The following is a 144,179-nucleotide window of genomic DNA, read 5'->3' on the forward strand; positions in this document are numbered from 1 at the left end:
AAGGTGAAGATTGTGTTGACCAGTCTCGCTGAACAATGTGTAGAGATGGTTTGCCTTTATGAATGGGCATATTCTTGAGATTATTGACCCATCTCTCAGCAAGCTGGTTAGGGTTTAAAGATTTAAGGAAAGTTGATCAGATAAATGAGTTGACTGTATCAGGTGATTTAAAGGCAGTTAAAGCAAGGGCAGTTGGCGGAGGTCGCCTCACAAATCAATTTTATCAAAAGTTAATTTGGACAAGCGTTTTATGCTACTGGGAAGTTTTGTTCCAGTGAAACGGTTGAATCTGGCACTTCCTTTCAAATAGAGCACAGGCCTGGGAGTCAGCAGGCCATGGATTGTAATCCCCACTCCACATCATGTCTGCTGTGTGACCTTGGGCAAGTCACTTCACTTCTCTGTGCCTTGGTTACCTCATCTGTGAAATGGGGATTGAGACTGTGAGCCCCACCTGGGCCAGGGGCTGTGTTCCTTCCGATTTGCTTGTATCCACCCCAGCGTTTAGTACAGTGCCTGGTACATAGTAAGCACTTTACAAATGCCATCATTACTATTATTATCATAAATGACAAATGGGCTCTAGTCTAGTCACAGAGTTTTCAGGACAGAGAACCATGATATGATCGGTTACAGGACTAGACGGACAGAGAAGCAGCGTGGTTCAGTGAAAAGAGCACGGGCTTTGGAGTCAGTGGTCATGGGTTCATATCCCGGCTCCGCCAATTGTCAGCTGTGTGACTTCGGGCAAGTTACTTAACTTCTCTGTGTCTCAGTTACCTCATTTGTAAAATGGGGATTGTCTCTGAGCTCCCCGTGGGACAACCTGATCACCTTGTAACCTCCCCAGTGCTTAGAACAGTGCTTTGCACATAGTAAGTGCTTAACAAGTGCCATTATTATTATGACCCCATTTATAGATTCCCTTCCTTGCCTGCTGTATTCCTGCTGGGGTGCTCGTTGCAATGAGAAAGTAAGAAGGGCAGCAGTGCAAAGCCCCATAAAATGCACCTAAGAATTTTAAATATAAAACCCATTTATGGCCAAAGTCACCTCAACATACTGCCAATGCTGTGCCTCGGGCCTTAGATCAGCAGAGGGTTCCCAAGGGTAGCCATGTCAATTGCTGCCATGGTCTCCACCAGACTCATTAGCCAGCTATTTTTCAGGATTCCCAGTGGGACTTTGCAACCAGTGAGAGTCTCTAGCTGGTCTCTTTTGGTCAGAATCTTCACCACTGATGACAAAGTCTCAGCAGGCATTTCCTCCATTTCCAACTTGTCTCGCGCCACAATGCAATGAGGTGTATGTGTGTGTCAGACTTTTGTGGCTGGTATACAGAATTGCTGTAGAGAAAATGATATGCTCTTTAAAAGAGTGTTTTATTTATCTTTATTTAAGGAGTGTGCTGGGGGAGGATTCACAAGAGTAGTGTTCCAAGGATTGAATCAGTCAATCAATCAGTGGTATTTATTGAGTGCTTACTGTATGCAGAGCATTGTACTAAACACTAGCGAAATACAATATAATAAAGTTGGTAGCTGTGATCCCTGCCTAAAGCATCCTACATCAAAAGCTGATAGCCGCCTGACACGGATTACAGGAGTGGGAAGTAGTAAAGAGGTGGTACCTCACTCATTACACTAGCTCACCCTCCCATTTACATCGTCCAGATCTGAGTAGACAGAGTGTTTGGGGAAGAGAAAGTTTCATAAATGTTTTAAGTCAGTGACCATGTGCAGACTCAATGAGGGGCTTTAGCACATCCTCTAGACTGTAATAATAATAATAATGTTGATATTTGTCAAGCACTTACTATGTGCCAAGCATTGTTCTAAGTACTGGGGTAGATACAAGATAATCAGGTTGTCCCACGTGAGGCTCACAGTCTTCATCCTCATTTTACAGATGAGGTAACTGAGGCCCAGAGAAGTTAAGTGACTTGCCCAAGGTCACAGAGCTGACAAGCAGCAGAGCCAGGATTAGAACCCAGGACCTCTGACTCCCAAGCCCGTGCTCTTGCCACTAATGGGCAGGGAACATGCCTGTTAATTCTCTTATATTGTAATAATAATACTTAATATGATAACTATGGTACTTGTTAAGCACTTACCATGTGCCAAGTACTGTTCTAAGTGCTGGGGTAGGTACAATTTAAGCAGGTTGGACACAGTCCCTGTTCCACAGGGGGTTCACACTCTTAATCCCCATTTTGCAGATGAGCTAACTGAGGCCCGGAGAAGTGAAGTGACTTGCCCAAGGTCACACAACAGACATGTGGCAAAGCGCAGATTAGAACCCAGGTCCTTCTGGCTCCTAGGCCTATGCTCTAACCACTAAGCCATGCTGCTTTCCTTGTACTCTCCCCAAGGGCTTGGAACAGTGCTCTGAACATAGTAAGTGCACAATAAATACCAGAGATTGATTGATCTTCTTACTCAAAAAAGGTTGTTTCCAGGGCAATAGGAGTGAAATTAAATAATCCAGATATCTGGAGGAAGGAAGAGATTAGAAAGCAGAAGAAAATTCAGCCCAGCATGGTGATTAAACCAAAGGAAAATGAGAAAGCTCAGTTTGCTATTTGTGGGGAGGTTGGAGACTGTTGAAATAAACCTGCCTAGTGTCTTTAGGGCATAGGGTGTTTCCCCGAAAGTCTCCTTTCCTGAGATCCAGCCTTAATGTTTCCCAATATTTCCCAGGGGTGAACCTTCATTGCTAAACGCTTGTCGAGTGGATCGCCAAAATGGGTACCCTCATGGAGCCTGACTTGAGTGTTTTGTTGGAAAGACTGAAGCTTTTGCAAGACAGTCCTGACACCTTCTTAACTTCAGGAAAATTTGCTCTCAGAATGGAAACAAATCTTTTCCCAACCTGAGAAACCCTTTAGAATCAGCTTTTCCTGGAGCGAGACACAGCCAGGACTCTACTACATCATCATCATCATCATCATCATCATCAGAATTTATTGTATGTCTTACTAGGGGCAGAGCACTGTGGGACTTTAGAGGTGAATCATATTATTCCCGCCCTCAAGGAGCTTGCAATCAAATGAGGGAAATCAAGGAGATGTAATTAATAACAATATAATAGTTAAAAGAGCATTAGAGTAGACATAAATAAATGTTGTTTCTCTTTTCCCAGTATCTCCCTCTGGGCCCAGCCCATTATTCCAGGATTTGAAACAGAGTGGAAAAAGCAAATCCATACTTCTGAGGTTTAATTGTACTTGATTTCGCTTCTCATTCTCCAGGCTTTTTTTTCCCCCAGCGCATTTTCCTTATATTATTAGAACTGTCTATAAAATATGAATCCCAATTCCATGATAGTCATAAAAACCATAAAATTCTATGCCTGCCATGAAAATATTACATGATTTATTTTTGTGTGAAGTACATATTAAATCTCAGTACTGAAATTGTAGTTTGGCTCTTCAACACCAAGAACTTTTAATAACACAGATTTTTGTCTTAAATAGGTATTATTTTAAGTTTCTTCAATTTAAAATAGTGAACATTTCCAACCAGGATTGGAAAATACTTCTGTTTTCTTTTAGATTATGTTAATTTTCCACACTCCTGCAAATTTTTCACCATATTTATGTTTCTATCAGACATGTTTTGCACACTTGAAAGTGTTTGTTTTATGTCCAGTGGCTTTAGGGAAGTATCAGATCAACCAAACTCTATCAAATAACAATTATTTACTGCCAGGGAACATGGGGACTGTTTCACCCCCGTCCTTTAAAGCACAGGCCATTAATTTCCTGTAAAATCTGAAATACCAGAGTCCCATTGGGTTTGACCTGGGATTATGTCCTGCTGGAAAAATGGGGTGTGGGTTCTTGAAACCAAAGAAAGGATGATTTTCCTCTCCCCAGACCTTCTGATATCTGCTCAAGACATCTAGCTCTGTCTGCCAGGAAAAGTAAAATCAATGCCCACTTTAAAAATAAAACATCTCCTCTCAAGGATCTTACAAAATAATGGGGGAGTCGGACTAAAATGAATTACAGATAAGTAGTAATAGGGTATAAATATACATACAGAAGTGCTATTGTAAACTCCTCCACTAGATTGTTGGCTCCTTGAGGGCAAGGATCAATGTCTATCATTTCTGTTGTACCCTCCCAAGTCCTTACTAGTGTTCTGTGCACAGTAATTACTCAATAAATACCACTGATCGATTGATTGGTGATTAAGTGCTTATGTAGAGAAGTGTTGAAGTGGCAGCTGGTGGGGGAATATAAGGTACAAAGATGAGAGATCGGGGAAAGATTTCTGGAGGCTAAGTAATTTCAGAAAGGCTCTGAAGATGTCAAGAGTAGTGATCTGACGTGTGAAGCGGGGAGAGGAAGTTACATGAAGGAGGAAAGGTGTGAGAAAGGGGTCAGTAGCAGTAGAGATGAGAACAAGGAAAAGTGAATAGTGGGTTTAAGAGAAACGGTGTGTGTGAGCTGAATGTAGTAGGAGAGGAGCGTATTAGTAGTGGAAAGACAGCTGATTGGAGGCCCTAAACCTGAGCACTTCCTGGGTGCAGAGCCCTGTACTAAATGCTTGGAAGAGTACAGATATGCTAGACATGTTCTCTATCCACAAAGGGCTTTCAGTTTAGAGGAATCAGGAGTTTCTACTTGATGTTCAGAGGAATGAGTGACAATTTGAGGTTGGTGAGGAGTCAAGAGATGTGCACATATGATGCCTTAGAAAAATGAGCAAAGAAGCAGAGTGAAGTAAAGACTAGAGAGGAGAGAGACTGAAGATAAGGAATCAGAGGCAATAGTTGAGTCAGATTATAAGTGACTAAACCAGTGTCTAAAACAGAACTTATCTTCCCTCCCAAACCCTGTCCCCCCATGACTTTCCCTTCACTGTAGATGGCACCTACAGGCACCTAGATGGCTTCCTGTCCCACAAGCCCATAACTTTGATGTTATCCTTGACTCCTCTCTCTCAATCTACATATTCAATCCATCACTTAATCCTGTCAATTCCACCTCCACAACGTCAATAAACTCCATCCTTTCTTCTCCATCCAAACTGCTACCACATTAATTAAATCACCAATTCTATCCTGCCTTGATTACTGTATCAGCCTCACTGCTGACCTCCCAGTTGCCTGCCTCTCCCCTCGCCAGTCCATACTTCACCCTGCTGCCTGGATCAACTTTCTACAGAAACATTCGGCCAAATTTCCCCACTCCTCAAGAAACTCCAGAGGTTGCCACATCAAACAAAAACTCCTCACCACTGGCATTAAAGCACCCAATCACCTTGCTCTCTGCTACATCACCCTGCTAGTCTCCTTCAACAACCCAGCCCACACACTTTGCTCCTCTAATGCTAAACTTCTCACTGTGCCTCAATCTCATCTATCTCGCTGCTGACCCCTCACCCATTTCCTACCTCTGGTCTGGAACGCCTTCCCTCCTCATAGCCAACGGACTATGACTCTCCCTGCCTTCAAAGCCTTATTAAAGGCATATCTCCACCAAGAGGCCTTCTCTGACTAAGGTCTCCTTTCCTCTTCTCCCACTTCCTTCTGCATCCCCCTGATTTTCTCCCTTTAGTCATCCCCCTTCCCAGCCCCACAACACTTATGTACATATCTGTAATTTATATATTTATATCAATGTCTGTGTCTCCTCTTCTAGATTGTAAGCTCACTGGGGCAGGGAGTGTGTCTGTTTATTGTTGCTTTGTACTCTCCCAAGTGCTTAGTACAGCTCTGCACACAGTAAGCGCTCAGTAAATATGATTGACTTGGCAGACCAGTCTGTTGGCAGTTTGGATGTGGAGGAAGCAATGGATTGTGAAAAAGTTGAAGAGGAAGGATATAGTGACATACTGACTCATGGGGGTTGAAAGAGAGGGAGGAATCATCGTTAATAGCAAGGTCAAAAGGCTTGAAAGAAAAGGAGGTTGATGATATTGTCAAATGTGATGAGAAAGTTAGGTGGAGAAGAGGATTTTGGAGGAAAGATATGGCATTCAGTTTTGGACATGTTGAGTTTAAGGGACAGCAGAACAGTCCTACAATAACATTCTTGAGGCTGAAAAAATTCCAGGATTGTGCAGAAGAAGGCAGGGCTAGTGAGATAGCTTTGGGTCTATTTTATTTTAATGGCATTTTCCCTTCATATGTTACACTGGGGACTTCCCCTTCTACTCCTAAGGGCATGTCTTCACTGGAAAATGATCATTTGATATTTGCTATAGGTGCTCATAATGTGGCACTCTTAACATGAGCTCTATTGTTGTTTTCACTATTAAAACAAAGATGGTGGATCTTTGTCCAAGTTTTTAAAAATCAGTATCCTTTATTTGCCTGTGACTACATTTTCATGCAAAGATTTCCTCAGCTCTAGTGGAAATGATAGCAAACTAGAATTGTATTTCAAATCCATGCTTCTTTCTCTATTCCAGGTGGCGTGGATTACCCTTGAAATATTAGTCCACCCCCATTCTTGTTGGTTTTTTTATAACAGTTTAAACTAGAAAAATATACAGACCCATGCATCTGAAAATTACTCCTTGAGTTGGCTTTTCCCAAAAGGCAATTGAGTATTGGTAGTACTACAATAATAATGATAATAATAACAGCAATAATAATAGTAATAATCATAACTATGGCAAATGTAAAATGCTTACTCTGTGCCAGACACTGTGTTAAACACTGAAAAGGATACAATAGAATCAGATCAGACACAGTCTCTGTCTCACACAGGGCTCAGTCTAAGAGGGAGGGAGAATAGGTATTTAATCTTCATTTTACAGATGAGGAAACTGAGGCACAGAGAAGTCAAGTGACTTGCCCTAGGTCAAAGAAAAGGCAAGTGGTGGAGGTGGTCTTCTGAGTTGCAGCCCTAAGCTTTTCCCACTGGGCCCCACTGCTTTTCTAAAATAATTACATCATGGCCTCTAAAGTAGGAAGACATATCAGCAGTCCAGGAGTCCTGGGTTGGTTTGGTTTGACCCTCTCCCATTTGAGAAGCCTTTTGAGGCAACCGAACAGGCACAAGAGTCTCAGAGTTCTAAATCTGCTACTTCCTTCTACACTTCAGAAACCCCTCCTCTTACAGAAATGAGTTCCTCCTGATTCCTGTGGCTACTACCCAGAAAACATTTTAGAAGTCAAACACATGGATCTGTTTGATGTTGGCGTCCATTTCAGATGAAAGCTTGATGTGCCAGGCATCTTGTCTATACTAACTTTTCAGCTTCGTTGTGAAAGGCATGATGGGAATGACCTAAGGTACTCTGGACCCTGTATTGTGCTGTAGGTTGGAAACAGGGAGAGAATGTGAGTAAGAGGCTGGTGTGTGATGTTTGGAATGAGTTTGTTCTGATCCAGGATATTTTCATTTTAGATGGCATTTAAAATGATGTGTCGATGGAGTGTTACACACACCTCATTGGAGTTCAAAGTCTGGAAACGGGTACATTTCTGGGCCTGAGCCATCCAAGGTGGGTAACAGATGTACAGCAAGTAAGTGGCAAAGAGCTTGGCCTCACCTAGCTTACAGCACCCTCTGCTTGCCAGGCCACAAAGACACATCAGTGAATCACCATAGGCATCTGGTGATTCTGGGGTTTCTGGCAAAGCAGTGTAGGAATACATACAGTGTTGCAACAACAAATAGGCATGCAGTGGTCTAGTCATCAAGGGGAATTCCCGACACTTTGAGTAAAAAAATCCATAAACCTTCTTTTTCTCATGAGTGAAAAAGCTGGGTAGAAGCAGGAAAGGAAAAAGAGAAAGAGTGAGTGATTGAGATGAGGTAAAGATCCACACAACTGGCAGATGATCACTGGTCAAACAAAGGTGTGGTCTGTCATTCTGTAAGCCAAACAGTTGAAAGAAGCAGGGCACGGGAGGTCTATAGCATGCAACCCTTAGATACATTTTCCCCAAATATTCCCTTGGTCTGCACTGGGGCAGGTGCCAGAGGTATTTAAGGTAAAGGTGGATTGGTCGCCACAGATTTGGGGTAAACCAGTATTTCCTCTAGAAATATCCTCTTAAAACATGCACACACACACACACACACACACACACACACACACACACACACACACACACACACACACACACAGAGTTTGCAGACTCAGCCAGTGACTGAGTCTCCCAAGCTCAAATAAAATGGAGAATTGAGCAAATTACCCAGTGGATTTGCTCCATGAATACAGGCCAACTCCAAAATTCAGGCTCCAAAGTGCATTTTCGATCTGAATGATCAAGTTCCTTAAATGTTGCCAACTTGTACTTCCCAAGTGCTTAGTACAGTGCTCTGCACACAGTAAGTGCTCAATAAATATGATTGATTGATTGATTGATTAAAGAATGTATCCTGTGCAAAAGAATAGCCTCCCAAGGGCTATGACAGTGTTTGCAGGTAGTGTAATTTTTGAAAGGATTTTTTTTGGCCCAAAACATTCATAGTTTTCTACCTGAACTCATGTTGTGCAAATCTAAACCTCATTACCAAACAAATATTTACAGAGGGAGCACATTGCTCAAAGTAAGTTAAAGAACTGGGGAGGCAGCCTGGTCTAATGTAAAAAATATAAGGCAGGGAATCAAGAGACCTGTTTTCATGACCCACCACTAGCCTAGTGTGATCTTGGGAAAGTTACCCTCTCAGAGAAGCAGCATGGCCTAATGGATAGAACATGGGGTAGATAGGACATGAGTTCTAATCCCACTTGTCTGCTGTTTGACCTGGGCCAAGTCACTTAATATCACTGTGCCTCAGTTACCTCATCTGTAAAATGGGGATTAAGACTGTAAGCCCCATGTGGGACAGGGACTGTATGAAACCCAATTAATTTGCATGTACCCTAGTGCTTAGAACAGTGCTGGATACATAGTAAGTGCTTAACAAATTCCATCATTTTTTTTCATCTGTAAAATGGGGATATGATAGCTGGTGAGTCATTGCAGGCCAAGTACTTTATTTGAACTTACAATCATTTGTCTACATAGCAAGCACTTAAAGAATGACGGACAGAATTATTACATTGGAACCACAAAATATACTGTCCCATGGCTGCCCTGAGAAATTATGCTGTTGGAACATTTGTGTGATTGACAGAATTTTTGGAGCAGAAGGGGGAGAATTCCCTTCCCAACACTGCCTGCCCATCCTCTTTTGATCTTGTAGTAATTTTCACTGTCCAAGCAAGAAAAGGGAATGTAAGCAGGACAGTCCCAAGATACTAACAGCCCTAGTCAGTAGCTGTCAATCATGTACTTATCTGTAATTTTATTTGTCTGGATGTCTATCTCCCCTATCTAGACTGTGAGCTCACCATGGGCAGGGAATGTCACTGTTTATTGTTGCATTGTACTCTCCCAAGTGCTCAGAACAGTTCTCTGCACACAGTAAGCAAGTAATAAATACAATTGAATGACTGAATGAATGAACGAATCTTGATTCCTAATCAATTAAGAAACCAAGAAGTGGTCACAAACAGCTAAAAATCCCTGTCTTTATGGCCTCAATCAAATCATTATCATATACATGCCAACAAAGCTATTGCTGCACATTTCCCATCATCTGATTGAAAACGAGGCTGCAAACATTTATTCCATAGACAAATTTTTGTTCAAATAAATGTTTGCTTTGCCCCAGAAAGACTTGACCAGATAATTCAAGCCAACAAAATTTACTTAGGCCTAAATTATCAGGAATATTTCAATGAATGACCCATGCTCATCATGGATTCACAAAACTTTATTGTCTTAAGGAATAAATTGTCTTAAAGGTAGGAGAGAAATGTGGCATCTTTTCCAACTTGAATCAGAAGAGAGAGAGAGAGAGAGAGAGAGAGAGAGAGAGAGAGAGAGAGAGAGAGAAAGCAAAACAGAGAGAGCTAAGGCTAAGAGAACTAAATTGTCATGAACAGTTCGTTAGAAAATTAGAGATTGTACCCTGCAAACAATCAGCATCTTTGGGTGATTTCAGTTTGCAAAGATATATCAAATTGATCTCCCACATAAAAAAAAATAAGGCTAAATATAAAAAAGTATAAATCTATCAAACAAACGTTTCTCTTCAGCACTTAGAACAGTGCTTTGCACATAGTAAGCACTTAATAATTGCTATTATTATTATTATTATTATTAATGAATAGCAAAAGCCAGATGAGCTTTCTGTTGTCAAATTTTTGGAATGATGCCACTACAGAAGAAAACAGTAAGCGCTCAATAAATACGATTGACTGAATGAATGAATGAACAACAAAAATCAAATGAAGATATACAAAAATCAGCACTAGGAGGTATTGTATTGGGATTCTACTAATTTGACTGTTTCCAAACCAGCTTCATTAGTTGAACAGCAGTTGGATGGTAGCATTTTGAACGCAAAGTGGGAACCATCAGGAAAAATATTGAGGGTTTCATGAAAGAAAATCAATCAAGAGAGATGCACAAACCTGATTAGGAAAAAAATGTATGTTGTAATATATAGAGAGGCATCTTAACGGGTGGCTGGTTCCTATAAGATTAAAGAAAATATCCTAAGGTGCGAGAGCTCCCTTTTAGCTCTGTTGCTAGCATCCACCACACTGGAAGCTTCTTTCCCCCTGGCTTCAAGCAAGATGCTGATAAAGAATATTTCTGCAGTTAAATGATCTCACTTACCCAGAGCCCCTTTGCAACAAACCATTTTACCAGGAAGCTGATTGAGTACCTGACTTTTCAGCACCCCTTTCCCAGCTGAGATGCTTATGTTATTCTGCATTTTGAAGATTATTACCCATGATTGTTCTGAAAAGAAGCAAGAGAAGAGGGAAATATATGTAGTCTTTGCCCTTGTGTATTTACTCTTCTACTGTCTCTGACAGATGCTTGAAACTGCCTCGGTGCCTAGGCCTCAAGTAAATTTCTCTATTTGAGGAAAAACTGGGAAAAAGTAGGAAACATTCAAGCTAATATGTAGAGTTACATACAACCGGCTCTCTCCCTCCTAACACCACACTCAGCCCCACAATTTTCTCCTCTAATATCAACCAACTTACTGCCTTGATCTTGCCTCTTGCTTTTTACCCCCTGCCCACACCCTCGCTCCTGCCTGGAAGTCCCTCATTTTTATATCTGACACACCACCACTCTCCCCATCCTCAATGCCTTGCTCAAATAACATCTAATCCAGGAAGCCCTCCCCAATGCATTCTCTCTCCCTTCTGCATCACCTACTCACTTGGGTACAGATGTCCTAAGCATTCTGATAATCACCCTACCCCCTCCACTCACAATACTTATATACCTATCCTTATAGTCTGTTGATTCCCTTATGTTATTCATTTTGATGAATAGATTTCAAGCCCCTTGCGGCAGGAATCATGCCTACCAACTCCATTGTACTGAAATCTTCCAAGTGTTTAGAACAATGATCTGCACACAGTACATATTAAATAAAGGGCACTGATTGATTGGGCTTAAAAATCAAAAGTGAAGTAGGCTGATTAAAAATTGTATCAGGATAACAAAGCCCAGCAACACTGTGATTTAGAGTGAAACACTGTCATGTTTATGGTTCTCTAACCAGTAATTGAAAGAAGGGACAGCAGAAAACAAGGCCTTGACACTGGTATTTTAATGTTTGTCTCCCACTCTAAACCGTAAACTCATTGTAGGCAGGGTTCATGTCTACTAACCCTGTTGTATTATACTCTCCCAAGTGCTTAGTACAGAGCTCTGCACACAGTATATGTTCAACAAATTGCATTAATGATGATCATGAACATGATGATGGTATTGACTTTAAGGTCAGTGGGACACAGAAACCTACTAGTTGCTGATAAAATGACCTTTCCCTCATCCTACTTCTTCTAGTTTTCATATGAAAACTTTTTGGAAATTTTGCAGCTTTGGAGTTCTTTTGTAGTTCTTAGTTCTCCAAGCACAGATGACAGAATAATTACTTGAAACTTTTCAATCAATAGGCCCTCTTTCTTTATGCTAGAAATTGCACTGTTCTGGTGTCACAACTCAAGGAGAAAGTTGACAAACATCAGCTCTATCATTAACTTTACACATTTTGATGGTGAGATGCTTCCCTGAAATCAGAAATGGAAATTCAGAACAGGCTGAGCTTATCTATTTGATTTTAACGATGGATTTATTTAGTAGTGGCGCCTGAAGTGAATGTAGCCTGAATTATAATAGGTGGTTTGGTTGTGTTTTAGGATATATCTAGATCTAGACAACTGTAAGGTAGTTCTACATATGACAGCAAATTACATGCTTTTTCAGATGATCCCTTAGGTTTGTCAAAACAAAAAAATACTACATTCATGTTTTTCTCCCTTTTAAACTGGGAATAAAGATCTCAGGTGTATTTTCTAATTTATAGCCTTGTGTTTATCACAGAAAGAGAGTTTGTCTAATCACAACTCTTCAAAATCACCTACCATTCATGGTATCCTTTGCAAATCATTTACACAATGGTAAGAAAGAATTAAAGGAAAGTTTAGGGAATACAGTTTAGTTTTAAGAAAATCTTTGCAGGCAATCAGCCAATTAAAATAGTTGGAAATGCTCAATTGTAAGACAACATACCTTGGCAAAGTGAAGGCAAATAGTACAAAAGACTTGCAAATGAAAAAGACCAGCCCAGATTAAAACAATAAAAAAACTTAATTGTAGTCCAACAGGAAAAACAGGACAAAGAAGAGATGCTTCTTGTTTTTATCCTGATAAAGTATTCCTCTTCACCCCACTGCCTAAGGTATCTTAGCTGTATGGAGTATTTTTTTTCCTCTCCCTTAAAGCAAAAAATTAAATGATGAGATCAGTCTTAGAGGTTCCAAATAGACAACACGTTAATGTGCTTATGATATACTAATATTGTTCTTTTTAAACGTCTCCAAAGAGATCTCTGATAAATAGTGTGCTAATGCTGCATGTTCCCAGTGTACCAGGTAAGAAGGTTTTGTGCTTCCGATGCGTGGCGTTGTCCACATGCTTAGCAGGGAAGCAGACATTTATTTGGACTGTATGTTTCTGTGTACTTTTTTAATGTAATAAAATTGACAGATGACTTCTTTTTGCAACAGGTTTGGTGGAAGAAAATGTTTTTTTTCCTTGATGGCTGTTTAGACAGCAGTCTTAAAAAATGACTAGTCACTAAAATTCCTCCTGCTCATTTCATATTGTGTTGATTCATATTAAATTCATGACAACAAAAAAGCAACTTGAGGCACTTTTGGAAATGACCACTCTTTAGTGCTTCTCTCCTCCAGGCTTGATAGGCCCAGAGTCCATAAAGCTGCCTGCTGTCTTGTGTCATGAAAAGAAACAGCTTTGCCTGGGAATGCCATTACTGTGTAATGAGGCATGCAGGAAAATATACCTTCAGCAGCCACTTGATGAAGGCTTGCTGACACACCAGACCAGACAGAAATGTTTTTTTGTATGTTCTTCCTTATTTTGTCCATCAATCACATCATTAGTCAAAGCAGACAACCCTGTCAGCTGGGCACAGATGCAGACTGGCAGGCGATCAGTGGACAGGTGTTAGAGCTTTCCCAAAACAAGATCTTGAAATGAGAAAATGAGCGGAGACCTTGTTTCAAGGGCTGGAATGTCAATAAAATAATAATAATGATAATAAAAAGATGGAGGGGAAAAGTTCAGAGGAGGGGGTAAGGGTGCCAAAAAGCTGAGACTTCCAAAAAGTTGAAAGAGCTGGCCTGTTTCTCTTAGGGGAGAATTTTCACCAAGGTTCATGGGGCTCTTGAGGCTTAACATGCTTAGTGCTAGTTAAGATTTGGGTTACCAGGTAGAAACTCTATCTGAATTAAGCTCCCAAGAACTTTTTCCATATGTCCATCACCTCTGTTGTACAGTCAAGGAATCATGATGAATAGAATGAGAGCCAGAAATGGGGCTTCATTTTACTTAAGTGAACCAAACATTTCAATTCAATAGCCTGACAGGCAAATGCCCTCTTTTGCCAAGCCAGTCCTCCAATAGTCTTGTAATATTTTCCCAGGATATAAACTATGCTGATTCCAGAATCTAATCTACTTGATTAAAGGTTCCTTTCTTTCTTTTCTTTTTAGGGAGAGTTTGTGTCCAGGAACCTGGATATTCTGAGGATTTGGTGAACTCAAGAATAAATTCCAAATTTTCTATGGAAGGAATTAATGCAAACTCATTCACTAAATGGTCAGTTACTTCCTAGACACTTTTACTGAGGATTTTGAATGGTTACTCCATTCAGGGTATGCAAAATAGCATGTTGCCTTGCAATAATCTGCTACCTTGGGTTTGTCACTTGGTGCCACCATTGTCTGAGACCATTTATAAAGAAAAAAAAGATCCATTCCACTTCAATAAATAATAGGCCTATGAAAAAAAAAGGAATCAGGCTCATTGAAAGGTCAGATGCCTTTATACAGCACCAGGGAAAAGGTTCCAGCTCTCAGATCTCTCCAAGTGCTGACCTTTCTAAAGATGTGCTGAGCATGAAGGGTGTGATACCTGATACCTGATTCAGGCCCACACTTATGCCTTTAAATAAGAATTAAGGCTGGAGATATTTCCTCTGGGATCTCCAAAAGGGATGCACACACGTCATTAATCTAACCAGCCGTTAGATGCCACCACTGTACTAAACAGGTATGGCTAGAATATATTTATCTGAGGAGAGAATATGGGCTCTTAAAGGAGTAGGGTTTAACCAGATGCTGTTGTACAGACTAATTCAGCAAAACTGTGAATTCCACCAAAAGACCAGTATTCTGAATAACTTCATTCATTAGTAGCTTTTATTACAGCTGGGCAAAACTTAAAAAAGTTTCCAGCCTGCATACATTTCTTACCAGTCTATCTTCCAACCAGAAGGAGGAAAGTAAATGGAGCCAGTATCTATTTTTTTATTTGTTCTACTCTCCTAGCATAAGTTATTACCCCCTGGAGTTTGTGGCTGAGTCCTAGAAAACTCTTATGAATATACAAAATATAAAAGATTCCTAATAGAGTAGGTTAAATGTAAGCATCTTACAAATGTGAAGGCTGCTTTTATTCCAACCAAGAAAGGGAGAACTGGAAACATTCAAGAAAATCAGACAAACCAGATAAATACTTCATCTACTTCATTAAGTCTGGAAAATTCAGCTGTCTCCTCACTTCCCCAAACACCACTTGTTTGTATACAGGATCCCAGCCGAAAGGCTCCAAGTCACTTGTTAAGTAATAATCTGGAGCATAAAACTGAAGGAAAAGCCAGGAGTGTGGGAAATGTGGAGAATAAGATTTTATTAACTCCATCAACTGAGTACATTGCACTGTCTAACTGCTAGAGTTTTAAAGTCAGAAAATAAAATGGAAATGGTTCACATTTTTTGTTACTAGTAGTAATATCCTACCATATAATCCTTCTTTTGGGCTATTGGAAAGGGCAGGGCTCTGGGTATTTGGAGATATGGGTCTTTTCCATGACTCTTTAAGGAAGGGAATGTCTTCTGTAGTTGTGCCATCAGTGGTGGAAGTTTCTGACCAAAGAACAACACAGGGTATTCTGTGAGGTGGACAGCATCAGCAGAAATCAATCAATCAATCAATCAATCATATTTATTGAGTGCTTACTGTGTGCAGAGCACTGTACTAAGTGCTTGGGAAGTACAAGTTGGCAACACATAGAGACAGTCCCTACCCAACAGCGGGCTCACAGTCTAGAAGGGGGAGACAGAGAACAAAACCAAACATACTAAATAGCTGGCTAATGTGGTAAATGAAAATTACAGTCACTAAGAAGACTCTTGCCTGCTGGGTTCTAGTGGTCTGAACACAGTCCAGCCCTATGTTGTTGTCGTTTCACCCATAAATGGGTTCTTTTTTTAATGTTATTGTTAAGCAATTACTATATGCCAAGCACTGTACTAAGTGCTGGGGTAGATAAAAGATAATTAGGTCAATCAATCCATTAGTGCTATTTATTGAGTGCTTACTATGTGCAGAGCATTGTACTAAAAGTCTGCAAGAGTACAATATGGCATATTAGCAGAGATGTTCCCTGGGCATCACGATTTTACAGGGGGAGACAGACATTGATATGAATAAATAATTGATTTATTTCTACGGGGTTGGGTGAATATCAAATGTCCAAAGGTCACAGATCCAAGTGTGTAGATGACATAGAAAGGAGAGCTAATGGGAAAAAAGGGCTTAATTGGGGAGGGTCACTTAGAGAATGACCTCAATAATGCTTTAAAGGTGGAGATAGTGGTGGTCTGGCATATATTTGGAGAGGTAGAGAGTCCCAGTGGGAGACCATGGGAAAGGGGTTGGTGGTGAGATAGATGAGATCAGGACACAGTGAATTAGTTGGTGCTAGAGGACTGGAGTCTTTGGGCTGGGCTCACGTAGGTTGAGTGTTTAAGTGCTAAGGAGTTTCTCTTTTCTACGCAGGTAGATGGACTGCCATTGGAGGTTCATGAAGAGTGGGGAGATGTGAAGTGAATGTTTCTGTTGAAAATTGATCCATGCATCAGAGTGAAGTATGGACTGGTGGTGGGGAGAGACAGTAGGCTAAAAGGTCTGTGAAGAGGCAGATTTAGTAATCCAGGATAAGTGCTCAGATCAACATGATTCAGTTTGGATGGAGAGGAAAGGGTAGATTTTAGCAATGTTGTGAAAGTAGAACTGACAGGATTTGGTGACAGATTGAATATGTGGGTGGACAATGCCAAGGTTATTGGCTTGTGAGCCAGGGAGGGTAATGATGTTATCAACAGTGATAAGCAAGATAGGGAGAGGATCGAGTTTGGGTGGGAAGACAAGGTGTTCAATTTCGGACATGTTTAGTGTGAGGTGTTGGCAGGACATTCAGGCAGAGATGTTCTGAAGGCAGAAGGAAATGCAACATTGCAGGGAAGGAGAGAAGTCAGGGCTGGAGATATAGATTTGGGAATCATCTGCATTGAGATGGTAATTGAAATCATGGGAGCAAATGACTTCTCTATAGGAGTGGGTGTAGATGGAGAATAGAAGGGGAAATTGAGCCTTGAGAGACCCCCACTGTCAGAGGGAGGGAAGCAGAGGAAGAGCCATCAAAAGAGACTGAAAAGTAGCAGTCACAGATAGAAGAGGAGAACCAAGGGAGAACAATGTCAGTGAATCCAAGGTTAGATAAAGGTTTAAGGACAAGGCGGTGGTCTACAGTACTGAAGGAAGTTGAGTGGTCTAAGAGGATTAGGATAGAGTAGAGGCTGTCAGATTTGATGAGAACAAGGTCATCAGTTATCTTAAAGGTGGCTGTTTCTGTGGAGTGAAGGGGGAAGAAGCCATATTACAGGGGGTCAAGGGGAGAATTGGAAGAGAAGAAGTGGAGACAGCAAATGTGAACAACTCTCTCAAGAAGTTTGGAGAAAGGGAGATAGGGCAATAACTGAAGGGAGCATGGGGTCAAGGGAGGTATTTTTAGGATAGAGGATACATTAAGCATGTTTCAAAGCAGTGGGAAATAAGCCATGGAAAGTGAACAGTTGAAGATGGCAGTCAAGGAGGCAAGAAGGGAGGGATGACTGTTTTAAAAAAAAGATACGAAGGGATGGGGTCAGAAGCACAGGTGGAGCGAGTAGATTTCATTCATTCAATCATATTTATTGAGTGCTTACCATGTGCAGAGCACTGTACTAAGTGCTTGGGAAGTAGAGATGGTCCCTATCCAACACCGGACTCACAGTCTAGAAGGGATTTAGATTTAGACAGATGAGAGATCTTGAATTACTGCAGGTAATGTAAGGAGAGTCAAAGAAGGTGGAGGAGGAGTAGGGGATTGGAGAGGAGTAGGGGAGATTTTAGGAAGCTCATGCTTGATGGTTTCAATTTTGTTGATGAATTACGTGGCCAGGTCATTAGGGGAAAGAGATGGTGGGGGGCAGGGGAAAGAGATGGTGGGGGCCTGGGGAAAGGAGGTTTGAAGAGGAAGTTAAATGTCTGGATGCAAACCCTGTCCCACATGGGTCTGCATGTAAAGTTCCTTTGTATGCACTTTGTAGTAATTGCAGCCTGATTCACTCACTCATTACTCCCTGTAGCAACCCTACTGGCAGGCACCAAAGAGAATGACGATGATAACGATGATGATGATGATGATAATAATAATATCATCATCATTATAATAGTATTTGCTAAGCACTATGTGTCAAGCACTAGGGAAGATGCAGGATAATCAGATTGGACAAAGTCCTTTTCCTACATGGAGCTCACAGTCTAAATGGGGAAAGAGAACAGGGATTGAATATCCAGTTTACAAATGAGGAAACTAAGTTAAGTGACTTTCCCAAGATCACCCAGCAGAAAGTGATAGGAGCTAGGATTAGAACCCATGTCTCTTAAATCCCAGTCCTGATTTCTATTCACTAGGCCATGCTGCCTCCCTGTGAATAGTGGGAATGCTGTTGCACAAACTGCTATCACTACAATCACTTTATTCACAGAGGTTCACACTTCTGAAGTCTCAAGAACAAGGCTCGTCTATCCTTCCCGGCTGACAACTCCATCACCATTGTCATCATCGTGTAACCGCAAAGCCCCATGGCATGGATTAAGGCACTTAATAGCAAGATAATGCTTTGAATTTTGTTTAATCTGAACAAAGGTGTACATTTTTGTAAATATTTCACTGTTTGGTGTTCTCTTAGACATGTTTTGGCTCCTATTTTAAGGCAGACTAGCAGCAGACTAGCAAAAAAAGCAAGCCATAGTACACCAGGTTAACCATACAGTTCTTTAATGCTGTAGCATGTTAACACCAAGAAGTGGTGTATTCCCTTCCAATTCAGGGGTCAATATCATGAACACAGCTCAGAAGGGCTAGCAGAAAGGAGATGGCAAATCATTTCTGCTATGTCATGCTCCAGGGGTCAATTCATGGCAATGTGCACAGTCAGATCCCTCCTAGTTGAAGGATGGGTCCCAATCTATGCACTGCCAGCATTGATCCCTCTGCCTCTAGAGGAAATGGCCATCAATAATTTCAAAGGTTATACAAACGGTCTATCCTGATTCCTGATAGAGCCTTTCCAAGGGGAATTTGGGCTGAAAGGCAGGTTATCTAAATCCCATTTCACACAAAACCCAGAACTTATTCACATTTGAATTCTTCACGATCTTTTCTGATCTCAAGGCATTTTCTCCTAGCAAGGAGAGGAATTTCATTTCAACTGGCAGAATCACGGCAATTCACCCCAGTAATCTGTTCCTGGGACAGATCATGCATTTCAAGTTCATGAAGCAGGTCATATCTACAGGCACATTCATAAATACTCTTGATTCCTTTCAGTGCCACCATACCACACTACACCGAGCTCACAGCATTGAGAACTCACTATTTTTCCACCACCTGCCTTCCCTCCTGAAATCTAACTTCAGTAAGCCCCTAATGTGTTCTTCAGTTTACATCCTGGGTTTGGCATTCTGCTCCAGAGACAGTTGCTCCCAGAAACAGGAGGCTAATGAAAGAAGGAGCAGCATAGTCTGGTGGAAGGATCAAGAAACACATTCCTGCTCTACCACTTGCTTGTTGGGTGATTTGGGGCAAGTCACTTAACATGGTTCTGCGTCAGTTTCATCATCTGTACTAATGAGGGCCAAGATACCTGTTCTCCCTCCAATAAGACTGGAAGCTCTGGTGGGACAGAAACCTTGTTTCATCTGATTATCCTGTATCTACCCCAGCACTTAGCACACTATTGATGTATTGTGGGTGCTTAACAATTGCTACAATCATTTTGATGAAAAACGGCAATTCAATCAATCAATCGTATTTATTGAGTGCTTACTGAATGCAGCACACTGTACTAAGTGCTAGGGAGAGTGCATATAACAATGGAGAGGGTCACAGGGATATATATTCATTCATTCATTCATTCAATCATATTTATTGAGCGCTTACTGTGTGCAGAGCACTGTACTAAGCGCTTGGGAAGTACAAGTTGGCAACATATAGAGACGGTCCCACCCAACAGTGGGCTCACAGTCTAGAAGGGGGAGACAGAGAACAAAACAAAACGTATTAACAAAATAAAATAATTAGAATAAATATGTACAAATAAAATAGAGTAATAAATATGTACAAACATATATACATATATGCAGCTGCTGTGGGGAGGGGAAGGAGGTAAGGCGGGGGGGATGGGAAGGGGGAGGAGGGGTAGAGGAAGCAGGGGGCTCAGTCTGGGAAGGCCTCCTGGAGGAGGTGAGTTCTCAGTAAGGCCTTGAAGGGAGGAAGAGAGCTAGTTTGGCGGATGTGCGGAGGGAGGACATTCCAGGCCAGGGGGATGACGTGGGCTGGGGGTCGATGGCGGAACAGGCAAGAACGAGGCACGGTTAGGAGATTAGTGGCAGAGGAGTGGAGGGTGTGGGCTGGGCTGTAGAAGGAGAGAAGGGAGGTGAGGAAGGAGGGGGCGAGGTGATGGACAGCCTTGAAGACGAGGGTGAGGAGTTTTTGCCTGATGCATAGGTTGATTGGTAGCCACTGGAGATTTTTGAGGAGGGGAGTAACATGCCCAGAGCGTTTCTGGACAAAGACAATCTGGGCAGCGGCGTGAAGTATGGTTAGAAATGGGGAGAGACAGGACGATGGGAGATCAAAGAGGAGGTTGATACAGTAATCCAGATGGGATAGGATGAGAGCTTGAATGAGCAGGGTAGCGGTTTGGATGGAGAGGAAAGGGCAGATTTTGGCAATGTTGCGGAGGTGAGACCGGCTGGTTTTGGTGACGGCTTGGATGTGAGGGGTGAACGAGAGAGCGGAGTCGAGGATGACACCAAGGTTGCGGGCTTGTGAGACTTGCGGGCTTGTGAGGGAAGGATGGTAGTGCCGTCAACAGTGATGGGAAAGTCAGGGAGAGGGCAGGGTTTGGGAGGGAAGACAAGGATGTCTTATATCTTATCTTATATCTTATCATATATCTTATATTATTTTATATATGTATATGTTAATGAAAGCCTGGTTTTTATCTGAATGCTTTGCTGGGAGGACTAAGTCATGCATAAACTTTTCAGTTTTGTTGAACTTTGTTGATGGTCTACAACTACTCTATAGATTCCAATCAATCAATCAATCAGTCATATTTATTGAGCACTTACTGAGTGCAGAGCACTGTACTAGTAATCGGGAGCATACAATATTACAGATTTGGTAGACATGTTCCCTTTCCACAAGGAACTTATAATAACAATAAAAATGATGGTATTTGTTAAGCGCTTACTATGTGCAAAGCACTGTTCTAAGCGCTGATTATATTCTACAGGAAGACACCAAGTTTGGTATACTTTTATGTAACAGAGATGCTATTTTGCCAAGATCCTGAGCACAGCTTCTAAACATGAGGTTTATGGGGATTGGTGATGCTGTGGAGCTGTTACTCCCTCTCTCTTTCCTTTGGGATCAATCAACCAATCTATCATATTTACAAAGACAAGAAATGACCCTTGCCTCACATGCCACTGGAAATTCCCTGAATGTTCTTGGGGGTAGCCTAACCTTCATTCTAAAGTGCCTAGAGACTATATTTCTGCCAAACCTCTGCCCCATTCCCATTAGTCTGACCATATTCATAACACTTCTAGATGCTTATTAGAGCTAGTTTGACCTTTACTTAAGATCTTCTTCATGTACTGCTCCATGTAAACCTTACAGAAAAGTCATCCTTCTGGAAAACCTGTCTAGAGAGAGAATTCATTAGATGACCAGAAGTGCTGGGATAGAGTGATTCTAGAAAACACCTAAAAGTTCTACTAAGACTTCTCACTGCCAATATAATCATTTTATCATCGAAGAAAGGCAAGTCACGTTTATTTCTCTTCTTCACTGCTTCTGTGCAGGTGCTATGGTTTCCTTGCCCCAATTCAAGAGGAAGATATAAAGCATTCCGGGACTGTGGATCACACAGCAGCAAAAGCTAAAAATTCCTGGAGGAGGACCTACAACAGAATGTTAAATAGGGAGTTTCCAGATTGATTCTGTGCCTTTTATTTGTTTTGAGTATTGGGAAGGTCAACTTTTAATTTATTTTGCTTCTTATTTTTGCTTAAAGGGATCTACAACTTCCTGCTATTTCATTATGTTTTGTTTTGGAGATTCCCACATGAAGAGTGAACTTTTATCCTACTTAAATGTGTCATTCCCATGAAGGGTCTTAGTATTTACATTCATTTGCTGTGGTGGCATAAGCCTTAGAACAATGCTCTGCACATAGTAAGCACTACATAAATACCATTGAATGATGGATTTTTGTTTTCTCCCTCAATTCATAAATTGGGGGCTTCAAGCCCACAAGCGTCTCAGTGAGTCTGGGTCAATAAAACCTTTGTACAAGTGCTCAAATTATGCCTTTAGAAATGGATGTGCTTTGCCTAGAGTTCTTGGCTTGGGGTCTTCTTTAAATTAACAGGACTGAATTATGAGGAATGCTGAGGTCCCCAGAGTGGGAAATCCCAAAGGGTTGAATCCAGTGAAAGTATCTAATGGAGGAGAGCTAGAAATCAGCATCAAGATTAGTATCATCACTTAATGATAGGAAGAAGCCACAACTAATATACACAGCTAAAAACTCCTCATAATGGGGTGGTTTGGGAGAGAGGACATAAGTGTAGCTTATTAGAGTTGTCTTGAACTTTAATCAGCAGAGATTGTGAAAGAATATTAAAGAAAAATAAGGGAGAATTCTAAGTTCTCATTTTAAAGAGGAAGGCCATGAAAGTCTAGATCTGGAAGGGGAGAAAGATGGTAATCCTAAAAATAATATTTTATGTTTTTTTAAAAAAATTGCTTTAAAAAACTGGGGGAAAGAAATGTCCTTGATGACAGAACAGTAAAAGCTCAAAAGGAGATCTTGTGGTCAGGGAATGTGTCTGCCAAGTCCGTTTTATTGTACTCTCTCAATCACTTAGTACAGTACTGGGCACACAAAATACCATTGATTGATTGATGCAGGAAGGGGTGAGGATCATTTTTCCTGTTAAACAATTGGGAAACTGAGAGCCACTGAAAATCATATAGTCTTGGGTGAGCCAGAACTAGAACCACAGCTGGATTTCAGGACCAAGTGGTATGAACAGGACAATAGAGAAACAGCTTGGCCTAATGGAAAGATCATGGACCCAGAAGTCAGAAGATATGGGTTCTAATTCTGCTCTGCCACTTGCCTGTTCTGTGACCTTGTCAAAGTCACTTAACTTCTATGTTCCTCAGTTTCCTCATCTGTAAAATGGGTAGTCAATACCTATTCTCCTTCCGACTTAAACTGTGAGCCCCATGTGGGACAAGGTCTGAATCTGACCAGATTATTTTATATCCACTCCAGAGCTCAGTACAATGCTTGGCTTAACAAATCCCACAGTTGGTCAGGCTGGGTCTATGATTATCCCTTCAATTGTTTGACAAAGGATATGGGGACATAGACTTGGAAGCCTCAAAACTTAAAGGGAACTGTCGTTTTTAGAATTTCCAAGGCCATTTTGTGTGTTTGTGGAGAGCACTGCACCATTAATTTCCTGCTCACCTCATATCTTTGAGGTTCAATGATAGTAGGGAGGCGGCCTGTGGGGGATTGGTGTGATTACAACCCAAACCAACCTATGAGAAGCCAACGTGGAGCAGAAATCTCTGAACAGCCACTTACACACATTGGCTAAGACTCCAAAGGGAAGCCAATTCTATTTTCTCAAACCGTTACAGGCTTAGGATTTGCTGACTATGCACAGGGCTCAGAAGAATGGCTGTGTGGATGTAATTAAAGGATTGCCTGTGATTGGTCTAGGCCCTTTGAGGAAATAATTTCATATCTGTGACTGTCTTGCAGAGGGTTCAGGAAAACATGTCATCACTGGGCAGGCTTGGGAAACTTTCAGTAACGTGATTCAGGGGCCTGGGACCATTCCCATCCTATAAGAAAAAGAAAATACAGAAACAGGAAAAGGAAATGGAGAGACTGAGGAGGTGGAGAGAGAGACAGAGAGAGAAAGAGATGGAAAGACATAGAAGAATTCACAAGAAATAAAGAACTCACAAGGTCCAAGGTCACACAACAGGCAAGTGGTGGAGCTGGGATTAGAACCTAGGTCGACTGATAATAATAATAATAATAATAATAATAATAATAATAATAATAATAATAATGGCATTCATTAAGTGCTTACTATGTGCAAAGCACTGTTCTAAGTGCTGGGGAGGTTACAAGGTGATCAGGTTGTCCCATGGGGGGCTCACAGTCTTAATCCCCATTGTACAGATGAGGTCACTGAGGCACAGAGAAGTTAAGTGACTTGCCCAAAGTCACACAGCTGACAGTTGGCAGAGCCAGGATTTTGAACCCATGAACTCTGACTGATGCCCAAGTCTATGCTCTTTCCGTTAGGCGATACTACTTCTTATGCCACTCTGAAAGGCGCAGTGAGCTCAGCAGCAACTCCTGATAGTGTTGCCATCACTTTTGGGCTAGATCTGGGGTTGATGATGGAAGTAGGGTTTAAGAAATAGAACTGCTAATGTAAAGATTGTTCAAGTAGGCGGGGGTGTGTGTGTGTGTGTGTGGAAAGTGGTATATAACTCTGTGCACACAAAAAAAGAACTCTTTTTTTAACCCACCATGTCAGCTTTTTGCTATGTCTGGAGCTGTTTTCACTTTTTCTTCCTGATCTCATGGTGACTTTTGAAGCATTTTCTCAAAAAGAGGTTCTCTTTTCTGGATTGCAGTGTGCTCCATGTTGGTCTGTCCCCTACAGGTTTCTCCAGGTTTTGAGCTGAGATACAGCATAATCTGAGATTTAATTCTATTATCTCCTTAATATGTTCCCTCAATCCTCTTGGCCTTTAGTTTTTCTATTTTAGTTCCCCAGCTCAAATGTAACTTTGTAAGCCTCCTTTAACCTCAAGTAGTAAATTCCCCCTACAAATTTACTAAATGGGTTCCCAATCAAAAGTATCATCATCAATGAGTATTTGTTGACCTGGGGTCATCTCTCCTTGGAAAAAGCCTATTGGGTTTTACCTAGACACATTAGCCGCTCAGATCAGCTCCTTGCCAGTTCAGATACACTCAAATGAGAGTTGTTCACTGTATAATAAGGAAGACAAATCCCTCAGGTTAAGGAGGATGTGTAATATAATGAACACCCTTCTTTTCTGTAAGCGAAGATTTGATGTTTTTCAGGTACAAGAGAGACAACGGAGATGACCCTAAAGCTCTGGCCATCAAAGATAGAGTAAGTAAAAGAGCAGTCTACTGTAGACTCTAGGTAAATACTATACAGGGGCAAACCAAATATGTTCTTTTTATTTCTCAGGGTTATCTAAGCAACTCTATTGAATTGTACTCTCCCAAATGTTTTGCACAGTGCTCTGTACACATTAAGCACTCACTGAACACCACTGATTGAATGATTTAAAAAAACCTAACAGTTTTTATGTAGGTATATGCTTTGTGCTCTGGCCTGTGGAATGAAGCGCCAAGCATAAACACCCTCAGCATCAACTAGTTTCTAACTCAGCATCAGCTAGTTTCCACATGTCACCTCAAATCCACTTTCCCATCACCCCCAAGAGCAACACAGTGTCAAGTTCAGCATCGAAGACCCGGGATCAGTGATCGTCATCATCATCATCATCATCATCATAATCATCTTATTGGTTACTGGCTCCCCCTTCCCAGCCCCTCACCCAATCCAGGCCACACTAACCTCTGAACAAGTACTGAAGCAAGCCTCAGCCCTCCCTTTCAGATGCAAGGGAGTTAACTGTTGCTTTTTGTTTGTTCTTGTTTTACATTATACAAAATCTCTTTTGGCAGGTTGTAAAATATATACCCTCTCCCCAAGAGATCCTCCTCCGCTGTGCTGCAGTCCATCTAAACAAATATGTATTTACAATGGGTACTTTTTAAAAACATGCATTATGCACCTAATAGACTGAAATGGCTCTTTGGGGGAAGCAAAGCAAGGATCGGGGCAGTTTTTTGTTGTCTGTAATGTTCACCTCTTTTATATGGCTATTTATTTTTCTTTGGTTTTGTGGGGGGTTGGGGTGAAGAGATGATGGGAAGAGAATGGTGGAATATACACGGAATAAATTTTTGCACAGCATAGGTATGTCTACACTCACATAGGCTGGAAAGATGGACCAAAATACATTTGGGAAGTACGGTTTTGATCCTGTCCAAGAGTGGAATTTCATCCCAGAGAGATAATGTGTGAAAAGTCAAGCAGACAGAACAGAGTACTTAAGACAGTGTGGCTTCATCTTTGGAAGTCTCATTCTGAAGAGAGTTCAAGGCCACTATCAGCAAGCAATATTTTTCTGTCATGTCCTCGAAAAGGAATGCTGACTTATCGGAATTGCTCAATTGAAAATTATTATGCCTACGAGAGCCACTCTTGTAGTAGTAATTGCAGTTATTGAGCCCCACTTCATTGTGATGCACTATACTAAGTGCATAGGGAAGTACAGTGGAATACCAAAACACAGTCCCTGCCCACGGTGAGTTTACACTCTAATGGGCTAGGTCAGGAAATTAAGACCTGCTTGCTTGCAATCACTTCTAGGCAATAGTGTTCAAGGAGGGAGCTGAATTGAAAGCAATTCTGAGTTTCACCAGAACCTACTTCTGATGACACTGTGTATGCACGGTTTCCCCAAGGAAACTGTGGAGTCCATCAGTCCATAAACACCCTGGGAAAAACAGGGGCCTGTTTGAGCACTGAGAAGCGGTGTGTGAAGCAGCATGGCCCAGCAGGTAGAGCAGCAGACTGGGAGAATAGGCAACCTGGGTTCTAATCCTGATGGACCACTTACCAGTTGTGTGACTTTGGGTGAGTGACAACTTCTCTGTATTTCAGTTTTTTCAATTATAAAATGGGGATTAAATACTAGTCTTCCATTCTACTTAGACTGGGAGCTCCATCTGGGGCAGGGACTGTTGTCCAACCTGGTTGCATTGTATCTACCATGGTGTTTAGGGCAGTGCTTAGCACATAGTAAGCCCTTAACAAATATCACAATTAGGAGGGGGAGAACTTGTATGATGGAATGCAGCTGATAAAGACCAAGAGTCTAGCAGGGGGGGCCATGGCAGTGGCATTAATGAGGACAAAGAAATGCCACTGCTGTAGACTTCTCTGCCATACTGCTCCCCCTCAAACAGCTTCCAGTGACTGACCCAGAGTGGCGACTCAAATTTAGTGCAACTACTGCTTCCGCACTGAAGAAGTACTGTGGCCTAGTGGAGAGAGTATGGGCCCAGGAGTTAGAAGGACCTGGGTTCTAATCCCAGTTCTGCTATTTGTCTGCTGTAAAACTTGGGCAAGTCACTTCACTTCTCTGGGCCGGGTACCTCATCTGTAAAGTGGGGATTAAGACTGTGAGCCCCAAATGGGACAGGGTCTGAGTCCAACCCAATTTGTTTTATCCACTCCAGTGCTTAGTGCCTGGAACATAGTAAGTGCTTGACAAATATCACAATTATTATTACTATTGTTAACATTATTATTTTGCTTATATAAAGCAGAAGCCTCTGAAGAGGCTGAGGCAATCAACTGATATAACCTCACTGGTTCCTACAGTATCTCTGAGAGGCCAATGGCAAGTTTCCATTTTACAGGGGAGAGAGCCAAGAGATCCAAAGAGATTCGCCATTTGTCAGTCATGTGATTTTCAAAGTTCTGCTTACATTATCATCCCTAGAAATGCTGCTACCTCCATGTGCTTCCCGAAAAAGACCACACTGGCAACAGCTTTGATAATGAAACACATCTGTAAATATCCTTCTTTCAAGTTTCAGAGTCACAGGCTGGGAAATTCAGGATTAGTCTAGGTTTTCTAAGCAGTAGGATCATCTTCTGGCCTGCAGTTGATCTAATTCTAATTCAGACTCTGGGATTCCTCCTTGAGGCTGGGTAACTTGGACTGTTAAACCCGACTGCAAATGATATGGAACTATGTGGGAAACTTACAAATGATACACACAGTCAAGTCATCAAACCTTTGAATTTTGAACTGAAAATTAATCAGAACATACATCTCATAATCAATTAATGATACTGAGACCCTACTCTGTGCAGAGCATTGTACTAAAAACTTGGGAGAATGCATCAGGAGCAAAAGTCACAGTCTTTTCCCTTGGGGGATTTAGGATTGAATAACATTGGAGTTAGGAAATTTAATAAAATGATTTCACAAGTGGGAATATTGAGATCCCATAATGGTGAAGGAACAGAATAGTGAAGTTGAATCCAAGAGTAAATCCTTTGGATAGGACCCCTTCCTGTACACCACAAGAATTCATATGCTGAGAAGCAGCATGGTCTAGTGGGTAGAGCATGGGTTTGGTTGTCAGAAGGACCTGGGTTCTAATCCCAGTTCCGTCACTTGTCTGCTGTGTGACCTTGGGCAAGTCACTTCAATTCTCTCAATAGATGAGGCCATCTATAAAAAAATGGGGATTAATACTGTGACCTCCAAATGGGACATGGACTGGGTATAACCTGAATAGCTTGTATCCATCTTAGGGCTTAGTAGAATGGCTGAGACATAGTGAACACTTTATAAATGCCATAAATAATGTGAATCACAGTATGCTAGAACACAGTAACTACCACCTCTATTGGAATTAACATATAGTTACCTACTACTTTGTTTTCACAGTTACCATACAGTTACCTTGTGTTCCCTCCCCAGTGTCTCAGTTCCAAAAGAAAATTCCTAATAGGATAAAGGCACCACTTATAAATCTCAACCCATCCTGCATTATTAGTAAAACTTTTTAAAATTCATGTCTGATTAAGTCATAAACTCATTTGATGAATAAGACCCCACATACCAAACAATGAAATACTATGGGACCTGTTAAAAGAATAAACCTGTTGAATAAATCTGCTATGCAAAAATTTATCTCAATGTTATATATAATGAAACCCTTCTTAAACAAAAACCTGATAAAACAATAAACCTGTTCGAAGATTAAATTTGCTGCACTCTAGGGCTATACTTCTCTGCTGTATTTGGAGACGCCAGACAACTCTCAACCTGTTTAATCTCAGTAGCCCTGTTTTACACCAATTTTTGCTATTCCGTTCGATCATATCTACACTTGTAAAAGGTAAGGAATGTCCTGCAGTCAGAGCACAGAACTATAAAAATGCTGTCATCAGAAACATGAATAGATAGAAAGCTGATTGTCTTTTTCCTGAAAAAAATGACTGCTTTCAATGAGTGGTTTCATGGTGCATCTTGCTAATTTAATGAGTTCTCAGAGTGGGCACTATCCTCTCCCTTTTGTGCCCCCACACCCTCCAACCTAGGGAAAAGACAGATGATGAACTTTCCTGCCCACTGGTCCACTGGATGCTTATCCATGAAGATCCAGGATTCCACAAAGCACATTGATGCTGCCACTGAATTGATGCCAGGGTAGACAGGAATGAAGCAGGGGGAATAAAATAACTGAAAGAAGAGCAGGTCTACACTTTGAGCATTACAAGGGATGCCAGAGAGAAATACCTTTAGGAGAAAGGGATCCAAACACTGGACATAGATTAACCTATTTACCTAGCTCTATATCACTCTGCATCAGGTCACAGACACAAATGTATGTTAAAGGCAGTCATCCTCTTTGCTTCCTCTTCAGAATACACTTATGTAATAGGAAAGGCCCCCAAAATGCAAACTGGGAGATATTCCAAAGGAAATGTCCCCAATCTGCTATCCTCTTCCTTCAAATGCAGCATCCTCTTTTAAATAACTTGGGTCCAGCTTGGTTTGAAACTGTCAGTCAGGAAATAAGCATATAGTAAGCCCCCATAAAGTTTTCCTCTGTGCACTGGGAAACACATTAAAGAGTAGAAAGGTATTCTGCTCCAAAGGAGCTTGCTCTACAACAGAGGGAATAAGCATACAATCATTTATTTTCAATAGATAGTTTGGATTACTGCAATTAATTTGCCCTAATTCTACTCTTATTCAATGGGACTGGTTTCCTTCACTTAGATTTTGAGTGATACTTTCAGTTTTTACTGTCAGGTGTTTAATACATTTAAGTAAAGATAACATAATGATTACAACATTGCAAAGAAGATTAAGGGTGGCCCAAGATTTGAGCTGGCAGAATTAGAGAATGGGAAGGGTCAACCAGGGAAAGCTTCCTGGAAATGGGAGGAGTGGGGTTTGTGTTTGTTTGTTTGTTTTTTTCTTTTTTTCCTGAAACTATTCCATCAAAGAGTTACCCACAATTATAAATTCCTTCGGTCAGCAGGACTAGCCACTCTTTCCTTGAACTTTGACCCAATCAGTCAAGAACTCCCACTGCCCACATTTAGAAAAGCTGACATCTCTGAAACTGATGAAAGTGGTGGTAAAAGGGCGAAGTTCAGCATTGCCATTACTCAAGAAACTTGCAGTCTCCTGCTCTAAAATTGGTTAGGGTTGACAAACAAAATTGGAGCCTAATTTCTGATTGGCCTTCCACTGAGGAACCAGGTAAATTAGATTTGTACTTTTCTATCCAGGATCAATCAATCAATCGTATTTATTGAGCACTTACTGTGTGCAGAGCACTGTGCTAAGCACTTGGGAAGTACAAGTTGGCAAGATATAGAGACGGTCCCTACCCAACAGTGGGCTCACAGTCTAGAAGGGGGAGACAGAGAACAGAACAAAATGTATTAGCAAAATAAAATAAATAGAATAGATATGTACAAGTACAATAAATAGAGTAATAAATATGTACAATCATATATACATATATACAGGAGCTGCGGGGAAGGGAAGGAGGCAAGACGGGGAGAATGGAGAGGGGAACAAGGGGGAGAGGAAGGAGGGGGCTCAGTCTGGGAAGGCCTCCTGGAGGAGGTGAGCTTTCAGTAGGACCTTGAAGGGAGGAAGAGAGCTAGCTTGGCGGATGTTGGGAGGGAGGGCATTGCAGACCAGGGGGATGACGTGGGCCGGGGGTCGACGGTGGGACAGGCGAGAATGAGGCACGGTGAGGAGATTAGTGGCAGAGGAGCAGAGGGTGTGGGCTGGGCTGTAGAAGGAGAGAAGGGAGGTGAGGTAGGAGGGGGCGAGATGATGGAGAGCCTTGAAGCTGAGGGTGAGGAGTTTCTGCCTGATGCATAGATTGATTGGTAGCCACTGGAGATTTTTGAGGAGGGGAGTAACATGCCCAGAGCGTTTCTGGACAAGGACAATCCAGGCAGCGGCATGAAGTATGGATTGAAGTGGGGAGAGACACGAGGATGGGAGATCGGAGGCAAGACCTACGCTTATTTTTCTTACACACACACACACACACACACACACACACACACACACACACACACACACACACAGTCCCCCCCCCCACCCCCATGAGCTTCCCAGCTGAGATCCAGTCAATTTCTGTAATTTCACTGAAATCTGCTTTCATGTATACCTTCCTGATTTGGGAACAACCAGATGTGGTATAGTTTGGCCATCATGGGTGTAGTGGTTCATGGGATTATGTCAATTGATTTCCTTTATCCACTCAAAAGAGGAACAAAATGAGGAAATAAGTGAGAACTGAAACACATTTATTGTAGTAGTTTTGAAATTGTCTTGCATGTCAACTGTAAACTGCCAAGTGATTGACGGTGGGGTATGCGTGTTGAATAGCGAGAGATGATAAAAGGAAACCTTGCAAATAAGATGAATAAAGACTTCGGGGTTGGCAAAGTGTTAATCAGCCTTCCTCTCCCATCTAGAAGGACCACAGATAATAAAATAAAGTGACATCCTTCCCCAGTAGAGGGTATTAAATGGCTACTTACATCTGGAGAATGAACGCATGGCTATTTCTAAGCTTTCTAACTGTTCATCAGGATCTCCAATTTTCTTTTACCTTACAGAGGGTTTCCTTTTTGTCCTACTCCAACCCCCTGCCCGCCTCAGCTGTTATGAGGCCTCATGTCTAGATGCCATCATTCAGCACATGCAATCAGATTGGGGGCAATGAGTTCTAGAATGTTCCTCAAGAGTAACCAGTGATTAACAATTCTCAGAGGAGTGTGGGAATGATGGCTGAAAAAAGCACATACAATTTGATTCAACCTCTCCTGTGTACTACAGTGTGGACTACCCTCTTCCCAGTGAATGGTGGAGTACAGTCCTAACAAGGAGACATCTCAGATTTTCAATGGCTTCAAAATATTTTCACTCCAGTTGAGTGAAGCCAAAGTCTGAGAAGGGATAATAATAATAATAGTAATGATGGCATTTGTTATGTGCTTACTATGTGCAAAGCACTGTTCTAAGCACTGGGGAGGATACAAGGTGATTAAGTTGTCCCACGTGGGGCTCACAGTCTTAATCCCCATTTTACAGACGAGGGAACTGAGGCACAGAGAAGTTAAGTGACTTGCCCAAACTCACACAGCTGACAAGTGGCAGAGCCGGGATTTGAACCCATGACCTTTGACTCCCAAGCCCGTGCTCTTTCCACTGAGCCATGCTGCAGAGCTGGGATTAGAACCCATAACCTCTGACTCCCAAACCCGGGCTTTTTCCACTGAGCCATGCTACTTATATGACTGAAGTTCACAAAATCAAGAAGGACGTGGCAAGAACAGAATTGTTCATAAGTCCTCATCTACTGATGCCTCAAGATGGTCAGCTCAAAAGGAAACACTTGTCATACAAGGGGTTAAGGGTATAGTATTCTATACTTCAGAAGTTGTACAGGCCAAAATTATTGACAGGTTTGACGAAGGTTCTGGTACTTTCAAGAAAGAAAGGTCCAAAATGAGGTAAGTGGAAATGATACTATTGCAAATAAAGACATGATTTAAATTGTTGCTTAGCAAATCGGTCCTGGGTGGGTCATTAAAGGAAAAGTTAGGGATGTAAGAAAGTACCAACCCAACCACAAGAATTGATGAAGGGAGAGTAAGTGTCCACTGATGAAACTGTTGGAGGCAGACTACTGAGCTGAATGGATAACAGTAACAGCAATGACATTTCTTATGCTATAAAGAAATATAAGAATAGCCATTTTCCTACTAGTCTAAAAATGACATCCAACTTAATTGTCCTTTAATTTGAAGAGCAGGTCATTCAGCACTGTGGGAATGTAAAGTAGGAAGGCAAGTATATACACCCACACACATGCACACCCACATACTACACGACATTCTTGTTCCTGACCTCTTTCTTCCACAACTGAACGCTATTGCCATATGCAACTGAACATCCACAACGAGGCAACTGATTACAATAATAATCTCATGGCTTCAGAATTCGGAATGGAAAGCACTTTTCCCCACCCAACCTTAACCAGCCAAAATGGGACTGGTATTATGTTCCCAGGTTTCCTTTGAGTGGAATGACTTGCCCTACTTTAGGAAGAAGTCACCCTTAACAGTTCATGAGTATGTCCACAATAAGGGCATCTCCAAAGCTCTCTAGATTTGTGGCAGGCAACTTGAGATGAAAACACAGTAAGATCTGGGACTTTAAAAAAATGAGGCAGTAAACGTGACATTTGACTACAAAATACAGCTCAAATGACATTACAAGGGAGAGAAAAAATATTTTTTAAAGATGTGGCACAATGTTACCCATGATGTGATGTCTAATAGGCATTTTGATCTCTAACACTAAGAAGGTTGTTAATGAGAAAGAATGTTAAAATGTAATGTTAAAATTATCAAGAGCAATTAACAATAATTGTATCTGTAAGTCTCCATAGCAATTACAGAATGAATCACATCCTTGTAGTATTATGGAGCCCTCTCCCCTCTTCTCATACCTCCTCTCTGCTCTTCACCGTTGGAAGGCCTGTTCGCCGTTCACCTAATGTTTGTTTTTATTTTCTTTCCCAACAGTGGACTCGGCTAGGATGCCGTGATCTGTAATCTAGCAGCCATTTTTCTGAACATAAGCAGCCTGCATTTAAAACTCTCCTTCTCATCTGTCTTCATTTGAAGACTGGGTTAAAAAATAAAATTAATGATTGCTATCAGGGAGAAGATGAGCAGCGTCACCAGTGAAAAGTAGATCTGCCACATTTGTCCAAGGCTAACATCTTTCACTCGCTGGAAATGGCTGGATATACTTGTAAACATTATTAAAAATAATAACTTAATGTTTCCTTCCTGTGACTCGCTAGCATTAGCAAGGTATTTTCAATTAGTATTTCCTCCCAGCCTTTTACTTCATTTTATTTAAAAAGGGATTTGTTTTCTAATTTTTACTTCTGCTGTTGTCAATAACAGAACCCGGTGGAGTGGCTGCTGCTTTTTTTCCATCACTTACAGTTTGCGAGAACACTGAAAAGGAATATATATCTTTAATTTTATTTGCTTGAGCTGAGTTGTTCAGTGAAAGAAAAGACACAATTATATTTCAGCATACGGTGCGGCATTAGGTGTAGTTTTAAAATACAAGTAAATCACACAAAGCATCTTAATCATGCCACACTATTTTGAGTGTGAAGACAAATGATTTGGTGACAAATTAACACAGATGAAGCAAAATTGGACTCTTTCAGTAAACCATTACCCCCTCTGACATTAGGAGGGGAAAGTGATATAGCTCAATACCTCCGGTGTTCACTTACCATTCTTGCATAGAACTGATTGCATTTGTTGGTGTCTTTTTGCAGTTCCAGCAAGTGTTTCCTTAATAGGCTAATCTTACTTTATTAAAGTCAAAAATACGTTTTTAAATGCTCAGGCACACATTATTGCAAATGTAAAGTTCCATCATGAGGTTGGCAGCCTCGAGGTAATAATTTCTTCCAATTTCAATGCAAAGTTGTTGAATATTTCAATTGATTATGTTGGGCAATCCACTAGTCATTTAATCATATTAACATATAACTTGCATATTCAACATAACTTGCTTACTTATATAACAGAAAGCATTACAGAGCAACAGTTGCTAAGAAAAGCATTTCCGTTGGAAGGCTTTTAACCAAAATTCTATTTAACATCTAAGCTGATGCAAGTGATTGCCAGTGAGAATTGACGTAATGGAACTTTTTAATAGCATAACCGAGCAAATCATCATGCAAAAGTTAGAAGGCATTATTGACAACATCAATTAAGTCCAGAAAAGAGAGCGATCAGAGAAATGCCTATCATTTTCTTTTAAGTGCCTTCGCTTGGGAGCTGCTTCTAGCTTTTTTTTAACTTCTTAAGCGACTCAAGGGTCAGCAAAGAACCCTGGATGCTTTACATATTTCATGTGGTTATTAATGTCTAAACCCCATCCAGGTGATGGTGTTTCCAAAGTTTTGAAGATGGCAATTTTAACATATTGCAAAAAGACCAAGTAGAATATTGAAATTCAACCTAACATGAATGCAGCCCTAAATTCTAGACTGTTCAGTTGAGCAGGAGAAAGGGCCAAAGAGAGTCATTTGCTGAAACTGTATTGTTGCTTGTAGCAGTATGGTGCAAAGAAGCAAAATACAGTACTTAACAAAAGGACCAATATACCGTATACTCTGTGTGTGTACATAAATGTATATATACATATATACACATATGTATATACACACACACACACATATGTATGTATATATATACACACACACATATAGATGAGAAGCACAGTGGTCTAGGGGTTAGAGCATAGACCTGGGAATCAGAGGCACCGGAGTTCTAATCCCAGCTCCACCATTTGTCTGCTGTGTGACATCGGTCAAGTCACTTCACTTCTCTGTGCCTCAATTACCTCTTCTGTAAAATGGGGATTGAGTCTGTGAGCCCCATGTGGGACAGGGACTGTATCCTAGCCTGATTTGCTTGTGTCCACTCCAATGCTTAGCACAGTGTCTGGCACAGAGTACGTGCTTAACAAATACCATAATTATAAATTATGATCATTATTACATATATGCTTTTTTAATTCCCATTTTCCTAAGAAAGCAAATCACTACATGGCAAATATCCAGTCTTTCCACATTATTTCCCTGGCAAATGCTAAAATATCTGTCAACATCATGTAAACAGGCTGGCAGAGATTTTCACAGAAAGAAAATGAAAGCTGCCATTTATTCCATGCCTGACACCATTTAAACATTTTTCAAACGTTAAATGTTGAATTGCCATTTAAAATTTTGAATCATTCATCACCATGACATAAGGTGGCATGCATGCCCTTATAAATTCAAACAGATCAATCCCTGAATGACCTACTAAAAAGCAATCAAGAACCTAGAAGGGATGGAAAGATATTCTCAACTATAGCCAGTTGCAAGGCAAAGAGATTGGGGCCAACATACCCAGTTTGGCCTTTCTAGAGAGTAAAAAGGTTGTAGTCAAAATTGTCTCTCCACCTCTTCTGGGCTACAGTTCCACTTTGAGCAGGCCTGTTTCTTTACAATTCACAGTTCTCTCTTTTGGGATAGGAAGTTAATGAAGTCACCTTTCGGGTATTGGGGTTTGCTGGTGATGATCAATTAGTTTCAGCAATTGCCGTTCTTTGACTTATCACACCATGGTCTGGAAACTATTGCCAAACAGGCCTCTCCCTTCACAGTAGGCCCAATCCCAAAGCAGTTTGAGAAAGAGTTATCAATAGAGAGACCCAGCTCAGTTTAGGACAGAATTCGAGTAATAATAAGTCTCAACTGGTCAGTTTGCCTTCTGTAGGATTTGTGGACCCAGCCTGCATTTACTTTCAATTTCATGGTCATATCCCAGACATGTCACCCTCAAATTCAAAAATGAAGAGGCCAAAAACCTCAAGCCTGATATAAAACTATGAAAAGAATAACCACAAATACATCCTGCAGCTCCTGATGATTTGTTGGGTACTTCAATGTTTGCTCTGTGACAAGTTGGACTTCGGTACAAGGTCAGCTCTTGAATCTTGATTATGTTTTTTTCCCCCTTGAGCCAGAAGACATTGATCTGTACATCTAGTTTACCTTGTTTTCTTAGCCATTTGTGACACAGTACAACAGTTCCCATCGAAAAAAGTGTCATGTAAATAAATTACAACTTAGGACGTATACATTAAATAATTTTATAAATGAACTTTAAAAATGAAGGAATAAAAAATGCCAGCCCCAGCTTCTATGGCAATAGTGATTATTCTGATCATGTTGTCATGTGTAATGAAGCACAGTTGCATCATTAATCAAAAGAACCAATCAGATAACTAATTTAGGCAATATTCTTTACCACAGGACATGTCGGTCAGTAAAAATGCATTAAAATAGCAAAAGATCAATAGCAGACACTAGGGACCAGGTTTACAAACCGGTCTTAAACTTTAGGGCATTAAATTCTCAGTCATATTGGGTATCTGTTTGGTCAAGATAAAGGAAAACTTCAGATAAATGAAAGTTTCCTTAGTTAATAATGCAGTTATAAGTGTACATTTTTATTAATGTATGAAATGTTGCCTTATTTCATAATTTTGACCTTGGTTTCCCTTGGAAGCACAATCAAATCTCACAAATGACAATGGAATAGTTTCAGATTGACGAATTGGTCAGGAGATGGCATAATGAGGTACAGGAGACCAAGATTTAAAAAGCTGATTTATGTTTTTAGATCTTTCAGCCTGCGTTCACAGCAGATGTCATATACCTGGCAAACAACTTGTGATGCTATTTATAAGGCGCCTTTGGCCATTTTGTGCTTTACATAGTCAATAACCATCCCAAAAGGCCGATTAAGCTTCCCTTCTTCTACTACCATTGGCAAAAACCTTAACATGGCTGTTCTCTATAATGAGAATTTCTTCCAATAATTCCAATCGAAGGAAGCACATCTTAAGAAAGTGCAAAATGTCCCCATTCATTTTAATCTCCCTGAGAAATAATCATGAAAAGACCATCTTCAGGCAGTTACTGCATAAAGAAAAGGTACTGTGAGGTAGCATCACATCTATCGAAGTTCATTTGATTCCTTTTGTGTTGGACAGAGAACTTTGGATGCCTATTACAAAGCAGAATGGCTATTGCAGCTGATGTAAAATTATTGACCTGGGAGGGTGGATGTTTCATTGTCCAAAGTTCAAGGTGAGTTTAGTTTGTAAATGTTTTTGAGGGGTGGCCTGATACAGGAATCAAGGCCACCCCTTGACTCCCATAGTGGACTTGGTACCCTTACTCTAGTGACAGGGAATCTTCACCTGAAAATAAGGGGCACAAAATAATTCATATTCTAAGCCTACCAGGTGACAGATCCTTATTAGATGCTGCATTCAACCGTAGCCACTACCCTTAAAAAGGGAGATAGAGAAACTGGGAAGGGTCAGGGAAACATGAGACTGGGTTCTACTGTGGTCCCCTAAGCATTTACCGGTTAGTACAGTGCTTCGTACATTATAGGAGCTCAGTAAATGCCATTGATAGAGTGAGAAAGTGTTGGAAAATAGATACTAGGAGGAATGGTTAATGGACTTTGGAGTTATTCAGCCTAAATAGAGAGCTAAAGAATTAATCAATAACTGACTTCAAATATTTGAAAGCTTTTACAGGAAGGATGCTGACATTTTGTTCTCCCCTTCCGCTCAAGTCCATACAAGAGGTATGAAACTGAAGTTAAAGAACTGATTTTGACTGGTCATAAAGACGGTGGTGATCAAGAAGGCTGAAGCCTCTATCCCTGGAGGTTGTAAAGAGAGTTAGAAATCCATCTTCTCAGAGTAGTTTAGTCCAACTACTTTCAGATATGGGGGCTTACTCTTTTGAAGTATTCAGGACCAAAACAATTTAATTTCAGTGGAAATATCCATTGACAAATATATTTATTTTAACGGTATTTGTTAAGCACTTATTATGTATTAAGTCCTGGGTTAGATGCATTTCTCTCGCCAGTTGTTTCAGATGTTTAACTCCCTTCTCAAACCCCCAGTTCCCCTGCTTCCCCTATCTCCTGCCCTTAATTACCTGACCTCATAGAGAAGCAGCATGGTGTATTGAGTAGAGCCTGGGCCTGGGAGTCAGAAGGTCATGGGTTCTAATCCTGACTCCTCCGCTTGTCTGCTGTGTGACCTTAGGCAAGTCACTTCACTTCTCTGTGCCTCAGTTACCTCATCTGTAAATGGGAATTAAGACTGTGAGCCCTATGTGGGGCAGGGACTGTGTCCAAGCTGATTTGCTTGTAACTAACCCAGCTGTTAGTATAGTGCCTGGTACATATTAAGCGCTTAACAAATACCATTATCATTATTATTATCATTATTATTACTTATTGAGAAAATTAAAACCTTCAGGCATGATCTCCCTAAAATCTCTCCTGCTCCTTTCGGTCAGTCCCACCCTCCTCCTGCCCCTTCTTCAAATCTCTTATCTTTTCCAGCAGTATTTCAAAGAGATCTCCTGCTTTCTCTCAAAATCCATCCCCTTCACCAGTGCCTCTGACCCCATCCCATCACATCTTTTTAAAGCACTTACCCCCTCCCTTCCTCCCTCCCTGACCACCATCTTCAACTATTCTCTTTTTATGGTCCTTTCCCCACTGCTTTCAAATAAAAAAAACCCTCTTGACCCCCAACCCCCTCCCTCCAGTTATCATCCCATCTTCCTCCTACCATTCCTTTCCAAACACCTGGAGCAATTTGTCTACAACCACTGTCTCCAGTTCCTCTCCTCCAATTTTATCCTTGACCCCCTCCAATCTGGCTTCTGCCCTCTTCACTACACAGAAATTGCCCTCTCAAAAGTCAAAAATTATCATTTTTTTTCAAAACCAATGGCTTCTACTCCCTAATAATAATAATAATAATAGTAATAAAGATTATGGTACCTGTTAAGTGCTTATTATGTGCCAAGCACTATTCTAAGTACTGGGGCTAGATACAAGTTAATCAGGTTGAACACAGTCCCTGTCTCAAATAAGGCTCACACTCTTAATCCCCATTATACAGTTGAGGGAACTGAGGTCCAGAGAAGTTAAGTGACTTGCCCAAGGTCACACAGCATAAAGTGGCAGAGCCAGAATTATAACCCAGGTCCTTCTGATTCCCAGGCCCATTCTTTGTATCTACCCCAGCACTTAGAACAGTGCTCAGCACATAGTTAGCGCTTAACAAATATCATCATCATCAACCTACTCACTGTACCTTGAGCTCATCTATCTTTCTGCCAACCTCTCACCCACATCCAGCCTCTGGCCTGGAATGCCTTCCCTCATCTCAACCAACCGATGATCACTCTTCCAGCCTTCAAAGGCTTATTGAAGGCACAGCTCCTCTAAGAGGCCTTTCATTCATTCATCCACATTTATTAAGCACTTACTGTCTGCAGAACACTGTACTAAGCATTTGGGAGAGTACAGTACAAATTAAACAGTCACAATTTCTGCCCAAAATGAGCTCACAGACTAGACCCTCATTTCTTCTTCTCCCACTCTCTTCTTCTGCATCTCCCTTGCATTTGGCTTTGCATCCTTTATTCACTCCTCCCTCACCCACACAGCATTTATGTGCATACCCTTAATTTATTTTTATTAATGCCTATCTCCCTCTCTAGACTGTAAACTCATCATAGGGCGTGAACATGCCTACCAACTCTACTATATTGAACTCTCCCAAGGGCTAGTCCAGTGTTCCACACACAGTAAGTGCTCAATAAATACAATTGATTGATTGATACAAGCTAATCAGGTGGGCCACTGTCCATGACCCGCATGGGGCTGACAGTATCAATCCCATTTTACTCTCTCTCACTCAATGATATTTATTGAGCGCTTACTGTGTTCAGAGCACTGTACTAAGCTCTTGGAAAGTACAATACAATAATAAAGACATTTCCTGACTGCAACGGGTTTACAGTCTTGGGGGTGGGGGGAGACAGACATCAGAACAAGGAAACAGGCATCAATATAAATAGAATTATAGGTGCTGTGGGGAGGGGAAGAGGGGAAAGAGCAAAACGAGTGAATCAAGGTGAAGCAGAAGGGAGCTGAGGGGAAGGGGGACCAAAGATCCAGGGGGTAGAAAAGAGAGCAGAGGCACGTGGGAGCCCATAAAGGGAGCTAGAGGCAGATGGAGGCAAACAAGTCAGGTTGGGCAGTGAGTGGAGGGAGGGGTGTAATCGGAACAGGATGACTGACAGCTGTAAAGGAAGAGGGGACTTGAGAAAATGAGGTTGGGAAGTCATTTGCCTCAGCTCGAGTTCTAAGAAAATCTCCATCAGCCTACCTGCCCCAAACGATGCAGGGAATTTGCTACTCTTTACAGGTTCCTTTGGTCTGCCCCTCTCCTGGATCAGTGGAAGTCAACCTTCTTGAGAAGTGTGGAATTGAATCCTCTTTTGGCTGTTCGTTTCCCCAGGTAACTTAGGGCCAGAGAAGTAAAGTGACTTGTCCAAGGTCACACAGCAGGTACATGACAGAGCTGGCTCTATTACCCCAGTCCTATGACTCCCAAGTCTGTGCTCATTCTAGCGGCCCTGCTTCTCTTGTAAGACATTTCAGATCAACCTTGTGCAGTGGGCAAGATGGACAAGTGATTTTTCCAAGGCAGCAAACTCAGCAATTTTCCAGAGTCCCTCATCAGTGATTAATATCATGACTTCTAGCTTCAGCAGGGTTGAGGTGGGATGCATCAGATTTACCTAAAGGCCTTAAAAGCAAACCCCTGCCCAGATGACACACTGGGAAGGAGGGAGAAGGAGGCTACAGGATAGCTATTTTTCAAAAGAAAAACAGTACATCAGAAACACAACAACTTTCATGTTCATAATGCAAGATATTTGGACATTCCTTCTCCACTGTACCCCACACTGTAGATGAGAATTTTGCATCACAGGAAATTATGCAAGGAAATTTTTTAAACAATAACAATGTTGGCATTTGTTAAGCACTTATTATATGCCAAGCACTGTTCTAAGCACTGGGATAGATACAAGGTAAATCAAGTTGTCCCACATGGGGCTCACAGTCTTCAACCCCATTTTACAAATGAGGTAACTGAGGCACAGAGAAGTTAAGTTACTTGCCCAAGGTCATACAGCTGACAAACCACAGTTGGGATTAGAACCCAAGACCCCTGACTCCCAAACCCATGCTCTTTCCACTAAGCCACGCTGCTTCTCTGACCATGCTAACCCAAAAATTAGCTTAAGGAGTGGTGAATACACAAGAGCTCACTTTCCTTTGTCTAAAAATGATTGTCATCACTTATTTTAGTGAGTGACATAAGTAAAAGGATGAGTGAAGCGCAATATAAAAAAAGCTAAAGAAAAAGGCGATCAAGACAATGATGTGTTGTGACAGAATTGTGACAAAGACATCATCAAGTGCAATCAATCAGTCAATCAAGGATATTTATTGTGCCCCTACTGTTGGCAGAATTCTGCACTAAGCACTTGAGAGCTCAATAAAGGTAGATGGCATGAACCCTGATCTCAAGAAGCTTCAATCTAATGAGAGACAGTGACATAAAATAATTTACAGATAAGAGAAGGGAAGGGAATGGAAAGATGGTCATGTGGGTAAGTGCTTAAATAGCAGCATGTATAATGATATGTACAAAAGTGCTATGAGGTCTTTAAATGCATAAATGCCGTGGTGGTAGTTGGGAGAATATAATCTGGGAAGTATAAAAATTGTATAAATCCTCCTGTAGAAGTTGGGATCTCAGAAGAGTTTTCAAGATGAGGAAAGGATATGGCCTGATGGATTCTAAGAAGGAAAGCCTGAGCTAGGGGTAGAAATTGGGAGAGTCAAGAAATGAATCATAGTGATATGAGCTTGAAAAGAACAGAGAGCATGAGCTAGGTTGTAATGGGAAAATAATGGGTAAGAAGTAGGGAGAGAGAACTGGTAGAGATCTTCAAACTCAGTGGTTTCTTCATGATGAAGAAAGGAATGGGTAACTCTTGAAGTTTCTGAATAGTGCAGAAGTTTGAACAATGATATTTCAGAGAGGCAGCATGGTCTGGGGGAAAGAGCATGGGCCTGGAAGAAAAAGGATCTGGGTCCTAATCCCGGTTCTGCCACTTTTCCACTATGTGACTTTGGGCAAGTCACTTATTCATTCATTCATTCAATTGTATTTATTGCACACTTACTATGAGCAGGGCACTGTACCAAGTGCTTAGTAAGTACAATTCAGCAACAAAGACAATCCCTGCCCACAATGGGCTCACAGTCTAGAAGATGATGGTGTTTGTTAAGTGCTTACTATGTACCAGGCACTGTTCCAAGCACTGGTGTAGATACAAGGTAGTCAGATTTTCCCGAGGGGCTCACAGTCTTAATTCCCATTTCACAGATGAGGTAACTGAGGCTCAGAGAAATGAAGTGGCTTGCCTACCCAAGGTCACACAGCAGAGAAGTGGCAGAGTCAGGATTAGAACTCATGACCTTCTGACTCCCAGGCCCTATCCACCACGCCATTCTGCTTCTTACCTTCTCGCTATTTCAGTTTCCTCATCCGTAAAAATTATATCCTATGCCCTCCTACCTAGATTGTGAACCCCAAGTGGGACAGGGACTGTGCTAAACAGATAACTTTGAATCTACTCCAGTGCTTAGAACAGTCCTTGGCACATATTAAGTGCATAACAAATCCCATAATTATTATTAATTATTCTTATGAACTGATGGGCAGCAAAATGATCGATTGGGCCAGGGAGGGATGGTACTGTGCCCATTTCAGGACAGACAGAGAAGGAATAGCTTTTGGCTGGGATATGCCTGGTTTCTAAGACTCCAGATCTTTTCTGGGGGCTGCAGAGATAGTTTCTTGAAGACATCTCCCTCTGAGGAAGGGTGATCTGGGCCCCTGTAATCATGAATGTTCTGGTTTGCTGAAAGTCAATTTTTAAAAAATAGACTAATAAGAATCATGGCTTACACGAAGTTGTCAAGCCAGTATTATCCGGTGTTAGGAACAAGTTCATTTCAATCAATCCTAAAATGAATTTATTAGCATGTTTTCAAGTCTTAAACTTGGAAACTAAGTCATGCCTGGGCATTATGGAGGCTCATTTTATTTTATCTTTAATTTGGGGAGCTACTGTTGTTCACCATCTAACTGTCTGACTTCAGCTTGAAATGAAAAATAATGACAAAGGAAAACAAAGAAAGCATTTAATGTCTTTGATGCACAATTTATATGTGAATCCAAATGTTGTATTTTTGGCTGTGATAACCAGATTTCAGGAATCCATCAACCAATAGCAATTGCATTATTTAAAAGTGATTTGAAGGTATTTGTGCAGAATACAGAATAAAAACTAAAAGCATTTTACAATCTAGCCTAAATATCCAAATTCCATTTATTAATAAAGCTATTGACATGTTTTAATATTTATGGCTATTTATCTTGCAAAGAAAGTAAATCCAAGAGAGTACAGAGATCAAGTCACTATAGAGAAGGAATGTTTACCTATGCTAAGAGCTTCCATTTAAGGAAAAAGCAAACAATATTGGAGGCAATGAGGGTCTAAAAATGTGCACTTTCTTTCACGTGATGGTGGAAATGCACAATCAAATTATCTATTCGAAAAATATATATGAGATGGGTGGGGGACTCAGCCCATTCATATTTCTGAAATATCAGGATCAATAGGCAAGCATGCACTACACATCATAGAGACAAAGTTTTTCACATCAAACCTCAAAAAATTAGCCCCAAGAAAAAGGGACCAAGTTCAATCAGTCAGTCATATTTTTGAACACCTACTGTGTGCAAAGCACTGTATTAAGTACTTGGGAGAGTGCAAAATTATGATTTAGTAGACATGTTCCCTGCCAACAAGGAGCTTACAGTCTAGAGGGGAAGTTGTGTTATTGTGACTTTTAAGTTTCAGGCTGGATGAAAGAATCAAATTAACGTTGCTAACAGCAGAATGACTGGCTTGGGAAACTGGCTGGTGAGGAGATACTGCTGGTGAATTAATACCATTACAGTAAGTATCCAGTGGAATAGTTTTCGTGTTGAGGGGTGGGGGAATCGCATGTTCAGGAGCAGCATCGTATAGTGGAGTCGGAAAGTCATGGGTTCTAATCCAGACTCTGCCAATTGTTTGCTGTATGACTTTGGGCAAGTCACTTTACTTCTCCGTGCCTCAGTTCCCTCATCTGTAAAATGGGGATTGAGACTGTTATCCAACCTGACTAGCTTGTATCCACCCCAGTGCTTAGTACAGTGCCAAGCACATAGTAAAAGCTAAACAAATACAACATTCTTATTATTGTCTCCTAAGGCTCCTTCCAGCCCAGAAGGACTATGATTCTAGATGTAGAACATTCTGATAGCCAGGCTGAGAACCACAGAAGAGAAACAAAGGCAACTAAAGGCATGCAAAAATGTTAAATCAAGCAGGAAAAAACTAAGATGTAGCTTATGAAACTGAATGCTTAACAGTACCATCTGGAGACGTGTAAATAGAAACACATAGACACAATGGGAGGTGTACCCTGGTTTCCAGAGACTAGACAACAGGACTTCCTTCACTCAGTTGGGCAGAATCTACAGTATTCAAGTAATGGAATAAGGGGATGATTATTCTCCAAGTTTATTCATGAAGAATGTTCACCCTCAGATAGCTTCATCATAATCATAATAATAATGGTATTTGTTAAGTGCTTACTATGTGCCAAGTACTGTTCTAAACTCTTGGGTAGCACATAGTAAGAGCTTAACAAATATCATCATCATCATACAAGGTAATCAGGTTGTCACACATGGGGCTCACAGTCTTAATCCTCATTTTACAGATGAGGTGACTGAAGTACAGAGAAGTTAAGTGACTGACCCAAAGTCACACAACTGACAAGTGGCAGAGCCAGAATTAGAACCCACAACCTCTGACTCCCAAGCCTGTGTTCTTTTCACTAAGCCAGGCTTCATCACCAAAAGATCCGGAAGGAGTCAAACTAAAAAGAAAAGGCTAGTGGTACTTAGAGCTAGGTTTCAATGGATAAGCATTTTAAAAAATATACATCGAGTTGGATTTCTTGAAAAATCAGTGGTATCAACACCAAGAAGTGTTGTAAAGGATGGGGGTTCCAGGATAAGAAATAGTGAGACAAGAACAAAAACAAAAGGGAACAGGTTTTTGGGCAAAGCAAAAACAAAAAACAAAAAAAGCCCCTAGAACCATCCTGCTATAAAAGACCTCTCTTCAAGCATCTCTATGAGTCTGGTGAAGAGAAGGAACCATATCCGACTTGATTATAATAATAATAATAATAATAATAATAATAATAATGATAGTATTTGTTAAGGGCTTACTATGTGCAAAGCACTGTTCTAAGCGCTGGGGGATATAAAGTGATCAGGTTGTCCCACATGGGACTGACAATCTTAATCCCCATTTTACAGATGAGTTAACTGAGGCACAGAGAAGTTAAGTGACTTGCCCAAAGTCACACAACTGACAAGTGGCAGAGCTGGGATTAGAACCCATAACCCCTGACTCCCAAGCCCAGGCACTTTCTACTGAGCCACGCTTCTTCTCGATTATCTCATATCTACCCTAGCGTTTAGTACAGTGCTTGACACATAGGTAGCACTTAACAAACATCAAGAGAAAAATCACATCAAGAGAGATGTCATACCCACCCAAGACAAATGATTAATCAATGATATTTATTGAGCATTTACTACATGCTGAACACTGTACTGTCTACTGAATGATCTCCCTTATCTAGAAGTATTTAAATGTAAATGGATGAAAGTGCTACACACTCTTTCAAGGGATTGCTCTTGAACTTGGTTGCAAAATAGCTCTCAAGCCAAAATGCTGGAAAGATTGAACTTACTTCAGAAATCCACCTGGAGTTCTACTCTCTGAGTGAACAGCAATTAAAAAAAATAGCAAGCAGAAAACTGGAAGGCTGGGGTGGAGCTTGATCTCTTAAAAATGTATTACATATGGCATGGCAACATCTCAAAGGAATAGCTACCGAAAGACACTTGAGCCCATTCAGAGATCAGGAATTTTCCTTGTTTCTCCTGCAACTCCACGGCTGAACATCTAGATGTCTGACTGGATACAATTTGTCTAGGTTTTCCTCAAAGAATGCAGGGGCTTATTTTATTGGCTGTAATTCAATTACTTTCTTCTATCCAATAAAAAAAAAGCTCATTCAAATAAAATCAGGATTCCTCTCCATTTTTGGCTTGTTTACAGCATCTTTTGTACCCAGCTAAGCAATCTTCACAGCATTTGGCAATGCTCCTGCTTAGGAGGGCAGGATTTAGAACAGATGCCGACTTCTCCATGTCGGGATGCTACCAAGTTCTCTTTTGATTAGTAGGATGCATAATTGGATATGGCAGAATATAGATTTCTGGCTGCAACCCATTTCTAATGGGGGAAACCACTTGCCTCATCACAGAGGACGTCCCTCTCCATGGATCCAATCCTGGAAGTTCTTCCGTTAACCCCGTAATTCCTTCAATATGCTTGGCCACCAGTTTCAGGCCTTGGACTTCGCCAGGACTGTATTTATTAGCATGAAGCTCAGAACAATGAGGACAAGTCGTTAATCAATATAACCTGGAAAGATGTTTTTGTAAGGGCCCATATTTTATTGCTCTGGGGTCAGTGAAGTGAAAACATGTGCACTGACTATAAAATATTAATATCCCTTCATTACAATAATACCAAAAAATAGAAGCTTTGATTAGAAAGCAGTTCACTAAATCTATAAAATCGAATGTCTAATTATATTCCTTGTTCATACTAAAAAGCAAGTGAACCTTTACCAAATCCCCGTTGATGACTACAAAACATTTACAGTGGAGTCGTGGAGTACATTTTTAACATAGTGCAAGGTTCATTATTGGGTATATGGTGCCTAGCTATATGAAATCTTCTTGCATGTTAATGATCACCCATCTGCTTCAGCCTCGAGTACACATGGAAAAGTCTCAGTTGAAGATTTCTCACACTTTCCTCAAGCCCCTGAAAATGTTTTTTCTTTGTGCTATTCTAGATAGAGTCCCTCTGATCTCTGTTAATACACCTCAGAAATAGAAGTAAGAGGAAGAAGGAAGCAGGTTTGAAGAGGTTGAAGTGTGCTGTTGAGCAGGCCATTGATGGCTTGTCTCCTGTCTCATAAATTATGTCACCCTGAAACATCTTATTTATTAGCAGTACGGACAACTTTAGCACAAAGTTGGGTCCCTAATGACTTAGGTGGTCTTAGTGAATGGCTTGAAAAAGGGATGTGTCATTAAAAAAATTCATTGGCCTAGTCTGATTGTTTGAATGATGAGAACTTCTGGATTTGGCTCCAGAGCACTCAAAATTAGAATAGTATCTTAGAATTTGAATTGTTTTTGCTCCAAGGCCTAGCTAGAATCCTGTCTGGATGAATCATCAGAAATGTCAGCTTTGTCTCAGGAACAAATCTTGCCAGAAAGCTTCTGCTGCCGTTTCGGCAACATGTTTGGAGAACTCAGAGGGTGGTTTGCCTCACAACTTGCATGCAGTCCAGAAAACACAGGAATGGGGTAGAGGAGTTAACGTGCGAAATACTAGAATCTGGAAGGATTTCCCAACACCTGATACCAAATTCAGGAGGGCTAGAATTTCTGTCGAAATTACAGTACAGGACAGAATTTTCTTAATTCATTCAATCATATTTATTGAGTGCTTACTGTGTGCAGAGCATGTGATTAGGCTTTGTTTGATTTACATCTTCATTTCAAGACTAAGCTTTTTGAAGTCAGGGAAAAAAACTCCCTCTCACTGGACCCTGGCCTACCAAGTATGTTTTAGGTTTCAGCAACTTTTGAATGAAACCCCATACAACAACAATATTGTGGCATTTTACCTTAGCCTGACATATTTTTAAAAAAATCAAATTGCAATAATAAGTAATGTCAGCAGCACAAATTTTATTCACCTATACATTATAATTAAAATTACGCCATTCTCAAAATGGAGACAAACACAACCTTTTCATTTCATATGCAAAGTTCTTGAAAGCCCATAGTGGCTATGAGGTGGGGTACAAAAGAAATACCAAGCTAACAAAAGTGCAGTGATCAGTGAGTTTTAAAAATATGTGTATTTGATTTCAAATTTAAAACCAATTGGAAATATCAAAGGGAATAAAGCATTCAGCTTCTACTGTGCTTAGTGGTGATATTGAAAAAATTTACATTAGCCGTTTAATCTAAAAGAAAAGAAACCATTTAAAATGTTGTTTCCCTTACCCTGTCATATTCAGTAGGTGAAAAACAGTTTTCAGTAAAATTCGAAATCATCATTTAGAGAAGTGATCACAAAATGGAAATATTTGGAAACTTCATGTCTGCCTTGAACTCTTCAAAGTTGTCTTCAAAATGTGTTCCATTTCAAAACTAAAGTTTACAAAACCTTATTAACTCTGTGCCGACGGAAAAAAAATTGATAGGGTCCAGCTGAAACAGATGTTTCTTGCCAGTTGCTGCCTCCATCCCACACATGTTTTAAACAATATTCAAATTCACTTTGGCACTTATACTGCCACTTTTTAATGCAGTTTTAAGAAAATTGCTCTCTTTTATCTCCCAGCTATGAATTTAGTGGTAATATTAGAGTAAGTCACTCACGTTAAATCTGAGAAAGTGATACCTTGATGATTGAACATGGTTTTATGTTATTGTCCTGATAATATTGCTACCCCATGAAACCTCACTTGCTTTTAGTAATATCCTGCTTAGCTGAGATTAGTTCAGTTAAAGCTACAGGTTTTGAAGAGCAAGGCTGGAGAGAGCAAAGCTTAAGATCACGCACCTGGTGGAAAGAACTTTTCCAATTTGATACTTGCAGTGAACTCTTCTGGATTAAATTAAGCATCATATGGTTTAGATAATGTAAAACAATATGCTAATTCTCCGTGTAAATAAACACAATGTTAAAGACCAGGAGAGGCCAGGCAAGGCAAGGCCATACCAGAACCCAGCAATAGAGCTCCAGGTTTGAAAAGACAACATTCAAACTTGAATGTGCATTCAAATCAGTTTAGCTGAAGGAAACCCAGGGAGAAGAGCATAGGACCCAGTTAGAGAAACTCCTGAGGTCCTCAATTCCCAATGAAATCTGGCCTGTGAGTGAATATAGTGAAATAATTCCCTCAGAACTTTGGTGACTAGAAAAATCAACATAACATCTTAAAGAATGTATTATTTAGCAGCATGGCATAGTGGACAGAGCACAGGCCTGGGGGTCAGAAGGTTATAGGTTCTAATCCCGGCTACAACACTCGTCGGTTCTGTGGCCTTGGGCAAACCATTTCACTTCTCTGTACCTCAGTTACCTCATTTATAAAACGAGGATAAAGACTGTGAGCTCCACATGGGACAGGGACTGTGTCCAAACATATTTGCTTGTATCTACCCCAGCGCTTAATGCAGTACCTGGAACATAGTAAGTACTTAAATACCATAATTATTAATTATTATTATTAAAACAGGTATCAAATGCATATAAACACACATCTGCATTTGTAGCACACACAAAACTTAATAACCATGCTCTAGCTACAAATTAATTCAAATCTTGTACTCATATTAAACATGAACTCTATTTTATGTTGATCGTTAACTAAGTATATTTCACACTAGAGATTTGTCATATTAAGGAGAATTGAAACCACTTATATCAATTAAATATACAGCATTATACTTAATCTCAACAGAGATTACCTAAATACTGTAAGCATGATCTTATAGAAATGTAAAATACAAATTAGGCAAAGTAATACAGCTCTTCCCTCCCTCAGCCCTGGCCTCCTTCAGCCCCTGTGTAAATATGACTTGCTCTTCAGACTTGATGGATACAGGGATTGATGAGTAATATTTCAATATGAAATCCCCACCTTCCAAAACATCATAAAAAGCGAAGGAAAATTTGAGTACTGAGAAAGAATTTTAAAAAAGAGGAAAATGCCATTAGAAAAAGGTCCCAGAAGGCCTAGGGTAAATCAGGGCAACAAGCAGTACAAGACAGATCAGTGAAGAGAAAAACCTTACCGAAACCTTATAAAGGACAGTTCTTTTTTCTTTTTTCCCCCTAACAACCAAGGCTGCCTCCATCCCACTCGGCCCCTCGGGAGCCCTCCTGAGCCAGGGCATGTAGATGCTGGACCCCTTTTTCCATTTTAGAGATTCCTAGTTCCATTCTAGAAGCATGAAAGCAACCAGAATTAAGATGACAGGACAGGTTCCAGAAGCCTGACTCCAGTTGTGCTTCTGTTGACTAAAACTAAAGTTAAGTAGCCAAGTTGCCAGCCTGACTCTGCTCAGGGCTCCAGTTGTGCTTCTGTTGACTAAAACTAAAGTTAAGTAGCCAGGTTGCCTTCTACGGTTCATTCATCTTGTCTTATACACATGCCCACTGAATATTTTCCACAGAGATCTCTTAAAACTCAATGGCAATGCAGATAATTTAACTGCCTAAATATTTTGGTGATGGAATCCTGAGTTTTGTACTAAACAGGATGTGGAATTTTCACAGCAATGCCAATTTGTCAGGAACATTTTTTTGTCCAGCCACTATGGACAGAGTACTGAGGAAAACGGCTGACACAGACCAGGCTTCTCTCAGATACAACTGGTGATGCAAACAGGCCTCCAGAAATAGGTTTTTGGAGTGCCAATCTAGATGTAAGCTCATTGCAGGCAGGGAATGTCACTGTTTATTGTTTTATTGTACTTTCCCAAGTGCTTAGTACAGTGCTCTGCACACAGTAAGCGCTCAATAAATACGACTGAATGAACGAACAGTAAGTGCTCAATCAATGTGATTGAATGAATGAATGATTAGCCTGGTAATGCTTCTACCTATGATTCCAGTGGTTTCAGCTGGTCTTTGGCTTGGGGAATATTCCAGCCCTGAACTTCATCAAAGTCCCATTTAAATTATTGTCTGACAAAATAAGTAGGCCATAGGAGGAACCTGAAAGCATTTTCTTAGCATCCTGCAAAGGAAAGAACTGTGAAAGTGGTTGTAAGTTTTCCAAACTAATCAAGAGGCTAATCAGCTGGAGGTTCCTGAAAAGCTGGTTGCGGGGAGGGGAGGGTGAGAATCGTTTATTTCTTTCACAAAGGTCGAGACACTGGGAGTTGGAGAAAACACTTCTGCCATGAATATTCTACTGGGGTTGGGTTTTGTTTGGACAGGTACACAGAAGCAGACTGTCCTGTGATGCACAGCTTGCCCCAAGGGCAGATTCTATTGTGCATAATAAGCAACATCTAACCTTTTGCAAGTTTGCACTTAAAGAATTATAAGCTTGTGAGTCTTATAGAATACAGCCTTCCTGCTGTGAGATAACCCTTTCGTTTTGTTAGGGAGAGGTCAGTCTACACTATGGAAACTAAGTCCCATTCGAAGCTTCTCCACCTGACTGATGGAGAAGCGTGGTGCAGGAGGTCTCGTCCTGCGGAATGTGTTGCTAATGTAAAATGTCATTCATGAGGCTCTCATGGACATGCTTTTCCAGAAACTGCAAATTTGTCTCCTGTAAGCGGATAAGGTACAAAACCTCGGGGCCAGGGTGGGTTCAGGAGGACTGAGCAAGGAGAGAAACAAACATGCAAATCCAGTCCCTTAGTACTTTGTTAACTGAGGGAAGGGGTGGGAGGGAAAGACAGGAATAAAATGATTTTGCCACACAGAATGAACCCTATGAAAAGAAAAGAACATGCAGTCAGAGAAAGTTATTGGGTATCAAACAGGGGATCTTAAATGGACATCGAGCTCTGTTTTTAGCACAGAAAAGCTATACCACATTATCATTTCTTAACTCACTCACAAGAATCTGAGTTGGACTGCCAGGCAAACATGAAAGCCAGTGACCACTTTATAGGAGTCAGAGAGGGGAAAGGGGAATCTTTTTAAGAATAAAAGAAATGTAGTAGAGAATAAATAGGGTATTTGCCAAGTATTTACTATGTGCTAATTGCTGGGGGAGATACAGGGTAATTACACAAAGCACAGTCTCTTTTCCACATGGGGCTCACTCGTATCTCATCAATCAATCAATCAATCGTATTTATTGAGCACTTACTGTGTGCAGAGCAGTGTATTAAGCACTTGGGAAGTACAAGTTGGCAACATATAGAGACAGTCCCTACCCAACAGTGGGCTCACAGTCTAGAAGGGGGAGACAGAGAACAAAACCAAACATACTAACAAAATAAAATAAATAGAATAGATATGTACAAGTAAAATAGAGTTATAAATATGTACAAACATATATACATATATACAGGTGCTGTGGGGAAGGGAACGAGGTAAGATGGGGGGGATGGAGAGGGGGACAAGGGGGAGAGGAAGGAGGGGGCTCAGTCTGGGAAGGCCTCCTGGAGGAGGTGAGCTCTCAGTAGGGCTTTGAAGGGAGGAAGAGAGCTAGCTTGGCTGATGTGGGGAGGGAGGGCATTCCAGGCCAGGGGGATGACGTGGGCCGGGGGTTGATGGCGGGAGAGGCGAAAATGAGGCACGGTGAGGAGATTAGCGGCAGAGGAGCGGAGGGTGCAGTCTGGGCTGTAGAAGGAGAGAAGGGAGGTGAGGTAGGAGGGGGCGAGGTGATGGAGAGCCTTGAAGCCGAGGGTGAGGAGTTTCTGCCTGATGCGTAGGTTGACTGGTAGCCACTGGAGATTTTTGAGGAGGGGAGTAACATGCTCAGAGCGTTTCTCGACAAAGACAATCCGGGCAGCGACGTGAAGTATGGATTGAAGTGGGGAGAGACAAGAGGGTGGGAGATCGGAGAGGAGGCTGATACAGTAGTCCAGATGGGATAGGATGAGAGCTTGAACAAGCAGGGTAGCAGTTTGGATGGAGAGGAAAGGGCGGATCTTGGCAATGTTGCAGAGCTGAGACTGGCAGGATTTGGTGATGGCTTGGATGTGAGGGGTGAATGAGAGACCGGAGTCGAGGATGACACCAAGGTTGCGGGCTTGTGAGACAGGAAGGATGGTAGTGCCGTCAACAGTGATGGGAAAGTCAGGGAGAGGGCACGGTTTGGGAGGGAAGACAAGGAGTTCAGTCTTGGACATGTTGAGTTTTAGATGGCAGTCAGACTTTCAGATGGAGAGGTCCTGAAGGCAGGAGGAGATGCGAACCTGGAGGGAGGGGGAGAGAGCAGGGGCAGAGATGTAGAGTTGGGTGTCATCAGCGTAGAGATGATAGTTGAAGCCGTGGGAGTGAATGAGGTCACCAAGGGAGTGAGTGTAAATCGAGAACAGAAGGGGACCAAGAACCGAACCTTGAGGAACCCCCACAGTAAGGGGATGGGAGGGGGAGGAGGAGCCTGCAAAAGAGACTGAGAATCTTTAGATACAAAAGTCCCAAAAGTCCCATTATTCACAAACTAGGAAAAGCAGAATATTAATAAGAAGGCCTACCCACTTTTGAAGGGCATTGAAACATGAAACAGAGAAATAACATTGAAACACAAAGCATTATTGTGGCACAATGCAGATACTTCTATGAAGAGTTAAACCTTTACCAATACTATTCAGGGTATACATCCACTTCAGTAATGACTTAGATATATTTCCCATATGAGCGAGACAAATGGAAGCTTGGATATCAATCAATCAATGCTATTTACTGCTTGCTTACTGTGTACAAAGCACTGTACTAAGCACTTGGGAGAGTTTAGTACAATAGAGGTGGTAGTTACAATCACTGTCCATATGGAGCTTACAAGCTAGTTGAGGAGACAGACATTAAAATGAATTACAGCTATCCTGGGCAGAGCTGTGGAACTCTACCTATAGCATTGGCAGGGGAGGAAGGAGTGATTTTTCACCACCATCTAATCTAACCACATCATCTTCTCCCCCAACCTTCACTTAATGCAACGACTGTGGTATTTGTTAAGTGATTACTATGTGCCAAGCCCTGTATTATGTGCTGGAGTAGATACAAGATAATCAGGTAAGACAGTTCATAGGACTTAGAGTTTAAGTAGAGGGACAATGGAATTCAAACTTCATTTAAGAGATAAGGAAATTGGGGCACAGAGAAGTTAGGTGACTTTCCCAAGGTCACATAGCAGAAGAGTGGCAGAGCTGGAATTAAAACCCAGATCCTCTGACTTCTGGGACTGTGCTCTTTCCATTAGGCCACATTGCTTCTCAAATTTTAAATCTAACCTTAAATCACCAAATTAATTTAACCACCAGAATGTAAACTTCCGTACATTTCCGTAAATTTCTGTAGAGCACTTAATGGAGCATTTAAATTAGTCATCACCCTGATAAATAATTCCATTTTGATTGATAAAAAAATAAAGTTTAATAATGGTGTGGAAAATATGAATCTGAAAGTTAGCAAACATGAGTTGTTTTTAACCAGACCAGTGTATCAAAAGGCCTGCAACTAGCCACAGAGATTATTATCTCAGTTCTCATGCTAATTGAAGATGGTTAGGTCTACATTTATCTTTTGCACAGAGATAATTGGGCTGGGAAAGTGTTGCAGGACTACTGGGACAAGGAAAGGGAAAGAGGGTTTGAAAATTTAAGGGTCCACATTTGCGTAAGAGTGCATGGATCCCTTTCAGTCTCCTGAAGAAATTTGCATTTCAGCTCTATTCTGAGGCCCCCAGATAGAATTCCTCTTTTTAGGAATAGCACGGTTCTTCACAAATCATCACCATGACTGGAATACAAACCAAGTGCCTATTCTATTGATGGTAAGATACCTCCTCTCTTCCTGCCTAAACAAAGTTCCTATTTAAGTAGACAACTTAGGATATTGGTGCTATCGATCATAGATGAGGCAGCAGAGTCTCTCACAGACTCCACAGGTACCTGAGCAATTCTATTTAGGATTGCAGATGGACAGGGAGACAGCAGAGGCTGGTGGAAAGATTCCATGAAGGATTATCATCACTTTATAGTGTGACCTGTTTATCTGGCGAAGTCCTTCAAGATGAGTGGGTAAGTGACCACAGTGTCTCACCACCTCGTCCATCATCTAAGTGGTTTCATCTACATAGTCACTGGCCTAATGACAAGGGGGAAGAGTTGGGGAAGAGGGAGGTGAGACATTTTGTGATGCCCCTCTCACAGAGGTTTGGTGTCCTCCAGACTTACTCCTCTTTGTCCCTTGGAGGGGTGGGGGCTGCAATTGTTGGGGTTTATGGAGGAGACCTGACATCCCCTGAGGAGTCAGGATGCAGCATTGTGAGACTCATGTGGATGTGTGAGGTTCACAGGGACAATCTCTTTTCTGAGAAGCTGGGACATAGCACTGTGGGATTCGCAGGTTTGTGTGTGTGTGTGTGTGGTGTGTGTATGTGTGAGAGCGAGAGAGAAGCTCGTGAGGATATTTCATTCTTTATTTCATGGGATTTGTTAAGAGCTTACTATATGTCAAGCACTTTTCTAAGTGCTGGGTGTAGATAGTAGATAATCAAGTCAGACATAGTCCCTGTCCTACGTGGAGCTCACAGTCTAAGTAAGAGGGAAAATACATATTGAAACCCCATTTTTCAGTTGAGGAACCTGTGGCACAGAGCAGAGTAGTGGTTTGCCCAAGGTCACACAACAGGCAAGTGTTAGAGCTGGGATAAGAACCCAGCTTCTCTGGCACTAGGCCCTTGTTTTATCCACTTGGTCATGTAGCTTACCCAGTTCTAGAGCAAACAAAGATCATGGGCCTGAAATTTCTTCCCACCAGGTGTAATGACAGACAGCAATGGGAGAGAAAAATTTTATGTGAGGCAGTTGTTTCAATCAATCAGATTCTGTGTGCAGTAACCAATCAGAGGGCACGGTTCATTAGTGGGTCTTAAATCAACCCCTTCAACTGGGTGGAGGGTGATCAGACAAGGGGCACCCAATCATGCCAGTAATCCAGTCAAAAGTACCTTAGGAAATTTGCATCCATGTCATGTGCCATGGCTTTGTGAGCTTGGGCAAGTCACTTAAACCACTTTACCCTCAGTTTCCTCACCTGAAAAATGGGGATAAGATACCTGTTCTCACTCCTCTGAGACTGTTTTTAATAGTCTAGTACCTACCTCAGTACATAACATGGTGCTTGGTGCCTACTAAGGACTTGAAAAATACCAAAATTGTTGTATCTCACCGTTAGTAAGGATCTCTTTGAAACAGGCAGCTTTGTTATATATCCTGGCCCCTTCACTTGTCTGCTGTGTGACCTTGGGCAAGTTATTTCACTTCTCTGGGCCTCAGTTACCTCATCTGTAAAATGGGGATTGAGATGGTAAGCCCCCTGTGGAACAGAGTTTGTGTCCAACCCGGTTTACTTGTATCTACCCAGCATTAGCACAGTGTCTGGCATGTAGTAAAAGCTAAACAAATATGACAATTATTATTATTATATATAAAATGTATCTTTTTCAAGAGCATCTGCTTATTTGTACTCCTGAGCCCTAACCAACTTGCTTTGTCATTTGAATGATAGGCACAGACATATATTGTAAAATATTTTAGGGCATCATAAGTGTTCAGAGCTTTAATGCATGTTTGGTAAACCTAATGCAAAATGTAACCAGTATAGATGAGGTCTAAAGCATACATCCTCTTGTAAGTATTATACACACTGCTAGTGCCTAGAGTGAATGCCTTAATCATAAATATGCATCATTAGTAGCTTTTAATTTCCATAGGTCTTTCATTTAGAGTTTCACTAAAAACACAATATAGTTTAGTTCATAGTCCTCAATTTGGGTTTTCTGGGCTAAGGCTGCAATTCTGTATATTGTCACGCAAGCATGCTGCTGTTAAGAAATTATTATTATTAAATACAAAGATGAAATATTTACTGAGGTCTAGGTGCAGCAGCATGTGTATTATTCCTCTATTCTTCCATGAAGAAATTCAAAACAATCTTCATCACACACACACACAGTGGGAGAAATACAAATTTGCCAGAGTGATATCATTAAAGGGTCAGGTTATTATTTCATTTATAGGTTTGTTCCTCTGAATCAGTATTTTCAGTAATAAATGGTATTTCGGGAACAAACAGGTGATTTCGGTAAAGGGGATCGACAGTATTTTTGTGAAGGCAGCAGTTTCTGCAGAAACCTTTTCTCTCTTTGTCCTCTCCTATCTGCAGGGTATTGACAGCTCTGACAAGACTTTGATTATCTAGTCAGCAGGAGCCTGAGACTTGTCACTTGGCAGGTGTGAGCCGACAGTCATGGGGCTGATGAAACAATTGAAAGGAGATAGGCTGTGCGTGAGGAGGGATGGGGTCAGTGGGCCCAAAGTGTATGGCTGTCTGGGAAGGGGAATAGTTTAGACCCCGTTAATAGTTCAAGTGAAAAAAAAAAAGAATAATGAAGGGAGGAGCAGAGGGAACTCACCATCATGGGTGGGGTTTTGTTGGGGAGTGAGGTTTGTCGACATCTATTCCTTCCACAAGGCTACACAATTCGACCGGAGAGCAGAATTACACTTGATGATGTCACATGGAAATAAAAAGACTCTCAGCTGCCATCCGGCTTCAACACAGTTCTTTTCCCAAGCCTCCGTCCCCTGCCACTTCCCCATCCTAGCAACCAGTCGACTGAGGTCTTAGATTCCCCTCAGGTCCGCTTTAATGCTGCTATTTGATTTCAACCCAACCAGAGCAGGAGGATGTAATGGAAATGCCAAGACTTCCTGAAACACAAGGTAAGGCACTAAGGATAGAAGTAGGAGGTTCATTAAGAATGTTTTAAGCAAAATCCCGTATTGCAAGGCTAGGTCATTATTTCTTACATGAGACAAAATAAAGATATCGATTCAACAGCAAAAGAATCAAAACATATGACAATCATATACAGTGGGAGAACTAATTCTGACCCACAGATAAACAAGAATGACACAACCTTGTTATGACTCCAGTTAGCATACTCATATGAGGCAGTGGCTTATTTATGTCATCAAGTGGAGAGGATATTTTGAGATCGGCACTTCTTACCTTCGTGCCATTGTGCAGCATTTGACTGTTGACCCCCGTTCCAAGCATTAGGACAGGGGGATCTGTTCTTTGGGCCTCAGAGGTCAGAGACAAACCTTCCAGGATGCAATGAATTTGGGAGTGAACCTGCAATCTCTATGCATTTAATTAACCTCCTCTGTTTTCCATGAACTTCTAATAAGATCACAACCCACCTGGCATTTAAATAGAGCTCAGAACCAAAAGTGTTTCACCCAATGCTCAGAGAAATCTTTAGAAATCTAGATTTTCCAAGCTGCCCATAAATGGATTGAGGTCTTAGGACTTTCACAGTTTATTCCTTGCCTAGAATTTTTACTCATATGTATGCTTGTATTTGGAATTATATTTGCATTGTCAATTTCACATTCTATTTCAACCACTAATTCAATGGTATTCATTGAGCACTTTATTGTGTGCTTAACAGTGAACTAAGTGCTTGGGAAAGTATGATATGATAGAGTTTGTAGACATGATCCCTGCCCTTACAATCTATTTACTGTTAGATACGTACTAAGCTCTTAGGAGAGTACAATACAATGGAGTTGTAGCCCACAAGGAACTTACAGTCTGCTGGGGGAGACAGATATGGGAAACAGACATTAAAATGAATTTCATACAGGGGAAATAGTAGATTATAAAATATCAATCAATCATTGGTATTTATTGAGCACATACTGTGTGCAAAGCACTGTACTAAGAGCCTGGGAGAGTTGGTAGGCACATTCCCTGCCCACAATGCTCTTGCAGTCTAAAGGGTGTGTACAGAAGTGAGGTAGGCCTGGGATGGGAATCAAAATTCAGATGTGACATATCATATAAGAGGTAGCATGGTCAGTAGATAAAGCCTGGGAGTCAGAAGGACCTGGGTTCTATTCCTGGCTCTGCCTTGTAGCTGCTGTGTGACCTTGGGCAAGTCACTTAACTTCTCTGTGCCTCAGTTACCTCATCTGAAAAATGGGGATTAAGACTGTGAGCCCCATGAGGATCAGGGACTGTATCCAACCTGATTTGCTTCTATCCACCCCTGGGCTTAGTACAGTGCCTGGCCCATAGTAAACACTTAGCAAATACTACAATTATCATAATATATGTATATATAATGAGATAATATATAATGATAGAGCCTCCTGTTAGGCCTCTTATACTGTTTATAAATAGTTTGTGTCTGAGTTTCCCAATTAGACTGTGACTTCAGGAGGGCAGAAAACATTTCCCTTACTCTATTGCACTCTCCCAAACTCCTAGTCCTATGGGTCACACTCAGTAGGTGCTCTATAGGTAGGACAGATTGAGTGTGAGGTGGAGGCCATGGTGGCTGTCCTCTGGACATTCCTGAATGTTATCCTGGAGAATGCATTACAGCAGGGCAAAGCTCTAAGAGATTTCCCTTCTTATCCCCTGGTCACTGGCTCAGGCAAAACATTCTCAGTTCCCTGCAAATTATCTTTTTCTGAAAAAAAGTAGCCTTATCTTCACTGGCCCCTAAATTCCCAATACAAATTTGCCCACTGGCAACTCTCCTTCCTCCCAGGATCAGAATTGCGGAGCTAGAAACTTCCAGGCTGGAAGTAGCTTGTTCTAGTGAAAGAGTTCAGGCCTGGATTGTATTTCCGGTTCTGTCACTTGCCTGCTGTGAGACAGGGGGCAAGTCACTTAATTTCTCTGTTCCTCAGTTTCCGCATCTGTAAAATGAGGATTTATTACTTGTTACTTTCTTACTTAGGCTGCAAGACCCAGATGGGTGAGGGACTGTGACTGACCTGATTATGTTGCGCCTACCCTAGTGCTTAGTCTAGTGCTTTGCACATGGTAAACATTGAACCAGAAGTGCTATTATTATGATTATTATTGCTATTATTACTGTTCCAGGTGTAAATCTTGGGAACCCAGTTCGATCTCAAGCAAAAACTGATAGCATGATTCCCCCAGCAGCCACACAGAATGCACAAATCACCACTACTAGAAGAACCACAGTATGAAAATGATCTACTAAACCAAGAGCAACACATCTCCATTTCCATACAACCCCAGTAAGCTTCTAAATTCTGCCAAACGAAACTCAGAACAGGGTCCTGTTAATCTTTCCTTTCCCTCAATCAATCTGGTATTTATTGAGCAGAAATGCTGTGGGGCTGAGGGTGCGGTGAATATAAAGGGCTTAAAGATCCAAATGCATAGGAGACACAGAAGGGAAAGGGAGTCTGGGAAAAGAGGGCTTGCCAGGGAAGGCCTCCTGGAGGAGATATGGTTTCAATATGGCTTTGAAGGAGAGGAGAGTGGTGATCTGGTACATATAGTAATAGTAATGATGGCATTTATTAAGCACTTACTATGTGCCAAACACTATTCTAAGTGCTGGGTAGGTTAAAAGGTGATCAGGTTGTCCCACGGGGGGCTCACAGTCTTAATCCCCATTTTACAGATGAGGTAACTGAGGCACAGAGAAGTTGAGGGATTTGCCCAAAGTCACACAGTTGACAAGTGGTGGAGTCAAGCGCTTAGTGCAGTGCTCTGCACACAGTCAGCACTCAATAAATATGATTGAATAAATGAATTTGAACCCATGACCTCTGACGTCAAAGCCCGTGCTCTTTCCACTGAGTCACATTGCTTCTCATATGGAGGGGGAGGGAGTTCCAAACCAGAAGGAGAGTGTGAGAAAGAGTTAGGTGGTGAGATAGATGAGATTTAGGTCTATTGATCAAGTAGTCATTAGAGAAGTGACTGGACTGTAGTAGGAAATCAGCGAGGTAAGGAAGGCAAGAAAGTTGAGTGTTTTAAAACCAATGATAAGGAATTTTATCTGATGAGGAGGTGAAAGGGCAACTACTGCAGGTTCTTGAGGAGTGGGGAGATGTGCACTGAACACGTCTCCCACTCTGAGGACGAAACCCAAACACAAGTTTGCTGTTGCTTTGGGAAGTTTGGTTATCAGGGTTCTTTGAATCTTCAGAATATTTACCATCAGATGGATAAGATAAGCCTGAATTAACTAAGTATGTGCACATCAATTAAGAAAAAAACATTAATACCACTTTAAGATAAGAAACCAAAATTCACAAAGCAAGGAGCTGCAGAAATTAAAGATTAGAAATGGATCTTGCTGTTGTTGTTACAAACCATTTATTAGTCTCTCAAGTACACACTGAATGGACAAGGTCTAGAGGTTCAGTATTGTTGCAAACTTTGTCCTGCTCCAGAAATGTGTAGGTGATGGAATAGATCCACAGCGATGAAGTAGTACTGGGGTGAGTTAGGAAAAGGTGAGTTCAGGGGAGGGGTGGTGAATGTGATGCAAACTTATCTGAAAAACATGGTTCCATTTTCTTGGGGAACATATTTGAGTGACACAATACAATTGGCTTTCTTTTGCAAGATCTTGCCTCTTGCAGAACCTCCAGTTGCTCCTCACATCAATCAAATTCTTAACTTTAGGAGCTTAGACCACCCACTGACTCCCTAGCTGCTTCACATATGTTTGTGCACTTCACTTAAACCAAAGAACTTGATAAGAATCCTGAGGAAAGTAGCCGAGTTGTTGCCCTAGTGCTCTACACACAGTAGATGTTCAGTAAATACTATTTACAGTTCTCCACTTCCCAAGTCTTTTTTTACATTCAATTTCCTCAGTCTCAAATGCTGAACTTTTTCCTCTTCAGCAAACCACACCCTTCCCTTCTTCAAAGTTCTAGGAAAATCCCACCTCCTCCCTGTTGTCTTCCTGTGTGAACGCACCTGACTCGAGCCATACAACTCCTTCCACCATTTACTGTCTGTCTCCCCCTTCTAAACTGTAAGCCCATTGTTGGGTAGGGACTGTCTCTACATGTTGCCAACTTGTACTTCCCAAGCACTTAGTACAGTGCTCTGCACAAGTAAGTGCTCAATAAATACGATTGAATGAATGAATTTACTAAATACACCTCTATGTGAGAGCATCACCCAAAGTCCTTGATTCAGGCCAAATTATAGTACACGGCACAATTAGAGAGTTACTTTGTCTTTGAATGTGAGGCCTGAACTTTCCATAGATGTCACATTCAAGTTTTCTAGAAATTCTGCCCATACTTCCACAGAACTGTTTATCGCATGGCAAGAAAGGCTCTTATGCTTAGCAACACTGGACTACAAGCATTGAGGTACTGCTCCTAGCATCACACCATCGCAGTGTGGAATATGTGAGGGGGATGGATCAATAAACAAGTCAATCACATTTACTGAGTGTTTACAATATGCAGAACACTATACTAAGTGATTGGAAGAGTAAAATGTAACAGAGTTGATAGACATGTTCCTTACCCACCATGAGCTTACGGTCTAGAGGGGAGACAGGCATTAATATAAATTATGGATATGTACATAAATTGCAGCTATGTGGGACTGAGGTTGGGGGGGATGAATAAAGGGAGCAAATGAGGGGGATGCCAAAAGGAGTGGGAGAAAAGGAAATGAGGGCTTAGTCAGGGAAGGACTCTTGGAAGAGATATGCCTTCAGTAAGGCTTTGAAGGTGGGGAAAGTAATTGACTGTCAGATAGGAAGAGGAAGGGCATTCCAGGCCAGAGGAAATACATGGTTGAGTTTTCGGCAGTGAGATGGATCAGATTGAGTTACAATGAGTGTAGGGTGGCTTTAGAAGAGTGAAGTGTGTGGGCTGGGTTGTAGTAGGAGAGCAGCAAGAAGAGATAGGAGGGGGAAAGGTGATTGACTGCTTTAAAGCCAATGGTAAGGAGTTTCTTGTCTGATGCAGAGGTGGTTGGGCAAATACAGGAGGTTCTTGAAGAGTGGGATGCATGGACTGAAAGTTTTATAGAAAATGATTCAGGCAGCAGTGTGGAGTGTGGACTGGAGCAGGGAGAGGCAGGAGGCAGGAAGGTCAATAAAGTGACTGACAGTAATAAAGGAGGCATTGGATAAATGCTTGGATAAATGGGGTTGCAGTTTGGATGGAGAGGAAAGGGCAGATTTAAGCACTGTTGTGAAGATTGAACAGATAGGATTTAGTGATAGATTGAATATGTGGGTTGAATGAGAGAGATGAGTCAAGGTAACAGGCTTGTGAGACAGAAAAGATGGTGGTGCTGTCTACAGTGATGGGAAAGTCAGGAGGAGGACCGGGTTTGTGTTGGAAGATAAGGAGTTCTGTTTTGGACATATTACATTTGACCTCATATTAAGGTGAGGTGATGCCAAATAGAGATGTCTTGAAGGCAAGAAGAAATGTGAGACTGCAGAAAGCGGGAGAGAACAGGGCTGGAGATGTAGATTTGGGTACCATCCACACAGAGTTGATAGTTGAAGCCAAGGAAGTGAATGAGTTCTCCAAGGGAATGGGTGTAGATGGAGAATCGAAGGGGACCCAGACTGAACCTTGAGAGACCCCCACAGTTAGGGAGTGGGAGGCAGAGGAGAAGCCCACCAAAGAGATTGAGAATGAGAGGCCCGAGAGATAGGAGGAGAACCAAGAGAGGACACTGTCAGTGAAGTCAAGGTTGGATAATGTTTCCATGAGAAGAGGTTGGTCAAACATGTCAAAGGCAGCTCAGAGGTCAAGGAGGATTAGGATGGAGTAGAGGCCATTGGATTTAGCAAGAAGGAGATCATTTGTGACCTTTGAGAGGGTGGTTTCTATGGAGTGAGGGGGACAGAAGCCAGATTGGAGGGTGTCAAGGAGAGAATTTGAGGGCAGGAACTTGAGAAAGCAGGTATAGACAACTCCCTCAAGGATGCCAACAAGAAACCCAATCCACTGCCCTATGGCAGAGTTTCAGTGATGCATTGAATTTACCAACTTTATTGTATTGTAGTCTCAAAAGCTTAGTAGAGTGCTCAATAAATACCACTGAATGAATAAGTAGAAGTAATGCTTTAAATATACAATGAAGCAAAATTTCAAATGGTTTGGCCAATCAGACAAGAGTTGAGAAACAGTTGGAAGACAGGTAAACACATCCAAGCCGTCACCAAAACCTGCCAGTCTCAGCTCCGCAACATTGCCAAGATCCGCCCTTTCCTCTCCATCCAAACCACTACCCTGCTCGTTCAAGCTCTCATCCTATCCCGTCTGGACTACTGCATCAGCCTTCTCTCTGATCTCCCATCCTCGTGTCTCTCCCCACTTCAATCCATACTTCACGCTGCTGCCCAGATTGTCTTTGTCCAAAAACACTCTGGGCATGTTACTCCCCTCCTCAAAAATCTCCAGTGGCTACCAATCAGTCTGTGCATCAGGCAGAAACTCCTCACCCTTGGCTTCAAGGCTCTCCATCACCTCTCCCCCTCCTACCTCACCTCCCTTCTCTCCTTCTCCAGCCCAGCCCGCACCCTCTGCTCCTCTGTCGCTAATCTCCTCACCGTGCCTCGTTCTCACCTGTCCCGCCGTCGAGCCCCGGCCCACGTCATCCCCCTGGCCTGGAATGGCCTCCCTCTGCCCATCCGCCAAGCTAGCTCTCTTCCTCCCTTCAAGGCCCTACTGAGAGCTCACCTCCTCCAGGAGGCCTTCCCAGACTGAGCCCCCTTCTTCCTCTCCCCCTCGTCCCCCTCTTCATCCCACATCTTAACTCCTTCCCTTCCCCACAGCACCTGTATATATGTATATATGTTTGTACATATTTATTACTCTATTTATTAATTTTATTTTACTTGTACATATCTATTCTATTTATTTTATTTTGTTAATATGTTTGGTTTTGTTCTCTGTCTCCCCCTTCTAGACTGTGAGCCCACTGTTGGGTAGGGACTGTCTCTATATGTTGCCAACTTGTACTTCCCAAGCACTTAGTACAGTGCTCTGCACACAGTAAGTGCTCAATAAATATGATTGATTGAGGTAAACCTGACATGCAACAATCAGAAATGGGATAACTGTCTTTGAGCAGAGACTTAAGGAAGACCAACATACCAAGAAGAAGAAACATAAGCAGCATCAATCCAGGATGGAGCAATCTTTATTTGCACATTTGCACTCAATATGGAAGATATTGTCAGGCATGCACTGGTATTATCAGATACGGCTGCATTCCCTGAGAGTGCTAGAGATTAACAAAGGAGAAGCAGTGTGGCCTAGTGGGCAGACATGGGCCCGGGAGTCAGAAATCCCTGCCACTTGTCTGCTGTGTGACCTAGGACAAGTCATTTCACTTCTCTGGGCTTCAGTTACCTCATCTGTAAAATGGGGGTTAATACTGTGAGCCCCATATGAGACACGGACTGTCTCCAACCTGATTAACCTGTATCTACCCCAGTAGTTAGTACAGTGCCTGGAACATAGCAAGCCCTCCACATATACCATTAAACTAAACAAACAGTAAATCTGAAGAAATACAAATTTACATGCCAGACTAGAGCCAGGGAGCTCCAGACGCAAAAATTTTCATGCAGAAATTAAAACTGTGCCTGGATTCTTCTACCTAGGCAGAACACTGTTCAATGGTATATGGATAGGCAAAGACATAGAAAACAGAATCAAAGAGGCTTACTTAGCTTTTTACAGTCTATACAACAGAGTGCAGCAACAATGAGGTACCAATTTGCATACCCTGCTGATGGTAAGTTCGTTGTGGGCAGGGAATATGTCTGTTTATTGTTATATTGTACTCTCTCAAGTGCTTAGTATAGTGCTCTGCACACATAAATGCTCAATAAATACAATTGGATGAATGGATGAATGTACAACTTTCTGTATGGAAGTCCAAGTTCTCTGCCACAGAACAGACATTCAGCTTCTGGAGTAGATTCAATAGCACCACTTGTAATCTATACTCAACAGCAAATCACAGCAGTGAAATAACACTCAAAAAAAAATCAATGTTCTGTTGGGTGGAGACATAAGAGTCCTTCTAAACTGTGAGCCTATTGTTGGGTAGGGACCGTCTCTATATGTTGCCGATTTGCATTTCCCAAGTGCTTAGTACAGTGCTCTGCACACAGTAAGTTCTCAATATGTACGACTGAATGAATGAAATGAATGAAAGGAGAATGGATATTGGAGAGAGAAAGAGACAGAGAGAAAGAGACAAAGAGAGTGACAGAGAGAGCAGAATAAACAGTTTAAAGATATATTGAATTCCAATTCAAAACTACACCACATAACAACGTCCAGCTGGGAGATCACTGCAGCAAAAAATCTTGCAGAAGTGGCATTGTGCTCAGAGTAATAGCTTTGCAAAAGTTGGGATGTCAAAGGGTTGGCTAGAAAATCAATCAATGGTATTTGGTATTTTTGAAGGGTTGACTATGTGCAGAGCACTGTACTGAGCTCTCGAGCTGGTACAATAGAAGCAAAAAACACATTCTCTACCTTCAAGGACATACAACCTTGCAACATACAGGCAAGAACAAACGATTTACAAATAGTGGGAGCAAGAGGAAGAACAAAGATACAACAGGTAGCAATAAGAGTAAGGTAGAATGAAAGATGAATAAATAAGTGGTATGCAGGGCAGGGAATATGTCTGTTCATTGTGTTGTACTCTTCCAAGGGCTTAGTACAGTGCTCTACACACAGTAAGCACTCAATACAATTGAATTAATGTTAATGAAGGTCAATTTACACATAGGTGTTGGGGATAGGTATACATACATATGTGTAAAAAACAAAGACAGGCCCGAAATGGGACAAGCCCATTAAGCACAACAAGGATCTATTTTTACACACAAACCTAGTGGAAAATCATACATTGGGCTTTCAGCCACAGATGTAATAATAGTAATAGTAATAATAATAATGAAAATAATAATAATATTTCTTAAATACTTACTATGTACCAAGCACTAAACTAAGCACTGTGTTAGATACAAGATAATCACATCAGGCACTCTACTTGTCCTACATGAGGATCACAGTTTAGGTAGGAGGAGAACAGGTAATAAATCCCACTTTACAGATGAGTAAATTAAGGCAAAAAGGTTAAGTGACTTGCCCTAGGTCACATAGCAGCCAAGTGACAGAGTCAGGATGAGAACCTAGGTCCTCTGCCTCCCAATCTGTGCTCTTTTCATTAGGCTAAGCTGCTCCATCATCATCATCATCAATAGAATAATTTTGCACGTACTGCATGCAGAACACTGTACTAAGTGCTTGGAAAAGTACAATAGAGTCAGTAGACATAATTGCTGTCCTCAAGGAGCTTACTGCCTAATGAGGAAGGCAGACACTTGCAGATTTGGATAGCATTCCACAGTCAGTAGTAGCTTCAAAAATGAATATCTATATCTATATATAGATAGAGAAGCAGTGTGGCTCAGTGGAAAGAGCCCGGGCTTGAGAGACAGAGGTCGTGGGTTCTAATTCCGGCTCCACCACTTGTCAGCTGTGTGACTTTGGGCAAGTCACTTCACTTCTCTGGTCCTCAGGTCCCTCATCTGTAAAATGGGGATGAAGACTGTGAGCCCCATGTGGGATAACCTGATGTCCTTGTAAATACCCCGGCTCCTAGAACAGTGCTTGGCACATAGTAAGTGCTTAACAAATACCATCATTATTATTATAGGTAGAGATGTCTTACACAGTGGCAGTATTTGATCTATCCTGCTGATTTGATTCCATCCATATCACAGCCTAGTTTCTTCCTCAATCACAGGTTTATTTTGGACTTGAATTCTCCAAATTATTACTTGAACTCCTCTTTTCTAATTTGATACTGTGAACGCAACCATTAAGGGTTATACTGGCATCACAACAGAGCTAGAGGCTTGCACTTGAGCATAAAAGGCCATAATTTTCTGTCTCAACTCTCTAGTCCGCTTCAGGCATCAGCTCACACTCAAAATCAATGTTTTAAAAATAAAAACTTTAAGAAGGCATTAAAAGTTTTCTTTTTAAAGTCTCCATTACACTATAGTTGCTCTATTGGGAATTCTTAAAAAAATGCTCTCCAAAACCTCCCCCCCAAATTCATTAAAAATTACCTATAGCATAACTATCTGCAATATCATAAATCATATGGAAGCTTTACATACTTCTATGCACAGGAACACATTGCTCTCAGGTATCACTAAATCTCAGGAATCTCAGGATTGCTAAAATCCAGCCTTTCCTCTGCATCCAAACTGATACCCCAATAATACAATCACTCATCTATCCTGCCTGGATTACCACATCAGCCTCCTTGCTGATCTCCCAGCCTCCTTTCTCTCCCCACTCCAGTCCATACTTCACTCCACTGCCCGGGTCGTATTTCTACAGAAACGTTCAAGACAAGTCATCCCCCTCCTCAAAACTCTCCAGTGGTTTCCTGTCCACCTCCGTATCAAACAAAAACTCACCACTGGCTTTGAAGCACTCCATCACCTTGCCCCCTCCTACTTCACCTCGCTTCTCTCCAACAATCCAGTACACACATTTCACTCCTCTGGTGCTGCTAACCTCACTGTACATCTATCTCACCTGCCTTGCCGCTAACCCCTGGCCCTCATCATACCTCTGGCCAGTAATGCCCTCCCTTCTTACATCTGCCAATTACTCTCTTCCCCTTCAAAGCTTTACTGAAGGCACATCTCTTCCAAGAGGCCTTCCCAGACTAAGCCCCATTTTTCCTCATCTCCCACTCCCTTCTGCATTGCCTTGACTTGCTCCCCTTGCTCTTCCCCCTTCCCAGCCCCAAATCACTTACATACATATCTGCAATTTTATTTTTTTGTACTGATGCCTGTCTCCTCCCACCCCTATACTGTAAGCTCTTTGTGGGCAGGGAATGTCACTATTTATTGCTGTATTGTACTTTCCCAACCCCTTAGTATAGTGCTCTGCCAATAGTAAGAGCTTAATAAATATGATTGAATGAATGAATCAATGAACATCACAGTTTCTGGAAAGCAGCATAAGCTGTCTGGTAGCGTGGCTCAGAGAGAAGTAGCGTGGCTCAGTGGAAAGAGTGTCAGCTTGGAAGTCAGAGGTCATGGGTTCTAATTCCGACTCCACCACTTGTCAGCGGTGTGACTTTGGGTAAGTCACTTAACTTCTCAGTGCCTCAGTTACCTCATCTGCAAAATGGGGATTAAGACCGTCAGCATCACATGGGACAACCTGATCACAGTGTATCCACTCCAGTGCTTAGGACAATGCTTCACACATAGTAATCACTTAACAAATGCCCCCAGACTGAACCCCTTTTTTCCTCTCCCCCTCCCCATCCCCCCTGCCCTATCTCCACAGCACCTGTATATATTTGTACAGATTTATTACTCTATTTATTTTACTTGTACTTGTTTACTACTCTATTTATTTTGTTAATGATGTGCATATAGCTATAATTTTATTTATTCTGACGGCTTTGACACCTGTCTACATGTTTTGTTTTGTTGTCTGTCTCCCCCTTCTAGACTGAGAGCCTGTTGGTGGGTAGGGAACGTCTCTATATGTTGCCAACTTGTACTTCCCAAGCACTTAGTACAGTGTTCTGCACACAGTAAGCGCTCAATAAATATGATTGAATAATAGAATGAATAAACCAGAGGACACAAGCAAGAACACAAAAGATTATCAGCTTCTTTCAGCCTGTCCAATACAACACCTCATTTGGATGCTTTGCAGTAGAGCAAAGTGTGTGTTTGTGTGTGTGTATGTGTTTCAGGGGAGAATGGATAGAATATTAATTTTTTCCCATTTCTTTTGCTCCGGTAAATTACAAAAAAGAAATAAAAAAACACAAATATATCCCATTTCCTGTGATGGGTAGACACTAATTAAAACTCTTACTGGACCCTTAATCCACTAGGTACTTTGAAATTTGCCTGTTCCCAGAAGGCTGTGGTAGACATCAGTTGCCCAGGGGCAGCATGTGGGATCACTAGTTGAGGGCTGTAGGTTTTAAATCATAGAGTCATTCTGCAGTAACCCTTTTCCTCCATATTTCCCCTCTTCCCCTCCCTCCAGGCAGCAATAAGCCACCAGCTATTGACTTTCTCCAGGGACACCATCATTGGCTTGTTTGCCTGACCAACAGCAGACCTGAGAGCACCTTAGCCCTCTGTCAAGTGGGAGGGTCCTCATAAACTACAAAATCCCAGTACAGCTGAAAATTTCTGCAGGCATAGAAGAAAGCAATATACATCCCATTTTAATGAGATAATAGAAATATATACAATCCCAAATCCAAGTGCAAAGCTTAACAATCCTTCTAAATTGCAGCTTTTGGAATAACCCAGTTATAAAGTAGAAATCCAAAAGAACAGAAATTCTCTTCAAAGAGTCTCTTCCTAAATCCCTAGTTAATCATCCTCCTTGTGGGATCTTCTATTCTAGAGCAAAAATATGAAAACTCAAACTCCATCCATGTTGAAAGTCTGACACAGGCAGAGCTAAAATGAACATTAGCTAAGTAAACTAATGAAATATATAATATTTATATTCTACCACACTGGACATTTGTTTGTCATTTTACTGAAGGAGTTAGTGAATGAAGCTTCTTAAATATTTAGTTCTGCTAGTATCTGCTACTTGTGGACAAGGAACATTACTATTAACTTTATAGTACTACTCGCCCAAACACTTAGTGCAGTGTTCTGCACGCAATAGGCACCCAATAAGTTCCATTGATTTATTTAGATGCTCCAGTTTTTACAGAGAAAATGAACTGTGTTCCATACTCTAGTAATCTCCTATATAGATAGATTTACTTCTACATTTCTAGTGTCATACAAAGAGGCAGAACAATTTGGAATTACCTTTGGCTAAGTCACTGAACTATTTAAGATCAATTAGGTGGCTAGTTCAGGAACTCTCAAATCACACAAACAGGATTTTACACCTTTAATATTTTGCAAACTCCTTGTGGATAGGAAACATGCCTTGTACCTTTCCAAATGTTAGGGACAGTGCATTGCGCTCAGTGGACCATCTCTAAATACCATTATCACCACTTCTGGTAAAATATCATGCCCAAATTTGCAACAGATGGAATAAAGGAATAGCACCCTCAGAAAATTCAACCCAACAGATTCTTGTTTGTCCTAGGGTTCCAATACCAGAAGACTCACCTGAAAACTCTAGAAATACTTAGATGTTACTAAATCATTATGCAAATACTTAATTGGGGAGAAAAATGTGCTCCGATCTAGTAGTGAATATAAAGACCCATCTGGTCAGAAATTAAAAGAAATCAGAGAAGGAGTATTAGAAATCAGGTCTCAGGACAAGGATAGGGATTTTTAATATAATATTTGTAAAGTACTTAGTATGTATTAAGCATTGGGTTGGATACAACCAGGGAAGACAGTGTGGCTCAGTGGAAAGAGTCAGGGGTCATTGGTCACGGGTCATTGTGGCTTGGGAGTCAGGGGTCATTGGTTCTAATCCCGGCTCCACCAATTGTCAACTGGATGACTTTAGGCAAGTCACTTAACTTCTCTGTGCCTCAGTTACCACATCTGTAAAATGGGGATTAAGACTGTGAACCCTACGTGGGACAATCTGATCACCTTGTATCCTCCCCAATGCTTAGAACAGTGCTTTGCACATAGTAAGCACTTAACAAATGCCATCATTATTATTATTATTATTATACAAATTTCTCAGGTCGGTCAAAGCCCCTGTCCCACATGGGGCTCACAGAGTAAGTAGGAGGGAGAAGAGGTATCCAGTCTTCATTCTGCATTTGAGGGAACTGAGGCACAGAGAAGGGAACTGCCCAAAGTTACACAGCAGGCAAGTGGTGGAGTCAGAATTGGAACCCAGGTCCTCCAGCACCTAGGCCTATGTTTTATAATAATAATAATAATAATGATAATGATACTAATGGCATTTATTAAATTAAACAGTGCAAAGCACTGTTCTAAGCGCTGGGGAGGTTACAAGGTGATCAGGTTGTCCTACAGGGGGCTCACAGTCTTAATCCCCATTTTACAGATGAGGTAACTGAGGCACAGAGAAGTTAAGTGACTTGCCCAAAGTCACACAGCAAACATGTGGGGGAGCCGGTATTTGAACCCATGACCTCTGACTCCAAAGCCTGTGCTCTTTCCACTGAGCCACACTGCTTTTCCTAGAGGACAATGTTTCCCTTTCTGACTCCTTTATTGCTGCCTACAGTCTGTACCAGGACTAGCTTCTTAGTGAATGGATTTATCAACAGAGGGGTGTTGGGTGCTGCTCGGCAACAATCTGTTCGGAATGCACATGCTGCTAGTTACTCTTTGGAGCCCCCAAAGCCTCTGCCCTAAGAACCTTGGTGTGAGTTCTTCAATCTGGTTGCAGAAAGTACCCCAAGATTGAGGCAACCTGATCCCTGTTTTCCACCTAAATGCTGACATGTTTGACATCAGGTAATCTCAAGAGAGGAATGTAGGTAGGCAGGGTCACCTTGACTCAAAGAGAAGCGATGTGGCCTAGAGGAAAGAGGCTTGGGAGCCAGAGGACCTACGTCCTAATCCCAGCTCTGCCACTTGTCTGCTCTGTGACCTTAGGCAAGGCTCTTAACTTTTCTGTGTCTCAGTTACCTCATCTGTAAAATGGGGATTAAGACCATAAACCCTATGTGGGACAGGGATTGTGTCCAACCTGGTTATCTTGAATCTACCCCAGCCCTTAGAACAGTGTCTGGCACACAGTAAGTGTTTAACATATGCCATTTAAAAAAAAATTAGAAAAAAGAGATCTCTCTCAATCATATGCGATTACATCTGGATATACTTCTATTCCTGTAGGAAATGAAGTATACCCAGATATAATTGCAAATGACTATAGTAGTATACAACTACTGCCTTGTCTCCATAAACCCAGCCTGCCATTTATGTGCTATATTTAGGCAAAAAATACTAGTTTTCTTCTCCATTTCACTAAATGGAAAATGAGGCTGAGTCCACAAAGGCCATGAAGAGGCAGCTGTTAACTACTCGGACACCACGTTTTTCTAACTACCTTGAAACTTGCTTGTGGCATACACAATATGATGTGTTTTGTTCAGGCAGATGATCAGACAATTGGAGTTCTTTGAGGCAAAGGGTCTGAGGAGAATACAAAGTTTGTGTGTCTAGGAAAGCAACAGGTAAATGGGAAATTATGGGCACAGGTCAATGCAAATGGATTCAACATAATAGAATTTATGTGCCCTTTTGAAGTTTCAAAACTATTATAAAAATGGCCATTACCAGCTTTGAGAATGGTCATCATTTGGGGTCCTTCTGTTACATATTTAGATATCTAATTGTTCCCTTCAACCATCATCTTTGATTAAGGGCTTTAAGCCTCAAGAACTGTCTGCTTGTCCAGTAGAATTATTTTACTGTTCTGAATGATCGTGGTTATGCTTGGATCCATGCCTTGTCACCATTTTGGAATAAGAATAAAGTTTGTGAAACGAGCATCAGTGAAGCTACTGAAGCAAAAGCATAAGATGTCCATGTTTTCTAGAATATTAAATTCTCCAGATAACGTAAAATTATTGTGGAAATGGTTGGCAAATTAAAGATGGTTGTTATTGATTCCAAAAATACTTTTGCTTTCAGCAAAATACATTTTTAATTACTTTCCTACTAGCTGTCATTTTTCATAAGCCAGTCTAGACTACTCGTGCCAAATCATGCAAAAAACTGTTTTCAATGAAATGCCTTCTCTTAAAACCAAAGATCAGAGAGGGTTTTTTATATTTTTTTCCATGTATGAGGTCTAACAAACTCTAATAAACATGCCACATATTAACAAAGTCCAAACCTCAGAATTTCACCCATGGCATAATTTGTGGAGACATTAGCTAACACACTTCTATTTGTCTTCAAAGAAATATTAAAGGGGGGTGGGGTTGTGTGTGTGTGAAGGGAAAAACATTTTTTCACAAATAAAATAAATTATTATATATATAAAAAACATACACATATCATTTGCTCTCTATGGAGTCGGAGTGCTTCTTCCCAAACAGTTTAATACAAAGATCAAGATAATGAGATCTGCTTTAACTAGAACTTTGAAAAATACACATTACTACACAATTCATTTTATCCTTATTTCTCTAGAACACACTGAAATGGAAGAGGGGAAAGGAAATAATTTCAACCCCCCCCCTTTATACTTTTGATTGGAAATTATTAAATCAAATCAATGTCCAAATTTAAAATGTATATAATTGGCTGTTAATTAATTCCCTTGATATTTTCATTAACAAGACCAAGCAACAAGTACTTTATTTGTTAATCCTGAATTTTCAACAAGTCTTCAGATTTTCTAACTAAGACATTATGTGATGGATGTTTTGCCTGCAAACAAAGTTATATGGAGGAGATATTTTGAATTTTATTGCATTTTTGGATGATTCTATGAAATGTAAACATATCAAAAGAAATACTCGGTACATTTTAAAATGAAATTGAAATTCAGTCCTGCAGAATTACTCTGGACATGAAAATGATTTGATTACCACTATCATTCCTTTGTCTTTCTTTTACTTCAAAATATAGAGCATTTATATACATAGTATATTTTTATTGGTGTATTCAATTATTCATTCGGCTAGTTCATTCTGATGTAGTTGTACTAACTCTTGTTATAGCCTTGTTTCTTTCTCCTGCTCCTACTCTTTGTTTTGTTTTTTTTTGTCTCAGTGTCTCCCATTAGATTGTAAACTTCTTGAGGGTAAGGATTATTTGTCTTGCTCCTGATTTACTCCTCCAGACACAGTACAGTTGGTGCTTTGCACTCAGAAGGAGTTCAATATGCAATATTAACTGGTGAATGATGCACTTATTACATTATTAAACCCTGGTGGTTATGCTAGATAACATCAGGTAGGCTGAAGAGCAGCAGGTAGATTGAAGTAAGAAGATGATTTCCAGCTTAGAAACAACAACTACAGATTTGGGGATAAATATTTTTGAAAGTTCACGAGACCTCTTAGAGATCCTGATCTGTGAATAATAAAGGTGGGAGCAGTTAAGTTAGACACAAAAAAATCCTTCTACAGTCCTACCTCCTCTACAGAGCCTACCTACCTCATGTAATTTCTAATACCCCAAGTCACAACAACCCAGCATTCTAACACACATAATTAGATAAGCACATATGTATACATTTTCAACTATTCATCTTGACATATTCATACCTCTGCCTATACACCAACCTTGTTTTTTTTTTCATGCTCCCACTATTGGTAAATAATTTAAGCATGCCTAGTTCCCTCATCAGATTATAAATTCCCTGAGTGGCCTGTGTTTTGCTTCTAGGGCATTCTCTCCAGGGCTTAGGCCAACATTCCAAGCACAGTAGGTTCTCAATAAACACCACTGATCAACTGATCATATGTCAGTCAGCAAATTGGAGCTCATAAAAAACTGCTAAACTGCAAGAACTTGGGCCAATTTTACCATTTTATGCCAGTCTCCATGATGAAGTCATCATCTTCACGTCTGTTTATTAACAAATGAAATCAGACTCTTCCTTTCTGGATGGGCTAATCAGAAAGGTTTCCGGCTAACGATCTGTCTTCCTAGTCCTTCTAGATCCTGCTTGTAGCTCCAGAACGCTCTGATCCCAGTGGTTAACAGTTGGATTTTGTAGATTGTATTCCCTGTCCTTTTAGTAGCACTCAATCCAGATTTGGCCCCTCCCATCTCTTTTTTAATTCTGTTTTCATGTTGGGAGGTACTAAATGACAGAAATCCCATAAATTTTGCGATTGTGACAGAAGAGGCTCTGGGGGGACCAGGAGATGCCTTTGATGGATGCACTGTCCTTAATGCACTAGTCTGTTCCCCAAGGGATTACGGTTTTGAATTTAGGGCAGAGAGAATGAGCTGATCCTCAGTGGATGGCTGTGAAAGTTCATAAACAAGGATTTTTTTTTTCAGGGGTTGGCTTTTTTTTTAAAAAAAAAAAAAACAAACCCAAAAACCTTTCAGTGTGGGTTTATTGTTCTGTGACAAAGCCCAATCTTTCACAGATTCCTCAGATCCATTTCCTGGAATGATTAATAATCTGGGTAAGTGGTGTACTAGAGACCTATTTAGTGCACTTTAAGTGGCAGTGGGTCCTGTAGGGGAAATGAAAAGGGAGAAAGCTTTGGGCATATTTGTGGCAAATCACTCTATCCTGATCTGTCCACTCGTCAAAAAAATCAGAGGCCGTTTTTGTGCCCATGCAGAGGAAGTGCTGGGGAGTGAACATCATAAAGCCTTCTTTGACAACAGACTTTCAATCAAGCTGGCAGCTCTATCAATGGCCTGAGGATGGCTCGTCTGATTGACAGCTAGCAGATGGTGGACGAATAAGGTTGTCAGAATGGCTGTTGATGGTCCCTGTGTTGGTTGTAATGACAGCAAACAAAGAATGGCTGCCCAAAGTGATCTCTTGTTTTACAAGTGAGACATTAGGAAGAACCCCCACCCTTGTAAAGACTACATAAATGTGTCGCTAACTAGAAGAAATTCACTTTCAGTGGAATTGCAGCCTCAGTGGAGGAAGAGGTCTTCCTTTGGCATTTTATTTATTCCTATTACACAGCAGTTATTTATCGACTGTCATCTTCATTCCAATAAATAAAGTACAATATTTAAGGGGGTTTTTTGACTACTCATTGGCCTTGCTCTGAAATTCTGTCCCTGATTGTCAGAGCGAAACATTTCCCAATCATGTTTTACATTTAATCTTGATTGTCTTAAAAAATTAATCAGACACATGTTCACTATGTTTTTAATCCAACTGTCTCCAGAATGTTTTTTGACAATTTAGAAAAATGTTTTGAAAAATAGTAAAGGGAAATATTTAAGTAATTATGATCCTCATATTGCAAGGCCAAATGAAGTAAAATAATGTAATGTAAACATGTTTTACAGATTTGTTTAATTATTTGTAAGTACAATTAAGTCTTATGGCACTAAAAGGAAGGTTTATAACTTGGAATGTTTCTAAAGTGTTTCACTTCTTCAGCCATCATTTTCTACCAATGTGAATACAATTTTTTAAAAATCCATGTAGGCATTATCAAATAATTGATTAAACACTTAGTAGCACTGTCATTCGTAAAACCATTTCCAATGCTTCCCATGGCATTCATTAACCCTATAAGGAAAAAAAATACATGAGGAGTCTGATACTATAAGGAGTAACTAATTTTAATAGGACCTAAGGACAGGGCTTGAATCAAAGTGATGATCTTCGGGGAGTTCTTTTGGTTATTATTAGTACAGGCATTTGGGGGAAGAGCTGGTATTAACCTGAGGAGATATGCAATAAACTCCATGTTTATCTTGCCAAGACAATGTTGGATGCATGTTACTATAAACCTCCATTGCCCTACAGAGGAGACAATGAAAGTAAGGAACTATGGGTCTATTAACTTCTCTGAAGTTGCTGCAGAAATCTTTCAGAAGGGGTGACTGATTTGTAATGGAAGGGGAGTTCTTCTAAACAAACATTAGGTCTAGGATTTTGTTGTCTATTCTATAATCATTTAATCCCATCTTTCATATTTGTATAGAAATGGCCTAATAGAAGCAGCATGGCCTGATGGAAAGAGCCGGGGCCTGGATTCTAATCCCAGCTCCACCGCTTGTCTGCTGTCTGACCTTGCTCAAGTCACTTAACTTCTCTGTACCTCAGTTACCTCATCCATAAAATGGGGATTGAATCCTTCCCCCTACTCAAACAGGGACTGCGTCTGACCTGATTCTCTTGTAGCTAACCCAGCATTGGAACAGTGCTTGGCATACAGTAAGCACTTAAATACCATAAATAAGTATATTCTTCCTCTTATTCTGAATATTTTTCCTGACCTTTAGCATTTCACCTCTTCTTGCCCCGTAGCTGATGACGACATTGAAAACAATGAAGCTTCATCTTGTTCTCTGTTTCTTCCTGCAATAGGTGAATATTACTGGCTGGGTGTTTCTTTATTTTTAATAATAGTGCAGGGCTGAGATACCTGGACACTGGAGACAGAATCACATTTCAGGAGAGAGGAAGAGCGTGTGAACGTTCTATGTAAAATGAAAATTAGCACCTGTTCTCTCTCCCCTATTAAAAATGTGAACCCATGTGCGACATGGGCTGTGTCTGACCGGATTATCTTGTATCTGTTCCAGCCCTTTAGTACAGTGCTTGGCACATAGTAGGTGCTTGAAAATTCAACAATAATTATAATTATTCAATTGAAGCTCAATCTCCTTCAGTTTAGGGCTGATTCTTCATCGTCCCTGAGTTCTGCAATCACGTGGAGCCTATAAATTAGGTTAGGAGAAAAAGAAAACAAATGGACCCTCTGACTTGTTTTTAAATAGGCGACTATGAGATCTATGATTATTGTGTTTCAATAACTAGGGCCTGGAAGGGGCTGTAGTTGATGTTCATTCTGTTTACAATTAAGATTTAGTGTATATATAAAGTTCTAAAGAGTTTAAAGAGCATTAAAATCAATTTCTCCAGCAAGCTTTCTCTACAAACATGCAGCACACTATCTGTAGGGTAACGTCTTGTTTATGAATGTTCCTTTGTTTGGTCTACTGTCTGCATTATGGATGTCTGTATCTAGTTAGGCAGGTTTTCTTCATTTTAGAGAACATCAGCTCCAGCTATTGATGTACACAGCTTCTCTCCTTCCCTCCTCCCTCCCCATTTGTGTGTGTGTGTGAAAAAAAAAAGGAGGGTGGAAAGAAACCACAGTTTTTCTGCTTTGGTGAATGAGTGATCCATGGGACGGTACAGGCTAAGTGGTCAAAAATAACTTACCATGGATAGGTTTTTACAGACTTTAAAATCTTCACCCAAACACTGAAACAGTGAAGTACATTTGTACAATTGGTGTTTAGAGAAAGTGGGTTTGCGTGGGGAAATTGTATTTCTCGGCAAACTGTTTTATTAAATTGGGTCACAGCTGGTACTGGGTCTGAGATTCTTTTTTTCTTTGCTTTTTTCTTTCTTAATTAGATCTGACAGAAGGATATAGTGAGTTCCACCAGACAGAGCCAATGCAGTGAAGCTCCTTTGCCATGAGATCACACAGGGCCCCCATCCTGCTGTAATGAAAGGGTCTTCCAGATTTACCAGAAAAAAAGTCTACAAATACCAGAGTAAATGCAATTGCTAAAATATATCCTGCAGGTTCTTGGAAAGTGAAACCATGCATCTCCCAGTGCAAGCGTTCCTGGGGTCCCAGAAGCGCCTAATGGATAGAGCACAGGCCTGGGAGTTGGAAGAACCTGAGTTCTAATCCCTGCTCCGCCACTTGTCTGCTGTGTAATCTTGGGAAAATCACTTCACTTCTCCATGCTTCAGTTACCTCATCCATAAAATGGGGATTAAGATTGTGAGTCCCATGTGAGACAGGAACTGTGTCCAACCTGATTAGCTTGTATCTACCCCAGCACTTAGTACATTGCCTGGCACATAGTAAGTGCTTAACAGATACCGTTAAAAAAAAGTGGGGGGGGGGGGGCGTGGGGGAGCAGTCCATCTTGTACTTATTGAACACCTACCGAGTGTGAAGTAAGATACTAAGCACTTGAGAGAGGACCACAAAAGCTAGAAACATGCCCTTCTACCTCAAGGAGCTTACAATTGAATGGGGGAGACAGACAGTGATTATTTACAAACAGTAAGAGCAGGAAGAAAATGAAATATACCAGGAAGTACAGCTATATTAAGATGAAATAGCTAAATAAATGAGTGACTACACAAATTCAAGTGTACATATTCATATAGGGGTAGAAGTCAGGCACAAAATACAAAAGTGTTAAGAGTGGGTGTAGGGTTGATGAGATTGAACTGCTCTGAATTAATTGGGGAAGGCTTCCTGGAAAAGGTGAGATTTCAGGAGGGCTTTGAAGATATGGGGTAAAGTTATGGTCTGGGGGATTTGTAAGGGGAGGAAGTTGCAGGTCAGGAGGATAGCATGAGTTGGGGGACTATAGTTCTCAAATCACTGGTCCCACCTCATTGTTGGCAGGGATTGTGTCTGTTTTCATATTGCACTCTCCCAAGTACTTAGCACAGTGCTTTGCACACAGTAAGTGCTCAATTCATTCAATCAAATTGATTGAGTGCTTACTGTGTGCAGAGCACTGTACTAAGCACTTGGGAGAGTACAATTCAACAACAGACACATTCCCTGCCCATAACAAGCTGGAAGACTAGAGAGGGTGAGAAAGACTTTGAAATAAATAAAATACAGATATGTACATAAATGCTATGGCATTGGGAGGGGGGACAAACAAAGGGAGCAAGTCAGGGTGACGCAGAAGGGAGTGGGAGAAGAGAAAAGGGAGGCTTAGTCAGGGAAGGCCTCTTGGAGGAGATGTGCCTTCAATAAGGCTTTGAAGTGGGGGAGAGTAATTGTCTGTCAAGTTTGAGGAGGAAGGGCATTCCAGGACAGAGGCAGGATGGGGGCAAGGGGTCAGCAATGAGATCGGTGAAGTCAAGGTGCAGTCAGAAGTTTAGCATTAGAGGAGTGAAGTGTGTGGGCTGGGTTTTAGTAGGAGAGTAGTGAGGTGGGTGTGGGCAACATGATTGAGTGCTTTAAAGCCAACGGTGATGAATTTTGTTTTGACACAGTTGGATGGACAACCTCTGGAATTTTTTGGAGTTGGGAAATATGTCCTGAGTGCTTTTATAGAAGTATGGATTGGAATGGGGAGAGAAAGGAGGAGGTTGGGAGGTCAGCAAGGAGGCTAATGCAGTAATCCATGCGGGATAGAATCAGTGACGGAGTTAACTTAGTAGCAGTTTGGACGGAGAGGAAAGGGAAGATTTTATCAATGTTGTGAAGGTGGGACCACTGGATTTAGTGATGGTTTGAATATGTGGGTTAAATAAGGGAGAGGAGTCAAGGATAATGCCAAGTTTATGGGCTTGTCAGACAGGAAGGATGGTGGTGCCATCTATAGTGAAGGGAAGGTCAGGGGGAGGACAGGGTTTGGCTGGGAATTTAAGGAGTTCTGTTTTGGACATGTTAAGCTTGAGGTGATGGGAGGACAATCAAGTAGAGATATCTTGAAGGAGAAGGAAATGCGGGACTTTAGAGAGGGAGAGAAATCAGGTCTGGAAATATAGAATTGGATATCATCTGTACAGGGATGGTAGTTAAAGCCATGGGAGTGAATGAATTCTCCAAGGGAGTGGTTGTAGATGGGGAATAGAAGGGGACCCAGAACTGAAACTCAGGGACCGACACAGTTAGAAGGTGGGAGGGAAAGGAGGACCTGGTGGAGGAGAGTGAGAATGAATGGCCAGAGAGAAAGGAGAACCAGGAGAGGACAGTGTCAGAGAAGCCAAGGTTGGATAATATTTCCAGGAGAAGGTGGTTGAGTGTTGAGGACAGCTTAGAAGTCGAGGAGAATTAGGATGGAGTAGAGGGCATTGGATTTGGCAAGAAGGAGATCACTGGTGACATTTGAGAGAGCGATTTTGGTGGAGTGAAGGGGATGGAAGCCAGATTGGAGGAGGTCAAAGAGGAGAGGAATTGGAGACAGTAGGGGTAGACAACTCATTCAAGGAGTTTCTTGATATCCATTGGCAGAAAAAGTACCTCTGCAGCCTTGGAAACAATTAGCAGCCCCCAAAATCTTCCCATTAACCTACCTGTTCCTGAGAATTTAATTCATCTTCTCCTTCCCCATCATCCTAGCAGACCCGGCTAGAAATGAAATGATCCATGGACAATTGAAAGCTTAATGGATCAGAGTGATCACTGTAGCAGATATGGTCTAGTGGAAATCACAGTGTAGCAGAAGAAAACATAGCATTGTTGTAGCACTTGGCTATGGAATTTTGTCAGATATGCTGATGGAGCCGCCATCAAGAATGATGGATTAGCCTCAATTCTGAGACTTCAGGACTGAGACCTTGTGCAGAGGAATTGATTACAGTGTTAGTAGTTCAAATATCTCCCCTTGGACTCATCCCTCCCAGGATTGCATGGGTTGGTAGTCTGGAAAGCATGTAGCATACTGTGAAGGGCATGTCTAAGCCTAACAGGAATAGAACCCAAGACTTGTTGCACTGAGTCATGCTCTTTCCATTGGAACCAACCACAGGTCTCAGATACCGTCAACATCCTTGTTATAAATATGCTCACAAGTTGTATAAAATCTTTTCTTGGGTATTATACCTGCATTCCAATACCAAAAAATTGAACAGAATTAGTTCCCGAATGAATACCATATTCTAAGCTGCATGCTGCACTAATTTTAGAACTCAGTTTTACCCAACTGAGAATAACTAAACACCTTACTGGTGTGGAACAAAGCTATAATAGATTATAGTCTCAGTTCACAATTACTGAACCACACCTGAAGAGAAGGGGGCTCTCAAATTGAATTTACCTTTATTAATTATCTCCTCTGGACACATAAAGATGGTGGGGATTGAGGCTGTGAGCCCCTTGTGGGATATGGCCTGAATCCAACCTGGTGAGCTTTTATATACCCCAGTGCTTAGTTCAGTGCCTGGCACAGAGTAAACACTTTAAAAATAACAATAAAAAACACCATAAAACACCTGCTATTTTCAGGAAATGCAGGGCTTATTCAAAGGAGATTCAAATCACTTAACTTCTCTGTGCCTCATCCATAAAATGGGGATTAAGATGTGAGCCCCATGTGGGACAGGGACGGTAGCCACCCTGATTAGCTTGTATCTACCACAGCGCTTTGTACAGTGCCTTACACATAGTAAGCCCTTAAAAATACCATAAAAGAGAAAGAAAAATCTCTGAAAGAGGACATAAAATAGGCAGCAGTAGAGGGTCAGTAAAAGAAACTTACTTCAGCATTTATTCAGAAACCAGGAGACCAAAGGTGTAAGGAATTGGGTGGAAAATCACCTTACTTGAAGTTAGAATCCTGGATAATCCCTTAGCTTTCCAATCAGCTGAAGTGAAGCTTGGCTTGAATGAAATGACTTCCTAAGGGCCCTTCTAGCCCTCTGTGTCTATGACTTCAAAGACACAGATTCAAGTCTCTCTAAGGCAGAGTTTCCATAAGCCACCTGATCTGAGATTTAGAGCCTAGCAGCTTCAGGAAGAGGCCCTCAAATGGTCAAAAGGGCAGACCAGGAACTTCTAACATTCAAGAGCAGTTTCTCACACAAGGCTGCAGCTGTCCTGATCTGAAAGGTGTAAATCACCAGATGGCAATAAGGAAACCACCTAGGGCAACTCCCATTAAATTAAGGTACATGAAGAGGCTCAGATAGGATAGATGACTAGAACAAGTAAAATAAGTAAGGGGGAGACAGTTAGGGGATCGCAAGTGAGGGACTTGGGAAAACACAAAAATATCTTTTGACTAAAAACACGACATTTAAAGGATGGGTATCCTTTAGCTCTGAAACATCTTTTGGAAAATCCCAATCTGTGGCTTCAATCACCACACCCTTGCCACACCCAAAACACAGATGGTTTTGCCCTCCCTTGAAGGGAGAGTAGTTAAAGCAGATGACCCAGGCTCAGTTCTGATGAGTAAGATGGAAATATGTGGTTTTTTTTTTTAGAAAAGGGGTGATAATGACAGTTTCTCAGTGGTTATTGACACAAAGTTCTGAATGCTAGTCTTCATGCAGTGTAAAAAATATGTTTTTTTTGTTGCCCTATTTGGATCTCTTAAAAGAAAAGGAAAGAAAGAAGAAACAAAATAAAGAAGAAACTAAAGAAGCAAAAAGGGTCAAAAGACAATCAATTTGGGGGAATAATCTTAAAAGGAACACAGAAGGTGAAGTGTCTAGATTAAAAACAAAACAAAAAAAAGATCTTGGTATAAATTGTAATCCAAACTAAATGGAGTGGTGGGGAAGGTGATTAACACAAATTGGTACTAATCACCACCCTGACCCTCTAGCTCTTCATCTCAGTGCCTCCATAAAGGATCTTGATGATTTCTTGGTTGAGAAAAGTCATTAAGCACAGAGTGAAGAGAAAGGGAAAAGTGTGTTTGATGTTCAAGAGGAGCGCTCCCACTCCCAATGAGGTGTAACCTAGAGAACACAAAGACAACAGCTCCCTCCAAATTAGGCACCTTCAACCCCATTCCCGGAAGGCTCAGCCTATAACCTCTGATCAACCAAGTAGTGAGTGCGGGCTGGGTTCAACACATCCGTTTATGTGCATAAACTCGCCTCTGGATGACACAGGCAGCTTTCCTTCAACCTCTCAAAGAGCTCCCAGAGAAGCAAACCCTCATTACTCCCTATGTTATCAGTCGACTTCTGATAAGCATAATGGTTCAGTGGAAAGAGCGCTGGCTCAGGAGTCAGAGGTCGTGGGTTCTAATCCTGGCTCCGCCACTTGCCAGCTGTGTGACTTTGGGCAAGTCATTTCACTTCTCTGGGCCTCAGTTACCTCATCTGTAAAATGGGGATGAAGACTGTGATCCCCAAGTGGGACAAACCGATTACCCTGTAACCCCCGAAGCGCTTAGAACAGTGCTTAGCACATAGTAAGCACTTAACAAATACCATTGACAAGCAGCGTGGCTCAGTGGAAAAAGAGCCCGGGCTCAGGAGTCAGAGGTCATGGGTTCTAATCCTGCCTCTGCCACTTGCCAGCTGTGTGAATTGGGCAAGTCCATAACTTCTCTGGGCCTCAGTTCCCTCATCTGTAAAATAGGGATTAAGACTGTCAGCCCCACATGGGACAACCTGATCATCTTGTATCCCCCCCAGCACTTAGAAAAGTGATTTGCACAAAGTAAGCGCTTAACAAATATCATCATTATTATTATTATAAGCAGCATGGTGTAGTGGATAAAGCCTGGGCCTGGGAATCAGAAGGTCAGGGGTCCTGCTCCTGGCTCTGCCACTTGTCTGTTGTGTGACCTTGGGCAAGTCACTTCACCTCTCTGGGCCTCAGTTACCTCATCTGTAAAATGGGGATGGAGGCTGTTAGCCCCACATAGGTCAGGAACTGTGTACAACTCGATTTTCTTGTATCGACCCCAGTGCTTAATACATTGCCTGGCACATAATAAGCACTTAACAAGTAATAATAATAATAATAATAATAATAATAATAATAATAATAATAATAGTGATGGCATGTTAAATGCTTACTATGTGCAAGGCACTGTTCTAAGCACTGGGGAGGATACAAGGTGATCAGGTTGTCCCATGTGGGGCTCACAGTCTTCATCCCCATTTTACAGATGAGGTAACTGAGGCCCAAAGAAGTGAAGTGACTTGCCCAAAGTCACAGAGCTGCAAGTGGCAGAGCTGGGATTTGAACCCATGACCTCTGACTTCTAAGCCCGTGCTCTTTCCACTGAGCCACGCTGAACAGATACCATCACTATTATTCTCATTGGCAGTTGAGCAGGAACTTGGCATCCCTCAATCCTCAAAGATCTCTGTTCATCGCTCTCATTCTCTTCTCTAACAGTCCGTTGATCTCCATCGGCCCAATTCTCTATCTTGGAACCATCTGGCTTTGGAAGGGGAGAGGGGTTGGGGGTACCCCAGAAATACGAAGGGGTTGGGGAAACACAGGGCACTAGGGTCAACCCCAAACTGGGATAGGGCTGGGGTTGGAGATGTCCTGCAGTGGCAGCAGCTTCAGGAGCATCTGCTGGCTGAACGTCAGGACTAGGGCTGGGGAATGCAACGCGGCTTCCAGTGCTGGGGTTTGTGTGGGATGGGGTTGGTTGTCCTGGGTCAGTGAAACCGGGCCCTTGGGACTGGTAGGGTGAGGGCGGGGAGTGCTGCTTGGAAGTCATGACAGAAACCTGAAAGCCGTAGGAAATTTCAACCGAATAGAGTTGTGTAGTTTTACACCTTTGGTGACATAGAGCAGCAGCACAGGTTTAGAAGTCAGAGGACTTGGGTTCTAATTCCGGCTCCGCCATCTGTCTGCTCTGTAACCATGGGCAAGCCACTTCACTTCTCTGTGCCTCAGTTACCTCCTCTGTAAAATGGGGATTAAGACTGTGAGCCTCACGTAGGACAACCTGATTACCTTGTAACTACCCTGGTGCTTAGAATAGTGCTTGGCGCATAATAAGCGCTTAACAAATACCGAAATTATTATTATTATTATTATTATTATATATTTTGAAACACCTGCTGGGCACTGAGGAGGTGCTCTGAAGTGGCAGTAGCTCAGGCTCTTGGCCTGCACTGCAGGAAAGGAGGGATGGGAGGGGAAGAGGCGGTGACATCAGCAAGTGGGAACCCCATTTCTGCATTGCAGGGCCACTTGAGACCCCAGGGACTGCAACACAGCTTGAATATCTGACCCCACTCCCTGGAGCTCAACTTAGACCATCGTTTGAACCTGGAAGGGAAGGAGTGGAAAAGGAGGAGGGGAAAACCAGTGGCTGCCTGTCAACCTACGAATCAAGCAAAAACTCCTCACTCTTGGCTTCAAGGCTCTCTATCACCTCGCCCCCTCCTACCTCACCTCCCTTGCCTCTTTCTACAGCCCAACCTGCACCCCCTGCTCCTCTGCCACCGCTAACCTCCTCAATGGGCCTCCTTCTCGCCTGTCCTGCCATCGACCCCCAACCCACGTCCTTCCCCTGGCCTGGAATGCCCTCCCTCCACACATCCAACAAGCTAGCTCTCTTCCTCCCTTCAAAGCCCTACTGAGAGCTCACCTCTTCCAGGAGGCCTTCCCAGACTGAGCCCCCTTTTTTCTCTCCTCCTCCCCATCCCCCCCCACCCTACCTCCTTCCCCTCCCCTCAGCAACTGTATATATATATATATATATACATATATATTTGTACAGATTTATTACTCTATTTTACTTGTACATATTTACTATTTTGTTAATGATGTGCATATAGCTGTAATTCTATTTGTTCAGACGATTTTGACACCTGTCTACATGTTTTGTTTTATTGTCTGTCTCCCCCTTCTAGACTGTGAGCCCGTTGTTGGGTAGGGACCGTCTCTATAGTTGCCGACTTGTACTTCCCAAGTGCTTAGTACAGTGCTCTGTGCACAGTAAGTGCTCAATAAATGCGATTGAATGAATGAATGAGTGAAAACCACCGTGGCAGTCCCGGGCTGACCTGTGGCAACAGAAGCTCTGGGTACATGGCTCCATGGCAGAAGCAGCTCGGGGCTCACCTCTGTGCCCTGGAGTCCGAGTTTGAGGAGGGTAAGGTGGTTAGGGATAAGATGGAGGGTCAGAGTTTTCATGCATGGGTTTATTATTCAGGGTCAGGCCCCCTGCTATTGAGTGTGTCTATGACTAAGGGGGATGCGGAAAAGGGAGATTCTCCTCTTCTCCCCCTCCCCGGTCGCCACCTTTGCTTTTCAAGGAGCAAATAATAGGGCAAAGTATGGAGACGGAGGGGAGATTAAAGTCATGTCAAGAAATATTACTGTATCATAGGCCGGGGGCGAGGGTGTCAGCCTGATAACTGACTCCTTTTCCTCTCTCCTTCTCTCACCTAAATGAAAGGCTGAGACTGCCCACCGCTTCAATCAATCAATCAATTGCATTGACTGAGTGCTTACCGTGTTATTCATTCATTCATTCAATCGTATTTATTGAGCGCTTACTGTGTGCAGAGCACTGGACTAAGCGCTTGGGAAGTACAAGTTGGCAACATATAGAGACAGTCCCTATCCAACAACGGGCTCACAGTCTAGAAGGGGGAGACAGACAACAAAACAAAACATATTAACAAATAAAATAAGTAAAATAGTAAATATGTACAAGTAAAATAAGAGTAATAAATAAAATAAAATAAAATAGAGTAATAAATCTGTACAAACATACATACAGGTGCGGTGGGGAGGGGAAGAAGGTAAGGTGGGGGGGATGGGGAGGGGGAGAGGAAGGAGTTATGAGCACTGTACTAAATTCTTGGGAGAGTATAGCAAAGTAGCAAGGTCTAGTAAATAGAACAAGGGCCTGTGAGTCAGGAAAACCTGGGTTTTAATTCCAGCTGTGCCACTTGTCTGCTGCGTGACCTTGGGCAAGTCTGTTTACTTCTCTGTGCCTCAGTTACCTCATCTGTCAAATAAGGATTAAGACTGTTGGGCAGGGACTGTGTCCAACCTGATTTGCTTGTATCAATCCCAGTGCTTAGTACAGTGACTGGCACATAATAAGTGCTTAACAAATACCATTATTATAATTATCATAACTGTTATTATTATTATTACTATTACAAAATAGAACTGGTAGACACATTCGTAGCCCACAACGAGCTCACAGTCTAGAGGGGGAGAGAGAGATCAATAAAGAAGAGAAGCAGCGTGGCTCAATGGAAAGAGCCCGGGCTTTAGAATCAGAGGTCATGGGTTCAAATTCCAGCTCTTCCAATTGTCAGCTGTGTGACCTTGAGCAAGTCACTTCACTTCTCTGGGCCTCAGTTACCTCATCTGTAAAATGGGGATGAAGACTGTGAGCCCCATTTGGCACAACCTGATCACCTTACTTCCCCCCTCCGCCCAGCTTTGCACATAGTAAGTGCTTAACAAATGCTATCATTATTATTATTATTAATATTACTAAATAAATTATGTATATATACTGTAGGGCTAAGGAAGGGGTGAAAAAAGGGAGCAAATCAGAGTGACTCAAATGGGAGTGGGAAATGAGGAAATGAAGGTTTAGTCAGAGCAGGCCTCTTGGAGGAGATGTGCCTTCAGTAGGCTTTGAAGGTAGAGAGAGGGATGGTCTGTCGGATGTGAAGAGCGAGAATGATTCAGACCAGAGAGGGGATGTGGATGAGAGGTCTGCAGTGAGATAGATGAAACTGAGGTATTGTGAGTAAACTGACATTAGAGGAGCAAAGTGTGCAGATTGGGTTGTATTAGGAGAGCAGAGAGATAAGGAAGGAGCAGGCAAGGTGAATGAATGTTTTATTTCTATTTGTTGAAGCTTCCCTTCAACTCTGCAATTAATCTGGCTGGTGATGGTCTGATCTCATCAACAAGTATCATGTGAGAAAGACCCCCACTAGGCTCTGGCCCAGACTACAGTTCATGTAGCCCTGTTTATCTGGGAGTGTGTTTACATATAATAGGGCATGTGCTTGTAGCAGTGGGCTGGAGGGAACTGAAGCTACCCTATCACTTGAGCTCTATTAAATTCTGAATTCCAAGAGGGAGCCAGCTACCATTGGTGAACTGAAAAAGGAGCATAAATGAGAAAAGAACCAGGTGCCATTTAAAGCTCTATCCCCTGACTGGAGGAGCTTTAGAAAATAGAAAGCACATAGAATAGAAAGGCCTGCTCATTAAATAGTAAGCTCCTTGAGCACAGGGAACATGGGTATGCTACTGCTATGCTTAATGAATACTTAGTATGGTACCTAGCAACCAATAAATAGCATAAATTGATCCTGTGTTTGGAGAGCCCTGAAGTGCTTTAGTGACTTTTATTGACCCTCTCTACTGTATTTTTCCTGGTTTCCTGATTCCTTTATTCCTTGTCTCTGGGCAAACAGTGGACTGGTAACCATTCTTTCACCTTATTCACCCTGCCATTATAACTAGATGGATCCACTCTGTGGAAGGCAGAAACAGAAGCATCAACATGGAGTTTTAGTGAAATTGAAAGAAACAGATGACAGGGCTGAAAAATGAGAAATTGGAATCTTACCCTAAAGTATCTCTACTGTGACATGTTATGTAAAGTTTTCTTTCAAAGGAAAGCATGGCTTTGTTATGCTGATGTGGTGCTGAGTTTTTTATTTTTAACATCAAAAAAAGTTCATTGTGTGGATCCATATTATTCTACTTCAGCAAAAAACAAGCAGGGAAACACCTGGGAGGAAAAATTCTAAACTATCAGGTTGCTTATTAAATTTCAAAAAATTCCATGATACAACTACAAATTCAGTGTGGACAGGTTGTCCCAAGCCTGCCCAGAAAGGCCTAGGACAACTTATTTCTCTGGAGAATGGTTCACTCCAAATCTAAGAGCAGGGTAATCAATCAATCAATTGATCAATCATACTTATTAAGCGCTTACTGTATGCAGAACACTGAACTATGTACTTGGGAGAGTATAACATAACAGAGTTGGTAAACATGTTCCCTGCCCACAAGTATCTTACAGTCTAGAGGAGGAGACAAACATTAATATAAATAAATAAATTACAAATATATTTGTAAGTACTGTGGGAATCAGGGTGGGGTGAAAAAAGGGGTGTGAATCCAAGTGCAAGGGTGATGCAGATGGAAGAAGGAGGAGAGGAAATGAGGGCTTAGTTGGGGCTTAGTTCTCGTAGAGGAGAAGTGATTTCAATAAGGCTTTGAAGTTGGGGAGAGTGATGGTCTGTCGGATATGAAGGGGGAGGGATTTCCAGGCCAGGGGTAGGACATGGGCATAGGGTCAGTGGTAAGATAGATGAGAGCAAGGCTTTAGAGGAGCAAAGGTAGTGTGCTGGGTTGTAGGAAACCAGCGAGGTAGGGGTAACACTAGGCCTTATTCCCCTTTGAAATAAAATGAGTTTTGCATCCACTTGTGGGAATGGTGAAGGTGAATAAAGCATGACCTAGTGGAAAGAGCATGGGTTTGGGAGTCAGAGGACAGGAGTTCTAATTTGTGCTCCGTCCCTTGTCTACTGTGTGACCTTGGACAAGTCACTTAACTTTTCTGTTTTCGTCAGCTGTAAAATGGGAATTAAACACCTGTTCTCCTAAAGATTTAGACCGGTATCCCCATGTAGGTCGGAGACTACGCCTGACCTGATTATCTTGTTCCAACTCCAGCACCTAGTAAGCACTAGGTAAGTGCTTAAAAATACCACATAGTAAGCACTTAAAAATACCACCATTTTCATTATTTCCTTCTTAGAAAGCTTTTCTTTGACCTACTTTTAAGCCTAACTTCTTTTCCTTTTTCTTCTCCAACTGGTGATTGAGTCATGAAATGGCAAAAATGAGGGCATAAGAAAGGTGAGAAAATAGTTTGCAACCCCAGAATAATTGATATAATGAAAACCCATTATAGTGATGAGAGTATCATATCAATCAATCAATGAATCAATGGTATCTACTGAGCACTTACTAGGGCAGACCAATGTACTAAGGACTTGGGAGTGTGCATTTCAATGACACATTTCAGCCACCCCATCACATTTCACCCTCATGGGCATCATCTTTGAAAACCAACATAGTTATGCATAAAAAAGATATATTGTCTTGGCATGTACTTTCAGGTTCATTGGATGATGTCCTTTATTCTGAAGCAGACCCTTGGATGTAGAAAGACCTAGGAGTTGAAATTCAGTGAAGGAGTAATAAAATGACCAAATGGACATGGCCCTGCCCTTTTGTCTACACATCTACATTGAGTCATACTTTAAGTGGAAGGATGTTAACTCTACTGCTGAGAAAAACACTGTGGTAACTGCTACTTTCTTTCTGCCATTGAGGGTCACATGTTCCCAGCGTGCTCTGGGTGCAACAGGCCGGAGATAAAAGCAGCTTCCACAGGCTCTCGAACTCCTCCTTCACAGCCTAGATCTTGAGCTTATTTTGTGTATTTGTTTGTATTGAGTTCTAATGTTTCATTCTTTCCGATGTATCTGTCTCCAATTCCTTCTCCCCACTAAAACTCTTAAGATTGCGAGTCCACCAAAGGAGAAGGAGCATGTCTATTTTCCACCTTTGTATTCTCTCCCAGGGCTTAGTAAGCATTTTTCACACAATAAACACTTGGTAAATACTACTACTACGACTATTACTACTAACTGTGGAATTGTGGTATTTGTTAAGTGCTTAGTTAAGCACATAGTTAAGTACTATGTGCCAGGCATTGTTCTAAGTCCTGGAGTAGATACAAGCTAATTAGGTTGGACACAGTCCCTGTCCCACACAGAGCTCACAGTCTAAATCCCCATTTTACCGTTGAGGGAACTGAGGCACAGGGAAATTAAGTGACTTGCCCAAGGTCAAACACCTACTACTACTTGAAGAGAGACCTCATTGACTAGAGTTTACACCTACAATTTTCCAACATTCGAAGCTTTTGCTAAAGACAGTACCCCAGTGCCTAAAACAGTGCTTGGCACATAGTAAGCACTTAACAATGCCTGTCTCCCTGGTTCTAGACTGTGAGCTCATTGTGGGCAGGGATTGTCTCTCTTTATGGCTGAACTGTACTTTCCCAAACACTTAGTACAGTGCTCGGCACTCAATAAGCGCTCAATAAATACAATTAAATAATTGTAATTCCATAGTACTAATGAATAATAATAAAACCCTGGGTTATTCCAAAAGCTATTCCCATAATTTTCTTTTTAACATTTAAAAGAGATGGGGTAGCCCCAAAGAGAGGTGTTACTATGGATGAAAGCATAGTTAGGACAAAAGACACTAACTAGCCATGTTTCATTAGAGCCCCAAGGGATCGATAGATTTCTAGATGTTATTATCAAGACCAGTAATATAATTTGACCATCTACTTCATATAAGATAGAGTAGAAGATATTGAGGGGGATAACCAAAAAGTAAAACAGATCCGTACCCTCAAATTCCTTCTACTTTATAGATCAGCTCAAGATGAACTCTCTAAAACTGTAACAGAAATAAGATTGTCAAGGGACGAATTGAGATTGCTGCCCATGATAATCCTACAGAAATCTTTCATCACAGGAAAGGTTTCCATATATTTGGGGTAAAGCTTCTGAAATGTCACTAACAGTGGCAATTTGGAAACTCTTAATGTCATAATTGATGCATCTATCTGTAGAAAATTGAGATTTAATTTGAAGTATCACAGTCACCCTTGGGAAGTTCTATCATTAGAACCTCTGTCGAGGGAAAACCTGGTCCACATTCAAAGCTCAATGGATAGTTGAGATCAGGAAGGTTCAAGATGAGATTCACAGGACCTTGCTTCATCTGGATGTACTGTGGGTGATCCAGTTTTGCAGGTATTCTGGTCAAGGGGAACTAGGAAGATGTTTTAATCTAAACTGAACTATTAACAAAAATCACTCATAACAAAAAAGAGAAAGTCTTCATTCCAAAGCTCCCTAGTAACTTAATAGTCATTATGAGGAATCAGATTTCTGGTTTCCCTTGTCCCAGGACCTCAATCCCCATACTCTGAATATCTTTCCTTGCCCACACACTAATTTCTGCTCATGATCTTAACTATTTTATTACCACAAGAATTGAGCTGCATTGCTATGGAAGGCTTTTTGGAAGAGATGTGTTTTTAGTAGGTTTTGAAGGTGGCGAGTGTGGTGGTCTATGTACTGAATGTGTACTGAATATAAATAAATAGTAAAATGTATTTATTTATATTAATGTCTGTCTCCACCTCTAGACTGTACACTCGGTGTGGGCAGGGAACGTGTTTCTTATATTGTTATATTATACTTTCCCAAGCTCTTAGAACAGTCCTCTGCACACAGTAAGCACTCAATAAATGTGATTGATTCAATGAAATAGGTGTAAAATAGACATTTAATCATATAACATGTCACACCTTTAAATTTCTGGCTGGTTGTCCACTGTGTAACTAACTACGTGGTGTTGTTACCCTAGGTATGGCTGGAAAGTGGAGGAGCCTTCAGGATTGAGGGCATAAACAATATGAAGATAAACTAATTAAAGGCTTGCACCCCTTAGCCCATGTGACCTCTTTAGCTGGGTCTCTTATTCAGATCTCATGATTTGCTGTATAACAGCATTTATTAAGTGCTTACTGTGCGCAGGGCACTTTGTTAGGCACTGGGAATAATACAATTGAGAGTTAGACTTGACTCCAGGGCCCAGGCTAAAAATAGACAGGATGTGGTAACAGAAACAGTAGGGAAGATGAACTAATATGAATACAAAACATTATAAAAGACAACATAAAGTACCTAGTCCAACAAAGGACATGGAGGGGCCTTCTGAAATCTGTAGAGGTTTTGTGCTGCCTTTCGCTTAAATCCCCTGCATCCCTATCGGTGTGGGGAATTGTTGGGAGCAGGGAAGCAGCATGGTATAGTGGAAAGAGCCTGGGCCCGGGAGTTATAGGACCTATATTTATTTAGTCAATCATATTTATTGAGTGCTTACTATGTTCAGAGCATTTGGAAGAGTACGATACAACAATAAACAGACACATTCCCTGTCCACAATGAATTTACAATCTAGCCGGGAGGGAGGGGTAATCCCAGTTCTGACAATTGCTTGCTGGGTGACCTTGGTCAAGTCACTTAACTTCTCTAAATACCTAAATACCTGTTCTCCCTCCTATGTAGACTGAGAGCCCTACATGGGACAGGGACTGTGTCCAACCTGATTAACTTGCATGCACGCCAGTGCTTAGAACAGTGTTTGACACCTAGCACTTAAATGCCAAAAAAACCCAAATTGCAATGGAAAGGTGATAAAGGTAGTTTTGCTCAGTAGTCTGGTAGAGGGAGAGAGACTGAGTAGTGTCCTGCTGCAGCTTAAACCCCCCATGGCCCAGAATGAATGAGGCATATTAATTATTATGGTACTTTTTAAACACTTACTATATGCCAAGCACTGTTCTAAGCACTGAGGTAGATCCAAGTTAATCAGGTTGAACTCAGTCTAACCATATTGGAAAAGGAGTATCTGTAAATCCAGATGGGAAGGTGACAGGCAGTCTCAGTAGTATCACTCGACAGTGTAATTGGAAAAAGAAGTAAAAGTAGTAGTAATTATATTTATTGAGCACATTCTGTGTGCTAAGCACTGGAGTAAGCAGTGGAGGAAATACTAGATGATTAGATCAGATCCAACTGGCTCATGACTTCTGTCATTAAGATATAATCAACTCCTATTCATGCACTAGCCACTCCGCAGCATTTCAACTCCCTTCCTATTTGCCTTTAATGAAGCTACCCCTTGAACCAAATGAAACATCCCTTTCACAACGGTGACAAAAATCCTATAATGATGGACAGGTTAATCAGTTGTCTGGGCCGCAATGAAGACAGGATTTTCGGGACTGAGTTGTGTTTGCTTGATTCTGCACTCTGATGAGGCATTTCAGTGGGCGAAATGAGAGAAAGAAAATTCTCTCTAGGGATCAGTAATAGAACCATACAGGAGCAGATGGAGGTCCCTAGGAGGGATATGCAGTGTCACTGTGGATAAAATAAACTGCCCCATCTTTCCCTAAAAATTAATTGGTGTATGATTTGTTGTTCCTCAAAGTTTGGTTGTTTCTTTTCCTGCAGTAATATCTCCTTATCTTTCATCACTTCAATTCTTGGCTGCAGCAACCAAAAGCAGAGGAGGCAATGTGGTGATACAAAACTGTTTTCATGATTACTGTTCTATCTCAGAGCGTGAGCGACACACAGGAAATGGATGCTGCTGAAAACGTTGCAAAAGTAATGCAGATCTACATTGGCTGAGGCTACAGGAAGAGTCTTAATTTAGCGGGCGGCCTGCTTAAATGGATCACCTCTGTCTTGAAGGACTGCCTTGCCAAGGGATACTTGGGAGGGACAAAATCTATTCACCTCACTTTTACCTCCATCACCGCCCACACAAACACAAGACCTGATTTCTCAGTTGACGCACCGTCAACATTACGAAGCAGGCATTCAATACCACTGCCGTGACACTGCCGCTCTGAGTGAGTGTTCCCTTGCCATTCTCCCCCAGGGAGAATGCTTTGGCTCTTTTTGCCACACCATGAGAACATCTGGATGGCTTAAAGCCTGATCATGAACAAATATTTACTGAGTGCCCTCTGTGTGGTTCCTAAGTGAAGTGGATTGTCACACGTGCAACTGCGATTGATGGGTGGAAAGTGTAAATGGCACCCATAATAAACCAGATGCATCACCAATAATTCACTTTTGGGTCTAGTGTAGACTGAAGACGTGAGACTACCTCGTTCATTCCTCTGTGGTTTAAATAGCAGCTGGAATGATTAGCCGAGCTGAAGTCTAGTAAAGAAAGACAAACGAGTATTGGGGGAGAGGAAAGGGAGAGAAGGACATAAAAAGCTTTGTAAGCACATATGTGATTCTATGCAAGTCTAAACTGTTGACGGAATGTTTGCCAATAAAGAAGAAAGCCCCACAACATAATAGCAATCATATGGGCTCTTGGCTGTCGTTTCTGTTTGTGCTCTGTGCAGTTAGTTGTCTGGCCTGGGGTTGCAGTACCTAGGTTCTGTTTGAACATCTCTTCTCCAATGGGATTGTCTTTAACTCTTTGCAGTTAAGACATGATACCTTCCCGCAAGACATCAAATGCTATCTGACTTACATTCTGAAAAATATCTCTGATTTTACAAACTGAAGGCAGAACCTCAAACTCAGAGACAGAAGGAAGAAAATGGGAAAGAAACCTCTCTAATTAGTCAAGTAATTATCTAGTGGGACATCATCAAGGGCATTACTCTCCCTCCAATTTTCAGATTTTGTGAACATGAAATTAATTATGGAAGGAAAGTGTAGCATTCTGGAGATGATCCCCTCTTTCCTCTTAGTCCATTACTAAATGTGCTGTGATTCTGTAAATGGTGGATGTACCTCAGTGAGGGTTAGAACTGTCAGACTTCTTGAACTTCCTTGGATATATTTGGTGTTCAGTGAAACCCCAAATATGGCTTACCAAATGCATTTTCCCTTCATTTTGAAACCCTTGTGGATTCCAAGGGAAATTCAATCCATGTGTCACTGATTCATTTACACTGAACTCATCAAAATGTCATTTTGCAACATCTCGTTGACGTCCAAAATGACTTAGAAGCCTAATTTTTTCATTCGTTTTTAAGGCTTTTCTATTAGAAACAGGAAGTTGTATGTTGCCAAGAGTAAGAGGAATTCCAGGCCCAAGGAGTTTTGGAAATCAGATTTCCAGAGGGTTGAGTTGTTCTAACCTTGGCAAATCATGTGCTTTCCAGCTGACTCCTGCGGTACGTGGCTCACTCCTGATGGAGAAGTTCATAGGGACAACACTACCAGTCCTAGACTTAGATTTAGATGAAGACCCAAAACTGTCACACGTTCTTGAAATTTGTGAGGTTGCAACTCATATGAAGATCCTTTCTGCTTCAAGTTGGGGTGAGAAAATAAACTCCTTTAAATATAGGAAAATGAAACCTCAGCGATACGAGGCAGTGAGCTAAATCCTTTCACAGACCAAAAGTCTACAATAGAAGCATGGTCTTGAAGTTTCCCTCAATTCCCCAGCGAGTTCCCTCAACATTAGCTTCCCTCAGCTCTAGCCCCACAGCTCTGGTTTGGTTTAGATTTTCTGCATTTTGCAATCTCTCTACCCATACCTACGTCATTAGTTCTGCATCTGTCAATTCTCTAAGGCAGCCGCTTTGGGGGAACTTGGCAAGCTTACACTATTAATAATAATTACAAAAAATACCTAGGTGGGTGGCTTAGTTGTTTCTGGCTAGGGAGTTACAACTACTAAAGTGAGTAGGAGGAAGATTCACAGCAGATGCTACTAGAATCAGATTTCAGGAAGGAAGGGATTTGGGTTATAATGAGCCTAGAGAAAGAAAGAGAGAGAGATAGATAAAGAAAGAGAGAGAGAGAGGGAAGGAGAGAGGGAGAGAGAGAGAGAGGGAGAGAGAGCAAGATGGCAGCAAGGCCATTATGGCTATCAATGTTGTTAAAGTTACATCCAGGCTTCCTGCTTGGGGGAGGTACCAGGATTAGAGAATGAGCCAGCACACTTAATCTGCTTCCTGTTCTAAAATGCTCCCACTTAGTCGTCCTGGCTCCAATCATTCTAGTAATCTCCGGGCACTCATTTTTGCTTTCTGTATATTACATTATATGTGCAATGTCTATTGTTATAGTTTTGCATATCATCTTAACATTTTGGGTTCCAGCTCCTTGGGTAGCTGAGCGCATGTGGTTTGTTCTGTCTCTTACTTTTGGGCTGTAAGCTCCTTAAATGGTGGGGACTGTATCTTTGACCACAAAGAGGTCCAGAAGACATAATTTCTACTGCTCATCAGCTAGGGAAGAAGGGAAAAACAGCATCAAGACCTAGGGAGGGTATTTATAATACACCCAGTTCTAAAATGTGAGCCTTGAGTTAGTGAAAATTCACATCATAATACTCACCTGTTTTGATGGCGCACATATGTTTACAAGCAGTCTTTTTTCTATAACATAGCATGCCACAGTGAGAGACAGCAAGCCTAGTGGATAGAGCACAAGACTAAGAGTCAGGAGACCTGGGTTCTAGTTTCAACTCCAACACTTGCCAACTCTGTGACCTTGAGCAAGTCACTTAGCTTCTCTGTGACTCTGCTGCATCATCTGACAAGTGGGGATAAAATACTACCTGTTCTTTGTCACCGCCCCCCTCCACCCTTTGACTATGAACCCCATGGGGGACAGGAACTGTGTCTGATCTGATTCATTCATTCATTCAATTGTATTTATTGTGTGCTTACTGTGTGCAGAGCACTGTATTAAGCGTTTAGCACTGTACCTTGTATGTACCTGATACTTAGGACAGTGTTTGGCAGATAGTCAATACTTGATAAATACAATTATTATTACAAAAGAAAAGGAGGAGAAGGTGAGTGAGGTAGTGGATTCAGCAAGGATGGTTCTTGGCAACTCTGGCACCCACCCTTTCCCTTTCCAAATAAAAAGAACTAGGGATAATGTAATCTGTCCTCTCTTTCTCATTGCCTATCTCTCAATCATTTTTTCCCCTCTCTCCCTCTTTCTTTCTCCCCTTTCCCCTTCTCTCTCTCTCTCTCTTTCTCTCTCCTCTTCCCCTCTTTCTCTTCCAATCACATTTTTTGATTGCCCGTCTTCACATTAACTACTTCAAGGGTTTATTTTATTTGTTATTTTTGCACAAAAATGTTGCCTATCCAAGATATATGTAAACATATCACACACATATACGCACACATATGCATGCATGTGCGCGCACACACACACACACACACACACACACACACACACACACACACACACACACACCCCTCCCCACAACTCCTAGTACAAAGCTTTTCACATTGTGGACATTCAAAAAGTAATCAAGTACTTTCCAGAATGACTCATACTCTGACTGTTAAGACTGTAGCCTCAGGGAACTTGGAGATCTTCCTGGATGTCTCTGAAGCAGAAAGAAATCCATTAGGTCTCTGTCCAGGTACACATTCCAGGCCCAGGCAGGATTCCTAGGTGTTAGTTTATCAGCATGCCCCTTGGCTCCATAACAGATTAATGGCCCATTTAAAAGTAAAATTTGGACCAGTTAATAAGGCTGCCCATAGCACAGTCCAGTATAAATACAAATACAAATGCACAAAGTGTAGAGGTCAATTCAGGGTCACAGTGTTTAAGGCAGATAAGTGGGAAATTTGGATTCTGGTCCAGAGCACAACAGAAAGTAGCTTCCTAAAATACCCGCTTTAATTAATTAGAACATCTTTTCTGGCTCACTCCTCAACAATTACCCAGACAGAGAAAAATAGCAAGTAATCAAAGGGTTTAAAAAGGTCTCCATATATTTTACATTGGTCATCAAAAGCACAAGATGTCTGAAAATTTGTGACCATGGGCAGGCAGCAAGGATGGAGCTGAATACAGGATAAAAGAGAAAGGCATGCAGTAAATTTGGGGGGTGGAAATAGACCAGCAAGCCTATCTTTCCAGTGTCTTCTTTTGAGTTTTTTTTATTCTTTTTCAACACTGCTTTCCCTGGCTGGATCTCATTGGATTCTCTGAGTTCTGAGAATAAAAGTTCCCTCTATTTTCTATCCCAAACTTAAGGGACTATTGTACAGTATTTTAACTTGATATCAACATCACTAGCTGTGATGGAGCATAAGCTTCTTAGGGTTCATTAAGAAACCCCAAAGAGGGTTTGTCTACTGACTTCTGACAAATATCTGATTGGTTATAGGGCTTGAATGCTTAGAGCTTAGTACAGTGCTCTGCACACAGTAAGCACTCAATAAATGCAACTGAATGAATGAATGAAATGTTCCCAAAGGTGCCTCTTATGCTGAGTCACTTCACCTCTCCGTGCCTCAGTTTTTTCATCTGTAAAACATGTCTAAAATGTCTATTCTCCTTTCTTCTTGACTGTAAGCCCCTTATGGGATAGGGGCTGTTTCTGACTTAATTATAGTGTATCGATCCCCAGCCCTTAGCACAGCGCTTGGCTTATAGTAAACACTTGGCAAAATCACTATTATTTTATTATTATTATTATTGTTATCATTATTATTATTATTATTCCAGCCTCCTCCTGCTTGTTAAACAATTTGTGGCAAGTGGCACAGACAGAGGAGTGGGCTCTTTTAGCTATGCTAAGTATCATAGAGCAACAGAATATTTTTTGGACCCTCTGTCTTCTACTTTGAATTCTGGATAACCAACAAGAAAATCACTGAGCTTAGCATGCTGGTCCCTTAGGAATATTGTAGTTGGGAAGCATTTCCCAGGTCTGAAATTATTTGAACAAGAAGTAATTGAGTCTCCTTCCCTGGAGACCTTTAAGGAGAAGGAGATCGAATGCTCTCAGTTTTGGAGAACTCCAGGGCAGTCCGGCCTCGTGAAGGGGGAAGGATGTGGTGTCTTAGGCTCTAGGGTTCTGTGCTGAAGCACCCTCTCTATCCCATCATATTCTCTTCCCATAGCTCTGCACTACAGACACCATGTTTCACTCTGCCCAGAGGGTTTCACACTATTGGAGTCTGATGAGAACTGCAGGGTGGGAGGGATTCTCTGCGGGAGAAACCTGGAGTCTCCTAATCTGGGAGTTGTTTAGAATCCTGGGGGAGTGAGATATAGAGTGGGCTTTGCAGTCTTTCTGCCACCCAGCTTCACACTCTTCCTTCCAATCTGCAGGGCCTTATCGAAGGCCCAAGATAAGATAAATCTTGTCCAGGGCAGACAACGTGAACCTGGTCAGGACTCATGGAGCCTGATTCCCCACCTCTGTGTGCCTGGAATGAGGTAGAGCACGTTTGAGTTAGAACCTCCCCAGCCTCCAAATAGAAAAGCCCCAAAAAGCTCTCTGGGACTACCTGGGCCTCTCGGCACAGAATGGGGCCTGCATCCCAGGGCATGCTGAGAAGGGAGCAGAGGGAAAGTACTTTCTGAGGCCATTATGTTCCCTCTGCTCTTCTGGCTGGCTGCCCAAAGTAGAATAGAGACCACTACTTCGAAGTGACCCAGCCCACCAGGGTATACCAGGCAGGAAGCTTTCCTCCACTCCCAGGAGAACAATCCAGCTTAAGAGGTAAAAGAGAGCCTGCATGGCTAGGAGAATGTTTTGTGATTGGAACCCACATTTCCCAAAGGGGATTATGCAAGGCTTAGCCCTCTACATCACCCAATCCCACCCTCCCTTCTTCTTCCCTTCCCCCATCCCATCTGCACATTTCATTATCTTAATACCTATTTCTATTTCCAGAGATTTGGGGAATAAAGGGAACTAAATTAGCTCGATTACTGATCCTCATGGCACTGCAGTGGCCAAGAAGGTGCTTTGCTTTTTGCAGAAAGGAGAGGGAGTTGTCAGGAACAGAGCAGAGGCCAAAGTTATTTTGAATTACTACTAATGGATAGGATTTCTATAGCTATTTTTTAATACCTGCACAATTTGATGAAAATCAGCCACAAGAGGAACTCAATTTTGTTTTTCATTAATATTCACTTTGTTAACATGAACAGATGATTTCTGGGAGCTCTCGTTGCCCTTTTAATTTGTCTCTGTATAATGCGGTAGAGATATCCTCCATTATTACACTGATTAGCAAGTTCTGTGAATCTTTTCTTGTAGATTTCTTCATTATTCCTGAGGCAGGATCGCGTGTTTGAATTTTATGAACTAGACAGTAGGATGGAGGGGAGGACAAGAAGGGGGGAAATCTTGGTTTATGAAAATCTGAATGCCTGATAAACAGAGGCAGTACAAGCAATAAACTGCAGAGCATTAGGTGGAACTCTTAGGAATTCAGCATTGACTTAGAGCCAATTTCTACATCAGAGAAGGGGGTGGACCCAGGTGGATGATTAGCAACATCACTTGCTAAACTTAAGGATTTGAACCTTTGTTGTGGCATCTATGCCTAGCCACTCTTACTTGCATTTGCACTGGAGGAAAGTCCAAAGATGTCTCTGCAGCTCAAAATTCAGAGAGATCATTTTGGTGTTCCCTTGCAAAGTGCAAGTAAGTCATCCTGGGGAATTCAGTAGTTGAGTTCTTGGGAAATGTAAATAGAAGGAAAGGGGGTTTGAAGAATGTGTGGGGGTTTCTTATCGAAGTGGGTGTCAGTTATTCTACCTTGTTGCCTTATATCTAAGTGACGTGGTAATGCTGGGGATACTCTGTTTTAGAACTGATATCCACCACTGACTGCTAACATGGGATGTTTGAAAGCTACATGGTGAGTGTAGGGTTCATTCAGAACTGAGTACCCTGGAGAAACTGGTAGTTATTGAATGGGAAAGAAGTAAGGTGAGTGGAAAAACACTTAGAAGAAACCTGGGTTGTACCTACCCTTGCAAACCAAGGCTTTAAGGAGGCCTAAAAGAGTACCATCACAACAGCTTGAGATTATGCTCGTATTTTATCCATCTGTGCAGAGTACTGTACTAAGAACTTGAGGGAGTATATTATGATAGAGTTAGTACACACAACCCTGCCCTTGAGATGCTTACAATCTCTTGGGAAGACTGTGTCCAAGGTAAATTAAAGGTAGGGGTAAACCAGGGAGTTCCACGGAAACAACAGCAAGAATGGATTTTGCTGAAGATTGTGAATCCTTATTAATGCTCAGGTACTAAGCGTGGGAAATATTCTTCTTCTCCCAAAAAAGACTTGCCCTGTCTCTCCAAATAGATGGAACAACCCTCCTGTTTGTCAAATCCTATACCACCACTCCTTCAAGTGGAGGCCCACCTTCTCCACAAAACTTCTCTTGATTAACTTAGTCATTTCTTCCACAAACCCACACAGGCCATGACCCACTTTTTTCATCTCGGTATAATGGAAAGGATGCAACTCTGGGTATCAGAAGACCTGGGTTCTAGTCCCCACTCTGTAAAGAAAGGTATGTCTGTTGGGGCTATCCCATCAGGGGTGCTGAATACTTCTGACGGAAGAACCACTTAGGATGTTGGACAAAGTGGATAGGCCAGCAGGAATCCTGAAAAATAGTTCGCTCGTGTGGCTGGCAGAAATCACAGTGGCTATCAATGAATCCATCAAACAGTGGTATTTACTGAGCACTCAGTGTCCGCAGAGCACTGTACTCAGCCCTTGGGAGAGTACGATACAACAGAGTTGGTAGTCATAGTCCCTGAGCACCAGGAGCTTACAATTTAGAGGCACTATATGAAGCAGCATGACATATTGGATAGAGCACCGATCTAGGAGTCAGAAGGTCATGGGTTCTAATCCCGCTTGTGCCACTTGTCTTCTATGTGACCTTGGACAACTCACTTCACTTCTCTCTGCCTCGGTTACCTCATCTGTAAAATCTGTAAAACTTTAAACTCCATGTGGGACTGGGACTATGTCTAACCTGACGTGCTTGTGTCCACTCCAGTGCCTGGCACATATTAAGCGCTCAACAAATACCACTGTTATTATAATCAATTCTTTCATACATGTTCTCAGTCCCATAGTCTCAGGACAGGGGGTCATTGGAAAACATCAGCAGCAGCAGCTCTAGACTGTAAGCTCGTTGTAGGCAGAGAATGTGTCTATCATCCCTGTTGTACTCTCTCAAGAGCTTACTACAGTGCTCTGCTTACAGTAGGGGCTCAATAAATACCACTGATTGAACATCATCTACATTATCTAGGTACACACGTATATAGAATGCAGATATCTATTGTGCAAAGTGACATTTCCGATGGTAAAATGGTAAAAGCCTAGGGAAGCAGCATGGCCTAGTGGTTAGAGCATGGGTCTGGGAATCAGAAGGTCATGGGTTCTAATGCTGGCTTCATGAGCTGTCTGCTATGTGAACCTGGGCAAGTCATTTCACTTCTCTGTGCCTCAGTTCCCTCATCTGTGAAATGGGAATGAAAACTGTGAGCCCCATGTGGGATAGGGACTGTATCCAACCTGATTAGCTTGTATCTACCCCAGGGCTTAGAACAGTGCTTGACACTTAGTAAGTGCTTAACAAATACCATCATTATCATTATTAGTATTACCCCTGCATGTGACAAGATATACTGTTGTCATTACTAAAGGTTTTTAACTGTCATGATGGAGCAGCTTTTCCTCCTGTCAGACGAGAGCTTCTCTCGGCCAAACGAAGCCCCTAACCTGCAGGGAAGATATGAATTTTCCTTCTGGGTCAGAATGTCAATGTGCAATGGACAATTGGGATTCTTTTTCAAGGATAAGATCAAAAAGAGAAGAATCTCAAAGAAGGAAAAAAAAACACCCAAATGATATTGCAGTGAAAATGTCCCAGTGCTTGAAAGCTTATATTACCCCATTTTCTCACAATTCATTCCCTCTGTGGACAGTCCTTTCTGATTTAACATGTTAGAAAAGATCTGTCCCCAGGGGCTACTTCTTAAAATTGCCCCTCTACTTGGACTATGCAAAGTGATTTGGGTGGAATTAGCACAACTGTATTATGGAAAAAAATTGCACAAACATTGTAGCTTCTCTCTGATGGGAGACATTAGAGATAGGGAGTCAGATAATGTACTGTAGAGGTTCCCCCCTCCTGCTTCCTTCATCTGTTTATCATTTTTTTCCTGTTTGGATTTCATTTGCTTAACCATGCGTGATGGAAGGAGAGAGGAAAGAAATCAAGTTTTCTTTGAGGTATGCCTAGTACTCAGATTGACAGTACCCTCAGTACCACACAATAGCTATATTTTTGTGACTGCATGAAGAGATTTTTCTCCCCATATACACTGTTCATTTTTCATATGGCTTGTAGAAAAACATCCTATTGATAGAGCAATTGCTATTGTTTCAGAACCTGGAAGTCTGCACCTGTCTCTCTTCATTCCTCAAAACTCTCCTTTCCAGATCAGACACTCCTGACCATTAGCTTTAAAGCAGTTCCTTCTTCTGAATACACTCCCTTCTCCTGCCACACCCCAGCTCACACTCTCTGCTTCTCCCAAACTAACTTTCTCACCATTCCTCATTCCTGATTCCCTGAATCCGGTCTTTGACTCACAGCCTGTCTCCTGCATGGAACTCCCTCCCTGTTTAAGTCTGCCAAATCTCTGCTTTCTCCATCTTCTAGGCCCTTCTGAAAACTAACCTCCACTTTGAGACTTTTCTTGATTTTTAAAAAACATTTTTCTACATCAAGTACATCCCAATTATATCTCACCACTTTAGCACCACCTCAGCACTTTATTAGTGGTATTTGTTCAGTGCTTACTATGTCTCCGGCACTGAGCTAAACACTAAACACTAGCTAATCTGTTTGGACACAGTCCCTGGGCCAAATGGAGCTCACACTCTTAATTCCCATTTTACAGATGAGGTAACTGAGGCCCAGAGAGGTTAAGTGACTTTCCCAAGTTCACACAGCAGGAAGTGGTGGAGCCGGGATTAGAATCCAAGTCCTTCTGACTCTCAGACCTGTGCTCTACCCACTAAGCCATTCTGCTTTTGCACACTAATCACCCATAACATAGTTGTACATATCAATTTGCATACTCTCCTATTTTAGCATTTCTTCCTCCTATCTGTACAATATGACTAAACCCCTGCTAACTTTTTGTGAGCAGGGACCATATCTTCTACCTAAAAATAATAATTGTGGTATTTGTTAAGTATTTGATATGGACCGATCATTCAGTACAGACCAGAGTCCCTGTCCCACATGGGGTTCATGGACTGTAGAGGAACAGGTATTGAATCCCCACATTACAGATGAGTTAACTATAGCACATGGAAATCAAGTGACTTGCCCAAGGTCACACAGCAGGAAAATGGCAGAGCCAGGATTAGAATCCAGGTCCTCTGACTCCCAGGCAGGTACTCTTTCCACTAGGCCATGCTGGTTCTTGTGTACACTACTTCAGGTGTACTTTCCCAAGAGCTTAGTAAAATTCCTAGCCCTCAGTAGGTTATCAATAAATACTGGGTTATTTGAATTGTTTGAATCGGAATCTCGTATGTATTTTTTTAATTAACAAGAACATAAATTAAACAATACACGTTAACCATAGTTTCTGGATTTGTGAGTGTTAAAGGAGTATTATACCATTTTTTCCTCTGTGGGCATTTTGCAGCATTTTCACGATTCTTTTCAATTTTAGTCCATGCATTGGTAACCTGGAATATTTTCTCAAAGTGACTTGTCAGGCAGCTTTGAATAAACCATTCATTCATTCAATCAGTAGGATTTACTGAGAGCTTACTGTGTGCAGAGCAATGTACTGAGTGCTTGGGAGAGTACAACAGATAGAGTTGATCCCTGCCCACAAGGAGTTCACAATCTAGTGGGGAAACAGGTGAGAACATTGAGATCCAGACTGAGAAAGAGGGCATCGGTCTCATCCAAAGACGTTCAGTATTCATTCAGAAAAGTCAAGGCTTACAATTTTCAAAACCTGGATTTGCAGTTGGCTCTAGATCTTTCTAATGACCCCTCGTAAAAACTCCTATCCCTAGAAACACCAATCATGGTAAAGATATGAAACTGTCTGGTATATCGCCCACTTTGCTCCCAACGAGTCCAGGTGTACGTACACAGGAGCAGGGTTGGGTTGAGGAGAAAAAAAAATCACATTTGGGATATTTTTGGAGGAGTTGGCATCAAACAAAAGAGGAGCTTAGAAGGGAAACAAGGTCGATCCTATCCAATCAACAACTCCTTGCCCTCCCAATGGAGAATGAACCTCCGATGATGAGACAAAGACACTTTGATGTGCCATAACCTGCGTATATGTTTAAAATTCGACAGCTGAGAGACATGAACATCCCATTACGAGCTTTTGAGCAGGATCTGCTCTGAACTGCCGAGCTTATGATTCCGAACTTATTCACTCTTTCCTCATTTACAAGATAAATAATTTTGAGATGTAACTAAAATTATTTTACAATCTTTTAATCACTAGAAATTGTGTATAATTATTATACCTGCACTCCAGTGCCAAGAACTGCTGTGAAATACTTGGCTGCTCAAATGTAGAGAGGAAATGCTTCAATTCTGCATTAATTAAAGAATTTTTTTTTTCTCAGTCCTGTCCATTAGCAGCCACCATGCTATGGCTATGAATGGTCATTATTACAGACAGAAATAGGAACATAAATTTACAGATAATGAAAATGTCAGTTGGAGGTGCAGTCTATCATACATGCTACTGATATGGTCAGGCCTTTTTTTCTGTCTCTCATCTCTCTCTTGTTTCTAAGAAAACAACATAGAAGGTTAAGCGTCTTTTATTTATAGATAGCCGAGCAGCATCCTTGACAATAAATTGAGGGCGGTGCTCATGACTTCCGTGAATATTCCATTGATTTGGAAAATTGCTCCTTTCCTTATCAGGCACTGCAGGGTCTTAGCCTCGGGAACCTCTCTGACCTTCTCCTGCTCTGTATTTTCCTAGGTTTCTTAAGACAGAAGAAAATGTGCTTCTTCTCCTCTGCTCCTCTTTGCAGCTTTATGAAGCGAGCATCCTTCGTCGCTATGCGCAGAGATTTTGAAACTCTCTTCCACCTCAGTACGTGGAGCTCAATCTGTCACGGTTTTTAAATCTCGCTCGCCAACCTACCTTTTGGATTTAGCTTTTACTACTTAATGAATTTAAGATTTGGGTTACGAGCTCCGGGTAGCGGTTCATCTGTTGATTAGTTTTATTGAGGAAAGCACCTTGTGAAGCATTGCCTGAAAAAGGCTGGTGATTCCCTCCTGCAGGTCCGGGGTTTTAACGGTCAGTGGAACATGGTGACATAAATATATCAATTGATAGGATTGCAGAAAATGGCTCAGATTCAAAAGTGCTAGGCCTCAAATCCAAGCTCTGGCACGGAGCAAGTTGATTAAAAATATTCAGTTCCAAACTTTCGCTACTACGAGGAAATATGAATGATAAAATCAGCTGGGCTGTCAATTTTCAATCTAGGCAATTTACTCCCAATGTTAATAAGGAAACTAGGTGGGGAGGTAATTGTAGGAATCATGCTAAATTAACAATTTATTATAGTTTAATCACCACCATGAAGTCTTAACTCCAACGGACAGTTTTAGGGGGGCATATTTGGTTGTCTACCTTTAGGATTCCATTTTTAGCATTGCAGTCTAAGCTCATGTCAACTTTTCTTGATTTTTGTTTGCCTGGATAAAAATTATATCAAAATCCTCTGGACTACTAATGTCAAAGTCCTTTAGCACAACATGCTTCCTGTCTAAATTAGTGTGTGACATGGGATATAGGCTTTAATAGAGGCAGAGACTTAGGTTTTAAAGAACTGAGATAGACAGATCTAGGGTCTTAGCACTGCTTGAAGGTTTGAGAGATCTGCTGTTTCTTCCCCTTCCTTCTGGAAGGACAACCCCCAACCCATTTATTCAACTGAACTTCTCTCTTTCTCTCTCCCTCTCTCTATCTCTCTCATTCTTTCTCTTTCTCACTCAGATACGCAACATTCTATAACCTCCTTAACTCCTCCATTAATACACAACCTTCCACCTGACAATGAAAATATTAGCTGAGATAGGCAGTCTCCCAATAGCAAGACATGGTATAGGGGAATCCTTTCATTACTTGCTTATCTCTTTAGAAATTCTGCCAGGGGAAGAATGACCCTAGCAGGTCCAGAAGCCATTTTTTTCTCATCTGCAAAACACTAGGATGTTAAGACTGAAGAGATCTCTGCTTGGGACTTTTCAACAGGCAATTTTGTTTAGTTTTTTTAATTTCATTTGCTAAGCACTTACTATGTGCCAGGCACTGCACTAAGTGCCACGGTAGATACAAGGTAATTGGGTTGGACACATTCCATCGTCCTACTTTCTTAATCTTCAAAAAGTTAAGGAGAGGAACCATAAGCCATTTTCCCAGACTTCCTCAAGGAATGGTAAATGGAGGGGTAGTGGTCTAAATAGAGCATGGGCCTGGGAGTTAGAAGGTCATGGGTTCTAATCCTGGCTCTGCCACCTGCCTGCTGTGTGACCTTTGGGCAAGTCACTTCACTGCTCTGTGCCTGTTACCTCATCTGTAAAATGGGGGTGTAGACTGTGAGCCCCACATGAGACAACTTGATTACCTCATATCCACCCAAGCACTTAGAACAGTGCTTAGCATATAGCAAGTCATTAACAAATGCCATAATTATTATTAATTATCATTATTATTAGAAGGCCCATATGATAGTTTCAGCTGAAGATACTAAAAGAGACTTCCAAGGCCAGCTTCATCCTCATAAACATTGCAGGCGGAGATTGTGTCTACCAACTCTGTGGTACTGTACTTAGTACCAAGCACTTGGTATGGTGCTCTGTATACAGTGAGTGCTCAATAAATACCATAAATTAATTGACTAAGAGCATGATAGTGGGAAAACTTTGATGTCAGTTGCCAAAATCTGGCCTAACAGAGAAGATAAAACATTAACCAACTGGTTAATACCCTAATCGATATTTGATTGACTTTGACTGCCTTGTACTGCTGCTTAGCTAGTTTTGTCTCTGAGCTGCTCATCCATAGAAGAAAATTGTCTGCACCATACTTAAAAAACTAAACCCCTCACAATGCTCTGGGTGCTTAGCCAGAGATGACTTCTACTACCCCCTAAGTCAAGATCTGGTCAAAATCTGTGGTGGTTGGAAACTACAAAGCTACCAAGCATTAGTGGGCACTGAGGGTCTCAGTAAGTAAAGCCTATTTCTCTGGGATGAGTGAGGTTGTTAGTCCAGCTCAAAAAGCTGAGCAGGTCACCATCTCCATGGCTACCATTCATTCATTCAATCATATTTATGGAGCACTTTGTGCAAAACACTGTACTAAGCCCTTGGGAGAGTACACTATACCAATAAATGGACACATTCCCTGACCACAGTGTATTTACATGGGGTGCCTGGAACTACTCTTTCTACTAGCTTTGCAAATTATTTTCAAAAAACATCAGTGATAAGGAATTTGCCAAAAACTGTATATGTTGGTCCTCCCATGTGTCCTTATTGGATCTATCCCATACTTAGTATTGTCACATAGTAAGTGCCCTATCAGTACAGGTATCATTATCATCGTCATCATTATTAGCTTGGCATACAGTAAACACTTACATTTCATCATCATTATTATTTTGGTTATTATATCAAATATAATACTTTTATTATATCACATCACCTGCCCTTTACCACCATCCCTACTACTGCTAATTTCCACTCTTCCCCAACTCAATAGGCTGAGAGAACCCCAGATCCTACTTGCAAATCCCAAAGACAGAGGTCTTAACCAGACCCTGGAATGCCCATGAATTTCCAACACAAGAAGAGGCTGGCCAGGCAATAGGTGCACTTCTTCCCTGATCATTGGCTGATTCCCTTTGGGCTCACTGCCTATCATTATTAGATTCCAATTTTCTCTTATAGTGCTGACATGCGGACAGTGCTTATGTCTTTGATAAATAAGTTGTCTGTTTTTCCTCAATTCAACAGAAAATCTCTCAAAAAAAGCAGCAATGAAATTTGATTGGCATAACATGCTTGCCTCAGTATCTCTCCATGGGCTTTCTTACCTGGTCCTAAGCTTTTCAGGCATCTGTTGGTTTGATTCAAACATTTAGTACTGCGAATTACCTGCCAGGTTACAGTACATTAGCCTCACAGTAATAATGACATAGTGCCCTTTGCTAATTGGGCCTCACAACCAAATTAACAGAACTCAGCATGGCCTAGTGAATAGGGAACGGGCAGGGGAATCAGAAGGACCTGGGTTCTAATCTTAACTTCACCAACTGTCTGCTGTGTGATCTCAGGCAGGTTACTTTTCTACCTCAGTTATCTCATCTGTAAAATAGGGATTAAGACTCTGAGCCCCAAGAGGGACAGGGACAGTGACCAACATGACTAGCTTGTATCTACTCCAGAGCTTAGCACAGTGCCTGGCACATAGTAAGCACTTAGCAAATACTAAAAACAAAACAAAACAGGGAAATAGACTGGGTTAAGGCAGATGCCTTTCATAGGAGCCAAGACATCTTTTGAAAGGGGTGTCCTATAGAGTGGCAAGTGGCTCTCTCCCTAAAATAATGTGGCCACATCAAATAAATAAACAATGACCACTGACTGTCATTAGAAGGCAGGCAACCAGGAACAATGGTTTGGCATACCAACCTAAAGGTTGACAATACCATTACACAGTTATCTTTGAACACAGCGAATGTGATGTCTATTTGATCCTTTTGTGGGCAGCGATTGCATCTATCAACTCTAATGTATTGCACTTTTCCGAGCACTTAGTATAGTGCTCTGCATGCTGTCAGTGTTCAATAAATACCATTGATTGAGTGATTTTTAGATATTTGAGGGCTCGAATAGTGTGTTCTAGGTTCCCAGTCTCACTTTGTCTTGGAGGGCTCATAGCTGGATTCAATAGGGTTGTCCTATGCAACTCCTCCCGAGCATTGAAACAAACCTTACCTGCTCTGGCAACTGAAAGGGGCAAGTCCAAATTTATTCCAGTATCAATTCCCTACATCATTTACTTCAGTACTGATTGTATCATTTGCAAATTAGCATTAGGCAGCAATTTCTGGTTCAGTATAAAACTATTTAGAAATCCAACCAGGAAATTGAAAGATGTAGTAAAACACAAATATGGGGGGCTAATGTAATTCACTTCCTTATCTACTTGTTACATATTGACGTATTTCAGGCAATTCAAAAACATCTAACTTGTCTTCTATGCGTGCAAAATCAGATTATTGACAATGAAAGCAATTTAACAGGTTATTTAAATGCTATAGAAATATCTCTGTGGGATCTGTTTCTTGACTTGCTTTCACTGCGGAATATTCAGCTTTTTGTCTGTCATGGACACAGATGTTTTCTATTTGCTTTGAAAGGTTTAGAGCTGATATTCATCTTGGCTTGTGCACTGTCTTTGCCCTGTGATGTGTTCCTTTGATTGGGATGTTCCTTGCTCTCCTCTGACTTCTTGCCTCCCAGACTACAGTTAAATCTATGGGGTCGAACCTGGCGCTTGAACAGTCTTGAGCGGGACCACAAGGTGAAGTCCTGATTTTCTTTCTTTCAGGAGGCAGCTGGGGACCAGGATATGTTAAACTTGGATGGGTTAACCTCATCTCTCTTTCTGGTGGTCTGAAACCATAGGAAAATGATTTTATTTTCTTAACAAGCTATTCAAAACTCATAGTGTGTCTATTTGAAATAAGCTTTTTTTTTTTACAGGATTCTGCTGGATGCTTCAAAACAGCATTTCACTCTTCTCTACTGCTTATGTGTTGCCTTGAGAAGCAGTGTTCATTCATTCAGCTGAATTTATTGAGTGCTTACTGTGTGCAAAGCATTGTATTAAGCGCTTGGGAGAGTACAGTACAACAATAAATAGACTCATTCCTTGCTCACAACAAGCTTACAGTCTAGACATAACGTGTTTACCTAAGTGGGAAGAGCCTGGGCCTGGGATTCAGAGGACCTGGGTTCTAAACCTGCCTCTGTCACTTGCCTGCTGTGTACTTCCCAAGTGCTTAGAACAGTGCTCTGCACACAGTAAACGCTCAATAAATACGATTGAATGAATGAATGAATGAATGAATGAATGACCTTAGGCAAATCACTTAACTTCTCTGTGCCTCAGTTCCTTCGTATGCAAAAATGGTGTTTTAATATCTATTCCCCCTCCTATTTAGGTAAAGAGCCCCATATGGGACCAATCTTGCAACTACCCCAGTGCTTGAAATAATACTTGATGCATAGTAAGCACTTAATAAATATTATTAACATCATCACTTACCCCAAGCTAGATAAAGAAAATCAAGTGTCTTGCCCAGCTTGGAGATCTGGGGGAAGGACCTGGAAAATGATTGGCCACGGGGGAGTATAGAGGACAAGAGACATGGGGAGAAGGAAGAAGGATGACAGAGACAAGGAGAAATAGGGAAAAAATGTGAGCGTGAGACAGGGGAGTAGGAGTGAAAGGGAGAGTGGAAAAAAGCATGGGAAAGGGCCAAGGGATCTTACACCTATTTCCTCTTCCATTGCTACCCATTGACCCTAGTGGAGAACAATCCACCAATAGTATTTACTGAATGCTTGCTATGTGAAGAGCATTGTACTAAGGATTTGGGAGAGTACAATAGAGTTGAAAACACGGTCCCTTGCCTCAGGGAGTTGACAGTCGAGCAGGGAAGACAGATCCAAAATAATTGACAGAAAGAGAAAGAGAATGGAAAAACATATATGTAGATGAGTAAGTGCTTAAATAGTAGAGGGAGAGAGCCAGTGCTTCCTGTTCAGAGTTGCAGCTTTTGTTTGGGCTGCGGTGGTAGTGGTGGTTGTGACACTGGAAAAACTGGGGTCACTAGGTCACTAATGAGGGCTGATCTGTATGCTTGTAACAGCCAACTTGATCTTTACTTGCATGCCCTGACAGTCCCTGAGAAGCCAGGAAGGGCAGGACTCAATAGCCCTCTTTTTAAGACAGAGAAACAGGGGAGAAAGAGGACAGGCAGGATGAGTGACCTGTTCAACTGACCACAGTCACATAAAGATGAACAGGAAATAGAAACTGAGTTTCCTGATGTCCCGTTTGCCTGATGAAATTACCTCAGAAGAAAGACTAGGAGTCCAAGCCAATACTTCATCTCTTAATAAAGTCCAACACGGATGAGTAATCACTCATCTCATCATGATGCCATGCCCATAGAGTCACTGCCATGCTCATTATTTTGTAAAGCTGTTTAGGAAACATATGAGAAACACTACATCAAAGCTGATTGTTCCGTGCTCTGTCTTCAACCTGGAGGAAATGGCATCTGATCACACAGAAATTTTTCTTGGCCCATTTCTTCCTTCTTTTGGAATGGCTAATATGAAGCCAGTCTGTCTCCAAATAAGCATTGTTTTTGTTTTGAAATGTACGCATAAATGGAGGTATTTGACCCCTTACTTGAACCTGAGGTCAGTGATAGGGACATTTTATAATAATAATAATAATGATAATGGTGGCATTTGTTAAGTGCTTATTATGTGCCAAGCACTGTTCTAAGCACTGGGGTAGATACGAGGTAATCAGGTTGTCCCACATGGGGCTCACAGAAGCAGCATGGCTCAGTAGAAAGAGCACGGGCTTTGGAGTCAGAGGTCATGGGTTCTAATCCTGGCTCTGCCACTTGTCAGCTGTGTGACTTTGGGAAAGTCACTTCACTTCTCTGTGCCTCAGTGACCTCATCTGTAAAATAGGGATTAAAATTGTGAGCCCCATGTGGGACAACCTGATTACCTTGTATCCCCCTGATGCTTAGAACAGTGCTTTGCACTTAGTAAGTGCTTAACAAATGTCATCACTATTATTAATAATAATAACCCCCGTTTTACAGATGAGGTAACTGAGGCTCAGAGAAGTGAAGTGACTTGCCCAAAGTCACACGGCTGACAAGTGGCGGAGCTGGGATTAGAACCCATGACCTCCGACTCCCAAGCCCGGGCTCATTCCACTGAGCCACCTGCTTCTTTATTCACAAAACCAAGTGTGGCTAGAAATACCCCTGGACAATCAATATTTCATTTCATACCTTGTAACATCAACACACTCTCTTCTTGGTGAAGCAGCGTGGCCTAGTGGATAGAACAAGGGCCTGGGAGTCAGAAGGAGAAGGACCTGGGTTCTAATTCAGACTCCACCATTTGCTGCATGACCCTGGGTAAGTCACTTCACTTCTCTGTGCCTCAGTTGCCTCATCTGTAAAGTGGGGATTAAGACTGTGAGCCCCATGTGGGACAGGGACTTAGTTCAACCTGGTTAGCTTGAATCTACCCCAGCACTTAGAACAGTGCTTGACACATGGTAAGCACTTAAAAAAATCCCATCATTATTATTATTGTTATTATTATTCTCACATTGGATGTGTTTGCACTCTTTATGGTATTTGTTAAACATTTAATATTTGCCAGGCACTGTACTAAATGTTGGGATAAATACAAGCTAATCAGGTTAGGCATAGTCTTAATCCTCATTTTACAGATGAGGTAACTGAGGCTCAAAGAAGTGAAGTGATTTGCCAAAGGTCACACTGCAGACCAGTGGCAGAGTTAGGATTAGAACTCAGATCCTTCCGACTTCCAGGCCCATGCTCTATTTACTAGAGCACTCTGCTTCTCACTTTCAAAATTTTTCTCTCTTCTTCAATTTGCCTCATGGTAAAACTACCTGTGAAGAACTACAATATCAGCCTGGTCATTCAGTCAATATATTGTATTCACTGAGCACTTACTATGTGCAGAGCACTGTACTAAGCAGTTGGGAGAATACAAGAGAATAGAACTGGTAGACATGGTTCTTGCCCTCAAGGAGCTTACAGCCTAGAGGGGTGACAGATAGTAATATACTAAATAAATTACAGATACATACGAAGTTCTGTGGGGCTAAGGGTGGGGTGAAAGAAGGATGCAAACCCATCTGTAATAGTTGTCTCAGCTTTTGCTTTGCCAGCTTGGGGCGGTGCTTCTCTTTGTCTTTCAAATGTTTGCTCTGTCCTTCCTGATTATGTATTCCACATTTCAGTTCACAATACACCAGCTGCATGTATATTCTATCACCCATTCCCTGCCCATTCCCACACAGAGAAGCTGGGTTTTAAGGAGCATTGCCTGAGGACATTCCCAAACCTTCTTGCCAGTGGTCTTGCCTTCATAACAATAACTGTGATATTTGTTAAGCCCTTACTGTATGCCAAACACTGTCCTGAGTGTTGAGGTAGATTCAAGAGTATCAGGTAAAACACAGTCCCTGTTCCACATGGGGCTCACAGTCCAAGTAGGAGGGAGAACAGATATTTAATCCCCATTTTACAGATGAGGAAACTGAAGCACAGAGAAGTTAACTGACTTGCCCAAGGTCACAGTAGAAACATGTGGCTGAGGCAGGACTAGAAACTAAGTCTGAACCCCAGTTCTGTGTTCATTCCACTAGGCAACACTGCCATTCGATAGTGAAGAGGGCTTGGAGATGACATTAATGAAAATCTCATGTTTCTTCTAGGATAATCTCATTCTCAGTCAGAGAGTAGGATGGATATTATAATTTTGAAAATCTTTTAGCTAGGTGAAAAAGAGGTCTTATATTTGATCATTATGTTGCCCATAAAGCACCCCAATATATGGTGGTTTTCTTGATTTGGTTTTCCACTTAGCATATCTGGGCATCTCCTCTTTCGGGTTTCTAAAGTTGAATTTTTAAATACTCTGCGGTGCACAAGGATCTCAGGACAGAACCTGGAAAATGTCAAGTGGGTAAAACACCTGATCTAGGTTGGGAAGATGAGCGATAAAGGGCCACCACTTGTAGGAACAGTTATTACAGTAAAATTACTGGCTCAACTGTTTTGCCTTGAACTGGCAGTTCCGGTGCAGAGGGGCATTTATGGAAGTGAATAATAATGGTATTTGTTAAGTAATGTATAATTTTCTCAAACATATTGGAATTCTGCCCCAATTTTCTGCATATTGTTCACCAACCTTGCAAATTAGAATGAACAATATAAGAGTCCATTCTCTCCTCCAAAAGGCCTCAGAGGTTAAAGGGAGTGAAAGTCGTGTTCTTTGTTATTCATCCCTGCCTTAGAGAAAGAAAGCAGATATCATTTTGCAAGGCTGCTGTTCTCAACAAACCAATCATCAATAAGAGTATTGATGAAGCCTATTTGGCAGGTGAAGCACTGTACTGAATGCTCAGAAAATTAATTCCCTGGACTCATATAAGCCTCACAGTTGAAAAGCAGGGAGGACAGATGCAAAAGCATTCCAGAAACAACAGCCGCCAGATAATATCAGCTCCTCAACTCCTCAGGCTTACTGTAGCTCAGTCTTGATGGCCCTGCTTAAATGGCCACAACCTTCCCATCATGCTACCTGTTGGTAAAGGGACTCATCTCCCTTGATAGTGGGAGAATCGGTGCTCCGGCCTCTCTGTGATCCACTGCGGAAATCAGAGCTCAAGTTTCGAGCTTGAAATCAGAGTTCCAGGCTCTGTGTCGGGGGTTGCTCCCTGCCCTCTTTCCTTGCAAGGAATAGAGATTCTCTTCCATGTTGGTGAGTGGGCAGACCGGAGAGACCCATGGGAAATTCTAGCAACAACCACTACTTACAACTGAGCACGGTCGAGAACTGTCTGCTCTTTCATTCTCGGGGTGAGATAATTGGCCCCTCTTGAAATTAAATCGTAGAGATTCAGAGTACAGCTTTGATTCAGTAGGAATCCCTCCCAGTCAATTACGGCTGTCTGTTTCTATCAATCAATATTATATCACATGTGTTTGCTATTCCATTACGTGTGTTTATTTGATTATTAATTTTTCCTCATTTGTTAATTATTCCTCAAAACATGGTGATTCTCAGTAAGCAAATCTTCCCGTCATTAATGCGAATGAGCAAGGAACAACTCCTCAATAAAGAAGAGCATATTAGCATATGAGGCATAGAAATATATGCATATATCTAGTCACATTCATGTGAGTCCTGCAGCTATAGAATTCCAAAATAATCTTTACCTATCACACGGATAACAAACCCAATAAAAATACAAAGCTTAAACCATTTTCTTTCGAATTAAGAAAAAACAAATATTGCTGGCAAAAAGAAAATCCGGGAAGCAAGTCAGAAAGTATGCAGTTAAGCCCTTCTTGTCAATTTACATTATAAAAACATCTCATGCATAAAAAAGGGGATTTTTGTATCAGTGAAATCATATACAGTACTACGTCTTCCCATATACTCAGGTTAGTACATATTTACACGTAGAATGCACATAGGATTTTGATGAGGCCAAACACTAAAAGAAAACATGCGGTAAATGGTTGCTTTAATAAGTCCTGTTCCATTGAAAGGAAATAAAACCTGAGTATTAATGAGATATAATTATATATTTAAAATCTTTTCCCTTGTGCAGTATACAGAATTAATGCCAGTAAACTCACAAACTGCAACATTCTACTCCATTACATCTGCAATGATTAGAGATAGTTTGAACATCTGGCATATAATCTGTGATAGAAAACAGCATTCTGCACTTTAATGGACGTCTGGAGGCTACACATATCTGATTTTATTTCTTTCTGTTAACTCTTTCCTGGGAGGGGAAGATTGGTAGTCGGAACAATTCTTTTTTTCCTCTCCTTTCTTCACAGAAGCTGAATTCCACTCTCAGATTTGCTTTTGATTTTCCAACTTGCGGTGAATTTTGAAGAGGAAAATCAAAATGAAATCGACTTGGGTTTGCCAAAAGTTATTTATATGCCTTATAACTGAACATTATTAATATTCAGATTTTAAAACCTTTAAGGAACTCTACCAATGAAAACGAGGACGATTTCCTCATTATTGGGGAAATCAAAAACATTAAAATGAAGAGGCATTCAGGGTTCCATTGATATTTCAAAGGCATTCTGAATATTCTCTCTTAATTTGGTTCCCTTTCATAATCTTGTACATGATAACTTGCCTGTCTAGGCTAAGGATTTCAATATTTGTACATTTTTGATGTCTCAAGTGTGAGTATGCAAGAGTCCCTTTGACTGGCACTGACTTTCATTGAAAAAATTAGATTATTTCTCTGCTCGTGTAGGGTGTGTTTTGCCCCAAGCTAAACATGCTAGGCTTTAGCCCTACTGTGGCTCTTTGGGGAAAAGAAAGATTCCTGGTTGAGAAGAGAGAGACTGACAGCGCTATCTTTTGCCTTATTTATTGAAATATTAGCTAATACCAACACCTAAGGAAACCTTGAAATTGGACTATATGAAGAGTAATTAAGAATGATTGAAGTATCATCTCGATGAAGATTCATGTCACCGCTGAGAGGATTTAGCATTTCAGATGACCTGAAGTACAAACGTTCCTGCTGATCAGTTTTGTATGAGAACATGTATGGAAAAATGCCAGTTTTAAGTGGATTTGGGAGGAAAAGTAATAACTTGCATGTCATGGTTTTGAATGGCTACTTACTATATGTTATGTTATTGAACATCATCACTGGGGACAGGACAATAACTGCAAGTGTAATAGGGGAAAGTATGGGACCATCAGACCCTTTCAGCAATAATTCAGGAGGGAACTAAAGAGCGTTAATGAGTTAAATGGTTTCCCCAGTGATCCTGAAATTCAAGAAGATGACACGGGGTTGAGTCACCAAAGGTGACAATAAGGACGGGAAGGAAATCGAAATCAATCATATTGACTGAGCACTTACTGTGTACAGAGCATTATGCTATGTGCTTGGGAGAGTACAAGAGAAGCGGTGTGGCTCAGTGGAAACAGCCCGGGCTTGGGAGTCAGAGGTCTTGGATTCTAATCCCGGCTCCACCACTTGTCAGATGTGTGACTTTGGGCAAGTCATTTAACTTCTCTGGGCCTCAGTTTCCCATCTGTCAAATGAGGATTAACACTGTGAGCTCCACGTGGGACAACTTGATCACCTTGTCTCTACCCCAGCGCTTAGAACAGTGCTTTGCATGTAGTAAGCACTTGACAAATACCATTATTATTATTATTATTATAATTATAAGTCAAGAGACTTTATTGACATGACCCCTGCTTTCAAGGAGCTTACTGTCTAGTGGACTACATTATACATCTAGAATTTCCCCTTTCATAGTTCCGTTGAAGCAAAGGTCATCAAGCATTTTTCAGGTTCTAGAACCTGTGGGCTGACAGGAGACCCTTAGGAGATGTATTTATTCTTCCCGGCCCTGAAGGTGTCAGTTTTGGGCATTGGAAGAGGCCCCTTCCCTAACTGAATTCAGATTCAAGACATCCTGTCTTGGGAATATTCTGCCGACCCGCTTATGGAGAAACAAAGGCAGAGAGGAATTCTACAATAATTGAAAGCACACAAGAAACCAATAAGGAATTGGGACTAGAGAATCTGGTCCAAAACAGAATTCCTTGAAAACCCACCCACCTTTTCATGACCACTGAGAAAATTGAGGTGGGGTGTATTGTATTCTCCCAAATGCTCTTCACACAGTAAATCCTCAATAAATACCATTGATTGATTGATTCCTTGGGGCATAAGAGAGGCATGTCCCATGTTTGTTGATTTTCCTGGATAAATCAGGTAGAACCTATTTTAGTGGAAAATCCTGAGCATTTGCTAAGCTCCCTAATGCTAGCTCTTCTGTAACACTTTTCATCTTTGAAATGCCTTATTAGTGTTTAAGTTCTGTTACTTTCAATCAGGCTCCAAAGCCCAATTGCCCTTGAACAAAGCAACAAATCTTTTTTTTTTTTTCCCTCATATAGGACAGAGGTAAAATCCTAGAACTGCAATTTTTCAGTTTAGAAAGGAAGTCTTAGGGGCTGGCCAGAAAATGTTCAACTGAGAGGAAAAGTTGTTCATTTGTACCACTTTTCCGATATCACTGTTCCTCTGAGAGAGGTGAAGGAGAGGGTAATAGGTCACACTACTTTTTAAAGCCAGTGCTGCCATGATTTACAGGGATATTTTGGGCTAACTTCTTTGTTAATTCCTTTCTCAGTTTCCTTACCTACAAAATGTGGTATATAACAACAACCCACCAAGGATTTCTGGAAATCTTTTATCTCAGTCTAAAGGAGAAATTAGGAAGCTATGATTTTGATTCAACAAATATGGTCTGATGCATCACAGCCTGCTATGATTATTTACCAAGATCCTTCAAAACCATTTTTTCCTTGTTTTTTGTTTTCATTCAGACAACTATAAAACGATTCCGGGCAGCCAGTAAAAATGTGTTTTGTAAGTGTCAAAGGCTGGATTGAGGAGAGCAAAACCAAAGTGATCAAATGACTCCAGGAAGGCTAGGTAGCACAAAAAGCAGAGACCATCCAAAGTATTCATAAGGATGTTAATTTGAATTTGGAGAAAAGCAAAGCAAAAGTATGACACCGTCACTGGGGAAAGCAGCATGACCTATTGGATAAAGCACGGGCCTTGGGGCCAGAGGGCCTGGGTTTTAATCCGGCTCTGCCATTGGCCTGCTGTGTGACCTTGGGCAAGTCATTTAACTTCTCTGGGCCTCAGTTTCCTTAAATGCACTAAATAGGGGTTCAATACCTGCTCTCCCTCCTGCTTAACTATGAGCCCCAAGTCACACAGTGACTATATCTGATCTGATTAACTTGTATTTACCCCAGAGTTTACAAAAGTGGTTGACACATAGGAAGCGCTTAACAAATACCACAAAAAAGGGAGTTTGTTTTATAGTAACACTTGTGAGACCAAATAAGGCTGAATAAAATTGTATTTGCGTTAAGGCCATTTGTAGATTGGTTGCTCCACAGACTATGAAAACTCATCACAGTGGTTTATAGGATGAGGCAAACTTTCTTCCTGTTCAAAAGCAATCATATGTATTTGGGGACTATCTTCGCTATGAGAAATCATATATCTGCACATTCCAAATAAACGTTTCTCTGACTCTCCTGCTGAGATGAGCTTTCACAGTGCCTGATCCCTAAAATGGCCAGGTGGCTAGTGTACAACCCATAAATCTTTCCCATAAATGGCGCTGCATTTCTGCAAATTCCTCCTCTCAGGTCTACATTACTATGGGGACTGCAGTTTCTTCTCTCAAGAAAACCCAACCCTCGGCTCCAAGGCCTTCTGGGATCAATGGAGGAGCCAGGGCATGGATTGCATCAGTCTACCTGAGGAGAAAAGATTGAGGGATCAGGTGCAGAGCTATTTCTGGGGACATACAGCTAAATTGCATTCCTCAGGGGTTGCTGGAAATCAGGAAGAGAATGTGCCAGGGATATTCCAGGTGGGGATTAGGGTAGGGAGCAGGTTTGGAACATTACTAGTTTTCCCAGTTGTGGTGGTTGAGTGGTAGGGGCAGAGGGTTCTCAGCTCCGAGCACTTCACCCTCACTCAGAGTGGTTCTCAGAGTGGGATCAGAGGCAGGGAGCTAGAGGCCTGAAAGCCAGGGACCAGGGTGAGGAAGCTGTTGGATGCACCCACAGATGAAGGTCCGAAGTCACCTTTTTATGGTACTAGTTAAGTGCTTACTATGAGCCAGGCACTGTACTAAGCGCTGGGGTATACAAGCCAGTCAGAATGAACACAGTCCCTGTCCCACACAGGGCTCACAGTTTGAATCCCCATTTTACAGATGATATAATTTAGGCCCAGAGAAGTTGAATGACTTTCCCAAAGTCCCACAGCAGACAAGTGGCAGAGGCGGAATTAGAAAACAGGTTGTGTAACTCCAAAGCTGATGCTCTCCCTGCTGGCTAAGCTGCTTCTTCAGGAGGCTGTGGGACAACCCAAGTGGGCTCCCCAATTGGATGGGCAGTGAGGTGTCCTAATATCTGGGAGACTGGTAAATAAAGCCACCCTTCAATTGCCGCAGACTAGAAAATTAGAATCCCATCAGCAAAATTACAATTTGGAATATGGAATAGATTTGGACCACGCTCATTAGTACAAACCAAACTTCAGAAAAAATGAGGGAAAGTAACATCTTTTTCCTTTTATTGAAACATCTGGGCTGGAATTTTGGCCTTATTATTTCTAACCCATATTCACCTCAGAAAATCCCCTCTATTCTACAGAAAAAGTCCTGTCAGATTTGAATCATTTCTAAGAAGGTTGTGGGGGCCATCTGGTGTCAGCCTCAAACCTTAGAGATTAATTGAAAAAGAGCCGCAAAGGAGAGGGGCTAAGAGGTGTAACTGCTCTCCTAAAGAGATGTTGCTCCCTGCTTCTTGATAGAAGGCCTTCAGTGAAGCCTTGTTGCCCTGTGGAGAGGTCAGCTAAAAATGCCAAGGCCTAAAGTACTAAAGGGATGATCCAAAAGCACAGACACTAATAAAAACGAGGAAGCAGTACTAGCCCTTTTAATTGATCAGTGGTATTTATTGAGCACTTATTATGTGCAGAGCACTGAACTAATTGCTTGGGAGAGTACAACAGAAAAGCCATGTTGCTTAGTGTATAATAAACCATGGGCCTTGGAGTCAGAAGGGCCTGAATTCCAATTCCAGCTCTGCCACATCTGCTGTGTGACCTTGGGGAAGTCACTTCACTTCTCTGGGCCTCAGTTACCTCATCTGTAAAATGGGGATTAAGCCTGGGAGCCCCGTGTGGGACATAGAATGTGCCCAACCCAATCAGCTTGTATCTACATCAGCCCCTTATACAGTGCCTGGCATATAGTAAGAGCTGAACAAATATTACAGTTATTATTATTATGGACAGAGTTTGTAGACACATTCCCTTCCCACAGTGAGTTTACAATCTAGAAGGCCTGGAATTACCCATAGTGCAGGATGCACTTGGCTGAGATTAATAGTATCCAAAGAGACTGGGTGAATTCTCACAGTAGAGACTGCTTGGTCTGACTCTAGGCCTAATTGAAAAGAATGTTTGGCCTCAAGGAAGTTGCTGCCCTGTTCCAGTGACTAAAATATAGAATCTCTCTATTGTTACTCCCCAGGCAGGGTTGAATGAATCCATCAACTATTCTGAATGTGTAATTAAATATCTAATGCCAATTAGCAAATTTATAATGATATAATCAGGGGTTTTATTATTTGCAGTTTAGCTAGAATTTGAATTTTAAATGTTCATCGATTCTAAATAGAATGGAGTCTGAGTCACCAAAGAACTCTCTGCACGCATTTATGTGCCCAAATGGACTGTGAACCGTATGTGAAGTGACTGGGAGAACATGAGTTGAGAAGCAGCGTGGCTCAGTGGAAAGAGCATGGGCTTTAGAGTCAGAGGTCACAGGTTCAAATCCCAGCTCTGCCAATTGTCAGCTGTGTGACTTTGGGCAAGTCACTTAACTTCTCTGTGCCTCAGTTACCTCATCTATAAAATGGGGATTAAGTCTGTGAGCCCCCCTTGGGACAACCTGATCACCTTGTAACCTCCCCAGTGCTTAGAACAGTGTTTTGCACATAGTAAGTGCTTAATAAATGCCATTATTATTATTATTATCATTATTATTATTATTATTACGAGGTTAAAGTGGCAGAGATCTATGACATCTCGAAGCAGATGTCTTCAAAGGGATGGGATGCGTTCCCTCTGCAAGGAGATAAGTGAAGCTCAAGTTGATAGACTCATGTGACAAGGTATATATCATGCAAATCTTCTTACTCCTCTCCTCTGGTACTAACCTTCTCACTGTGCCTCGTTCTTGCCTGTCCTGCCATAGACCCCTGGCCCATGTCCTATCTCTGGCCTGGAATGCACTTCCTCCTCAAATTTGCTCAACTAGCATACTTTCCCCACCTTTAAAGCCCTACTGAAAGCTCATCTCCCTCCAGGAGGCCTTCTCAGACTAAGTCCCCCTTTTCTCTGATACCTCTCCCCTCTCCATCACCCCAACTCGCTCCCTTTGCTCTACCACCCCCCTCAACCCCACAGCACTTGTGTATATATGTACATATTTATAATTATATTTATTTTTATTTTTAATGGCATTTGTTAAGCACTTACTATGTGCAAAGCCCTGTTCTAAGTGCTGATTTTTATTAATGATGTTAATTCATGATATCTGTAATTCTATTTATTTTTAATGATGCTACTGATGCCTTTTTACTTGTTTCGATGTCTGTCTTCCCTCTTCAAGACTGTAAGCCCACTATGGGCAGGAATCGTCTCTGCTGCTGAATTGTACTTTCCAAGCACTTAGTACAGTACTCTGCTCTGATCTCCCATCCTCGTGTCTCTCTCCACTTCAATCCATACTTCATGCTGCTGCCCGGATTATCTTTGTCCAGAAACGCTCTGGGCATATTACTCCCCTCCTCAAAAACCTCCAATGGCTACCAATCAATCTGCGCATCAGGCAGAAACTCCTCACCCTGGGCTTCAAGGCTCTCCATCACCTCGCCCCCTCCTACCTCACCTCCCTTCTCTCCTTCTACTGCCCAGCCCGCACCCTCCGCTCCTCCACCGCTAATCTCCTCACTGTACCTCGTTCTCGCCTGTCCCGCCATTGACCCCCGGCCCACGTCATCCCCCGGGCCTGGAATGCCCTCCCTCTGCCCATCCGCCAAGCTAGCTCTCTTCCTCCCTTCAAGGCCCTGCTGAGAGCTCACCTCCTCCAGGAGGCCTTCCCAGACTGAGCCCCTTCCTTCCTCTCCCCCTCGTCCCCCTCTCCATCCCCCCATCTTACCTCCTTCCCTTCCCCACAGCACCTGTATATATGTATATATGGTTGTACATATTTATTACTCTATTTATTTACTTATTTATTTATTTATTTTACTTGTACATTTCTATCCTATTTATTTTATTTTGTTGGTATGTTTGGTTCTGTTCTCTGTCTCCCCCTTTTAGACTGTGAGCCCACTGTTGGGTAGGGACTGTCTCTATGTGTTGCCAATTTGTACTTCCCAAGCGCTTAGTACAGTGCTCTGCACATAGTAAGCGCTCAATAAATACGATTGATTGATTGATAGTAAGCGCTCAATAAATACGATTGATTGATTGATTGATTGATTGCACAAGGTAAGCTCTCAGTAAATACGATTGAATGAATGAAATCCTCCACAGTATAAATACCCCTGGATTCTCTCCTGGCTGCAGATGCTGTTTTCATTTTCATAGGGTTTTCTAGGTCATCACTCAGTGCCTTTGGTCCTAGAGCCGTCAATCCCCATGCTGTACATTAGCAGGAAGTCAGGCACCCTTATAGGCTAAATTAGCCCTACCAGTCATCTAGTTCTCCATTGACTGTGTCACTCTACAGAAGTCTGACAGATGGCAAGATATTGTTTGGAGAAACTCTCTTCGCTTTACCAGTCAATCCACCGGATACAGGTGACCAAATATCAGGAAATTTCCCTGTTCCTACCATAAAAGGACTTCCCAATGTCTGGGCCTGAAAATTCTTGACCACTGAGGCCATGATAAATTTTATAAGTTCCTCGTTGGCAGGGAACGTGTCTTTGGAGAAGCAGCGTGGCTCAATGGAAAGAGCATGGGCTTGGGAGTCAGAGGTTATGAGTTCAAATTCTGGGGCCGCCAATTGTCAGCTGTGTGACTTTGGGGAAGTCACTTAACTTCTCTGTGCCTCAGTTGCCTCATTTGTAAAATGGGGATTAAGACTGTAAGACCCATGTGGGACAACCTGATCACCTTGTATCCTCCACAGCGCTTAGAACAGTGCTTTGCACATAGTAAGTGCTTAACAAATACCATCATTATTATTATTATTACTAATTTTGTTATATCATGCAGTCCCTTCTGTGACGCCCTTGCACTTGGATTTGCATCCTTTATTCAACCCATTCTCAGTCCTACAGCACTTATGTATATATTCATAATATATTTATTTATATTAATATCTGTCTCCCTCTCTAGACTGTACAGTCCATGTGGGCAGGGAATGTGACTACAAATTCTGTTATAATGTACTCTCCCAAGCACTTAGTACAGTGTTCTGCACAGAATAAGGATTCAATAAATACAATTGATTGATTGATTGATTACCCTGAATTGGCCAGAAAATTTACTCATTTCAACACAGTCTCTGAGTGTGATGTGACAGCGGCCAAAGCTTATCATGGAAGTTGAGCTCAGATCATGGGTAAATTTTTCTTTTTTTTTTTTAGCAAAGGAAGAAAACTCCATGGGGAAGGGGTGGGAAGAACTCATTTCATTTTTTTAATCATGGAAGCAAAAAGATAATTTGGGGAATTTCCATTGGATTTGAGTGTCCAAGGAGGGCTGAGCTTGCTTCCCTGAAAACAGAGGCTAAAAAAATCAATTCATATGGAGAAGGTGCAGGGGAAACTGAAGTTGATACCTATATTGTTGGACACTGATAGTCTCTAGTGTTAAAATGCTGTGTTCCTGCTTATTATCTTTGCCGTCGGCAGAAATTCCATGAAAAACCAGTTCCATAGCACATCACCCATTCTATTAAGGAGAGAAATGCTGCAAAGCTATATCTTGGGCTGGTAATTAGGACATCTTATGTCATGGCTATTTTCAATAATTATCCAATGTTAAGGCTGTTATGGGTTCGGTCTAAAATAATGCTGGATAGTCTGGATTATCTGTCACTGAAGATAAATATATAGAGTGATGAATCCCCGTCTGCTATCCGGTTTTGAAACTGGCCAGGACCACACCTGCACAGACCCAAAGAGAGAGGACAAGCCTGCCTTCTAATGCACTTGCATGATGTTTGGAAGCAAGAAACCCTTATGTACAGCTCAGGAGTGATTTAACTACTCTTCCAGCACAAAGGGGAATCTTGGATTTCATTAATTAATACATCAATAGGAGCCAATGGAGAAAAACATGTCTCGTTATCTGGTTTCTCAGATGCTAGACACTGGCTCATTAGCCTTAAGCATATCCACCCGATAACACTATTTATTCCATATAGAATAATGATCTACTTTCGGGGGAATACTACGCTGCACACACAGGAATGAGTTCATCCATTATCATAGCTTAAACACACACCTTCATTGGAAAGAAGAGACAGAGACCAGCAGAGGTAGAGAAATAAACTATAGATAGTGGAAAACAGTGAAAAATATTTCTACCTTTGCCATAAAACGTAAGGAGAGCCAAAACAAAGGGGCCCCTCCAATCTTTTCATTGTTCAAACGTCAATTATGTATAGAAGCTAACCCTTAATATCTGACAATCACAACGTGGATGAGTGCCAGACATTACTGAATGCAGACATTTGGCCATGCCAAGATGGGGGAAAAAATTTCCTGCCCCCTCACAGATTAAGTTTTCAGAGTTGAAAAATTTTCAAATGTTCAACTGCTACCACCCCTTCTCCCCTGTGATGGTGCACTCTGAAGTAACTGCCTTCTTTGCTTACCATCTGAAGCCAGATCTGATACTAGATCCAAATTCCCAAGATTTGTTCAGCTGGCTTGTTTTAGTTGATATTTGTGCTCCTTACTAAATTGGTTTTATGATTTGCATTCCTAAAATATACTTCTTTATCTTGGGCCACCCAAATCAGAATTGCAGTGAGGCATCCTAGGATCTTCTGTGGCTTAACACCCATGCCAGGTCCGAATTGATATAGAGAGATATCAGGGAAGACGTTTATGCTAGAACTGGAGAATGACACTCTGGCATTTCCTCTGACAACCACTCCTTCTCATGCTGCTCTCAATATGACCCCACACCTTCAACTTCATCTGCTGAGCCTAAAAAGACAGGTGGATTTTTTTAAAGGAGTCTCAATACAACAGAGATAGTTTTGAACTGAACCAGGAAGGAGAAATATCTGTGAAGGCAGCCCCAGTCAGATGAGGGAAATGATTGTGGAGTCACTTACCCTAATCCTGCCAGCATAGCACTTGATGTTACCTGTTTCATTTTTCCACTTTTGAGTTTGGGTCTGTTAATGCATTTAGGGGCTTCTTTGCTCTGATCTTTACCATCCTCTTCTGTCTCTTTCAGCCCTCCTGGAGCCACTGAAGAGCAAATGATGAGGAGCTTGGAGTTTGGGGAGAGGAGAAAAGGGTGTTGGGGAAGACATGAAGAGGGAGGAGAAAGAAGAGGTAAAACTGGGGAGATAGGGCTTAAAAGATTTTCTCAGAGCAAATGAAAGGATGCGTCACCACAGGAAAGTGTCCCTAGAGGAAAACAAAAGCAGGAAGACCATGAAAGCTATATACATTGCAAATTATTGGCAGAAGCAGATTAACCCACCTTTAAATTCAAAAGGGAAGGGATTAAAAGAAAAAGTCAGTAAAGTGGCAGAGATGGGGGAGAAGAGAAAAGAGCAACGGGGAGGAGTTAAACAACAGACACATGTTAAGGTACAATAGGACATACAACTAAAAATAATAGACAAACACATAGAAAGAAGTATCACACTAATGTACACTTAGAGGTCACTGACAGAAGAACAGAAGTAAATGATAAATGCACAGGAAGGTAACAGGAAGGCAGGCAAATTCACATGTCTCATGAACACATATCAGACAGTCACAGGAACAAAGACACACATTTCTGTTCTCTGACACAGAACCTGGCAAGCCTTCTCTGAGACCCATAGACAGGGATTCTGGGGAGTTGCTACAGTGCTCAACTCCTAACGTACATCTTCAAGCTCCTAGTTGCCTTTGCCCAGAGTATCATCATGGTGATAAGGGGCCCGTTTGCTGGTCCTGCTCCCATTCACGAGGGTAGGACACCAAAGGGGACACACGTGGTAGAGTGGACAATCTTTTGCCTTTATACTGTTCAGTCGAGTTTTCAGCTGGTCTGTGCATTATCTAGTATGGCTATGGCACCGAATGCCTTGATTTTCAACACCCACTTTTCCCCACTGGCTGAGTGATGCAGCTCAGAAGCAGCCCTGCTAGAGTAGAAGGTTGGCTGGGCCAGGGGGCTCACTGGGATCTTGCTTTAATTTCCATAGATTGCTATCCACCTGATTTCCAGGCACCCACCATTCATGGATGCCCTCCTCCAAGCCACCCAGAGACTGCATCTGCTGGAAAGGAATGGGGGATTCAGAAGCATCTTTTCAACTTTTATAATGTTGAAAATGGAACGGCAGCCAAACTCCACCTCTGTGAGGGTCTGCCCAAATATTTCCTCACCCCCCACCTCATCCCTGTTATTCTCTTCCACAAACCTGCCCAGCCCCCCTTCCCTCACAACACCCTCCAAGACCTCATCACTATCCCTTAAATCCCCATCGACCATTCCCTTTCACCATTAACCTGCCCTCTGAATGTCCATTTCACTGTGATCTGTGGAATCTCTATGCCACTGTGTGCAAATTCCTCTTCATCTTTGATCTATTTCTGGCCTGCTCATTCCTAACTCTCGCCGCCACTGAGACTTGGTTCTGGTTTGATGCCACTGTCTTTCTCGAAGGGGCCTCATCTTCTCCCAGTTTCCTCGTCTCATAAGAATAGGGGAAGGAGTTGGCCTGCTTCTGTCCCTCCAGAGTTTCTTTGGCTCTATCATGATCCATCCCTCCCTCTCCTTCCCTTCCTTTGAATTCCATTTCATCAATCTTTACTAGTCTATAAACTTAATCAATTGTTATACACTGCCTTTCTAGTCCCATTACTGCATTTCTCACTGATTTTGATGTTTCCCTCAGCTTCCAATTCTTGCTCCCTTCTTCTATGCTGATTTTTGGGAAATTTGACCTCCATGTTGATGAGCCCACTGACTGCCCAACTGCAGGCCTTTACTGAGCTCAGTTAATCCATCAGTGGTATTTATTGAATGCTTACTGTGTGCAGAGCACTGCAGTGTGGCTTAGTGGCAAGACTTAGGAGTCAGAGGTCATGGGTTCTAATCCTGGCTCTGCCACTTGTCTGCTGTGTGACCTTGGGCAAATCACTTAACTTCTCTGTGCCTCAGTTACCTCATCCGTTTAATGGGGATTAAGACTGTGAGCCCCAATTGGGACAACCTGATTACCTTGTATTTACTCTAGTGCTTAGAACAGTGTTTGGCACATAGTAAGCACTGAACAAATACCATAACTATTTATTATTATTATTATGGGCTTGGGAGAGTACAATACAACTGAGTTGGTAGACACATGCCCTGCCCCACAAGGAGCTTGAAGTCTAGGGGGGGAGACAGACATTAAAATAAATTTTAGATATTTGTATAAGTACTAAGTAATAAGTACTATTATTGTTATTTTATTATTATTATAACTGTGGAGCTGAGGGTGGGGTGAATATAAAGTGCTTAAAGGGTAGAAATCCAAGTGCAAGGGTGATGAAGTCGGGAGAAGGAGTAGGGGACCTGAGGGCTTAGTTGGGGAAGGCATCTTGAAGATGTGATTTTAATAAGGCTTCGAAAGTGTGGAGAGCTGTGGTCTGTCAGGTATGAAGGGGGCAAGAGTTTCAGACCAGAGCAAGGATGTGAGCAATAGGTCAATGATGAGATTGACAAGACTGAGATACAGTAAGTGCATTAGGGTACTGTCACTCACCAGAATGGGATCAATTAATTTATTATGGTATCTGTTAAGTGTTTACTATATGCCAGACACTGTACTAAGCACTGAGGTGGATACAAGCACATTGGGTTGGACACAGTCCTTGCCCCACATGGTGCTCACAGTCTCAATCTCCATTTTAGAGATGAGGTAACTGAGGCCCAGAGAAGTGAAGTGACTTGCCCAAGGTCACACAGCAGACAAGTGGCAGATCCAGGATTAAAACCCATGGCCTTCTGTTCTGATTCCCAGGCCCATGCTCTTATCCACTACACCAGGCTGCTTCTCAATGGACACAGGCATCTTCTAATCATCACCAAACAATGCCTGATTTCTACTCCTTCTAACTTTGATTTAGCACTTTCTGACCACAGCCTTCAAACCTGCCACTTCAGGTACAAACCCATAATTTTGTTCTCACTTCCCACCACATTCTCCAAACTCTAGGCTCCACCTAACCTGAGTTATCTCACCCACATTAGAGAATCCATGGTTGTGAGATTTACCTCTCTAGACTGAATTCAGAGACCCTTTGTTGTGTGTTATTGAACTAGGGCTAAATGGCTGGTATCCTCAATTCAATATCATCCAAAGCAGATATGGAATTAAGAACTTCCACTAGCAACCGATAAGGGCTTGAATTGGCCCCAGTGGCTCTGAATGAACTATAACCCCCAAATCAGGTAAGATTGCAATCAGGTTTGCTCAGAAACACAAATAGAGAGATGACAATAACTGCTGAAGGAGAGGTTTTCAAAGTAAGTATTCACAGCTCCTTTCATTTTTAATACTGATTAACAGAACACTTACCTAGAAGTTAGCCTGAGCAGCAGACAATGGTTTGGGTTGGTCTTGGCTGTTGGAGGGAACCCTGAGATGCTGAGTTTAGGCTGAAATTAACCAGGAATTACTCCATTAACCCACAGTGACTTTCCCTTTGATCCCAGATACAACTTGGAGAGAAAATAAACTTAACATATGGAATGGTTCTTGCTGCAACACTGAGGCCAGCAATTCTGTCTCTTGCTCAGCACTTAACCAATTCCAAGGAGGACCAAACTTCTACTCAGTTCCCACTAGACATCACTTCTGCTCTCAGAGGTGGGGTGGAGCTTTCTGCCCTATTGGCTCGGATTTTGTCCCTCCCAGAATATTCCAAATGGCCCTGGAAAGGTGGGGGGAGATCTGGCCTGACCCAACTCTGTTGACCTGGCTAACAACCCCTCCTATACTTCCTGCAAGCCCTCCCATCCCTAGAACTGAAAGTAAACACGCTACACAGTCCTCTCCCTCCAAATTAACTCCCTTGTCCCCCTTTTCCTTTGTCATTCTCACACCTCCAACCCTGTGCCCTGGATCACTACTACAGTGTCAGCCACCACTTCTGAGCACATATGGTTGCATGCACCTGGTAGAAATCCAGGCGCCAGGCCAACTTCTGCCATCATAAATTCATTCTGTAATGCTATAACTCAACTCTGTTTTCTGTTAAACCACTCTACTAATCCTTACTTAGTGACTCACACACCCACAACCTCCACCAACTTTTCTTAAACTTCACCTCTCAGTCCTCCCCCATTTTCTCTCCCTAACCCCTGATGACTAAGCCTTCTACTTTGTTGGTAAAGCAGAAGCCTTCAGGGATGAACTTTCCAAAGTCTCTCCATCACCTTCCCAACTGTGACTTCCTCATTTGCTTGCTTTCTTGACTTTTTTCAAGATGGGTTCCCCTGCTTGCTCTCTATATAATAATGATGGCATTTATTAAGCGCTTACTATGTGCAAAGCACTGTTCTAAGCACTGGGGAGATTACAAAGTGATCAGGTTGTCCCATAGGGGGCTCACAGTCCTAATCCCCATTTTACAGATGAGGTAACTGAGGCGCAGAGAAGTTAAGTGACTTGCACAAAGTCACACAGCTGACAATTAGCAGAGCGAGATTTGAACCCATGACCTCTGACTCCAAAGCCCGTGCTCTTTCCACTGAGCCAAGCAGCGTGGCTTAGTGGAAAGAGCATGGGCTTTGGAGTCAGAGGTCATGGGTTCAAATCCTGACTCTGCCACATGTCTGCTGTGTGACCTTGGGCAAGTGACTTAACTTCTCTGTGCCTCAGTTACCTCATCTGTAAAATGGAGATTTAGACTGTGAGCCCCACGTGGAACAACTTGATCACCTTGTATCACCCCCAGCCCTTAGAACAGCTCTCTGCACATAGTAAGTGCTTAACAAATGCCATCATTATTATTATTATTATTATTATTCTCCATCCACCCCTTCTACCTACACCTCTGGCCCTATCCCCTTCATCTTTTAAAATCACTTGCTCCTCATCTCCTCACCTTTCTCGCTGCTCTTTCCAACCCTCCCTTTTCAGTGGCTCCTTAATTTCTGCCTTCAAACATATAATAATAATTGTTTTATTTGTTAAGCATTTATGATGTCCCAAGCACTGTATTAAGTGCTGGGGTAGATACAGGATAATTAGGTCACATTTGGGGCTCACAGTCCAAGTAGGAGGGAGAACAGGTATTGAATCCCTGTTTTGCAGTTGAGGGAGAGGAAGCACAGAGAAGTGAAGTGACTTACCTAAGGTCACACAGCAGGCAACTGGAGAAACTAGAATTATAACCCATACATCTTACCATTCAGAAAAGGTGCTTTCTCAACCCCTTGACTTTCTCCAGCTGACACTTCATCTTCTTCTCTTTCCTCTTCAAACATCTCGAGTAGGTTTTATATCCCAGCTGCATTCATTTCCTCTCCACCAGCATTCTTCTACACTCACTGAAGACAGGCTTTTGAATGCTTCACTTCACCATGACTGTACTCTTTCAGGTCACCAATGACTTCCTTATAACTAAATCTTTCTTGACCTCTCAGTTGTTCAGGACCCTGGAAACTCTCTCCCCTTTGAAATTTTGTGAGGCCACAGTTTTACTGGCATAGTATTAACTGGTTCTTTTCCTACCTCTCTGACCACTCCTGTTTTGTTCACTGGCTCCTCCTCTTCCTCACATCATCTTACTTTAGGTACACCAATTGTTCTATTCTGGAACCCCTACTCATTTCACGTCACACTCACTCTCTTGGGGAGCTCATTCACTCAGATGCCTTCTCCACCTCCATGCAGATGATTCAAATATCTATTTCTCTCATCTTGATCTCTCATCTGCCCTGCAATCTTGCATCTCTTCTTGCTTCCAGGACATCTCCACTTAGATATCCTACTGGCACATCAAACTTAAAACATCTAAAAGAGACATCTCATCTTTCCCCTTAAACCTACTCTTAAATTTCCCATGACAATGAAAAACACAACATACTTTCTGCCCAAAAATTGCAAACATGTGGTTATCTTCTACTCCTCACTGTCTTTCAACTTGTATGTTCAATTTACTGCCAAATCCTCCTGTCACTTCTTATACAATATCTTGCTGATCCATCCCCACTGCCATTTTACCCAGCAGCTATCCCCTCAGCAAAAACTCTGTTGATTTCATAGCAAGGTAATTGAGTGCTTTAAAGTCAATAGTTTCTGTTTGATATGGAGGTGGATGGGCAACCAATGGAGGTTCTTGAGGAATGGGGAACCATGGACTGAATTTCTTTGTATAAAAAACGATCTGGGCCAGCAGAGTGAAGTATGGACAGAAGTGGGAAGACACAGGAGGCAGGGAGGTCAGTAAGGAGGCTGATAGAGTAATCAAGACAGCTGTTACAGTGATCAAGGTGGGATGGGATTAGTGCTTGGATTAACTTAATAGCAGTTTGTTTGGAGAGAAAGGGGAGGATTTTAGCAATGTTGTGAAGGTTGAGCCAACAGGATTTAGTGATAGATTTAGTATGTGAGTTGAATGAGAGAGAGAAGTCAAAGATAAAGCCAAGGTTATGGGCTTCTGAGACAGATAAGTTGGTGGTGCTGCAGTAATGAAAAAGTCAGGGGGAAGTTAAGGTTTGGGTGGGAAGATATAGAGTTCTGTTTTAGACATGTTAAGTTTGAGGTGTCTGCAGGACACCCAAGTAGAGATGTCTTGAAGGCAGGAGGAAATATTAGACCACAAAAAGGGAGAGAGATAAGGAATGGAGATGTAGAATCAGAAATCATCTGCATAGAAGTGGTAGTTGAAGCCATGTAAGTGAATGAATTCTCCAAGGAAGTGGGTATAGATGGAGAACAGAAAGAGATATAGAAATGAACCCTGAGGGTCATCTACACTTAAGAGGTAGGAGGCAGAGGAGGGGCCCACAAAAGAGACTGAGAATGAGTGGCCAGAGAGATAAGAGGAGAACCAGTAGAAGACATTGTCAACAAAGGCGAGGTTGGATAATGTTTCCAGAATCAGGGAATGGTTGACAGTGTCGAAGGCAGCCAAGAGATCAAAGAGGTTTAGTGTGGAGTAGAGGCTGTTGGATTTGACAATAAATAGATCATTTGTGACCTTTGAGAGGGCAGTGTCTGTGTATTGAAGGGATTGGAAACCAGATTGGAGGGTGTCGAGGAGAGAACTGAAGGAGAGGAACTTGAGACAGAGGATGTAGACAAAATGGTAGGAGAGAAATGGGGCAATAACTGGAGAGAGCCGTGGGATCAAAGGAGGATGTTTTTAAAATAGGGGAGACACGAGCATGTTTGAAAACAATGAGGAAAAAGTCAATGAAGAGTGAATATTTGAAGATGGAGGTCAGGGAGGGAAGGAAGAAGGACAAGTGTTTCGTTAAGTTGCAAAGGGATGGGATTGGATGCATAGGTGGAGGGGGTAGATTTTGAGAGAAGGCAGGAGTTATCTTGAGATACTGCTGGGGAGGATGGGAGAGTTGAAGAAAGATGAGGAGGTTGTGGTCATGTACAAGGATTTCAGAGTTTGGAGGGTAGAGATTGTACAACGACTAGAGATCATAAGATCAAGTGTGTGTCCAAGTTGGTGATTGGGAGAGCCGGAGTGGAGCAGGAGGTCAGTGGAGTTGAGGAGTGATAGAAAGTGGGCAGCAGAAGGGTCATCAGGAACATCTATGTGGATATTGAAGTCCCCAAGGATCAATGTAAGGATGGAGAAAGAGAGAAGGAATGTGAGAAAGGAATCAAAATAGTTCAGAAAGTTGGAGGTGGGGCCTGGGAGGTGGTAGGTGACTGTGACTAGTATTATCCTAAATGTTTATGACAGTGCTCAATAAATACCATTGATTAATTGATCAGAGGACCTGGATTTTAAACTGTTGTGTGTCTTTGGCAAGTCAGTTGACTTCTATCAGCCTCAGTTTCCTCATTGGTACAAATGTGAATCAAAAATTGTTTTCCCTCCCCATTTAGACTGTGAGCCCGAAGTGGGGCGGGGACTGTGTCTGATCTGATTGTACTGTATCTGAGTGTTTGGCCCAGTACCTGGCACAAAGTAACCACTTATCAATTATTATTACTAGTAGTAGAGATGGTGATGGTAGTAGTATAGTAGTAGAAGTACTACTAGTACTACTTTGCCACAGTTCTAATATTCAGGGGATAGAATCTCAAAGTTTTTCGACAATAATTTTGATACAGATCTCAGTTGCTTCCCAACTAAAATTGATCTAGCAGATTGAAGTTTACCTTGGTGAAACTACCTGAAGAAAACAGAGAATTCCTCTCCCAATTCAGGGGTAATGACAAAAATCCCTTCATGACTTTAAGCCCCCAACTGTTCTCCCCTATACTTCCTTCTAACAACATTTTGACTGAAGAAAGAAAAAGCACACAAATGTTTTGCCACAATTCCTTTTGTAAAGGGAGAGTAGAGAGGTTGGAAGAGATAGATGTGAAGTCAATCAGCACAGTGGCCAATTGGAACCATCCAAGATCACATTCTCAGTCCCCCTGCATCGTTTTGGAATCTAAGACAACTTTAGGGTTCTCAGTAGAAATTCAGAAAGAAAATTAATCACAAACTCCCTTGTCTTTCAATCTCCTTATTCCTTTTCTTCTCTTTTTATTCCCTTTCCACTTCTCCCTCTGTGTCTTTCTGTGTTCCTAGCCCTCCCCTGGGGTGGCTTGCTACACATCCAGGATCTAGGCTGTCACTCTCATCGCCAATCGGGAATCGCCTGAATAACACAGCCTTTCCATTTGGGATTATTGGGTGTGTTTTCTTCCCACTGAACATTTACTCTTAAAGGAGTAAGCGTAGAAGGAAAAAAAAGGTGTTTTCATCTTGGTAATGGGCCTATAATCGTATTGATGAGTGGGCTTTGGAGGTTCTGTCTTGGGAAAACTGAGTTGTTTGGTTGTCACTGAAAGTAGTACATATTGTCCTATGAATTACTCCCCAAAGGCAGCTGGGCCACTTTCACTCCCCAGTAACAGCCCCTTCAAACAGGCGATGATGTTTAATTGAAACCGCACTGCAGTAGCCCTCTGTCCGCAGCTTTCAATCCATGCTGCTGACAATATAAGAATTATAAACAAAGGACCTTTCTACATGGGCAGTGGCTGTATGTGGGAATTAAACGTACCAGCTATTAAAAATAATATTTTTTTCAAATTAATAAAAAGCAACAGTCCACACTCAGGCCCAACCACTTGTAAAATTGGATTTTTTGAAGATGAAGTAGTTTAGGAAGCTGAGGCTGGTCAAAAGGAGCAGAACAGAAAATTTGCTATTGAAAAAAGAATTTGTTTGAGCATTCACACTGACACTAATACCAGAACAGCCAGGTTGGAACACTGGATGCAAAATTTGTGACTGGGAAGTCATTCATATGTCATATCTGAATCTTTTTGTCCCTAAGATGCTACATTGCAAGAGTTATTGAAATATTAAGTTAATGCAGAAACTAGATGAATTGAACAGTTTCACTTTGTTTTTTCTTTGGTGTCTTGATAAAGGTGATTCATAACTATCAATATTTTGGGGGAATCAAAACTCTAGCTCTAAATTGGGAATTATGTCTGAATACTTGGATTATGTCTGCTAATTTTGTCATATTGTACTCTCCCAAACTCGTACAGTACTCTGCATAAAGCAAGCACTCAATAAATACCATTGATTGATTGACTGATACCTTGCACTTTCAAATTAATGAAGTGAGTAAAATGGGTGTACTGTCTAATGCTGAACTTTTTAACATTTGAGTGAGAAACCTGGTGATTACGACATAGTAAGCGCTCAATAAATACAATTGATTGATTAACTCAACTTCTTATCTATCAACTATGAGGACCTATACAGTATTTGTAGTCAGTGCTTTGGGGTTAAGAAGAAAACACTTTTCTCACTTATAACAGTAAAGTTCATTACTGGCAAGTTTTTCTATAATAGTAGAGTCCTGAATAGACCCATATGCCTTCCAATATTTGCCTAGAAAAGCAACTTTTTTCTCAGAAGAGGCCCAAAGTCCTCAGAGCTATTTAGTGGCCAGAATGAAATATTCTGCACTTTTTGTAAGTGGTTTCTTTCTGAGGGTAAATCATTTTTAGAGTCTGTAACATAGACAGATGACATGAGAGAAAGAATCTTGGTAATCTGATGCTTTGGACAATTATGTAGATGATGCATTATCCATTATAGGAAGGGAAGAGGAGGGAAACATTCCATAGTTTTGTTTTCGTGCATGTGTGTATGTGTGTGTGTGTGTGTGTGTGTGTGTGTGTTTAATGGTATTTGTTAAGAGCTTACTATGTGCCAGGTACTGTATTAAGAACTTGGTAGATACACGATAATCAGGTTGGACACAGTCCATGTTCCACACAAGGCTCAAAGCTTTAATCCCCATTTTACAGACAAGGAAACTGAGGCACAGAGAAGTGAAGTGACTAGTCCAAGGTCACACAACAGACCAATGGCAGAGCCAGGATTAGAACCCAGGTCCTCTGACTCCAGGCCCGTGGTCTTCCACTAGGCCATGCTGTAAAGGAAAGATGAGAAAACTATTATTATCTCATTTTTCTTGCTATGGGTAACCTTTTAACAATCCAGTTTTTAGCAAGCAGAAATGTTTGTTCAGAAAGTGGGGATGTTCACCCTAATCATCCTTCAAATAATGCTTGTGGCTGTGATGCCTATTCTGGGGAGAAGTTTCTCTAAACAGCCTACAGGGATCTCTAAACCAAACTCAGTTGGGCAATATATGTGGTGTTTAGTTTTCTCAACCTAGGGTTTTGATGCAGAGAATTCATCTGCTCCCATCTTCAATTGATCAGTCCATCAATCAATGGTATTTATTAAGCGCTTACTGTGTGCAGACCACTGTAATAAGAGTTTGGGAGAGTACAACGCTACGTTGATGACACCCAGATCTACATCTCTGTCCCTGCTCTCTCCCCCTCTCTCCAGGCTCGCATCTCCTCCTGCCTTCAGGACATCTCCATCTGGTTGTCTGCCCGCCACCTAAAGCTCAACATGTCGAAGACTGAACTCCTTGTCTTCCCTCCCAAACCCTGCCCTCTCCCTGACTTTCCCATCTCTGTTGACGGCACTAACATCCTTCCCGTCTCACAAGCCCGCAACCTTGGTGTCATCCTTGACTCCGCTCTCGCATTCACCCCTCACATCCAAGCCGTCACCAAAACCTGCCAGTCTCAGCTCCGCAACATTGCCAAGATCCGCCCTTTCCTCTCCATCCATACTGCTCCCCTGCTCATTCAAGCTCTCATCCTATCCCGTCTGGACTACTGCATCAGCCTTCTCTCTGATCTCCCATCCTCGTGTCTCTCTCCACTTCAATCCATACTTCACGCTGCTGCCCGGATTATCTTTGTCCAGAAACTCTCTGGACATATTACTCCCCTCCTCAAAAATCTCCAGTGGCTACCAATCAATCTGCACATCAGGCAGAAACTCCTCACCTTGGGCTTCAAGGCTCTCCATCACCTCGCCCCCTCCTACCTCACCTCCCTTCTCTCCTTCTACAGCCCAGCCCGCACCCTCCGCTCCTCCACCGCTAATCTCCTCACCGTACCTCGTTCTTGCCTGTCCCGCCATCGACCCCCAGCCCACGTCATCCCCCGGGCCTGGAATGCCCTCTCTCTGCCCATCCGCCAAGGTAGCTCTCTTCTTCCCTTCAAGGCCCTACTGAGAGCTCACCTCCTCCAGGAGGCCTTCCCAGACTAAGCCCCTTCCTTCCTCTCCCCCTCGTACCCCTCTCCATCCCCCCCATCTTACCTCCTTCCCTTCCCCACAGCACCTGTATATATGTATAAATGTTTGTACATATTTATTACTCTATTTATTTATTTATTTTACTTGTACATATCTATTCTATTTATTTTATTTTGTTAGTATGTTTGGTTTTGTTCTCTGTCTCCCCCTTTTAGACTGTGAGCCCACTGTTGGGTAGGGACTGTCTCTATATGTTGCCAATTTGTACTTCCCAAGTGCGTAGTACAGTGCTCTGCACATAGTAAGCGCTCAATAAATGCGATTGATGATGATGATGATACAACATGCTGGAGTTGGTACACATGATCCCTGCCCTCAAAGAGCTTACAGCCTAGAAGCTAGAGGTAGGGACAGACATTAAAATAAATTATGGCTATATACATAAGTGCTGTGGGGATTAGGATGGGGTCAGTATCAAGAGGTTAAAAGGTATAGATCCAAATGCTTAGGTGATGCAGAAAGGAAAATGAGTAGGGGAAGTGAGGAATTAGATAGGGAAGGCATTTTGAAAGAAATGTGATTTTAGTTGGTCTTTGAAGGTACGGAGAGTAGTATTCTATAGGTTATGAAGAGGAAGGGACATCCAAGCCAGAGGGAGGATGTGAGCAAGGAATCAACAGTGAGATAGATGAGATCAAGGAATGTGAGTAGGGAATCGAAGTGTGCAGGCTCCGTTATAGTAGAAAAATCAGTGAGCAAATCTTCAAGGATATGGTGTGGATCGCCTTACAGTAAAAAGAAGGGGAAAGAAGCACTTAGGGGTTGAATCTCTTCCCTAGCCCCCCCCAGCTCTGCATATTCCTGTCAGGCACTTATTAATTTGCTTTTGTGTGGGAAATTGGCTTGAAACAAGCAATGCGGTTCAAGTGGCCTAAAGATGTTTTTCCTCTCTTCAGGGAATCATCAGGGGTGTCAAACGTTAATATATTTCTGTGGAATCAGAAGTGGCAACTAACTTTATAGTATAAAGCAATATGCTGAACATGTCACATATACATTAGGGCATGGTATGGGCTAGGTAAAAGCCATACAACTACCATCTACTGCAAAGTGAATCATCCATAAAGTAAAGCAGTTTAACCTATTTTGGGATCCTGGAGTTGCAAACATCTTTAGCATATTTTCCGTAATACATCCGCTGACTGCTGGACTCTGAGTTCTTTATGTTGTCTCAAATCATAATTCCAAGCTGCAAAACTGCAATTACTATTCATGAGGCAGTTAGTGAAAGCTGATCTATCAGGGTAATTGGGGGAGGAACCTGAGAAAATTTCATGGTACTTCCTGACATTTCTCAGACATTTAGGACCTAGACACAGTAGTTTTGTTTCATGCCCAGAGAGGGAAAAAGGGGAAAGCTAAACAAAATCTAAATGCCTGTCCACCCCTAGATATATAGGACTTGATATACAAGCAAGTATTATAAATAGTAAGCTACTGTAAAGCCTGTCCTCCCCCTGTCATTGTAGACATTGTAAACACCACAATTCTCCCTATCTCACAAGGCTGTAACCTTGGCATTATCCTTTGAGGGGTTCTTATCGTATTTGCCAAGCACTTACTACATGCCAGGCACTGTTCAAAGCACTAGAGTACATATGAGATAATCAGGCTGGACACAGTCCATGTCCCACATGGGGCTCATAGTCTTATTCCCCATTTTACATATGAGGTAACAGATGCAGAGAAATGAAGTGACTTGCCCAAGGGCACACAGCAGACGAGTGGCAGATCCAGGACTAGAACCCACGTCCTTCGGACACTCAGGCACCGGCTTTATCCACCAGTTCATGCTACTTCCTTGAATCATCTTTCTCATCCAAACCACATTTTCAATCTGTCACCAAATTCTGTCAATTCTACCTTCATGGCATCGTTAAAATCCACCCTTTCCTCTCCATCCAAACTGCTACCTTGCTGCTTCAAGGACTTTTCACATAATAATAATAATAATAACTAATAATAATAATATAATATTATGATATTTGTTAAGCGCTTACTATGTACCAAACACTGTTCTAAGCACTGGAAGATACAAGTTAATCAGGATGTCACACATGGGGCTCATTGTCTTAATCCCCTTTTTATAGATGAGGTAACTGAGGCCCAGAGAATTGAACTGACTTGCCCAAGGTCACACAGCAGATGAGTGTCAGAGCCAGGATTAGAACCCACATTCTCTGACTCCCAAGCCTGTGCTCTTGCCACTAGGCCATGCTGCTTTGTGCTGCTTCACTAGGCCATGCTGCATCCCACTTTGACTATAGCATCATCCTCCTCGCTGACCTCCCAACCTCCTGTCTCTCCCCACTCCAGTCCTTATGTGACTCTGATGCCTGGATCGTTTTTCTAAAAGAATTCAGTCCATGTCTCCCCACTCCTCAAGAACCTCCAGAAGTTGTCCATCCACCTATGCATCAAACTGAAAGCACTTACCATTAGCTTTAAAGCACTTAATCAGCTTTCCTCCACCTACGTTCCTCACTGATTTCCTACTATAATGATGATAATGGCATTTATCATTTGCTTACTATGTGCAAAGCCCTGTTCTAAGTGCTGAGGAGGTTACAAGGTGATCAGGTTGTCCCACAGGGGGCTCACAGTCTTAATCCCCATTTTTACAGATGAGGTAACTGAGGCACAGAGAAGTTAAGTGACTTGCCCAAAGTCACACAGCCAACAATTGGTGGAGCTGGGATTTGAACCCATGACCTCTGACTCCAAAGCCTGTGCTCTTTCCACTGAGCCACGCTGCTTCTCCAGCAACAAAGGCCATGCTCTTTGCTCCTCTAATGCTAAACTGCTCACTGCAGATATTGCCTATCTTGCTGCCAATCCTATGCCCACACGCTCCCTCTGGCCTGAAACTCCATTCTCCTTCATTAATGACTGGCCACTGTTCTCCCATTTTACAAGCCTTACTAAAATCACATCTTGTCCAAGAGTACTTCCTCAACTAAGCCCTCATTTCCCAAGCTCCTTCAATCAATCATGTTTATTGAACACATACTGCGGTACAATACAATGGAGTTAGTAGACGTGATCCTTGCCCTCAAGAGGCTTACAAACTACAGGGGCATTCAGATGTTAAAATAAATTAGGGATAAAGTAAATAGGAAGGTACAATAGTCCGTACATATGTATTGCGAGGCTGTGGTGAGAATCAAAGTGCTTAAGTGGTATACAGCCAAGTGCATAGTCAATGTAGTTGGGGTGGGCAGATGGAGGAAATAGGCTCTCTTTCATGGTGCCTATGCAGACTCAGTGGAAAGAGCCCGGGCTTGGGAGTCAGAGGTCATTGGTTTTAATCCCTG

This window comes from Tachyglossus aculeatus, chromosome 11, assembly GCF_015852505.1.
Source record: "Tachyglossus aculeatus isolate mTacAcu1 chromosome 11, mTacAcu1.pri, whole genome shotgun sequence".
In the NCBI taxonomy this organism is placed as follows: Eukaryota; Metazoa; Chordata; class Mammalia; order Monotremata; family Tachyglossidae; genus Tachyglossus; species Tachyglossus aculeatus.